The sequence below is a fragment of the Heteronotia binoei genome, chromosome 9 (assembly GCF_032191835.1).
Source record: "Heteronotia binoei isolate CCM8104 ecotype False Entrance Well chromosome 9, APGP_CSIRO_Hbin_v1, whole genome shotgun sequence".
NCBI lineage: Eukaryota > Metazoa > Chordata > Lepidosauria > Squamata > Gekkonidae > Heteronotia > Heteronotia binoei.
In genome coordinates, this window is record NC_083231.1 from 20,815,255 (window position 1) to 20,936,153 (window position 120,899).

Consider the following 120,899-nt stretch of genomic DNA (forward strand, 5'->3'; position numbering starts at 1 on the left):
GGCAGCCAAGAAGAGCCCCAGGCAAGCAAGGCCTGCTTGGGCTTGCTGGATCTCTAGCCAGCCCAAGCAGGCCTCTCTTGGTCAGGGCTCTTTCTTGCATCAGGTTGTTTTTGGCTGGTGGCGGAGGGGGGGGGGAGCATATGCTAATGAGTTATGCTAATGCGCTCCACTACCTATTTTTCTACAAAATGACCCGATAATAACCAATCTCCTTCATTCTATCAACTGTGAATCTTGGCTTTCTTCCCTTCTAGATTTTGTGTATCACTGATTTTGGCAATGAGGGACAGGCTATCCTGTTTCATATTTACACCCCACTCCTAACCAGATTTACTTGGAAGTAAGTCCCATTTGTTTCAAAAGAGGTTACTTTAAATTCAGCACGTTTCAGTTTGCAGCCCTAATTACCAAATGTACTGGCAGTGTAGCTCAGTTAAACTGTAGGAAATGCTGATGATATTCTGCGTAACAGATGGTCTTCTATTAGCTTGACTGCAGGCATGTTATGTGCTCCCTGGATCTAGTATCTTCTAATTGCCATTTCAAACTCTATTCTTAGATGACTTGCCTTAATAATTGCATTCAGTAGCAGAGATGCATGAGTTTAGAAGCGACACGTGAAGGCATTTCATTTTCTAGTTTTTCTGCTCTTGTATTGCATTCCTTGACACACGTGAAAGCTTGATAATTAAAGATGGGTGAGAACTGATTTCAGTTGCCACTACTGCCATGAACTAATTGGCCGGGTACAGATGGCCAATTTGAGCTGACATAGGCACATCCCCCAGATGGTTAAAAAAGTCAAGGTCAGACAGGCTGTATTGTACTGGGAGCTTCAAATGAAGACCCTTTGTTGGAGAGGCTCCTTGAAGATGCATTCAGATTGGCCACCCTTGCTGAGCCAGCCAATTAGGTAATATCCATTTGAATGAAGCCCATTGTTTGAGAGGCTCCTTACAGCTACACTCAGAGTGGCCACCCTTGCTGAGCCTGCCAGTAAGGTAATATCCATTTAAATAAGCCCATGCAAATGAGGGTTCCAAACACCTGCTTTTCTGTTGGATTGTTTAGTGCTGGAGGTGTGTTTTGGGTGGAGTTTCTGTGTATATAGTTGTGGCTAGCTGCATGTGTTTTCAGTTAGGTTTTCACTAATAAAAGAGCTATGCTGGAATCTCTATAGCGTCTGACCTACTACTTTTCACAGGCACAGCTACCACCTGTCCAACCTCGCGCTCACCCCATTCCCTGCTGTCTCTGAGATGGATCAAATACCTACCAGATGAGAAGTGGTAGCAAAGTCTTCTGCTTCACTCCTCCCGTGTTTCCTGGAGTCTAACTATAGGACTGTGCAAGCAAGGTGGATTGAAGGTGTGATTCTGAATACGCCAATCCGCTCTAGGTACTCACCAGTATTTAAAAAAAAAATCACTGCCATGGAGCGGATGAGTGCATATGCACATGGCTAACAAAAATTTAAGGGGGAAAAAGAAAACCAAACTGTGCTACAGGGATGGCATGCAACAACCGTGTGAATGTGCCAAAGCGCCCCCCCACACACACACACAATATTAGGGTGCTTCACATGGGAGTGCGTGATCAGGATTTGTCCACTTGTTTTTCATGTTATTCAACATCTAAATGCGCCGCCTTGCCCAGATTGCCCGGAGATATGGGCTGGGTTGTCACCAGTATGCTGACACCCAGCTCTATCTATTGATGGGCAGCCGAACGGGCGACAACCCTGTAAATTTGGACCAGGCGTTGCAAGCCGTGGCAGATTGGATTAAGTTGAGCGGGCTGAAACTGAATCCAGCAAAGACAGAGGTCCTTTGCTGGAAGGAGGGATCTCCCTTCCAGCTTTTGACAGGGCACCATTGGTACCAGTGCGCGAGGTCAGGAGCTTGGGAGTGCTACTGGAGTCTTCCTTGACAATGGAAGCCCAGATAGCAGCCACTGCCAAATCCACCTTTTCCCACCTTAGGCGGGCGAGGCAGCTGGCCCCCTTCCTAGAGAGCGGCAACCTGGCAACAGTGATCCATGCGACGGTCACCTCGAGGTTAGACTACTGTAATGCCCTCTACATGGGGCTGCCCCTGTACCGAACTCGGAAACTGCAGCTAGTGCAGAATGCAGCAGCCAGACTGCTAGTGGGACTACCTCGGTGGGAACATGTGCGGCCTAGGCTGTGGGAACTGCACTGGCTGCCAATTGTATACCGAGTTGGTTACAAGGTGCTGGTTATTACCTTTAAAGCCCTATATGGCGAAGGACCTGCCTACCTTAGGGACCGTCTCTCTCCATATGTTCGCCAGAGAGCACTGCAATCTAGTTCACAAAATCTTCTGGAAATCCCTGGGCCTGAGGAGGCCAAACTAAAAACAACTAGGGAGCAGGCCTTCTCTATAAAGGCACCCCAATGGTGGAATCAGCTGCCGGAGGAGGTGCGGGCCCTACGGGATCTTAATCAGTTCCGTAGGGCTTGCAAAACCGCCCTCTTCCAACTAGCCTTTTAAGATGAAACCTAGAAACAATATCAAGCCATTTTGTACAAACTGAGATTATAGCACCATTAAGCTATACTGTTTTTAGATTAATTATTTTAATGTTTAATTTATATATTGTATTTAATTGTATTATCTTGTTTATTGACTGTACTATCTTGTTTTATTGTCATAACATGATATTTATATATCATGCCTTTGTAAGCCGCCCTGAGCCTGCCTCGGCGGGGAGGGCAGGATATAAATAAAAATTTATTATTATTATATTATTATTATTTTGGTGCGGCATGATTTGTGACACCTCCCGTGTGTAGAGTTGCCTGTCCGTACCCAGCCATTGTGTAATTTTGGGCAACTCACTTTCTTTCAGCCTGTTTTCCCAACTATAACATGGGAATCCTGATCCATGATGAGAGACGAGCTAACAAAGATTGCAGTACAGTGGTTTGGGTCTAACCAGCTTTGCTGCTAATTGAGAAAGGAAGAATGGATCCCCTTTTGTGACTAAGAAAGACTATGCTAGTGGATCATGGGATCTTTGTGAACAAAAGCCATGTGGTTGGATGGGGGGCACATAGTAGGCAGGAGAACCATTTAGAGTATCTAGAAAATGCATTTGTTACAGAGCCATTAAAGGAAGACTGAATGAAGGTGAAAATATTATCATCAGTAGTAGTTATAAAAGTAATTAATATGGCCTAAAAGGTACAAGGGCCTCAAACAGAAATGTGAGGTCCTTACTAGGGGTGTGCAAAAAAAAAAAAATGGAATTACATGGATTCAGAAATACACGGGGCCAAAAAGATACAGAATAACGTGTATTTCCTATTACCGTACTCAGAATAGCCGCATATACGGTAGATGCACGGCTATTTCCCAATATATGGCCCCATTATACCCTATGGCCATTGAAATCAATGGCAAAATAGGATATATTGGAAGCTGCCTGGAGGGGAGGGGGTTTGAGGGAGAGCCCCCAAATTTGCAGGGCACTTTCAAGGGACTCTTCTCTACAAACCCTCCAAGTCCCAAAAAAATTGGGCCAGAGGGTCCCATTCCAGGGGCACCCAAAGAGGGTGCCCCTATCCCACCATTATACCCTATGGGCCATTGAAATCAATGGCAGTGTAGGGCATAATTAGAGGCTACTGGGGGGCAGGGGGTTTGAGGGAGAGCCCCAAAAACTGCAGGGAACCTGCAGGTAACTCTCCCCTATAAAACCCCCAAATCCCAAAAAGATTGGGCCAGGGGGTCCCTGTCTTTGGGCTCCCCAAAAGGCCCATTGCCACCAATGATGGTGAAAGCCCAATTAGCCACTTCCTCCACTATAATTGCTGTGGGGAAAGTGGCTCTGGCCAGAGGGGGGTTTGAGGGAAAGGCCCCAAAACTGAAGGGCAGCTTCAGGGGACTCCCCAATATGAAACCCCCCTGGCCCAAAAAGATTGCACCCATCAATGGGCACCCCAAAAGGAACACTGCTCGCAATGGCGAGAAAAAACCAATTAGAGTCACTTCCTCACTGTAATTGTCGTGGGAAAAGTGGCTCTGGGGAGCAGGAGGTTTTGAGGAGAGCCCCCCAAACTGCTGTGCAGCTTCAGGGCACTGTCCCACACAAAACCCACAAGGCCAAAAAAAAATTGGACCAGGGGGTCCAATTCCTGGGGCACCCAAAGCCAAACCTAACTGCACACCAGAGAATCTCTATAGGACCCAAATGCACTACATCCCTCTATCTACTCTATGAACCCTGCAGGCCTGGAAGCAATATAAACCCAGTTGCCAATGTCACTGCCACACAAAACACAATCTGCTCAAGGTCTGCTCTGCAGACCTGGCTGCAGCAAACCCAGATGCCAGCTCTCCAGCCCTGCCCCAAACAACACGGGGAGAGCTGGCCAACCACAACAAGCCTGCTGGTTCTGGGTCTCTCACCCAGGTGCCAGCTTCCCTGCCACAGAACACACAATCTACAGATGCCAGCTCTCCAGCCCTGCCCCAAGCAACACGGGGAGAGCTGGCCAAGAACAACAAACCTGCTGGTTCTGGGTCTCTCACCCAGGTACCAGCTCCCCCCCCCCCCCAAATCAGAACCAGGAAAAGGGACTACAGGAGAAGGCCAAGAAACTCAACTGTTAAAAAATGGCCTTTTAAACAATGAAAATTAGGTCAAACAACCCCCCCCCAAGAACCAGAACTAGAAGAGAAAAGGAACAGCAGAAGCACAACACAGCAGCAACAAATCAAACACAGAATCCTTTTAAAACAGTAAAAAAACTTAACTTTTAACAATACAGGAACTTTACCAACCCCTCCCCCCCAAAAAACCTTCAGTCTAACCCCAAGAAATCCAAGCCACCCAAATCAAGAAAAGTAAAAGGACATTGCACTTTTAAAAGTCCTCTCACTAAAGTAAGATACGGGCAAATTGGCAACCCCCCACCCCAGGTCCCCACCCCCAGCAGAACCCCCTAACCCCAAATAAGCTACCCAGTACTCACCCACCCAAATCTGGATAAGTAAAGGGACTCTGAGTCTTAAAAAGTCCTTTTACTAACTAAAATAAAAACAAAAACCCCAAGACTGTCTTACCTTAGACGTCTTCTCTTCTCAAGGCAGGTCAGGAAAGGCTGAGAGAGAGCAGCAGCAGCTGAGGCCAAGGGCCAGCGCAGCACAATCTCTCTCTCACACCAACACAAAACACAACAGCAATGGAATGGAGTCCAGCCAGGCAGACTCTAACCCTACACAGAGCAGTTTCAAAAAATAGCACTGCTCTGTGATTGGCCAGAGAACACTTGGATACCCAAGTAAACAAAAGAACAACAATGTAGCTGATGGCTGAGGGATTAGCCCAGCCATCAGCCATACAAAAGCCCTTCAAAGCATGCATTTGCAATGCATTTTGCAAATGCATGCTTTGGATTGGCTGTTGGGGCTCCTCTTCCCCTCCCCCTCCCTCCCTGATCCCAGGGAGGCTATGGGAGAGGCAGGAAAAGGCTTCTAAAGGCGGGAAAGGAACCAAGCAGCTCCCCTGAGGTTACAGAAGCTCCTTTCCTGCCTTTTCCATTGACTTCCATATATTTCCGAATATCTATACGGAAGTATACGGAGACCCATTTACGGCTCCCATTTAACGGCCTGAAAATGGAATTTGAAGTATACGGTGCTGTATACTTTCAAATCAGGGGTGATTCGGTGGTCTATGCAGTTCGGCCGAACTGAATGCACACCCCTAGTCCTTACTCCAAGAAGCTTACCGGCTAAAGACACAATTTAGCCAGAGTTAAGTACTTTGAAGTCCCATTGATTTAAATTATTATGAGCCTACTTCCATTTATTTAATCTCCCTTATTTCCATGTTAGTGTTGAGATAAGCTTCACTGACTCTCTGTCACAGAGTAATAGCTTTCTGGCCAATATCATGACAAAAGGCAGAGATCCAGCAGGAGGACTAAACTTAATCCAGTCACATTTACTGTAGAAGAACAGTTGTCCAAGGGAGAAACCTTTCCTTGCCCAATATCTGTCTATCAAAGCATTAATCAAGGAATCCCTACTGTACTTGATCAGTGTGCCTACAAAGCGTCACATTAGTGTTTCCCTAAGAAAGGTTTTCTTTGAGGCACTGCCTATCCCAACAATGCCATTTAGGTTGCTTAGATGCCTCTCAAAGTACCATGATACTCATCAAGCCATCTCTACACACAGAAGTCCCCCTCCCCTGGCTGCTTCCCCTCTTAGTTTAGTTAGAAGTACTCCCAGGAGGAGGAGGAAGAAGAGCTGGTTTTATACCCTACCCTTCACTATCCAAAGGAGTCTCAGCAGTTTACAATCATCTTCCGTTCCTCTCCCCACAATAGACCCCATGTGAGGTAGGTGGGGCTGAAAGAGCTCTGAGAGAGCTGTAACTGACTCAAGATCACCCTGAGGGCTGAATGTGGAGGAGTGGGGAATCAAACCCGGTTCTCCAGATTAGAGTCCACTACTCTTAACCACTACACCAAACTGGCTCTAGGACCTTGAAGTATCATATTCTCCAAGCTGGTCACACACCTCTGCTCCACTTTGTCCCATCCTTTCTTTCTCAATCTGAAAAGGATTCCCACCCCCCAATCTTCTGCTCGTCCTATAAATGTGGCCAAAATATACTCCCGAACTGCACTGAGTGACATGAAGCTTTGTTCTATGTCTGCTTGGACCTTCAAGGAAAAACAGGTTGCTTAGCGTCTCCTCATAGGGAAAGTGCTTCAACTCCCTAATCATCATGGTTGCACTCCTCTGTACTTTTTCCAGTTCTGCAATGTCTTTTTTTAAGATACGGTGACCAGAACTGTACACAGTATTCCAAATGAGGCCACACCATAGATCTATACCAGGACATTGCAGTATCAGCCGTTTTATTCTCAACCCCTTTTTCTAATAATCCCTAACACAGTGTTAGCCTTCTTTAAGCGCTGCAGCACGCTGGGTTGACACTCTCGTTGAGTTATCCAGTCTCAGCAAGGCCAACCACATTAGCCTAGACTTGAAGTTGGGATTTTTTTTTGTCCCAATTAACATCACCTTACACTTACCATTACTTCATTCATCACACTGTCACCCGTTCACTCAGACTGTGGAGGTCCTCTTCGAGATCTTCACAGTCAACCTTGGTTTTCACCATCCTGAATATTTTTGTACAGGGTTTGGGGTTTTTTGTAGCAGGAACTCCTATATTAGGCCACAAACCCCTGTTGTAGCCAATCCTCCAAGTGCTTATAAGGCTCTTAGTACAGGGCCTACTGTAAGCTCCAGGATTGGCTACTGTAAGCTCCAGGATTGGCTAATATGCAAAAGTGTTCCTGCTACCAAAAAAAGGCCTGGTTTGTATCATCAGCAAACTTGGCCACCACACTACTCACTTCTAGTTCCAGATCACTGATTAATAAATTAAATAGTACTGGCCCCAATACTGACCCTTGTAGAATCCCCGTGCTTGCTTACTTCCTTCCATTGTGAGAACTCTTCATTTAGTCCTCCGCTTTGCTTACTGTCTTTCCATTTATTCCTACTCTTTGCTTTTTTAATCCATGAGAGAACCCACCCCTCTTATCCCATGACTGCTAGAGTTTATTCAGGAGTCTTTGGTGAGGCACCTTGGCAAAAACCTTTTGAAAATCAAGTATATAATGTCTACCGGATCACCACTGTCCACACCAGGGGTGGCCAAACTTGCTTAATGTAAGCGCCACATAGAATAAATGTCAGATGTTTGAGAGCCACAAGACACAAACACATCAGATGTTTGAGAGCTCTAAGACAGAAGGAAAATAGATTGAGGGAAGAAGGGGGTGGAGGTAGAAAGAAAGCAACTTTAAATGCATTCTCCAAGCTGCCAGCTGGCTTGGCGAAATGATTTAAAGAGACAAATGCCTTCTCCAAGTTGGCAACAGGGCGGTGGGGGTTTAGAGAGCCGCACAATGTGTGTGAAAGAGCCGCATGTGGCTCCCGAGCCACGTTTTGGCCCACACACTTGCTCCCTTTCTCAATGGACTCCAGAAGGCTGGTGAGACAGGGCAAAGCCAGGAGTTTCTAGTAGTGAGAGATGGCAGGAGGAAGGTATCTTAGGCCCAGGCTATTTTAATGAAATGAAAACCTGGGCTTGAACTGCAGCATATTCACACCAACGTGTCTCCTGTACATGTATCTTCTGTCCGCATATGGCCACAACATGCGTAACTTTCCTGTTAAAGTAGATGGAACTTTGAAGTGCTCAACTTCGGTAGGAACAGGCCCAACATTTGGACAGTGGGAGAAACCACAAAGGAAGGGAAGGAAATTCTGAGCTACGAACAGAGAAATGGGGGAGGGCCAAGCCACCAAGGGATGGATATGAGCAGTAATGATACGATTTAAACACCTACGCTTAGAATGGGAGGAAAATATGAGGTCTTCCTTATCTGGCTTCTGAGAGAATTTTTAGACAGCCACATTTCTTTCAAGAAAAGAAAAGAAACAACTCCATCTGACATTTTACCAAGCCTGCTGCAGTTACAGAAGATAAGGCAGATTTCCTTTAAAGCTGAAGATGAAATAGCAGCGCTTGTACTACTGCCAGCTGGCAGGCCATACTGGGACTTAGAAATGAAAGGGTAAAATTTCCGCATTTGTATTTCAGCAGCCAGGGCTGGGAGCAGAAGTGCTGTTAAAGCCTCTTCTTGGCTTGGTGAGTTTTGTGACATAAAACAAACCCGTATTACTACATTTGCAATTTTATTGCTTGATGTGCCTGTAAAGTACCATCAAGTCACAGCTGGCTTACAGCAACCCCAGCAAGGGCCTTTCAAGGCAAGTGAGAAACAGAGGTGGGTTGTCATTGCCTTCCTCTATAGCAGGGCTTTTTTTTTGTAGCAGGAACTCCTTTGCATATTAGGCCACACGCCCCTGATGTAGCCAATCCTCCAAGAGCTTACAGTAGGCCCTGTAAGAAGAGCCCTGTAAGCTCCAGGAGGATTGGCTACATCAGGGGCATGTGGCCTAATATGTAAAGGAGTTCCTGCTACAAAAAAAGCTCTGCTCTATAGTCTTCCTTGGTGGTCTCCCATTCCAACAACGAACCCTGCTTAGCTTCTGAGATCTGATGAAATTGGACAAGGGCTTTTTTTGGTAGCCGGAACTTCTTTGAATATTAAGCTACACCCTCCTGATGTAGCCAATCCTCCAAGAGCTTACAGGGCTCTTTTTTACAGGGCCTATTGTAAGCTCTTGGAGGATTGGCTACATCAGGGGGATGTAGCCTAATATGCAAAGGAGTCCCTGCTACAAAAAGAAACCTGGATTGGACTATACCATGCCGCATTCCCTCTCACTTAGGGTTATCAGAAGTCATGTCTTTTGAGAGGACATGTCTTCTTTTTGGTGTCCATCCTCTTTTGAGGTGTTTTTTTTTTTAAAACCTGAAGAAAATGTCCTTTGGGGGGTTGGAAAGTTAGGAATATTCGTAGTCAGTAGCAATTATCACAACTTAAATAGCAGGGGAATTTAAAATGAGATTTGTCACAGCAATCACTTGTTTGAAGAAGTCAGTCGGGAAATACATCCTCTGTTTCACTTTTCAAAATATGGCAGCCCTACTCCCACTGCCTGATGTCTTCCTAGAGATTAAAAGAAGTTCTCTCACACACATCTTGCAGAGACTTTTGGAATTTTATTAAATGTATACTGTGCTCTTCTCCATGCGGAATAAATTATCCTATCAGCTCTGGACAGCTTACAGCAAGTGATCAGGGCTTTTTTTTTTTTGTAGCAGGAACTCCTTTGCCTATTAGGCCACACACCCCTGATGTAGCCAATCCTCCAAGAGCTTACAGTAGGCCCTGTGAGAAGAGCCCTATAAGCTCCAGGAGGATTGGCTACATCAGGGGTGTGTGGCCTAATATGCAAAGGAGTTCCTGCTACAAAAAAAGCCCTGCAAGGGACTATCAACAGAGATGTTCTGGTCACCATCATCATCTCCATATGTAGACACTCCAATATTTACTCCAAAAGTATCATTAGCAGTGAAGTACTTCATCCATGCACTTACTGCATGGAATGTGTCCATTTCCATAGCACCCTGTGTAGTTTAAACTTAATTAGGCATACCACTGCCCAATTTGGAGTGGGATCGCGAAAAAAGGGAAGGGTTTAAGCCTCATACTCATAACAGTATCCCTCTACCCAAAGTCTAGGAACAACTTGCCTTGCTAGGGAAACCTTACATATACTGTCCCAGTATACACAAGTTTCCTCAACTGAGCAGGCTGTTCCAGGTTGAGAAAAAACACATGGGGAGCTTAAACCATTCCCTCAAGCCATGGACCCAATCCAAATTGGACCCCCAGGTTTAAAACACAAAATGTTGCAGAAACAAGCACTTTCTGATTTGGTTTTCAAGGAGAACTTGACAAGAGTTGTCACTTTAGAACCAAAGTACTCAACTGCTGATAATACTGTTGTGGTAGACTAGTGCTATTTAAGAGTATAGTTGCAAATATGCAGACTAAAGTTAGAGATGGTTTTAGGGGGAAAAGATAAATGAAGACTAATGACTATTTAATTCAGCTTATATGATTTTACATTCCAGACATTAAAATATCGTGTTTAATTCTGATGCTCCAACCATAATAGAACTGAGGTTTTTAAAAAAAAAAAAAAAAAGCAGCTGTTTTCTCTCCCACTTGTAGCTCAATCCTCAATGGGAAATGGTATGAGATTAAAAATACTATTAATTTACATAAGGTTCGTGATCAGCTATTCCAAACTTCATTTCAGTGGCTTGTTGACATGGAAAGGGATGAATCAGAGCCTGAAGTGGGTTCAACAGATGTCAGGAACGGCAGCTGAGATCAGCAGCTCTTGACTCGCATGTCTTTTAATTCAGAGCGAGTGATCATCTGTACCGGGGTTTTTCAAATCGTATTCTATGGCAGTGGTTCTGAACTGGTGTTACATGAACCATGGGTGGAATACAGAATTAGTCTAGGTGGGACACGGGGATATCATAGCCGGGGTTGGAATTCTAGCAGGAGCTCCTTTGCATATTAGGCCACACACCCCTGATGTACCTAAAACGTTTTAGGACTTCATAGCTAAAACTTTTTAGGACTGGGCAAAAGGCTAATCCTGGTTAACTTGCTCCAGATGCTGATTCTGACATGCTCTGGCTTCCCAAGCATCAGCTGTAACATGACAAGGATGCTAGTCAGGAGTGGCTGCAGATTTGAAGAGGCAAGACAAACAATTCCCAGGAGCCCCTTCTTAACCCCATGTATCTTACTACCAGCCTGTGCACGCTCATACCCAGGGCTCTTTTTCTAGCAGGAGTGCCTCTGCGTATTAGGCCACGCCCCCCTGATGTAGCCAATCCTCCAAGAGCTTAGAGGGCTACTGTAAGCTCTAGGAGGATTGGCTACATCAGGGAGGCGTGGTCTAATATGTAGAGGCATTCCGGCTAGAAAAAGAGCCCTGCTCGTAGCCATTCTAAATTGCCCGCAACCGCTCTCCCTGAAGGCACTCGGCAACTGGATACATGGGTGGAGGTTTGCAGGCAGGGAAATGGCATATTGTGGAGGTCAGCCACAGAAGGCCCTGCCAGAACCCCTAGGCCTCGATGGCTGGCCCCACTTGACTATGCTGACAGCAACCCGAATGCTTGTAAAACAGGGATTGCTTCTACGTTGTCCATTATACCAGCACAATTACAGCATGAACTTGGCTGTGAGCCAAATTTTAGAGGTAAAAAAGCAAAATTATTGGTGCTGCAACATAATAGGAAACAACAGGAAAATTATGTAAGACTCAAGCGAGGTTTCCCCAATCTACCATGTCGTTCCAGGCTTATACTGAGTCACCGAGAAACTGCTCTTAGGTCTAACGCTGGTAATACGACGTGTTACTGATAACAACTGTCAGCACCAGCAGCAGCCGAAAGCGACAACCTAATAAAGTGAAGTAGAAAAACAGACATCCGATCATATGCCCCGAGTCTACCAAGCGAGGCAAAGGTCGGCCCTAGTTCACTTTTTACCCATCATTAGGATCAAACAATATTATTATTTTTTCCACAGCAGACCAGGTCACAAAAGGGGCAACAGCAGTTCTCAAAAGGAAAGGCACCGAAAGGCTTTGTCTAGATTACGTATTGAATTATTAATGGTTTATTGAGAATATTTCCAAAATACAATGAACTGAAAATGATTTACACACAAGTTAAAATGATTTACACACAAGTTAATTACACACGAGGCAATACAGTTTGAAGACACAATTAGACCCTAGACAAGTTGGGGGGGTGTCCTTCCGGAACATCTTGCAAAATAGTAGCACATTTATCTATAGATGTATATAGCAGGGGCGGCCAAACTGTGGCTCAGGAGCCACATATTGTGTGGATCTCAAAGCCACTACCACCCTGTTAGCCAGCTTGGAGAAGTTATTTCTCTCTTTAAATAATTTCTCCAAGCCAGCCGGTGGCCTGGAGAATGCATTTAAAATTAAAGTTGCTTTGTTTCCACCTCTCCATTTTCCTTCCTTCTTTCCTTCCTTCCTTCTCTCAAACATCTGATGTCCATGTCTCGCGACTCTCAAACATCTGTCATTTATTCTATGTGGCTCTTATGTTGAGCAGGTTTGACCACCCATGATCTAAAGCAGTGGTGACCAGACTGTGGCTCAGGAGCCACATGTGGCTCTTTCACACATATCGTGTGGCTCTTGAAGCCCCCACTGGCCCATCAGTTGACTTGGAAAAGGCACTTCTCTCTTTAAATCACTTGGAGAATTACATTTAAAGTTAAAGTTGCTTTCTTTCCACCTCTCCCAATCTATTTTTCCTTCCTGTCTTGTGGCTTCCAAACTCCTGACATTCGTGTCTCGCAGCTCTCAAACATCTGACATTTATTCTACGTGGCTCTTACGTTAAGCAAGTTTGGCCACCCCTGGTCTGTAGCACTATTTCTGAACTTGTAGGTCTGGAGCCAAAAGTGTGTTCCGAAGCCTCTGGGAGTGAGTTGTGGGTCAACAGTCCCTAATGGCCACCTTTGCCTTTTCCACTTCCTTTTATATCTTGGAAACCAAGATTTGACCCTGGAAGCAGCTATCTCCCATACTGATATTTTTTCTTCATTGCATATACATGTTGATCAAGCAGAACGTATCCTGCTGGTTACTGGAGTGAGCGTCTTCGAATTTTAGGGGGGTGGATTAGAGAGAATAACAGAAAAGGAGAGGGTGGTCAAAGGCTGGAATGTAGCTTCTACATGCCAAGGCTATGGATGTTGGAACAGAGTTCATAGTTAGGGCATTACATTTCATTTCTTGGATTTATAACCGTGCCTTCCCACACGGCAGGTTTCATCAGAGAGCTGAACAATTAAAACAATTAAAAACAAATTAAAATTACAATACAAGACAGCTAAAAATCCAAACAAGACATAGACAGAGTCCAAGTGCAGGGAAGAAGAGGGGTAATTAAAATACACTGGGGGATGTGGGATGAGAGAGAATAAACCAAATACTGTGGCGGCAGCTGCCACTGAAGCAATGCTGTTTTAATCTACAAAGCTGACCAGATCTTCAGTGGCCAATCAGAAGCCCTGATCGGCAAGGACCCTCCTGATCCCACCCACATTCTAAAAACATTTGGTGGGCGCCAAGAAAGGTGTTGGTGGGCACCCAGAGGGAGTCCTTTGGGGACACCTGCCCTAAACAAATACATGCAATCAGGGCTTTCTTTGGAGAAAAAGCCCAGCAGGAACTCATTTGCATATTAGGTCACACCCCTTGATGTCACCACTGTTCCACGCAGGGCTTTTTTGTAGCAGGGACTCTTTTGCATATTAGGCCACACCCCCTGACACCAAGCCAGCCGGAACTGCGTTCCTGTGCGTTCTTGCTCAAAAAAAGCCCTGCATGCAATACAATCACATCCCACCAAGAAAAGAGGCATTTTCTTCTCTTAGTCATAAAGGCTGAAGTCAACGGAGCGTCCTACTCTCATCATTTCTTCTTGAACGTGGAGAAGTTTCACGTCAAGATACAGGCCTAGGTCAAGTGGTAAAAGGAAGAGTCACAAATTATTATGATTAATAATACTTCTTTCTGAACATTTTATTGCTCAGCTCTAGACTTGTTTATTCACTAGTAGTTTTTAATTCCAGCTGGCTTCCCGTACGCTTTCTCCTACGTAAAGGTCAACACAGGAAGGCGTTTAAAAGCTATCAAAAAATGAGGCTAACAATGGCCTCTGCTGCATTAATACTTTGCCAACTTAAGGCGCTTGTGACAGCCATGAACCTTCCCCTCCCCCCCAACCGTACAATTATGAACATTAATGTGGAATCTCAAGTAGATGATAGCTCTTTCAACAGTCAAACATACATTTAACATTTTTTGTTGTTCAGTCGCACAGATGAGTCCGACTCTCTGCAACTCCTCAGACCAAGTCATGCCAGGCCCTCCTATCTTCCACCATCCTCCAAGAGTCTGCTCAATTTCATGTCAGTTACATCAGTAATGCTGTCCAGCCATCTCATCTTTTCCCCTCCCCTTCTTCTTTTGCCTTGTCTTTCCCAGCATCAGGATCTTCTCCAGTGAGTGCTTCCTTCTCATTCGGTAGCCAAAGTATTTGAGCTTCAGCTTCAACACCTGACCTTCCAGGGAACAGTCAGGGTTGATTTCCCTTAGGACTGACTGATTTGATCTTCTTGCAGACCAAGGGGCTCTCAAGATTCTTCTCCAGCACCACATCTCGAAAGCATCTACTCTTCTGTGCTTGGCCTTCCTTATGATCCAACTCTCACAGCCATACATTACTACTGGGAATACCATCGCTTTGACTATACAGACTTTTGTTGGCAGGGCGATATCTCTACTTTTTATTACACTGCTTAGGTTTGCCATAGCTGTCCTCCCAAGGAGCAAACATTTTTAATTTCATGGCTACAGTCACTATCTGCAGCGATCTTGGATCCAAGGAATGTGAAGTCTGTCACTACTTCCATGTCTTCCCCTTCTATTTGCCAAGGAGTGATGGGGCCAGATGCCATGGTCTTAGGGTTTTTTTATGTTGATCAAATCATAGATGTGAGAAATTTAAAAAGCAATTTTGTGTAGTCTAGGAGAGGCCCCGGAGAGCCCTTCTCATCAGATCTTGGAAGCTAAGCAGGGTTGGCGCCAGTTTTCCTTCTAAGCTGAGTCAGTGTGAGCTAGCTCACAGTTTTTCAGCCTCCAGCTCACAGGTTTTAGTCTCACTCGAAAAAAATGGCCCCAGAGTAAACTAATCCATGCAGTAGCTCACAACTTGAAATGCCAATAAGCTCCTGAAATAGAATTTTTGCTCACAAGACTTCACAGCTTAGAGGGAGCACTGGTGGCCCCCACTAATATTAGATGGGAGACTGCCAATGAATATTAGTGACGCTGAGGCAGGCACTGGCTAACCACCTCTGAACGCCTCATGCTTGAAAACCTCACAGGTCACCGTAAATCACCTATGGACTGGACAGCACTTTCCACCACAGTTTGAGGGGGGAAAGAATACAGCTTTTGTTGTTGTTCCACTAGGCAGGCCTCATTTTGGACAGGAGCTCATAGAAGTGGAGCATCGGAACCTCAAAATTTTATTGTGTTTTTTCTTTCTTACCCTCACCCCCAATACCATTACTTGTTTCCGGGCTCTATTGTTCAACCCCCCTGTAAGAAACATATAAAACAAACAGATGGAAATCTTCCTCATGCCACTGTGGCCACATAGAAGAAGATGATATTGGATTTATATCCCGCCCTCCACTCCAAAGAGTCTCAGAGCAGCTCACAATCTCCTTTACCTTCCCCCCCGCCCACAACAGACACCCTGTGAGGTGGGTGGGGCTGGAGAGGGTTCTCACAGCAGCTGCCCTTTCAAGGACAACCTCTGCCAGGGCTATGGCTGACCCAAAGCCATGCTAGCAGGTGCAAGTGAAGGAGTGGGGAATCAAACCCGGTTCTCCCAGATAAGAGTCCGCACACTTAACCACTACACCATAGAAGAAAGTAATTCTGAAAGCATGAAGGAGGGAGTAAGGTTTTATTCTGACAATTCTAATTCCAGAAGCTTTTTAAGGTAGATGCTGAGCTGACAGAATTTAGTACACCTTCCGGTGATGTCAGAGGTATGTGGCATATGCAAATAAGTTATGCAAATTAGTTGTGCTGAGCTCCAGCACCTCTTTTCCTACGAAAAGACCCCTGCTGCTAGGTTTAAACTTCTGGAACATGTTTTTGGTGGCTTTTATTTTTTAAAAAATGAATGCCCAAAGATTCCTATGGCTTCATGGTACTCCCTCTCGCCTCCCCCCCCCCGCCCCATTTGATTTGATGCCAGGCAGAGCTGGATTAACAATCAGGCCAAGTAGGCACTGGCTTATGGGCCCCCATTTAGGGGCCTCAGGCCAGCTACCCAACCCCCAATTTCCCTCCGCTTGCAGCCCTCCCAGCATGCACAGCCAGCAACTGGGCTGTTCTTTGCCCGACTTGCCTAGTATGGGCAGTGGGGCAGGTGCTCAGACTCTAAGATAATTTGCAAGGGGGTCCCCAAGATTTTATCTGCCTAGGGGCCTCCATAAGATTTAATCCGGCACTGATGCCAAGGCTGGCTGGCTGGCTGTCTCTTAGAAGACGAAGTCAAGGCGTGCAGCTAAGGTTACCAAGTCCAATTCAAGAACTATCTGGGGACTTTGGGGGTGGAGCCAGGAGACATGGGAAGTGGAGCCAGGACCAAAGTTGCGACAAGCATAACCAAACTCCAAAGGGAGTTTGGCAATCACATTTAAAGGAACTGCACCCCTTTTAAATGTCTTCCCTCCATTTGGAAATTATGAAGGATAGGGGCAGCTTCTTTTGGGGCTCATAGAATTAGACCCCCTGGTCCAGTCTTTTTGAAACGTGGAGGGTATTTTGCGGAAAGGCACCAGATGCTGAAAATTTGGTATCTCTATCTCAAAAAATAGCCTCCCACCCGGAGCCCCAGATACCCGTGGATCATTTTTCCATTATACCCTATGGGAATCTGTCTCCAAAGGGAATAATGGAGTGCCCAGCAGACATTTCCCTCCCTTCCCCCGCTTTCCGATGACCCTGAAGCGAGGTGAGCAGTACCCGATTAAACCCTGTGGAGGCCCCTAGGCGGTCAAAATCTTGGGGGGGGGGCCTCGCAAATGAGCTGAGTCTGAGTGCCTGCCCCACTGCCGTCTGCAGGCACCTTCTCAAAAGCCCCTTTGACAAAGCTGTGGGGGAAAGGCACAGAGAGGAAAACTTGGAGACCATGTCAGCAGCCACTGCACCTGGCAAATCAGGCCTAGAGTGGCTCAGTTGCTGGCTGCAGTCTGCAGGCCGGGAGAGCTGCAAGGGGAGGAGGGGAACTGGGGGGCAGGGAGCCAACCTGGCCCCTAAAGCAGTGCCTACTTGACCTGTTCATCCAGCCCTGGGGGCCTCCAAACTGGGGAGGGGGGTTGAGATCCCCTGCCTCCACCTGGGGATTGGCAACCCTACCTGCAGCCCCTTCCAAAAAAGACCCACAAACCTGCCTCCTGCCGCCACAGCAGCTGCTGGAGCACTCTCTCCTGGCGAGGGACCCCCCCCCCCCCTCTTCTCCTGGCTCTTCCTTTCATGGAGGGCTGCGGGGGAGGGGGGGGGAAGAGATGTCCCTGCCCCCTGGAGGGGGCGCCTGAGCGTTTCTTCTTCTGCGTATTGACTGTATGGAGCCAAGGGAGGCGTGGAGGGGAAGAAGCCGGGCTCGGGAGGTGGCGACGGCGGAGGTTTGCCCGACCCCGGCCAACCATCACACAACCTTTCTGAATATTTCATTGGCGCTGCCGGCCGGGATGCCCCGCCACTTCCCGCTGCAAAAAAGAAAAAGAGCCCTTCTTCTCCCCGCAATTATTGCATTCCCCGCTTCCTTCCTTCCTTCGCCTTTCATTCTTCAAAACCGGCCGATGGGCTTGATGAATAAATAACCTTTCCGCTTTTTTTTTTTTTTAAAACTCCTCCTGTGGATCTCTGCAGTGATCATGCCCGTGCGAAAAAAAAGAGGGGGGGGGGGAATAATGCACGGGATGGAGTTGTCTGAACTCTCCTTTTTCAAGCCTCGGAGCCCCCCAGGGCTATAAAAAGATCTCCATTTTTCGGAAGCTCGGCGCACAACTTGGGAAGAGGAGGAAAGGTCGGAGGGGAGAAAAGACCCGGGGAAGAGGCAAAGCAAGCTTGGCCGGCGTGCAATGCAAAATTGCACGGTGCAAATTTGATTTTTATAAATATATATATAATTTTTTTTTTTTGAGCCCAAGCGCAAAAGCTTTTCTTCTGGAGAGAGCGAGACTTTGATTGATGAGCAGTCTGCCTTCCAGCAAGGCAAAGTCAGCGAGTCCCCCCCCCCTCCTCCTCCTAACCCGGCTTTGCAGAGGCAACTTGGGAAGAGGAGAAAAGGTCGGAGGGGGGGAAAAAAAAAGAGGCACGCTTCGCCGGCGCGCGGTGCAAAATCGCACGGTGCAATTTCGATTTTATTCCCCCCTTCCCGCCCCGCCTTTGGAGAGCCCAAAGGCAAACCCCATTTTCTTTGGGAGGGAGGCTTTGCTTGCCGAGCCGCCTTCCTCGCGGCGAGGCAAAGTCACCGAGCCAGCGGGCTTTGCAGAGGCCAAATCGCAGCGGCGGTGGAGCGGGGTTTTTCTCTCCCCCCCCCCCGCCCGGGGGAGCCCAAGGCCACCGCCGACTCGTCCCTCCTTGACCCCCCCTCGGGGCCGGCGGAAAGCGGCTCCTTCCCCGCCCGGCGCGCGCCAACTTTTCACCTTGTGCGGCCGAGGCGCCTCCGCGCAGCCATGCCGTCCTCCGCCCGCTGCGGCGGCGGCGGCCCGAGCGCCTGACTGAGCGCTTCCACTCCCGCCGCCGCGCCCAGGGGGAGCCCGCGCCGCATGGCGGGAGAGCGCCGCCGAAGGTGAAGGGAAGCAGGCAGGGAAGGCGCCCCCCTCCTCCCGAGGAAGCCGGCGCGCCGAGGAGGAGCCGCTCGCGGCGCCCTTCTGCCGGAGAGCGGCTGTGACGGAGGGAAGACGGCGGCCAAGGCGATGTGGCCGGCGGGAGCGGCCGGCCGGCTGCCCTGCTCGCGGGACTCGGCGCTGCGGCGGGCGGCGTTCGGCGGGAACCTGGCGGCGCTGCCGGCGCACTTGGCGCCCAGCGGGAGGAGCGTGCGAGTCTTCATCAGCGCCAACCCTGAAGGTAAAGGCGGGAAAGAGGCTCAGGGCCGGCGGGGCTTTTCTCGGCTGCCCGGGGTTGGGGGCGGCGTCCCCTCGAAGCTGAGTGAGTGTGAGCGAGCTCACAGTGTTTTTTTAGCCTCCGGCTCACACGTTTTTGGTCTCAGCTCAGGGGGAAAATGGCCCCAGAGCAAACTAATTTATGCAGGAGCTCGCCGCTTTAATGGCCAGCAGCTCACCCTTTTAATGCCGCTAGCTCGCAAAGTAGAATTTTGGCTCATAAGATTCTACACCTTAGGGGGAACCTTGGTTGGGGGCAGTGTTCCCTCAAGCCTGTGGGATCTTGTGAGCAAAAATTCTGCTTGATGAGCTACTGGCAATAAAGTTGGGAGCTATTGGCAATAAAATTGGGAGCTGCTGCGTACATTACTTTGGTCTGGGACCGTTTTTCCTGAGCTAAGACAAAAAGGTGTGAGCCAAAGGCTAAAAAACACTGTGAGCTAGTTCACACTGACTTAGCTTAGAGGGAACGCTGGCTGGGGTTGGGGGCAATGTTCCCTCTAAGCTGTGGGGTCTTGTGAGCAAAAATTTTACTTTGTGAGCTACTGGCAATAAAGTTGTGAGCTATTGGTAATAAAATTGGGAGCTGCTGCATAAATTACTTTGCTCTGGGACCGTTTTTCCTGAGCTAAGACAAAAAAGGTGTGAGCCAAAGGCTAAAAAACACTGTGAGCTAGCTCACACTGACTTAGCTTAGAGGGAACGCTGGCTGGGGTTGGGGCAATGTTCCCTCTAAGCTGTGGAGTCTTGTGAGCAAAAATTTTACTTTGTGAGCTACTGGCAATAAAGTTGGGAGGTACTGCATGAATTACTTTGGCCTGGGGCTGTTTTTCCTGAGCTAAGACAAAAATGTGTGAGCTACCTCACACTGACTCAGCATAGAGGGAACGCTGGCTGGGGTTGGGGGCAATGTTCCCTCTAAGTTGTGGAGTCTTGTAAGCAAAAATTTTAGTGAGCTACTGGCAATAAAGTTGGGAGCTACTGGCAATAAAATTGGGAGCTACTGCATTAATTACTTTGGTCTGGGCTGTTTTTCCTGAGCTAAGACAAAAATGTGTGAGCTAGCTCACACTGACTCAGCATAGAGGGAACACTGGGTGGGGGCGAAGGAGGGCTTCTCGAAGAGGCAGGATTCAGAGCTTGGTTGACTTGGAGAGCTGGGAACCAGAGCAAGCCTCCCTCTAAGATGTGGAGTCTAGTGAGCAAAAATCCTAATTTTTGAGCTACTGACATTAAAGTTGTGAGCTGCTGCATGGATTAGTTTGCTCTGTGGCTGTTTTTCCTGAGCTAAGACAAAAATGTGTGAGCCGGAGGCTAAAAAACTAAGAGCTAGCTCACACTAACTCAGCTTAGAGGGAACACTGCTGGGGAGCTTATCTGACTTGGGAAATGGGGTTGTTCTTGACTCCAATTTTGCCCATTGTAGGACTGTTTCCTGTTATTAGGTCTTACCAGGGGTCGTTTTGTAGGAAAATAGCGGTGGAGCTCATCCAGGGATTGTTATGCAGCTGCACCTACTATTCAATGGACAAGGTGGGGAGGAGCGGGGGGGGGGGCTGTCAGAAAGGTTCAGGAGCTGTGCTCCGGTGAGCTCCTGCTGCATTTGAGGCCTGGGTCTTACTATGTGCCAAGCTGCAGAGTTGTGGAAGATCTGGGAATACCTTCACCTTATGGGGATGCGTAACTGGTACTGCTATTAAATGCAGATTTGTATTCTGGGTTACTCCCACGAGCCCTGGAATCCTAGCCAGTTCCCACAGATAGCTGTTGGGTCAGATCATAAGTGGATCTGCTCTCCCCCCACCCCCACCGCCCGTGCTGGATTCCCGGCCTGTAGTATTCTGTGGTAAAACTTCCATGTCCCAGATCTAGACTCTTAGATGCAAAAAAAAAAAAGTACATATGTTTAGATTTTTCTAAGAATGGTAGTAAACAAAGAATTTTGGGCTCCTTCAGATTTTTATTCTAGCGGAAGCTTTCATGTGCTAGAGCAATCCATGGCAAAAAAAAGGTGGTCTCTTGTTTGTGAAAGCTTATGCTGCAATACAGTTTTCTTTGGTTTTCAAGTGCCGGAAGACTCCTGTTTGTTTTTGCTGTTTGCAGATCCTCTGAAATTATCAGGGGTGTCGAACTCATTTGTTATGAGGGCCAGATCAGACATAAATGAGACCTTGGTGAGTTGGGCTATGTATGTCATAAAATATAATGCCAGGTAGCGGAGATATAAACTTTATAAAGGACACAAACACATTTAAAGTTTTTTTTTAAAAAAAAAGTTTAAAACATGCTTAAAAGATTAGCATTCTGGCAATATATTGTTTCTTTAACAGTCCCTGATAACTGACACTTCTTGCTCTGAATTGTTGCATCAAAATCTGGAGACAATGCCTGTGCTGTAGCAATCTTGAGTATGCTGTTCAGGTCATCTGTAAGTTGTGCACCTGGCAAAGCAAGCTGTGATGCAGAAGGAAGCAAGAGAGAGGGAGAAGGAAGCAGACAACAGCCAGTTGCTCGGGGGCCTGATAGGAACCCTGTGGGGGGATAGGTTCGGCCCCTGGGCCACATGTTTGACACCCCCTGATCTAGTAGTTAGAACATTATAGGCTTATGTGTGTGCCAAATAGCTTTCTGGGGGCCCTGAAAGTACCTTTAACATGTCTTACCAGCCCATTTCTACTATAAAGTCTTGCCCCCCCTTTTTAGACAATGGTAGAAATCAGAGTATGAAGAAGTAGCTACACCCCCAATTGCAGGTTTCTGTATGGTCTGGAAGTACCTTAAGCTTTGGGGGCTTGTGTCTAGAGAGTCATGAAGAAGTCTCCCTTTCAAATGTTTCTAGAAATCACAGGTGCCTCTAGAAATTGGGGGTACCTTTGGCCACACGTGCATGAAATATAAGACATCTAACTTATCAGGAGATATCATAACCACTGCAATTCCCTCACCGCTACCTTGATTAGTTAGTGAGTCAGCCAATAACTAAGGCAATTATTAGATCTGAAGTATTTTCCACTGGAGACTTCATTGTGTGATTGGTGCTGTAACTGTAATATGTCTTATAAAAGAAGAATCCAGTAACTTTTTTGTGTTGCATCTGGTAGCTGTTGTTTCAGGCAGATATGTGTAGTGTTAAGGTCCACCCCTTTCCCCTAAACCACCAGAGCATAAGTTCAAAGGGGGAGACTTTTAAAATCCCTTATCCAAACCAATTTAAATAGCATGAATAAATCAGCAGTCTTTCCCACATTTCTAACGTATTCCTGTTAGAATATGCCTGGCTGTTACTCCCCACTCTCTGCTTTACTTCAGTCTCAGCTGAAAAGCTCTCTAAAGGATATTGCCAGCCAGTTTGGCTGCTGGCAGAAAGCAGTCGCCTGTTTTTGTATTGTTTCCTTCGTTCTCCCAGGCTGATACGCAGCAGGCAGGAGAAGAGACTCACAGTCCTCTTAAAAACTGGGAGCTTGACGGCTGCAGTACATGGTGTCCCGGGAAGCGCTGGCACTTAGCCCATTACTTACAAGAAGAGCAGTGGAGGTTGAGAGGGAGAGGCTCGCAGCTCCTTTGGTGAAACCTCCTCTGCTCCTGTACTAGGAACACTGGTGCATTTCAGCTGCAGCTCTGTGGACACGTAGGGGTCAGCTTGAGCAGTTATAGCCTCTGAAGCAGCTCCAAGACCTCAGCTGTTTCACCAAGCAGTCTCAGAGACATGATCCTATGTCACTAAAAAGCCCCCCAGCCTCTACAGGAGGGGTGGCCAAAGGTAGCTCTTCAAATGTTTTTTTTTTTTGCCATGGTCAATGGCTGGGGCTGATGGGAGTTGTAGGCAAAAAAAGAAATCTGGAGAGCTACCGTTGGCCACCCCTGCTCTACAGGATGACTCCTAATTTCTCTTTCCCCTCTTCTTCTCAGTACCCCTGCCAACTTCTAGTCGTTTTTAAACACACATACACAGAGAGCTTTCAAGTGGCTCCTCAAATAATTCTGTATATTCAACCCCTTTGTAGGAACACAGCCTGAAAAAGAACTAAGGGCTGGCACTGAGTTCGAAGAATCTTTTCTCATACAGGCTGGCAAGAACTGGCATTTAAAGAGCAGCTGGGTCCATCCGCTAACATTTTCTGTTGTAGGTTAGCAGAAGTTTGAGTGAGGGAAAGCTGGGTTTTTTTGTTTTGCAGTGCAGGGAGCAAAGATGCTTACAGATTTGCACGGTGCCTTTCATTAGGAAAGTGAGGAAAAAAGAATTTCTTTAAAACTTCATTTTAATTTAGTATCTGCATTTTATTGGTTTACAGGCTGTGATAGAAATGACGATATCAGTTGAATAAAGGGACCTGTACAGCAGTTGGCTTCTAATAAAAACTAAGAAGAGCTTAGAGTTTTAATTGTAGAGGAAAGTCTGAAATTGTAGAGGAAAGCCAGTCTATGGAGTCCTATGTGTAGTTTCACTGTCTAATGCCACAAGTGGTAAACTTTCATGTGGTAACTTGTTTCATTTGTTTATAAGGAAGCTGTTTTGTGGAACATTATTATCTTATCTTAATAAGGGCTGTAGCAAAGGTGGCCAAACTGTGGCTTGGGAGCCACATGTGGCTCCTTTACATATATTGTTTCAAATTATTGGTTTTATTGATTTTATGTGTACTTTTTGTTGTACATCGGCTAGAGCCCGGCTAGAGACCAGGATGAGGCGATTCATAAATATAATAATAATAATAAAAAAAAAATTGTGCGGCTCTCAAAAGCCTTGCCACCCCATTGGCCAGCTTGGAGAAGGCATTTGTCTCTTTAAATCACTTCTCCAAGCCAAGCCAGCCGATGGCTTGGAGGATGCATGTAAAGTTAAAGTTGCTTTCTTTCCACCTCCCCCCATCTATTTGCTTGCTTCCTTCCTGTTCTCAAACATCTGATGTTCATATTGTCAGCTCTCAAATATCTGCTGTTTATTCTGTGTGGCTCTTACGTTAAGCAAGTTTGGCTACCCCTGGGCTATAAAAAAACGAATCACTTAAAAGGATCAGCCAATGTGATACCAAAAGTTCTTTCTTCAGACCTGGATTAACTCTCACAGAGAAAACATGGGAGCTTCTTAGTGAATGTGCTATACATAGAAAAATTTTAAAAATCCAATAAAAAGGTCCAGTCAACTGATTAAAGAATTCACTTGTTGCATCATCCACCTTTTAATTGGTCAATCAGTTCAGTTGTTTAAATTCAAAAGCATTTACTAGTTGCCAGACTGGTAACGTTGGTGCATTCTTGTGATATTAAAGAAAATGCAAGATAAGTTACAGTTTAACCTGCCAAGCCTGTCACTCATTATTAGAAAGGAAATTCATTTTTAGTATTATCCTTTTCATTTCCCCCTACATTAATGCACCAAAACTAAGTGTTAACAAAAAACCCAGAAATATGTCCTTAGTTATAAAGCTTAGTAGTTAAAATTGGCCCTCATTGGTTAATGTATTGATGGTCACCTGGTATCCTTACCTTAAGGTTGATTGCACCAGGATAGGGTGTGTGTATGCCCATTCAGTTGAATTTTAAAAGAGAAAAATAAGAAATATCACCATATAGAGGCCAATCAAGTGCAAAAGGGCATCTTTCAGAAAGTTCACCTTTTTCCCCAGCCGTGTATATAAGCCTAAACATTCCGTATTAGAGTTTGGAGGCTAAACAGCATTGGCCATGGATGTTTCCTCTAAGCTGTGGAGTTTTGTGAGCAAAAGTTCTACTTTGTGAGCTACTGCAAAAATTAGTGTGCTCAGTGGCCCATCCTTCCTGAACAGGCTGATCTAAGACAAAAATGTGTGAGCTGGAGGCCAAAAAACTGTGAGGTAGCTCACATGAACTCAGTTTAGAGGGAACACTGGAGACCGCCAAAGAAAACGGGTTGCTGTACAAAGGGAGTCTGTGGCTGGGTTTATCTCTTGCATTGAAAACACCATGAAGTGGAACTTCATGGGTTGCCATAATTTAGTTGTGACTTGATGGCCCTTAATGATGATTATGATAAAAAGCTGCACACCCACCCACCAAATCACTTGTCCTGTAGAGCTGCTAAGACACAAGCATTCTTTCCTGCTTTGTATCTAGTCTTCTAGAGAAAAAAACCTGGTGGTTTTTTTAATAATAGTCCTGTGTACCAGGCTGGGATTACAAGTAGGTCTTGTATGTGAAATGGTTGAATGCTGTGGAATTATTCAAGTAACGCTTTTGCTCATTAGCAATTAAATTAATAAAAGGTTAGAACCTAAGCAAGTTGTTACAGATTAAGGCATACATGTCGTTCGTGCGTTTTGTTGTTTTGTTTATACATAGACTGCCTTTCAGTTGTAGCAGCTCCCAAAGAGGTTTACACTCAGAACAATAGCAACTGAGAATTGAATCTATTAAAAGTTAGGGAAATAAATCAAGAAATCGAATTGAGTAGCAGCCAACATGCAAAGCAGCTTGCAGTAATCACTGTCCTTCAAATAGTAGAGTTGATGGTCCTGGGCGAAACAAAGCTGTACACAAACAAGGTTTCAGTGTGCTTTTCTAGTTGGTATGCAGGAAAATATTAAGCATGCTTGTTCCTTTTTATCACAACAACTCTGTGAAGTAGGTTAAGCTGAGAGGAAGGAAGTGGCCCAAAGTCCATGCAGCAAGCTTCTGTTGCAGAGAGGGGATTCGAACCTGCATCTCCCAGATCCTAGCCTGATACTCTAACAACTATCTTGTGCTAAACAGAGCAGCTGTCTGACATTGTAAGGAGAGGGAAATGTCCCAGTTGTTTATTTCCCTTCTTCCCCAGTGATTCTTCGCAGTCCCCCAGCTTGTTGACCAACTCCTAGCATGAAATTAGGGTTTACTTTGAAAGTGGTGGATTTCTTAAATGAACAGCACTGTGTAGGTGTGGTAATTATACCTATAAAAGCTGTTTTGTTCCATGTATAACCAGCCACGTGTGAGATTGCTGCTTACGATGATCTGCACATGAGCTTGCCTAGAATTCCCTTTATGGAAATGGTGATTTATGAGCTTACAGAGCTGCCTCCTGATAAAGCAGGCCATTGGTCCATCTGCTTATCACTGTCTATTCTGATTGGCTTCAGCTGCCCAAATCCAAGGTTGTTTCCCAGCCTGGGGGATGCCAAAGTCTCGCTCGGTGCAAGGCATGTGCTCTATCGGTGAACTGCGGCCTTTCCAGATGGGATTTTAAATTTGTAAATGCAGGTTTGCTTTCCAGAAGCCTTCACCCTGTCGGACTGCTTTAAATCTTATTTCATTCCAACAAATATTTTTCATTAGCACCCACAGCAATAATCACAATGAGAAAACAGTGAATGGTTAGAGAAGGCTTTTGGCGTTTTATTGCAACCTTGCATGGGACTTGAAAGTTGCCAGCATCTGCAGTGGGTAGATTTGACGGATGGGGATCTGGGAGACCCAGGTTCGAATTCTCGTTTTGCCATGGAAGCTTGCCAGGTGCCCTTGAACCAGTCACACATTCTCGCCCCTAACCTACCTCACACGGCTGTTGCAGAGATAAAATGGAGAATATGCCTCCTTGGGTCCCTATTGGGGAGAAAAGTGGGGTTTAAATGAAATCCATAAAGGAAGTAAGAAGAGATTAAATTGGTTTATACCCCACTCTTCACTACCCAAAGGAGTCTCAGAGCAGTTTACAATCTCCTTTCCCTTCTCTTCCCCTCAACAGAGATAGATGGGACTGTGAGAGCTCTGAGAGAACTGCTCTTGAGAGAACTGCTCTGAATGAGTTATGACTGACCCAAGATCACTCCAGCAGGTGCATGTGGAGGAATCAACCCTGTTCTCCCAGATAAGAGTCCACGCACTTACCCACTAGAGTAAACTTGTGTAATAAATAAAGAAGCTCCCCCTCCCCCCCCCTCGCACATACACACATAACATTTTGTGACAGCACATTTAGAGGCAACTGTGTGGGCATCTCAGATACCAAAGTTGGGAATCCAAATGTTACCAAGTTCCTTACCAAAGTTAAATTTTCTGAATATGACAGGAAATGTTTCTGTGTAGTTTTTGTCAGTCATAATCCAGTTAAACCAGTTTAAATATGCGTAGATTTTTCTGAATGCATTTTTGTGTGTAGATGGCGTAATATACATATTCAGTCACTTGATACATATCAAATACCATTTTCATCTACACATTGGTAAATAAGCAGGAACCCATGAGATTCTCAGGTGGATTATCCCCCAGCCCTCCTGACTCCTGACACCAGGGCCGGCATGTGAGAGTAGGCATCCTAGGCAATTGCACCTAACGGGCTCAGTGTGGATCCCCCCTCCCCACTCACACCGTCCCTGAGCCTCCGACTGGATGCTGAGGGGTCGGAGAAACTCCCCTGGCCCCTCAGCGCCCAGAAACAACAGCACTTCAGTAACTGACGTAATGACATGACGTCTGGGTAACGTCATCATGTCGCCCGCGCGCACTTTGCACACAAGTGAAAATTTTCCCCCATGGGAGGAAGATGGGCAGCAGCACCCCATGCACCGGCTCTGCCTGCCATGAGCCCCCCCCCCAGCCCACTGAACCTCAGTGGCAGCTGTAGCTCCCCTCATCTCACTGGACTCCAGCTTCACTGAAGCACCTCCCCCAGCCTTGCCACCTCAGCAGTGGCCATTCCACTCCAGTCTGCCTAACCCTAGCCCTCACCATGGTGGTAGCAGCTCTCTCCCCCCGCCTGCCTGATTCTAGCTTTGCCACCTCAGTGGCCCAGTAACAATGGTGTAGTAGAATGTGCTTGCGCAGACAACATTATTGTATTTTGTTTGAAACCCCCCCTTTTTAATTTTTCGGAGTTTTCTATAAACCTGAGAATCCCTCAAGTTTTATCAAAAATCTGCCTTCTCTCAGTGAGGCCCCAGTCCACCAATTTAACTGTCCGCAGATGGGGTCACACTTTGGTACTTCAACCCACAAAAATAAAACCACTTAGCGTGTACTGTATTGTTTCTGTAAACAGAAAAGCAATAGAGTACAAAACTACCATGGGAATCTATTGTTTTTTCTATTGGGCCACTTTATTGTCCCAGTCCACCCCACCCCCCCCCTGAGGTATTAGGCTACCCAAATACCCCATGAACCACCCCCCTCACCCCCCCCCCCGGAAATACTGTTCCTGAATGGCATTTTCAAGTGTTCTGGAGAAACTGAGATCTTTCCTATAACCTGATGATTCTTCCAGATAACCTGGAGAATATCTTTTTCCCATCAGAGAGCTAGGAAGATTCTTGGAGTAGAAAAATGCCCAAATGAGAAAGGCAGGATATTAGTAAAGTGAAATGAATGAATAGATAAATAATAGCACTTACTAACGTTAAGATGTTTTCCACCTCAAGCTGAGCCAGTTTGGTGTAGTGATTAAGAGCTTCAGTTCAGTTAAGAGCATGGACTCTTAACTGGAAGAACCAGGTTTGATTCCCCACTCCTCTGCATGCAGCTGCTGGGTGATCTTGGGTCAGTCATGGTTCTCTCAGAGCTGTTCTCTCAAGAGGACTCCTCTGCTTACAGGGTGTCTATTGTGGGGAGAGGAAGGGAAGGAGATTGTAAGCCTCTCTGAGACTCCAAGTGAAAGGGCGGGATATAAATCCAATCTACTCCTCCTCCTCTTCTCTTATAAAAATATGTATTCAGGCTCTGGGTGTTTGGATATTGTGAAACACAATGTCTTCTTCTGTCATAGATAAGTTGGGTGGCATTTTTGTACCTCAGGATACACTGGAATTAGGCTTGTGATTTTAATATACCCCAGGATACAATTATGAAATTTTTCTCCTAAGCACGTCAGCAGTCCTATTGAAAGCAGCAGGATATGAATTAGTCACAGCTAACATATTCCATTTGTTTCAATGAGATTTAATTACAACTAATTTTAGATGGACTGGAGGCATTGATTTTAAGACTGTGCCTTTAAAGTAGTTTTTTTTTTCAATTTCAGTACATTTCTGAGAATAATAGTCTGCTCAGATGTGTTGTAAAGTTTGTCTGCCAAATCAACAATAAATTATTTGACTTGAATTACTTGACAGCTCGGTTATCTCACAGAACTTTTTCTTTCTTAGGCTATTTTCCTATAAAGCACACGAACTTGATTGAAGCTTACAATTGGCTCATAATTTCAAAGTTGTCCTCTGTAATTATAATTACTTTAAAGGGAAAAGTTACTGTAATTACAGAGAACTCTTCTGAAATTATGAGCCCGTTGAAGACGTCAGTAAAGTTAATCTGTGAAACGGGAACATATGAAACTGCTTTATGCTATCAGACCTTTGGTATGTATCAGCCCAGTAGAGTGAAGTCTGATTGCAAGCAGCTAGCCAAGGTATGATACCAAGATCTTCTCTAATTCTGCCATCTGAGATCCTTTTCATTGGGGACTGGACCAGGAAACCTGCTGCATCTGAAACGTTCTGGTCACCACACCTCAAAGATATTACAGCATAGGAAAGAGGGCAGAAAAGGGCAACTAGAATGATTAAAGGTTTGGAACACTTTCCCTGTAAAGAAAAGTTAAAGTGCTTGAGGCTGTTTAGCTTGGAGAAACATCGACTGTGGGGTGGCATGATAAAAGTTTACAAGATTATGCATGGGATAGAGAAGGTAGAGAAAGAAGTGCTTCTCTCCCTTTCTCACAATATAAGAATTCATGGGCACTCAATGAAATCTCTGAGCAATCAGGTTAGAATGGATAAAAGGAAGTACTTCTTCACCCAAAGAGTAATTAACACGTGGGATTCACTGCCACAGGAGGTGGTGGCAGCTACAAGCCTAGACAGCTTCAAGAGGAGATTGGATAAACATATGGAGCAGAGGTCCATCAGTGGCTATTAGTCACAAGGTATAGATGGAACTCTTTATCTGGGGCAAATGATGCTCAGTATTCTTGGTGCTTGGGGGTAGAGACAGTGGGCTCTAGTGTCCAGGCCCCACTGATGGACCTCCTGATGGCACCTGGTTTTCTGGCCACTGTGTGACAGAGTGTTGGACTGGATGGGCCACTGGCCTGATCTGATATGGTTTCTCTTATGTTTATATGCTCAGTTGCCCTTCCTTTTTTTCAGGCAAACTAGCTTGAACAGAGGGAGGGTCTATAGTGCTGTAGTAGAGCAGCTGCTTTGCATGCAGAAGGTCCCAAGTTATGGTTGACAACTTCTAGATGGGGCCTGAAGATCTCCCAGAATTATGCCTGATCATAGACTGCATAGTTTCCCTGAAGAAAATTGCTGCTTTGGCGGGTGGCTTCCATTGTATTCGGTCCCTGCTGAGGTTCTTCCTCTCCTCAACTTCTGACTTCTCCAGGCTCCACCCTTTCATCTCTAGGAATCAGAGTTGGCAAGCCTGTCCTAAAGTCAATCCCAGCATCTTTGATTGAAAAGATCAGGTAGTGGGTGATGTGAAAAATCTCTACCTGAGACCCTGGAGAGCTGGTGCAGGTGAGAGCAGACAACTGTGAAACTAATTATAAGGCACCTTCCTGCTTTCATGTGATATACATTCTATTACAGCAGGTGTTAATTCAGAGCCAATATATATGACTACTGTGTCCCTCGTGTGGCAATATTCTTACCATGTGCTTACTTGGTCATATGCGGGCTTTTTTTCAGCAGGAATGCACAAGAACACAGTTCTGGCTGGCTTGGCATCAGGGGGTGTGGCCTAATATGCAAATGAAATCTTGCTGTGCTTTTTCTACGAAAAACCTGTGTGAAACAATGGTGATGTCAGGGGTATGGCCTGATATGCAGATGAGTGCCTACTGGGCTTTTCCTACAAAAAACCCTGTATGAAACAATGATGATGTCCGGGGGTGTGGCCTAATATGCAAATGAGTTCCTGCTGGGCTTTTTCTGCCTAAAAGCCCTAGTCATGCGTATTACTTTAAAAGTTTTTGTCATACATTCTTGAGCGTGATAGCTTGTATTGACCTACCAGTAAGTGTTTCCAATGTTTTCAAGTGGTAGAATGACCATATGATTAGTACTCTCTAGCAGGTGACACTGGATCAAAGTTCTGCAGAAAAATAAGGTTTCCTTCTTTTAAGGAAGGTCAATTTGTTTTCCCTGCTTTTTCTCTGTGGCATTTAGATGTCACAGAACAAAGTGGTGTTCGTGCATTTTCAAAGTGTCTCAATATAATCCTAAACATAAATTGTACCTTTCTAAGCCCATTGACTTCAATTGGCTTGGAACAATGCAAGTCTGTTTAGGATTGCACTGGCAAACAGCAGTTTTAGAATCTTCATTTATGTACTGATCTTTCAGGGAAGTTTTGCTTTCCAAAGAAACCATATCCTGATATCCCTGAAGTCGAATTTGTTTCTATATTATATGATGAAGAGTTAGCTGTGTATAAGTGTTTGGTTTTGATTTTATGTGAGTAAAGTGAACTTTTTTGGATATAGAATCATAGGCTGATTCTGCACTAACCTTGCTCTGTGCCAGGCTTCTGTTTTTTTTTCAGAGCAAACTAGCGATTTCGCACCAGCTGCTCTACGCCGCCATTTTGCATGAGGAAAACCCGCGATTTGCTGTGCCACAGCGTAAATCTGTTTTTTTCAGGTTTACACTGCGGCACAGCCAATCACGGGTTTTCCCCATGCAAAATGGCGACACACAGCAGCTGGTGTGAAATCGCTAGCTTGCTCTGGAGAGAAACTGAAGCCTGGCATGGAGCAAGGTTAGTATGGAATCAGCCATAGAGTTGGAAGGGACCTCCAGGGTCATAGTGCAGGAAATTCACAAATACCTCCCCCATACACACCCCCAGTGACACCTGCTCTACACCCAAAAGTTTGGGAAAATAAAATTAAAAACCTCTACAGGATCCCTGGCAAAACTGGCCTGGAGAAAAATTGCTGCTTGACCCCCAAGTGTTCTGAATGTGTTCTGAGAATGTGCACATTAGGTGCTTGCAGCCTCCCATACAGTAAACAGAGGACTAGGAGAGCCAGTTTGGTGTAGTGGTTAAGTGTGCGGACTCTTATCTGGGAGAACCTGGTTTGATTCCCCACTCCTCCACTTGCACCTGCTAGCATGGCCTTGGGTCAGCCATAGCTCTGGCAGAGGTTGTCCTTGAAAGGGTAGCTGCTGTGACAGCCCTCTCCAGCCCCACCCACCTCACAGGGTGTCTGTTGTGGGGGAGGAAGATAAAGGAGATTGTGAGCCGCTCTGAGACTCTTCGGAGTGGAGGGCGGGATATAAATCCAACATCTTCTTCTTCTTCTAAAGTCAAAACACCATAGCAGTACATGAACTGTGCTGCTGGGAAAGGCGGAAGACTAAATCTTCACTCATAGTGACAGAATGGCTCAGTCTCTGAAGCATCAGCTACTGTGGAATATTGCAAGAATTCACCTTAGCCATCTGTTATTAAGAAGTACATGTTTTAAGAAGTAAGCAAACTTCACAGATTTCATTTTTGACATCTCCAGTTCAAGGACCTTGGGCAGGGGGTGTGAAAATGACCTTTTTATGCCCGGGACCTAATGAGAACTGCTACCAACCAGAGTGGACAGTGCTGAGCTAAGTGGACCAATGACAAACTTTTATTGGGTTATTTTGCAGACCTGGACACAGCTGTTTGCCACCTTTTTGCAGAACTGATGATGTTGATATTAGATTTATATCCCGCCCTCTGCTCCGAATCTCAGAGTCTCAAAGCGGCTCACAATCTCCTTTATCTTCTACCCCCACAGCAGACACCCTGTGAGGTGGGTGGGGCTGAGAGAGCTCCCTCAGAAGCTGCCCTTTCAAAGACAGCTCCTGCGAGGGCTATGGCTGACCCAAGGCCATTCCAGCAGGTACAAGTGGAGGAGTGGGGAATCAAACCTGGTTCTCCCAGATAAGAGTCCACACACTTAACCACTACATCAGACTGCACACAGGAAATACCCTTAGACATTTTCAGAACCAAGACCCCCATCTTTATCACTCAGGCAACGGCATGGGACCCACTGAGCTGTAAGGACACTGTAGAGGGTCACATGATAGAGCCACATAACAAGAATAGGAGGAGCCTAGTGGTGATCTCACCAATGGTGGGCTCCATGTTGCAAGAATGTGTAGAGAACTGGAGTGAATGGCAGGGGACCGGCCCAGTTGGGGGAAAGCAAGGGAGCACTTTTGCTGGGGGAGGGGGGCAGTCTCTGACCCTGCTTGTGCTGGAAAGAACACTCTCCCCCATGGAGTGATCTTCTTGCAACCCTTCTGCTCTTCTTAGTGTATGTTACGACGCATGGTGCCTTTACTCTCTATGCTTTGACATTATTATTTTCACCAGGGGTATCAAACTCAGAGGGCCAGATCTGACATTAGGGGAGGGATGGTGGCTCAGTGGTAGAGCATCTGCTTGGTAAGCAGAAGGTCCCAGGTTCAATCCAACTAAAAAGGGTCCAGGCAAGTAGGCATGAAAAACCTCCACTTGAGACCCTGGGGAGCCACTGCCAGTCTGAGAAGACAACGCTGACTTTGATGGACTGAGGGTCTGATTCAGTAGAAGGCAGCTTCATATGTCCATAAATGAGGCCTTGTTGGGCTGGGCCATGTGTGTACCTATTTAAGATTAGGTAGCAGAGATATACACTTTATAAAGCACACAGACAAACACAAATAATTTTTTTAAAATGCTTAAAACATTAGCACTCATTGGTCCTAAAGGTTCTCTTTGTATTTCTCCCATGGGATCCAAGGAAAAGGAAGCTCTGGCTCTTTTCTTCCTTCCTCAGGGGACCAGAAAGGGGAGGAACCTCAGCCAATAGAAGGAACAGAGGCTTGGCTCACTAGCTCTGCTGTGTGATTAAGAGAGCCTGGCAAAGCAAGTTCTCCCTTCCTCCCCAAGGGAAGAGCCTCAGCCAATGGAGAAAATAGAGGCTTCACTCTTTAACTCCTGTGTGATTGAGCAAGCCTGGCAAAGCAAGCTGTAATGCAGGAGGAAGCAAGAGAGAGGAAGAAAGAAGCAGATGACAGCCAGTTGCTCAGGGGGAGGGGCTGATAGGAGCCCTCTGGGGGCCTGATTCAGCCCCCGGGCTGCTTGTTTGACACCCCTGATTTGCACTGTTTATAATTTGCCTTTGTCACCAAGACTGAAGGGAAATTCCAATGTGTAAGTCAATACAATCAACAGGACAGGACACCGAATAAACAGTGCAATTGGGTTTGGATTGCAGAAACCTGTAAACAATCAGAAATCTGAACCAGAGCTGAAAGAAAACCTAATCACAACACATTAGTGCCAAAACTACATCGTAAGAGCATGCTTACAGTACCAGGGAGTACACAATAGTATTCTTTGCAGTCCCAATCCCATTTTATTACAGAACAACCATTTTACCTGTGTAAGAAAGTCCTCTTCAGTAATTCAGTTTTGCAGGAGAGAGGGAGAAGAAGACTGCAGGTTTATACCCCGCCCTTCTCTCTGAATCAGAGACTCAGAGCGGCTTTCAATCTCCTATATCTTCTCTCCCCATAACAGACACCCTGTGAGGTGGGTGGGGCCGAGAGGGCTCTCACAGCAGCTGCCCTTCCAAGGACAACTCCTACGATATCTATGGCTGACCCAAGACCATTCCAGCAGGTGCAAGTGGAGGAGTGGGGGATCAAACCCAGTTCTCCCAGATAAGAGACTGCACACTTAACCACTACACCAACCTGCCCTCATCTCATCAGGCAGGCCATTTCTTATAGGTGGGGGCCACCTTATGTCCCAGAATTCTTCAAGCCCTTCCAAAAAGCAGCAGGGGAAAATGATGCCTATGGAAGAGCTTGTGGCCCAGCGGCAGGTGGGGCACCATGACCCGTTTAAAAGGCCCAAACCTAAGTGCTGCTAATATAAGGCAGAAAGCCAGTTTGGTGCAGTGGTTAAGTGCGTGGACTCTTATCTGGGAGAACAGGCTTTGATTCCCCACGCCTCCATTCACAGCTGTTGGAATGACCTTGGATCAGCCGTAGCTCTGGCAGAGGTTGTCCTTGAAAGGGCAGCTGCTGTGAGAGCCCTCTCAGCCCCACCCACCTCACAGGGTGTCTGTTGTGGGGGAGGAAGATAAAATAGATTGTAAGTCGCTCTGAGTCTCTGATTCAGAGAGAAGGGCGGAGTATAAATCTGCAATTCTTCTTCTTCTTAATCAGTTAACAGTAAACCTTGCTGTGCCCTAGGACTCTTGTGAGGTTGAATGAAATAGAAGAATCTCACTGAAATATATACTGGGCTTTTTTTTGTAGCAGAAGCTCCTTTGCATATTAGGCCACACACCCCTGATGTAGCCAGTCCTCCTGGAGCTTACAGTAGGCCCTGTACTAAGAGCCCTGTAAGGTCTTTGAGGATTGGCTACAACAGGGGTGTGTAGCCTAATGTGCAAAGGAGTTCATACTGCTACAAAAAAAAGCCCTGAATGTATGTATTAATCTATCAGATTCCAAGCCCTTACAAAGGTACTTACTCTCCAGTGAGTGTGATATAAACTACAAGCATTGCTTCTATAATTTGTTTAGTCCCTTGAACCTTAGCCAAACAGCTACAATTTGGCCTCACTATGTGCTGATATCCATCAGTTTCTAGTAATGTTAGTTGAGTGAAGATTCAAAATATCTTGCCTAGGTGCTCAGTAGTTTACAAAATTAAATTAGATTTTGGAGTTACTGGTTTTTATTTTATTTATTTTTTTGGGTTTAGGACATTGTATATTTGAAGACTTTTAAGACACAGTTCTGCAAAGATGCATTTCTGTGATCTCACAAAATGCATAAGGGGCTGCATATTGAATATATTTCGTATCCAGCGATCATCACTGGAATTTGGTATGCTAAAGAAGCGTCAGACAAGTGAAAAATAGCAAGCAGAACATCAAGGTTGTGCAGCTCCATCATTTGTCTTGTCTTAAGTTAGACGTTGCTATAGTGCTTTGTTCAATTAGCATTTTATTCTCATCCTTTCGATGCAAATTGCGGTGAAATATTTACTAGGGAACTTCTCGAAGAATGGAGGTAGCAATAACAAATGGCATAGCTTGTGTTGCATCGCTAGAGGGGAAAAATGATTCGATCGATATTTCTACAGCACAAGACAAGTCTATGTTTCAGTGCATAATTGAACAGAACACAATATTGTCCATGAGTACCTGCAAACAAGAATTAAATATGCAAATCCTTTTTTTCCCTTTAGGCAAAGGGAGAAACTGTTTTGTCTCTCTGATAAAGGTTTTTGAGCAGTAAAGCAGTTCACATTCAGGACCCACCTTGCAATTTGAGATTCACTTTTAATTTTTAAAAACTGTATATGTTTATCTTGGCCTATCATGGACATTGGGTTTGTTTGTTTTTTCCCTCTCCTCCAGCCCCACCTCCCTAGACTTTCTTCTGCTTTTAACAAAAAAGTTGGGGAGACAATCCCCCATCGCTACCCTCAATAATTTGAGGACTGGGAAGAAATGGGGGGGGGGGTGGCATCAGTGGTGACACTCTAGGATTTTCCTCAAGTCTTTATGGACTTAACCACAGAGATGAAGGGAAATTCATTGAGCACTGCCCTCCAAATTTGCAGGGCTGAGAACCCTATGATGATTATGTAACTAAAAGGGAATATAGATACAACGTAGGTGATGCGGGTTGGAAAGGCTGAGGTTCTAGAGGGAATGTATCCTAGATGCGGTGAACTTACATGTGGCCAGGTTCAGCAAAAAGCTTAAAGTTGGAAAAACTGATTGGTTCAGTGGTCTAGAACAGGGGTCCCCAACCCATGGGCCACAGACTGGTACTGGTCCGTGGCCTTTTAGCAACTGGGCCACGGAGTGAGGCAGAGACCTTCACGTACTCCTTATTTAAAGACCCCCATGGGGGGGCAGGGATGGGGTGTGAGCTTGGGGGCAGCCTGGGGCAGCAAAAACCCCAGCACCCCCACTGGTCCATGGAAAAAATGTCTTCCACAAAACAGGTCCTGGTGCCAAAAAGGTTGGTGGGCCACTGGCCCAGAATGTCTTTTTCAGTTGCATCAAGCAAGGAGTTTCTCCGTATCTGGTGTCTTTCTAAGCAGAACCTTATTAGGAACCACTTTTTGCTGAGCCAAGGGGAGAAATAAGTAAAAGTAGAATCAATAAATTGAGTAGAAGTGAGTAAGTACACTGATCCACCTTTCATCAGAGCACAAGACACCAGTATAGCATCTCATTGTCTGTGTACTTAATGTGATCTTGGGACATGGAAATGTGATGGAGGAACCAAAATAAATTTATCTCTTGGGGAAAAGACATAGTCCTGTCAACGTCTTACTTACTCTCCACAGGTGTCCTTACAGTCTCTTAATATAGGGAGAAAAGGAGGCCGTGGATCCTCTGCCCTGTTTCCTTCCTAGCACCGCTGTTCTTTGTCCACTGTTGTGGATCTAGGACCATGTAGGCAATGAGGAAAGGGAACAACTACAAGGGGCTGCAGGTACATCTGTTGTACGGAAAGGTGTCTAGAGTTCATCATCCATGCACCCACCTATTAGAGCTAATGAGTGATTTTTTTTAATATAAAATTTCAGGTATATACAAACACACCTTCAAAATAATGCTAAAGATACCAAAAGACCAAGGATGGATGGATGGATGGATGGATGGATGGATGGATGGATGGATGGATGGATGGATGGATGGATTTTTTTTTTAGCAGGAACTCCTTTGCATATTAGGTTACACCCCCCCCCCCGATGTAGCAACTCCTCCAAGAGCTTAGAGCTTACAGGACCTACCGTCAGTCCTTGGAGGATCGACTTCATCAACCTAATATGCAAAGGAGATCCTGCTACAAAAGAAAGCCTTTGTGTCTGTTCAAGAAGATCAAATCAGTCAGTTCTAAGGGAAATCAACCCAGACGGAAGGTCAGATACTGAAGCTGAAGCTCACAAATGAGGAGGGAGCACTCACTGGAGAAGATCCTGATGCTGGGAAAGACAGAAGGCAGAAGAAGAAGGGGATGGCAAAAGATTAGATGGCTGGACAGCATTAGTGATGTAACAAACATGGATTTGAGCAGACTTCTGAGGATGGTGGAAGACAGGCGTGATTTTGTCCATGGAGTCGCAAAGAGTCGGACTTGACTGTGTGACTGAACAACAACAACATATGTGTACACACACACACACAGTAAAAACATAAAGTTAAAACTTTAGAAGCTACAAATCAGCATTTTCCCTCTGTATACTCTGTCATTTACCCAGACACTTAGATCTGTGTCCACAGGTTCTAGATAATAATAGCAAAGGGTGCTCTAGTCCTTTAATTCTCCTAGAACTTTAAATGCATCTTTCCAAGGTAGTTAAAAATTCTAGATAATTAATTCACAAGTGTGGATAAGGTTTTCATGCTTTCAAAAAGATTTCACCTTGCTGTTCTAAATAATCTAAAATAGGATTCCAAACGGTTCCAAATCCTGATTTGTGTGTACCACAAGGAAAATTACTTTCCATCTCAGGTAGGACTGTTTTGCTCAGTGTTTTCTTTTGAAAATCCTAGGTGTTTACAGTACTATCCTATTTAGAGTTACTCCAGTCTAAGTCAGTAGTTGACAGTAAATTCAGACTGCAGAAACTCTTCATAGGATTGCACAGTTAGTCTTCAATCCACTGATCTTGCCAAGTGTCTTTGCATTTGTATGGAGAAACAAACAGAAATCTCTTTATTTTATAATACCCCTATTCAGTTATTGAAGTAGATAATTAATTAATTTTATTTAAAATGCTGCCTTTCCACCCTACTTAGGGTTCCCAAGGCAACAAACACTGTAAAACCATAAAGCAATTTTATAAACACACAAATGAAATATGTAAGCTGGGAGGAGGGGCAGTGTGGGAATGCCAAACAAAGGCCTCTGCCCATCAATAGAATGGTGTGTTCACACTAAATAATGTGTTTTACAACCAGATTTTTATAATAATAATAATAATAACTTTTTTTTCTATCCCGCCCTCCCCGCCAAGGCAGGCTCAGGGCGGCTCACAACATAAAATACACTGTACATCAAATTATACTTATAAAATCATGGTTAAAACAAATTACAGATTATTAAAATTAACATTAACAATATGGCATTATAAACATTAGATCTTCAGTGGAATTCAGTAACTAAAAGCATTTCCAGCAGCATTTCCTAGCTTGTCATTAGTTGAAGGCTATCTTGAAAAGGTGGGTCTTACAGGCCCTACGGAATTGATCTAAGCATCGTAGGGCCCGCACCTCCTCAGGGAGTTGATTCCACAGCAGTGGAGCTGCGACAGAGAAGGCCCGATCCCGGGTGGCCTTCAATCTGGCCTCCCTTGGCCCAGGGACATTCAGCTGTTTTTTTCCAGCTGACCTCAGCGCTCTCTGGGGCTCATATGGGGAGAGACGGTCCCTCAGGTAGGTAGGTCCTCGGCCATATAGAGCTTTAAACGTGATAACCAGAACTTTGTAGCGAACTCTGTGTGCCACTGGCAGCCAGTGCAGTCCGCGTAGCCCTGGCTGTATGTGCTCCCACCTTGGGAGCCCCAACAACAGCCTAGCCGCCGCATTCTGCACCAGCTGCAGTCGCCGAGTTCGGCACAAGGGCAGCCCCATGTAGAGGGCGTTGCAGTAGTCCAGTCTCGAGGTGACCGTAGCATGGATCACACCATTTTACTGTGTAAGAATAGCCAAAATCCTGATGTAAGACGCATTATTTAGTATAGCATGAACACACCAGAAGGCAATACTAGAGGGGGATAGATGAATCTTCCTAGGGTGGGAATTCCATAATTTTGGTGCCACAACTGAAAATGTCCTTTTTCAGGTTGCTCCCTGTCTAGCTTCAGATGGGAGGGCATCCAAAGTAGTGCCCCCAAAGATGACCTTAGTGGTCAGGTAGGTTCTTATGGGAATAGGCCTTAATTAAGTCAGATCCTTAAGGTCTGCTGTTGTTCAGTCACACAATCGAGTCCAACTCTTTGCGACCCCATGGACAAAGTCACGCCAGGCCCTCCTGTCTTCCTCCATCCTTCGAAGTCTGCTCAAATTTGTGTTTGTTACATCAGTAACGCTGTCCAGCCATCTCATCTTTTTCCGTCCCCTTCTTCTGTTGCCTTCTGTCTTTCCCAGCATCAGGATCTTCTCCAGTGAGTGCTCCCTTCTCATTTGGTGGCCAAATGAGCTTCAGCATCTGACCTTCCAGGGAACAGTCAGGGTTGGTTTCCCTTAGGGCTGACTGATTTGATCTTCTTGCAGTCCAAGGGATCCTGAGCTACATTAGGCTTTAAAGATAAATATCAGGACCTAGCATTGGGCCTGGAAATAAATTGAAAGCCAGTGTGGATGGAACCAGACTGGGATGATAGGGTCCCTATGACCAATTCCGGTCAGGATTCTGGCTGCAGCTTTCTTTACCGGTTAGAGCTTCCAGGCTCTCTTCAAAGGCACCCCCATGTAGAACACGTTGAAGGGGGTCTGATCTAGAAGTTTTTAGGGCTTGTGCTGGTGGGAATGTTTTTTTTTTTTTTTTAGGAAAGGCCACAGCTGTCTCACCAGCCAAAACTGGCGAAAGGTACACATTGCCTCCGCTGCCGCCTGCTTCTACAACAGGGAACACCAGCAGCATCACTCAGTTATAAGCCTGCCCCTTTCATGGGAATGTAGCCCCTTCCAGATTAGAAGCGATCTTTTTTACTGTGGAATCTGGGTTCCTCTTCTATAACCTCTACTCTCCCACAAGAGGAATGCCTCTAGCTGTTCACTGACTGATTTCTTTGGATCGCTACTCCTATGTAATGCCAGTAGCAGAGATATAAACTTTATAAAGGACACAGATAAACACAATTAAAGATTTTTTTAAAAAAACTTAAAACATGTTTCAAAGATTAGCACTCTTGCAATATTTTGATTATTTAACAGTCTCTGATAACTGACACCTCTGAATAATTGCATCAAAATCTAGAGAACAATGTCTGTGGTTTAGCAGTCTTAAGTATGTTATTCAGGTTTGTGTCTGTAAGTTGCAAACCTACTTTTGATTTCCTGGCATTCATTACATAAATCTTATGGTCAGTGCTTTGAACCTAAGACCCAGAGGAAAATATGAACTATTAAGAGTTAGGTGTTGACTTGAGCTGCTGTAATTGAGCACACCCACTTTGTCTTCATTTTGTGGCTTTGTTCTGTCTCCATTTTTGTGGCTTTGTTCTGCTTGACTGAGCAAGCCTGGCAAAGCAAGCTGTGATGCAGAAGGAAGCAAGAGATGGATAAGGAAGCAGACGACATCCAGTTGCTTGGGAGGTTAATAGGAGCCCTGCAGGGGCCTAATTTGGCCCCTGGGCCACATGTTTGACACCCATTTTTAAAAGCTCTGAGCTTCCAGCAAAGGTGAAAATGGCGGTCTTACTCCAGTTTTGAGATATTGTTTAGCCATTAGAACTGGGAAGAATACTCAGACCTTTGATACTCAAATCTTTAGACATATTTACCTGCTTATCGTCAGAGACTGAAGTCTGCTGTCATTTTGGCTGGTTTAATGTAGTTTTCAAAAAACCGTAATTAAATCCCAAGTGCCTCTTTCCACACTCCTGCACGACATATAATGGAAGATACAAAACTGACAGATTGTCTCTGACTCCTTTTAAATTTTCTCCCCAGGGGTCTCCATAAATAGGAGAAAAGTCTCTGGATACAATTGAAGTATGAAGGCTAGCAGCATCTGTGCTGATCAGAGATGGGAGTGGAGAGGCCTGCTCTGCCAATCTCTCCTTTTTATAGATATTGATTTTGTGCCCCTAGGTAATCTTCTCAGCACAAAGCCCCACTTTTTAAAGGGGAGACGTGGTGTATAGGGAATGAAAGAGCACACAGACCGACTCGTGACAGCACTTCGCTAACAGCTCTTGCTTCTCTCTTTTGGCCTAGCCTACAACAGCTAGCCCACTTTCAGCTTGCTTAATGAGGTTCTTCCAAGGCCTGCGCTTCCCTAGACGTCCGCAGGAAAAAGGCGCAGAGGGTTTCATTCTTGAAAACTCTGCCGCAGCTGCACTTAAGAGCAACAGACTCCAATGAGTCAGAAGAAAATGTGGTTCTCTTTGTAGCTTCTTCAGCAAAGCAAATTTTATTCATAACTTTTTTTCTTTTATTTAAAAAAATTATTTATGAAAATATTTAGATCCCACCTTTCCTTGGAGAAACAACCCCTAAAGCTGTTTTCTTTCCCTTGGTGGTGGAAAATGCTGCCAAGATCCAGCTGACCTATGGCAAACCCACAGGGTTTTCAAGGCGAGAGACAGAGGATGCGTTCACACACACTGAATAATGTGCTTTACACAGAGGATTTTCACTGTGTAAGAATAGCAAAATCCACTAACAAACAGAGCCTTTGCGTAGCAGTTCTGGGCTTCCTTAGTGGTCTCATATTTGTGTACTAACCAGTTTGGTTTAGTGGTTAAGAGCCAGTTCGTTGTAGTGGTTAAGCGCGTGTACTCTTATCTGGGAGAACTGGGTTTGATTCTCCACTTCTCCACTTACAGCTACTGGAATGGCCTGGGGTTAGCCATAGCTCTGGCAGGAGTTGTCCTTGAAAGGGCAGCTGCTTTGAGAGTCCTGCAGTCCGGCAGCTCAAAAAGGTACTGAAGTGGTAGAAAAATACTGAGGCACCTCCATGGCACCTCCCTGTCCTCTGGACTGTCAGGAAGGACCTGGGGAGTGGTGGACAGGTGCATGAATGCTCTGGAAAATCCTCCAGGCGCCTCCGGCCCGTTTCTGTTCTAGCAGTGGGCCGTGCACCGTCTGGACACTCCAGAGCGCTCCCTTTTCTGCCAGCTCACTTCTGGGTCAGCACGCTGCCACCCTGAGCCAGTGGTCTGGACACAGCCATAGGGAGGTCAAAACAGCCATTGTAGAGGGCTCCACTCTCTCCCACTGCCTCACCCCTTTATGCGGTGGAGGGCAGAAAACTGGATGGAGGAAAAGTAGAGGCGCCACTGTGGTCCTCCTTGCTGGCTGTTCTCTGCCTGGGCTGGCACAGGGTAAAGCCAGTTAGCATTCTGAGCATGCTCGTCCTTTCTGGCCTGGGTGCAGAACAGCTGGAGAGGAGGAATGTAGCGGTGCTCTGCATTACCCCACCAGCCCGGGAGTGGGGGAGCTGGCGATGAGAATCATAGGTAGTGTGCTCCTCCACGCTGGAAGAGTGCATACCCTGTGATTATCAGCGTTGCCCTCTCAGCTCAGGACAGCAAGGAGGGATACCACAACACCAGTCTTCATGCTAGCAAGTTTATTCACAGCAAAAGCCAGCAAAAACAATACAGGTAAAACCAATTCCGGTTACAGTAACCCATATAAATTGTGCTGAGAGAACAAAGGTAAAATTGCTGCAATCAGTTATAAAACATACAGTTAATAATGGGATTAAACATTTTAAAAACTACCAACTTAGAGAAAGAAAATGCCTAGCTATTTCCCTTCAGAGCTATGAGTGACTTTCTAGTTCTGGTGGCAAGCCAGCCAAATTTAACTAATTTGAGTATAACCTGTCTTCATGCAATGCCAGCCTGTGCAGCCAACAAGGAGTCTTGGCTCCTGTTTCATTCTTAAGTTGTTTGTCAATGGGGAGCTTGCATTTGGGGGACTTATGTCTCGACTTTGTGTATTGAACAGTCCTGTTACATTATACAACTAGGATCTAGTAAACCAGGGCCCGCCAGTGTGGTGCCTTTCCCTGGTGCCTTCCAAGTGTTTCTAGAAAGCGAGCAGAGCCAGGTGAAACTTGCTTTTGATTGGCCGTTGGAGAACTAATTGGTTGTGCAGATTTTTCAAACTCATTGCTTTGGTAGCAGCTGCCACTACAACACAAAGATCTTCATTGTGCGACTGCAGGTGAGCCATGGTAGCCATTCCATGGCTGGCTGTGCCTTCTGTGGCAGCAATTTGTGGCTACACCCAGTACTCTGTGTCTGAATTCCAAAGGCTCAAAAAGGTTGTGGACCCCTGCAGTAAACGGTTGTCGTCTTCCCTCTCCTTTCCAGGGCTTTACAGTGTTCAGTGGGATTTTTGACTTTTCTCTGTTTGAACAGCAAGCCCCCCAAGATGCCATGACAAAACAGGCTTGCTCAGTGGTCACCCTTGCTTAAAAAGTTAACCAACACCAGTCCCGGGTATGGTTTGCTTCTTCCTGTGAAATGTTTTCTGTGTCTTTAAACATAAGGGATATTGTAGCAATCAAAAACCAATTCCCCACTAGCCTTGTCCCGCTCTCACTCTCCTCGCCTCTGCGGGGCTTCCTTCCAATTTTGCACAAGCTTTCCAGGGACCGCAACTCACTCCGCCTCTTTCTTGCAGCAAGCAAGATCCTCTAAAAAGTGGTTTCTGCTTGCTGCATGAAAGAGGCGGAGCAAGTTGCAGCCCTGGGGCAGCTTGTGCAAAATTGGAAGGAAGCCCCGCGGAGAAGAGTAGTGTGAGAGCAGGACAAGGCTAGTGGGGAATCGATCAAAGTCTGTCCCCCCACAAATATATATCCTTTTAGAAACAGAATTTTAAATGTGAAACAAAAGCAATTTCAGGGTGTGTGTGTGTTAACTTCATAAAGTAAGTTTGAGGGGGAGGGAGAGGAACATGATACACTGCTGTGAACTCCATGGAGGAAAGACCAAAATATAACAAATGTGATTCTTCCAAATCTTTGGGAGATAATAGCTCAAGTCATAATAGCTCGAGCAAGACATTTCAGTGCACACAGTCCATGATATAAGAAGAACTGGAAAGGCTGGGGTCCAGACAGCCAGTATAAGCCACCTCAGGGACACCCCACAACTGGACCAAAAAAGCACATTCAAACATGCACATCTGAATCCTGCCCTGCTCCCTCCCTCACCCCATCCGTAACCACCATCCTGCCACCTCAAAAAGCTACCACGTATGAAGTGGTATCAAATCGGCAAGGAGCTTCCAGGATGCCTTTCCCAGCCATCAGCAGATAGGAACCACCAAACAACAAGACAGGTGGCTAGGTTCTGTTCCCAGGTTTATAAAGAATGCAAAAAGCGAGACAAATAGGCCAAACTGTAAATCTTTTAACAAATTTTAAAGTGACTTTTTAAAATGGTTTAAAGGGTTAAATAATCTTTTAAATTCTTTTTACTGCCCTGCCCTGGGGCAGCTTGTGCAAAATTGGAAGGAAGCCCCGCTCTTGGGGGATTGGCTACATCAGGAGGGTATAGCCTAATATGCAAAGGAGTTCCTGCTACAAAAAAAGCCCTGAGTACCTACATCCTTGGGGAAGGCAGTGGCAAACCACCCCGTAAAAAGTCTGCCGTGGAAATGTGAAAGCAACGTCACCCCAGAGTTGGAAATGACTGGTGCTTGCACCTTTTTACCTACATCCTCTTGCCTCTTGGAGACAAAAGAAGAATCTGATCATTTGGAAGCAGCTTCTCCCTTATTTACTCCAGGCATCCCTGAGGCCTTATTTATATCTCTGCCCCTGATTTTCACTCTGTCATCTGTCAACTACCCAAAAGTCTCTTGGGGTTTTTTTTTAATGAGCTCTGCCCATTTTTTCTTGCTGGACATTGTTCCCTGAACTTTCTTCCAAAATACCTTGATGGTGATCTCCTTCCCTCTTTCTTCAAACCCTGCCTTTTTCTTTGAAGCTTTTGGGTTCAGTCCTCATACTTATATGCGAAACCACCTTTTCTACATTCCTTTTGTTTGCCTTGTCCACCCTTCTGTCCCCTTCTGCATTGCTGAAGTTTAAGTTGCATGCTCCTTGGGACAGGGACTTGTTTTGCCTTTGCATTTATGCAGGGATGGAATTCTAGCAGGAGTTCCGTTGCAGGAGTTCCGACAGGACCCAGGTAGATTTAAAAATCAAATCCAAGTGATCACATCTGCCTCCCGTCCTCCTCCCACACTCACCCCGCCCTTAGGCATCCCAGTCATCGCTCAAAAAGCCAGAAGTGGTAGCAAATTTTTGCACTGCATGACATCTGGCTCAGGAAGCATCTGAATGCTGGAACACACATGCGAGGCGCAATGGCAATGTGAACCCACAAGGCCACCCCAAGCCACTTCTGGCTTTAAAAAAAAAAAAACCACATTGATTCCAACTGCATAGACACATGGGTGCACATGCTCATGACCAATAAATGAATGGGGGGAAAGAAACCCAAACCAAGCTACGGGGATAGTACGGGACAGCTATCTGACCCTTCCAAAGAAGAATACGGGCGCTTCGTGGGGGAGTGTGTGGACAGGCTTCTGCCACTCCATTTTGAGCTGGCCTGATTTGGGACTCCTCCCATACGCCCCAAGCTGTCGGTCTGGACCCAGCCTTGGTGGAGGGGGGATTCCCAACTACTTTCCTGTAGTGGGACCTCTCCTTTGGAATGCTTTCCCCCCTGAGGCTTGCCTGGCACCTACTTTGCTAAAACACATCTTTTTGCACAGGCTTCTAATTCAGTGCTTATCTCAACTCCTTTTTAATGATGTGCTGTGTTTTATGGACAGTTTTTAATACAGATTATTATTTATTTATTACATTTAATGAATCGCCCTATCCCGGCCAGCACCAGACACAGGGCTATGCACAACAGTAAAAATACATATTATATATAAAATCAATTACAGTAAAAAATTACAAACCCTGATGGCATCTTTAAAGTGTTCTTAGTCAGTACATCATGTCAGGGATGAGGGTATCCCCCCAAGAGGTGTTGGAGAGGAAGAGGTGTCTAATGGCTTGTAATTTTTAATGGTTTTTCATTGTAAGATGCCTTGAGCAGGACTCTGAAGAGCTGGTACAGAAATATTCTAAGTAGTAGTGGTAGTTGTAGTTGTAGTGGTGGTGGTGGTGATAGTCGCCGTAGTAGTGGCAGCAGCAGCAGTAGTAAATATAGTAGTAGTCATCATCTGAGTAAGACTTCTGTGTTGTTTAGCCCCAAAAGCTGAGTTATCAGTGAAATAAAATCACTTGCAGGCAGCTGTAGTTAATCATGTGAATAATTTAATCCTGGTTATTATAAGCCCCTTGTTTTGAAATGAGGGAAGACACCTTTTGGTATTGCTAATGAAAAGCTTGCTTTTAACTGCACAAGATGGGCATTTTTTTCAAAATCGTCTTTATCTGGACCTTCATTCACTGAGCTTACTCTTGTATGATATGTAGTACTTTTTACTACATTTGAGTTACTTTGATAAGAAATATAATGGTTACTGTGTTTGGTGTATTTGTGTGTGTGTGTATACACACACACACACACAATGAGCATTGTGTAAAGGTAAAGGTAGTCCGCTGTGCAAGCACCAGTTGTTTCCAACTCTGGGGTGACGTCGCATCATGATGTTTTCACTGCAGACTTTTTATGGGGTGGTTTGCCATTGCCTTCCCCAGTCGTCTACACTTTCCCCCCAGCAAGTTGGGAACTCATTTTATCAACCTCAGAAGGATGGATGGCTGAGTCAACCTTGAGCCGACTACCTGAACCCAGCTTCTGCCAGGATCAAACTCAGGTCGTGAGCAGAGCTTAGACTGCAGTACTGCAGCTTACCACTGCACCACGGAGCATTGTGTAATCTTAATGCCGGCATCTTAAAAGATACTGGAGTCAGTGTTGTCCGTAATAAAGGGCTTCGTTTGCCTATTGAATCTTTAAGTAAATTAGCACTCTTTCTGCTACAGTATAGCCTAAGGCACCAGTTCAAGCCCTATGTGGCCTTCATGTTTGCAGACCATAAATAGGATGTTGGGTTGGAACCAGCTTCAATATGGTGGATGTCTGTACAAAACCCTTGGAAGACAGAGGAGTGAAGGAGGTGAATTTAAGTCAGATGGAATGTTAAAGCTGCCTAGATCCAGCCTTTAAACTGTAAGAGATAAATTCGTTCAACTGTCTTTGCCTGCATAAAAGGGAATCACTAGACAAATCATTACCCAGTGGCTACAAATAAGAATTCAAATAGTTGGCTGCACAGGACCATGGGAGCATTTAACACTCAAGGCCACAGTCCTGCTAAATACCCTGTGATTGAGCCTCCATATGCAAGGAAGCCACTGAATGCCTGTAGCAGCTTCAGTTCTAACAATTGCTATAGGCTGCACACAGACAGTCTCTCCTTTCAGCACTGTCGGATCTGGTGCCTTTGGTATTCTCTCATTTATACTCTAGCAGTGTCTTCTGTCCTGTGTAATCAGCCCAAACCTGCTGAAGTCAGTGGAACTCAGTTGAATCAATCTACATAGGAGTAAGCAGGGGTGGAATTCTAGCAGGAGCTGCTTTGCATATTAGGCCCCACCCCCCTGATGTAGCCAATCCTTCAAGAGCTTACAAAAAAGAGCGTGTAAACTCTTGGAGGATTGGCTACCTGGGGGGGGGGGTCCTAATATGCAAAGGAGCTCCTCTAGAATTCCACCCCTGGAGTAAGATATAGTGGTATATAAATTCATTAATGTTCTTAAATATCTGCTTGCTTTGCCTCTTGATGTTCTTGGTAGGGGACATGCTGCACTCATATCAGTTGTCCAGAAAATTTTATTTTAAATGGAATATGGGGTTTTTCTAGGTTGCTTAGAGGTGAACTTTCCTGATCGCCTAAGTGCATTTTTAAAGTTGTTTGTTGCAAGCATGCAGTTGTTTTTCAGGTGTCCAATGTTATGAAAATGAAAAGATAGACAGATGGAGGATGGGAGGGAGTTAAACTAATACACTTACCAGTAGCAGCAACTAGAGTCAAACTAAATAAAGGTACTATAATTAGGTCATTCTTGAACTGAAGCAGGGACTGGAAACTCTGAAGGTATTACCTGCTCTTGAACATTTGATGCCATTGTAATCACTGAAAGAAATTGTATTTAACATTTCATCTACTTAATTGCCAAAAAACGCATGCAGTGAATTGTGTCTTTACCAAAAATTACTGCAATAAATTGTTTACCCTATATTAAAGTTGTATACCCCTTTTATATGCAAAATAAAAATATTTTATTTGCAGTTAAATACAGAGGTATGTAAAATCAAAAATGTCTGAAATCAAGCCCACGAACAGAGTTTATAAGTCCCCATATCTAGCAAGGAAGACTGTTAGCAGAAGCACATTTTCCACCTGCGTAGCCGATGTGGTCCTGTGCCGATCCATCCATTGTTATATATGATTAGGGCTGATATTATTTTGCTCTTTTCATATCCGTGGGCAGCAGAATATTCAAGGACAGATGGTCAGTTTCCTTGGGAGATAAGAGTGATGGACACAAACCCAAGTTTTCATAATAACTGCACAGCTATAAAATAGAACAGAACAAAAATTAAGCAAGGATATAAACAGACAATGGGCTTTTTTCTCTGTTCCACACATGTTTTGCTACCACTGTTGATTTATTAGCTATTACACCGGTTTTATGTCTGGGGTATAAAAGCCTGCAGTGCAATTTAGATCTGCAAAGAGATGTGCGAGACATAAGCCAGTATAATACTGAAGTGACCACTAGAGGGAACCAAGCGTGTGCAGGACGGGGAGGGAGGGGAAACCCTGAAGAAGAAGGAACTTACATACAAGGAATATAAGAACGCAGTAAAAACCAAAGTTAACAGTGAAGTAGCATCCAACTCTGAAATGCAGCAGCTCACACAGCTCCCTGTTGAGACTCAAACCTGTTTTATTTAATGGTCAGTTTGCTTCATTTTCTCTCCACTGGGGAACCAAAGAGGCTTAGAGGTGTCAAACATGCAGCCCAAGGGGCAAATCAGGCCCCCACAGGGCTCCTATCAGGCCCCCAAGCAACTGGCTCTTGTCTGCTTCCTTCTCTCTCTCTCTTGCTTCCTTCTGCATTTCAACTTGCTTTGCAAAGCTTGCTCAATTGCAGAGGAGCTATAGAGCAAAACCTCAATTTTCTCCATTGGCTGAGGCTCCTCCCCCTCCTGGGGAAGACAGGAAAGAATTAGAGCTTCCTTTGCCCAGTTCCTTGGATCCCATGGGGAAAACACAAAGAAATCACTTTTAAGACCAAAAAGTGCTAATGTTTTAAGCATGCTTTATTTTAAGTTTTTGCGTCTTTAAAAAGTATTTTTCATTTAAGTGTTTGTGTCCTTTAAAAAGCTTATATGGCCCAGCCCGACACACCCCAACCCGGCCCAACAAAGTCTCATTTATGTCAGATCCATCCCTCATAACAAATGAGTTCAACACCCTTGGCTTACATCATTCTGCTCTCTTCTGGTTTCTCAGCACAACAACCCTGTGAAGTAGTTAGGCTGAGATTGGGTGACTGGCCCAAGGTCCAGATTCAGAAATGACTCTTTCCTTCTCTTCCTGCCTTGATAATACACTTCAAGCAGAATGCTTGTCTCCAGGAGTGGAATTCTAGCAGGAGCTCCTTTGCATATTAGGCCACACACCCCTGATGTAGCCAATCCTCCAAGAGCTTACAAAAAAGAGCCTTGTAAGCTCTTGAAGGATTGGCTACATCAGGGGTGTGTGGCCTAATATGCAAAGGAGCTCCTGCTAGAATTCCACCCCTGCTTGTCTCAGAGCCCACCCTGTTGTACAGAAATGATTTGCATTCCGTAGTGACTTTTTGGAATTTCAATCTCATGATACCGCATATGAGCTGCCTGCCTTTTTAACATTTTACTCAAGACATGTACGTTCTTAAATTTCTGTTTTCACTCTCAATTTAAAACAAAACTTGCAACCGTTTTAAAATTATTCTGGTCATGAGGTTAGTTATTGATACCATGGAGGATAAGCAATTAGGGCCTTCTGCAGACAGCTTATGAGCCCCGTGGCTCAGCATGGTAAAGCTGCAGTACTGCAGTTAGTGCCCTCTGCTCACGAGTTCGATCCCAGCGGAAGCTGGTTCAGGTAGCATGCTCCAGCTTGACTCAGCCTTCCATCCTTCCGAGGTCGGTAAAATGAGTACCCAGCTTGCTGGGGGGAAAGTGTAGTTGACTGGGGATGGCAATGGCAAACCAGCCCGTAAAAAGTCTGCCGTGAAAGCAACGTAACCCCAGAGTCGAAAACAACTGGTGCTTGCACAGGGAACTGCCTTTACCTTTACGGACAGCTTTTCCCCATTCAGGTCAGACCACTTCAAAAAACTGCAGAAAGGGTCTCTTCTCTACAAATTTTCACCTATCACAACCACCTCTTTATTACATAACCAAAAGTTCCTGGGTTTTTTTTTTCTTTAGTGTATCAGTGTCAGGAAAAAAATAATAAGATTGAAAAAATATTAGTGAATTTATTATAAAAAGAAGAACCTCATGTTCTATGTAGTAAGATTCCAAAATATAATCCTGCAGCAGTGTAAGAATGAACGAATATATTGACGTTCATTAATTCAAATGATTTCTTTGTTGCATTCTTCTGCTTTTTTTTTTTTTACTATGTCTGAATTTGCCTTTGCGCATTAATTTTGATTACAATTATTCCATTCCTTATAGACTTTGCTGTTTGAGACCGTTAGCCGCAATCAACAAGAGTGTTCTTCGCTTAATATGTTGTGTCGCTATTGTCCTTACTTTGAAGGGACGCTAAAAGGACAATTTAAAATTTATATTCCCTGCCTGGCCAAATATAGGGAAACCAAATAGACCAGGAATGCATCTCAAATCTTCTATGTTTGTGATGTTATTTTGCAGCATAGAACGGAGGGGACAATTATACCCCAAGTCGTTAAGAGACATCTGCCACAACCTAAACCAGGAATTCTGGTGCGCTCTAATATGCTGCAAGAATATTGCTATTGTGCCACAAGAAATATCTGGAGGGAGAGGAAGGACCCCCTGTCTGTGTCTTTGCTGTCTCAGCCTGTGACACGGCAGTTCAGAAGAGAGAGCGGGATTGCCAAGGCAGCTGGAGGACAGCAAGCTGGCTGTAGAGACGGAATAAAACTACCAGCGTTCTACTACAGCCAGCTTGCTCCTTTCCTCGCTTTTGTGGAGCCTTTACTCTCTCTTCTCTGTATCTAGAGAACATCTAGACTATTTATTTATTTATTACTTTAAATTTCTATCCCGCCCTCTCCACAAGCGGACTCAGGGCGGCTAACAACAAACATCACTATCCGATGTACTAGAACATCACTATCCAATGTATTTCTCTTTTAGCTGTATTGACACACTCAAGCCAGGGATATTGGTTGCTTGTCCCATTACATATATTGAACCCATCTCCCACTAAATTTTAATGTATTTTTCTCCTAATGACAAACTATATGTATGTTGCATGTTTAAAGGTGGGTTTGTTGGATGGGAAAACATAATAATTCCTTCCTTTTGGCCCAGGTTCACAGCAATAGAGTCATTGGCAGACACTCTCACATTTTGATATACTGTTTTATTGCTTTCGCATGCTCATGCTACTCAGATCAAAGGTTTGCTCAATTTGTTAATTTTACTATTCTGTCATTGAATCTTATATTTGTACCATTTTACCTTCTAAATCACTGCCTACCAGATAATTTTACTTCACTGTCATTGGTTCTTAAATCTGTACCATTTTGCATTCTGGGCCACTGCCTACCAGCTATGTATGGGTCTGCTCACTGTGCCAGATTCCTCGTCCGATGAAGTGTGCTTAGAGAGCACACGAAAGCTTACGTTCTGAATAAAACTAAGTTGGTCTCAAAGGTGCCATCGACTCCTGTTTTGTTCTGCTACTTCAGACCAACACGGCTGCCTACTTGGATCTATCTCTCCTCTGCAGTCAGCTTCCTCTTCTCCCAGTAGTAGCCTGGTGCTGAGAGCTCAGAGGCCGCATAGAGAGGGAGGAGGCTGGAGAGGACCTGTCCTTGTCTTCCACCTCTGGCATGCCACCTGCAGTTCAGGGAAGTCCGCAGCTTACCCATCCTCCAGTCCTCCCAGCAGTGGCTGTTTTAAGGTGGGAACAGCCTACCAACTGCAAACCTCGCCTTGACCACTTGTGTGGAACATGGGATGGGTTCTGGAGAGAGGAAGAGCTGCAAGTGGCATGCCAAAGAGCCACATGTGGCTTTCAGTCTGCTGAGTATTACTGGCCTATCCTATCTCACAGCCCAGTTTTCAAGCAGAAGGGTGTAACTCTGTCAGAATGAGACTTGCCTTGGGTTTAAGGCCTCACCTAAGGAAGAAAACTGTACCAGTGATAGCCGTTTTCTCTGCCTAACGGGACATTGAGATGCCTGTTGCTTGCCTAATGTTGGGAAAGTGGTCTGAGATATTCAGATGAAAGGCTTTATAGAGACACCAAACAGTGTTATTATTGCAGCATTATATGCAGAGGCAAGGTTTGCCCCTACTCTAAAAGACTGGCAGCTTTATTGTCTCCTGCGATGTTCAAAAGCTTTTTGTAACCTGAGCAGAACACAGCGATTCAGCACAGATTCTCTGAAAGAAATGCTGCTTAATGAGCATTATTTGTTGCTGAATAGTGTTGTGCTAATTAAAACTTTGCCTTGCCCGTTTACAGCCAATTAAAAGAAACCTTGCTGCAAACTCCCAGTTGCAAACAAGTGCTTGGGATGAAGAAGGATGGAAAATGATTTAACATTTTAGACTGGCTGGAGCTTCTTTGAAAGTAGCTGTGCTTTACTCCACACCTGTGTTTCTTTAAAAAAAAAAAGTTTTAGGGATAGCGTAAACCAACAAAAAGACAAACAAGTGGGTTGTAGACCGAGCCAAGCCTGAAATCAAGGAAACTACAGCCCTCAGTTTGCAAGATCTGAGCAAGGCGGTTGTCCTCCAAAAAATCCTACCATTAGCAGCCATTCCCAGGCCTTGCAAACTGAGATCCGTGGCTTCCTTAATAGCATCAATCTATCTCATGTTGGCTCTTCCTCTTTTCCTGCTGCCTTCAGCTTTTCCTAGCATGATTGTCGCTTCCAGTGACTTGTCTTCTGATAATGTGATCAAAATGCAATAGCCTCGGTTTATTCATTTTAGCTTCGGGGGCAAATTCAGGTTTGATTTGATCAGGCCTCAGATTCAGCAGGAGCTCACAGGGGTACAGCTTCTGAACCTTTCTGAGGATTCCCCCTCTTCCTCCCCACCTACCTTGTCCATTGAATGGTAGGTGCAGCTGTATAACAATTCCTGAATTAGGAGAGCAAGCAGCCAGCCAGCCACCAGGGGCTTTGCCACATCCCCAGCGGCCCTCATTAACCCCTGGAGAAGCCTATGTTACCCTTTCTCCACTTCTTATGTGGTTTTGGGTGGCAGGTGGCTTGCTGGTCTTTTGATTGGGGTGGGGGGGAGACCCAGGAGAACTCCAGGTGAGCGAGGCCTGCTTGGGCTGGCTGGATATTTTTCTTGCATCGAGTTACTTTTGGCTGGTGGGGGGGGCAGCATATGCTAATGAGTTATGCTAATGAGCTCCACCACCTATTTTTCTACAAAACAACCCCTGGATTTGATGCAGAACCCACTTATTTGTCTTTTTGGAACTCTCAGCCAACATCACATTTCAAAGGAATCAACCAGGGTTTTTTTTGTAGCAGGAACTCCTTTGCGTATTAGGCCACACATGCTTGATGTAGCCAATCCTCCAAGAGCTTACAAAAAAGAGCTTTGTAAGCTCTTGGAGGATTGGCTACATCAGGGAAGTGTGGCCTAATATGCAAATGAGTTCCTGCTACCCAAAAAAAAAGCCCTGGAATCACAACCTGCTTCCTGTCAGCTTTCTTTCTTGTCCACCCATACATAGCAATAGGGAATACCATAGGATGAATTAACTTGATTTGGTCACCAGCCCAGTATCCTTAACACTTAAAAATGTTTTCTAGCTTGTTCATGGCTGCCCTTCCCAGTGTCATATTTCTTGGTTGCAATTTCCCCTGGGGCCAGTGAAGAGTGCAAAGTACAGGTCAGAAATGAGACCATGAACATTATGTCTCTGAAAAGGTATTGGCTGAGATCCACCAGAAAAATTCCACACATGTAAAATGGAGATGATGTTGACCGATTCTTGTCTTCCCAGGCAGACTATTGCTGCAGAGGCTCACTGACCCTCAAAAGCAACATTTCGGCTGAGAACAGACAAGCGTTTTGGGGCGGCTGGGAAGCATCCCGAATTGGGATGGCTCTTTCTGAGCCTCCTCGCGCTCACCCGCATGCTGCCCCCATCCTGTCTGTGAGGCGGCTTGGTGCCGCCGCATGGGAAGGCAACCCAGAAGCCGGATCCCCTTTTCTTTCCCTTGTGAGGCAAGCGCTCATGCACACAAGCACACCAGCGCTCTGATTGGTTTCCTTTAAAAAAAAACAAACCCGGAACAGCTTGGCAGCTGCAGACCACCAAGTCCCTCGCTTGCACCCTTCCCCCTACAGATGGCGGGGAGGCGACTGCCGGCTGGCTCAAATATTGGCTACCACTTTGGAAGTGGTAGCTTTTTGAGCCGGTCAATAGAGCCTGGAGGACGGCCGGCAGCTGTTGCTGCCTGAACTGATTTTTTGGGCTGACTTCAGAGGCATCTCTGAGTTGGCCCAAAGTGCCGGTCTGTAATCAGCCTTCAAGAAGCATTTTGGACTGAAGTGAGAGAGGGGAGACAAGATAGTTGTGTGCCATAGACACCGAACACGTCCTGTCTTCCTACTGGTGGATCCAAGCCATTATCTGTACAAAGACCTCTAAACTCCAGAGATTCTTAGTTCAGTAATACATTTCTACAGACAGATTTCTAAGTCTCTGAGTTTCATTCACATGGTTTAAAAATATCTTTTGGTCCATTTTCATTTTGGCAGCAAGAAAATAACACTGACGTTAAACTTTTTCTCTGCAGAAGTATAAAAAATTAACCTCTGACATTGCTTTTTTTTTTTTTTAAAGGGTAGACTAATCTCATAAATTTCCTACCATTAAAAGGCAGTTCAGATCTTTATGTAATAAAACTGGGTTATCTGTCATCCAGCTAAGTAGACATTTCCATCTTAATTATGCACCATTTCATTTCTAGGCACAGAAGCTGCAGCAACTGTAAGCAGGGCTGGACTGCCCACTAGGCGAATTAGGTCATCGCCTAGGGCACCCGCGGTCCAGGGACTCAGAATTGGACGGTAGTTCCCTGCAGACCTCTCAGTGTCTTCTGGGGTGCAAAAGCAGGAAAAGAGTCTCCCCCCATCACCTCTCAGAGTCTCCAAGAGGCATGAGCTGGTGGGGCTTTCTTCCTGCCTTTGCACCCCAAGGTGCAAAATCAGGAAAAGGATCTCTCCCACACACACACCTCTTGGAGTCTCCAAGAGGCATGGGCTGACGGGGCAACCCTTTCTCTGCAGCCTGAACTCTCCATCTCATCCTGTGGGCTCACAGGATGGACTGGAGAGATTGAGCTGTGGCTGTGGTGCAGTGCTAAAGGACTTTAAAACACCTTCTCTGGGGCCATGCCACAGTTGCGGCCTGATCTCTCCATTCTACCCTATGTGCCCGTATGGGTGTGTGTGTGCATGTGCACACTTGGAAGTTATGTCACCCTCTGGTGACTGACCTCTACTGGGGGCCTGGAGGATATTCAGAGGTGGCTGAATAGAGCCAAAAACCCAGGTGTCTCACAGTCCCAGTTTAACAGATGCTCTTGAACAGACACTGCCCTGTCTGCTGGCTTAGTGAAGGCATTTCTCTCTTTAAATTGCTTCTTTGAGATAAGCCAACCTGTAGCTTGGAGAATGCATTTAATGTTGCTTTCCTTCCACCTCTCCTCCCTCTTCTCTCCCCCATCTATTTGCCTGCCTATCTTCCTTCCCTCAAACATCTGATGTTCATATCTTGCAGCTCTCAAACATCTGATGGTTATTCTGTGTGGCTCTTACATTAAGCAAGTTTGGCCACTCCTGCTTTATAGGGAGTCAAAACATTGGTCTCTTCTGCTGACAGTAGCTCTCAAGAACTTCAGTCAAATAACAGTCTTTCCTAGTATCATCAACTTTAGCACATGAGAATATTCTCTTTAAAGGTTGGCACATGGTAACAGGCGACCATGGAAACAGCTTTGAATGGGAATTCACTTGCTTTTAAGGATAAGACTCACAGCCGGGGGGATGTTTGTTGAACTTGATCCATGGATGATGGATATTGTTCAAAGCCCTTCTTTTTAAAAAGCTTACATACCACCTTTCAGAAATTCTCTCAAGGTAGTTTACAATAACCTCTATTTTCTCCATTGGCCGAGGTTTCTCCCTCAGGGAAGGAAGGGGGGTAGGCAGACCTTGTTTTTCCAGGCTCTTTCAATCATACAGCAGAGCTACTGAGACAAGCCTCTCTTTCTTCTATTGGCTGCGGCTCCTTCCCCTCCTGGTCTCCTGGGGAAGGAAGGAAAGAGCCAGAGCTTCCTTTGGCCAGTTCCCTGGATCTCATAGGAGAAATACAAAGAAAGCACCTTTAAAACCAACAGGTGCTAACATTTGAAGCATATTTCAAGTTGTTGTTTTTTTTATTACTTGTGTTTATCTGTGTCCTTTATAAAGTTTATAGCTCTGCTAAAAGGTAAAGGTAGTCCCCTATGCAAGCACCAGTCGTTTTCAACTCTGGGGTGACGTTGATTTCACAACGTTTTCACGGCAGTCTTTTTATGGGGTGGTTTGCCATTGCTTTCCCCAGTCATCTACACTTTCCCCCCAGCAATCTGGGTACTCATTTTACCGACCTTGGAAGGATGGAAGGCTGAGTCAACCTGAAGCTGGCTACCTGAACCAGCTTTCGCTGGGATCGAATTCAGGTTGTGAGCAGAGGGCTCCGACTGCAGTACTGCAGCTTTACCACTCTGCACCTGATCTTAAATAGGTACACACATGGCCTTCCCTGATACGGCCCGGCCAAACCCAACACAGCCTGGCCCAACCAGGCTGGCCCTCATAACAAATTAGTTTTACACCCCTGCATAGGGGTTTCCAGGCAAGAGACACTCAGAGGTGGTTTGCCATTACCTGCCTCTGTGTAGCAATCCAGAACTTCCTTAGTCCTAACCAGGGCTGACCCCGCTTAGTTTCTGAGATTTGATACGATTGGGCTATCCTGGACCATCCAAGTCACAGCAATGCACCAGCACATCAATACAATTAAACGTTAAAAAGCAAAGACAGTAGCAGGCAAATATCAATAAAACAGAGCCAGTCAGTAACCGCAGCCAGAATAAAACTAGAATAAAATCACAGAGAAATGGCCGCTGCCGTTTTTTACAGTCCTCTGAAACTCTCAAGGAAATCCCAGTGTCTTTGTGACACCAACTCAGTTGATGTATTAGTTGTGGCTTCTGGAAAACAATTGTCACAGTTATCCATGTCTTTGTAGCGATTCCAAGTTACATTGCTGTGAGTTATTACAGATGTCTGTGGGAAAAAAACAAACCTTCAGAAACTGCAACTGGTACAGAACGTGACAGCCAGATTATGAACTGCTAGTCACTGTAGTGTTCATATCTTGCTGCTACTGTAAGATCACTGGTTTCAAGCTTGTTTCTTGGATCAGAGTATCTAAAGCAACTTGTACTTCCACAATGTCTGCCTGTTTGTGAAGAAGGAGAAGATGATGGTGATGATGATGATTATATTGGATTTATAGCCCACCCTTCACTTGGAGCCTCAGAGCAGCTTATAACCTCTTTTCCCTTCCCCTCCCCACAATTTACACCCCGTGAGGCAGGTGCAGTTGAGAGAGCTGTAAGAGAACTGCTCTTGAGAGAACAGCTCTGAGAAAACTGTGACTAACCCAAGATCACTCCAGCAGCTGCATGTGGAGGAGTGGGGAATCCAACCCGGTTCTCTCAGATAAGAGTCTGCACACTTAACCACTGCACCAAGCTTTCATTTGCTGAGAACATTTTCTTAGATCCTCTTCCAGAAATCCCCACCTTCGGCACTTAGTTTTCAGGGACAAGGATTCTTTGTCGTGGTGGCCCAGCTTCAGAATACCTTCCCCAAGCATATTTGCCTGGCACTTACTTCGTTTCCCTGTAGAAACCTACTGAGAACTGTTTTTGTTTACTATAAGCTTGAGGAAGTTTAAATTAAGGGTGTCCCTAGATTTTGTTTGCTCAGTACTGCTGGAATTGACTTTGTGTTGCATGTTAGTTTCAGTTTCCTCTTTGGCTTTGTAGCTGTCTCAGACTTTGCAGTTTTAATGACTATCCCAAGGAACAGGCTGCTGCCCAAACAAGCAGCTTCTTCCCAAATTCTGCTTCTTCATAATATCTAGGACAACTCTCCCTGAGCACTGACCCCATTCCACCGTGGCTGCACTCAGATGTCACAGCGCATAGCATGATCACAAACACCGTTTGTTCTCCTTTGCTCCGATCCTCTCCCTTCTACTCTGCTGCGTGAAGCTCAATTTAAAACTTGGGGAACCTTGCATCAGGTGCTGGTTCAGCATGACAAATCTGTTTGGCCAGAGACACACAACACTGCGGTTCTAAACTTGGGTTTAATTAGAATCCCGGTTTGCGAGTGGAAAACAATCTCCAGTTTGCTGTGAGGCCTGCTTTTGTGGTGGTGGAAAATGCCGTCGAGTCACAGCTGAGTTACGGCGACCCCTGCTGGGGGTTTCAAGGCAAGAGATGTTCAGAGGTGGTTTGCTATCGCCTGCCTCTGTGTCGTGACCCCAGGACCGTAGCCAGGATTTTAAAAGTGGGGGGGCACCCTTTCCCATCCACTGCAGGGCTTGCTGCTTCTCAGAAGCTTTCTGGGGTAGGGGCAAAAGCTGGAGGCTCTGAAAGTGGCCAAGTTGAGGCAACCATCCCTAAAACTTTGGAGTCAAGAAGGGGCTGCACCTTGTGTGCAAACGGGGGGGGGGGGTCCTTCTACCTCCCTCTCCCCCACCCTGGCACTTTGCAGCCAGCAACTCCATCCGCCTCCCCTCCCCAGCCCATTCCAAGTGGCTTCCTGCTCCTCCACCTCCCTCTTCTCTGCCTACTGCTTTTGCTGTTATAGTGCACTATGCCTTGCTCAGTTCCCCTGCTCTGGCTGCCACTGATAATGCTTCGCCAGCTCAGCCATGGCAAAAAAACAGACTGCCTCTCCAGACGGCCCCCTGGAAGTCAGGGGGCCCTACCTGGAAGTGGGGGCAGTGCCCGCGCAGGGCCCCCCCTTTGGCTACGGGCTTGCACGGCCCTGCTTTTGCTTGATAGTCTCCCATCCACATACTAGCCAGTGAAAATAAAGGAGGAAGGAGTGCTGTGAGTGTGTAAGCAGCTGTGTTCATGCTCATCATAGGCAATTTTTTGCATGACACCTCAGTGCATCTTGGGCTTCCTCATTTCCACATCATTGGTGGCTGACAACTCTGGTGGAGGGGAGGAAACTCTTAGTGTAATGAAGTCAGGGAACAGGATAAATTGTTGCAGAGATTACAGAGGAAGAGGAGAGGGGATCTCAGCATGGAGTTTCCATTTATGGCGGCAGTCCCATATTTCTTGTAATCTTTAGGATTGCCCTCTGCAGAAGGCCAAATCAGCTGTGGATGGCTGTTTCTTTGCATGCAAGGAGTGCTGAGAGAGCTCTTTTTGGTTTTGCAAATGATTTGTGGCATCTGGGCTAACACAAGAATGCCAACCTCTGGAGTGTGAAGGGTTTAGAGAACCATAGTTCCAGCGTGTTGGCTGACATAATTCACAAAGAAAAAGAGAACTAAATTAAGAGTTGTGTATGGCAGACAAGAGTTGTGTATATGCATGTGCCATCAAGTCACAAACAACTTGTGGTGCCGCCAGCAAGGGGCTTTCAAGGTTTGCCATCGCTTTCCTCTGCAGAGCCTTCCTTGGTTGTCTCCAAGTACCAGTCCTACTGAGCTTCCAAGCAGCACCGGCCCAAGGGCGCATGGCGCCCTAGGCAGACGGGTGGCCTGCCGCCCCCCTCCACAGCACCCCCGCGCCTCCCCCCCCCCATGGCATCGTGCCCCACCCATTCCCATGCCTTTTTCTCCCTTCCCCACCCCAGGTCTATTTCAGTGTCCAGGCTGCAGACTCACTCAACACCTGGGCAGGCCAGCAGCAGCACGAACGAACAAACAAACTGTGTCCCAAAAGGGCGCTGCCACTGCTCCCTCCTTCCCACTTCCTTCCCATCCAGGAAGTGGGGAGATAGGAGCAGCTGTGGTGCCCTTTCAGGACACGATCAGCTGATCCGCAGGTGGGCGCCTTTACACAGCCCGGAGCGGTGCTGATCACCCTTCCTGACATTGAAATAGACCTGGGGAGGGGAAGGGAGGGAGGAGGAGGAGGCGCAGGGTGGGCAGACTAGATGTTTGTCTAGGGGGAAGGGGAAGGCCAAATTCAGCGCCCCCCACCCTGCTGGCACCCCAGGCAACCACCTAGTTTGCTTAGTGGGCGAGCCAGCCCTGATTCCAAGATCTGATGAGATCAGGCTGTACCATATCATTTCACACCAAAAAATTCCGGGGCCCTTACCTGAACTCATTGAGTTCACAGCTGTGAACAAAGTTCTGGTTCTGCAGTTGGATATGAGTTCAGTTGCACATAGGAAAAAATATCAATGGGTTTGGCTGACCATATATATCTTGGAGGCCTGCAGTAATTTATGACCTTATGTAAGAGGATGATCAAAATAGCACTGCAATTCAACTCTTGTCCTAACCCCCCTCCATGGTGAGTGGCTAGATGGGAAGCTGAACATCATCAATCTGCATAGTTGTAGGATGGGGAAGTCTTGTATTGGCAGTAGTAGGTGGGAAAAGGCTCTAGGGGTCTTAGTGGACCATACACTGAACATGAGTCAACAGTATGGTGCGATGGCTAAGAAGGCAAATGCAATTTTGGACTGTATTAACAGAAATATAGTGTTCAGATCACGTGAAATGATGGTGTCGCTTTACTCTGCTTTGGTTAGACCTCACCTGGAGTATTGTGTTCACTTTAGGGCACCACATTTTAAAAAGGTTATAGACAAGCTGGAATGGATTCAGAGGAGGACAACGAAGATAGTGAGGGGTCTGGAGAACAAGTCCTATGAAGAAAGGTTGAAGGAACTGGGCATGTTTAGCCTGGAGAGGAGGTGGCTGAAAGGTGATATGATCACCATCTTCAAGTACTTGAAGTGCTGTCATATAGAGAATGGTGTGGAATTGTTTTCTGTGGCCCCAGAAGGTAGGACCAGAACCAGTGTCTTGACAGTAAATCAAAAGCATTTCCAGCTCAACATTAGGAAGAACTTCCTGACCGTTATAGTTGTTCCTCAGTGGAACAGGCTTCCTCAGGAGGTGGTGTGCTCTCCTTCCTTGGAGGTTTTTAAACAGAGGCTAGATGGCCATCCGACAGCAATGAAGATCCTGTGAATTTAGGGGGAGATATTTGTGAGTTTCCTTGTATTGTACAGGGAGTTGGACTAGATGACCCTGGAGGTCCCTTCCAATTCTATGATTCTATGAATGCTCTTACTTTTTAAATTCCATTTTTAAAAGGAACCTGTTCATACAACAGTTTGAATCATGCACGCTCCAGAAGTTAACAAAAACAAATTTGTTCCTGCTTATTCACACTTTACATCGTCAGGTGTGCACTTAACAGAAATGTAATGTGTAAATCAGTCCTGTGTGTGAAATTGTGATAGGAATCGTGTTAAAATGTTCCTTTCCTTCTGGGCTGCAGCCAGCCTCCATGCCTTATCTTCTACTAGAGATGTTGCAGGCTCTAAAAATGTAAGAGCCTTATTCTGAACAGGGCTGAATTGTTGGAGTGAGCGTTAAACTGAATATTGTGAAATGTCACAACAGGCATTTTAGCTTGACAGGTTGTTCCCTGGAGCAATGAATTCTGATTGCCGCACTAAGCTTGTGCTCATGGTTTTTAAGATCAGTTTTCTCTCCTGCATAAGCCTACACAATTATTTTAAATATATAGTTGTCACAAACACTGTTAACTGTGGGTTTCCCCCTCCCATGTGCAGATACTGTAGCGGAAAGAAGCGCATTACGTGAACATGTGTATCCTAAGCTGCGGGAATTCTGCAGGGAGAACTACGGCCTGGAATTTCAGGTAGCGTTTTTCTCATTAAGTATTTAAATCATGACTCTTGTAAACCTACTAGCACTGTTAAAGTTATACCCAGGTCTGTTGTTATGCAATTTTATGCAGGATTATTTTTATTTTATTTTTTTGCAATAATTAAGGTCACAATAGGAAGGATTCTCATTGAGTTTGGTGGAGATCTTTGTCCCAGCTGGTCCTCAACCACACATACATCCAGGGCTTTTTTTTGTAGCAGGAACTCCTTTGCATATTAGGCGACACACACACGATGTAGTCAATCCTCCAAGAGAAGAAGAAAAAGAAGAAGACTGAAGATTTATACCCCACCCTTCTCTTTGAATCAGAGACTCAGAGCAGCTTACAATCTTCTCCCACCACAACAGACACCCTGTGAGGTGGGTGGGGCTGAGAGGGTTCTCACAGCAGCTGCCCTTTTAAGGACAACTGCTGTGATAGCTATGGCTAACCCAAGGCCATTCCAGCAGGTGTAAGTGGAGGAGTGGGGAATCAAACCCTGTTCTCCCAGATAAGAGTCCACATACTTAACCACTACACCAAACTGGCTCTCTTGCAGGGCCTACTGTAAGCTCTTGGCTACATTAGGGGGTTGTAGCCTAATATTAAAAGGAGTTCCTGCTACAAAAAAACCCCTACATACATCACATCAGGCCAGCTGCTATTTGCAAGAGATGTTTGATTCCTGCCTCTTTATAGCAAGCCAGCCAGCCAGGCGACTCCCCCATAAAAATAGTTTGGGAAGTAAGGTTAAAATTTAGGAAAGACCTTGGAGAAGAGGGGATGGAATTTCAATTGCAGATAATGGCACGCTGGCAGGGCTTTTTTGTAGCAGGAACTCATGTGCATATTAGGCCTCACACCCCTGATGTAGCCAGTCCTGCAAGAGCTTACAGGGCTTATTGTAAGCTTTGGAGGGGGGTTTAGCCTAACATGCAAAGGAGTTCCTGCTACAAAAAAAAGCCCTCTCTGCTGTAGTTCATGAGCTGTGATGGGCTGACTGAAGAAGTGGAAAGAAGAAGACTTACGTGCTCATCCAGTCTCAAAAGTGTCCATGTAGGGAAGGATTATACCATAAAATTTTAATTTGGGTGGAACTTAAGGTGTAGCTTTGCCTTGGTCATGCCCTAATAAATCTGTGTATTTCATATCTACAAGTAAATGTTGTGAGAGTGTTTGATAAAAAAAAAAAATAGGTAACAGTAGTCCTCTGTGCAAGCACCAGTCGTTTCCGACTCTGGGGTGACGTTGCTTTCACAACGTTTTCATGGCAGACTTTTTCATGGGGTGGTTTGCCATTGCCTTCCCCAGTCATTTACGCTTCCCCCCCAGCAAGCTGGGTACTCATTTTACCGACCTCAGAAGGATGGAAGGCAGAGTCAACCTCGAGCCGGCTACCTGAACCCAGCTTCCGCCGGAATCAAACTCAGGTCGTGAGCAGAGAGCTTAGGATTGCAGTACTGCAGCTTTCCCACTTTGTGCCATGGGGCTCTTTCTTTGATACTCAGTTATTAATAGTTCAGGCAAATAAAGCAAACACACCAGGTTAGATCCAACCCTGCCCAGTTCCTCTCCTGCTTACAGCCCCCTCCCCCAGTTACACATGTAGCTCCTGGGAACGCTGTCATAGTCTTTTTGGTGGTCAGTAGAGACACCTTCATCCCCTTTCAGTTTGGTTTAGTGGTTAAGAGTGGTGGAATCTGAGAGAACCAGGTTTGATTCCCCCCTCCTTCACATGCAGCTGCTGAGGGACCTCTTGGGCAAGCCACAGTGCTCTCAGAACTGTTGAGAGAACAGCAGTTCTCAGAAGAGCTCTCTCAGCCCCATCTAGCTCACAGGGTGTCTGTTGTGGGGAGAGGAAAGGAAGGAGAAGGGTGGGATATAAATCAAATCTTTTCTTCTATTCTTCTTCTTTTCCCTTTTCCAGTGAGAATTGCCCCTTCCCCAGTGTTCTTCGCAATGAAGAAGAACTCTCGGGGTTTCTTTATATAGCCCTAAAAGTGAATGAAGAATTCATTTTGTCAAACATGTTAAGTATGGAGTTCAGGCCCATGCCTGATTTAAAACACAGGGGGGAATTGTTGCTTAGATGCAGTCTCAGAGGATTTCCCTAGATCCAAAAATAAAAAAAGGAGAGCAATCAACATGATTTTAACCAAAGATTAAATGTTGACATAAGCCTGAATATTCAGGGAGGTCTCCTCAGGGCAGCTGGCAGTGCACAGAATACCGCTATCCATTATGTTACTGAAACTACGTAGAAAACTGGGTCACAAATATGACCAGTCAAATCTTTCTTTCATGTTACTGCATGAATAACTTCTGTTTGTTTAGTAGAAGCCGAAAAGGAAATGCAGAATTATACAACAGAGAATGGAAAAAGCTTTGTGCTTTTGCTGAGATTCTTCAGCGTTTGCTTTGGTTTTCCCCGCTCCCCCCTCGCGCTGCTATTTCTGGACTGTCTATAAGAAACATTGCTTTTCTTTTAAGCAGGAACGCAGTTCCAACTGGCTTGGCATTAGGAGGGTGTGGCCTAATATAAAAATGAGTTCCTGCTGGGCTTTTCTAAAAAAAAAAAACCCTGTGTGAAACAATGGTGATATCAGGGGGTGTGGTCTAATATGCAAATGAGTTCCTGCTAGGCTTATTCTACAAAAACCCCCAATCTCTGACAATAACTATTAAGCATGAAGCAAAATATAGATACACACAATCTATTTAACAGACTGGATCATTAGAAAAGAGCAAGAGTCCAGCAGCACTTAAAGACTAAAAAAAATGGCAGGGTATGAGCTTTCGTGAATCACTGCTCACTTCTTCAAGGTTATGCAAGCGCCAGTCATTTCAGACTCTGGGGTGACGTCACATCACCACGTTTTAACTGCAGACTAGTTACGGAGTGGTTTGCCATTGCCTTCCCCAGTCATCTCCACTTTCCCCTGCCACAAATGTTGTTAATCTTAAAGCTGCTACTGGACTCTTACTTTGCTATAATAGACTGAATGTACAAGAGGGGGAATGTGGAGTGCAAAAACAGGGAGGAGAGATTAATTTGAGAATGCCAGTAAGTTTTAACAGGCATTTAAACATGTTGCATTGGATACCACCAAAAAATTTCTGTAGGCAGAAGGTCTTCCATCTCCTTAAAGTAGGGGTGTCAAACTCATTTGTAATAAGGGCCAGATCTGACATAAAGGAGACCTTGTTGGGCAGGGATATGTGTGTCATAAAATGTAATGCAGGTAGCAGAGATACAAACTTTATAAAGGACACAGAAAAACACAATTAAAAGATTTTGTATCTCTCCTGTGTGATCGAGGAAACCTGGGCAAAGGAAGCTCTGGGTCTTTCCCTCACTCCCCAGGGGATTAGGAGGAGCCTCATCCAGTAGAAAGAAAAGAGGCTTGGCTTAGTAGCTCTACTGTGTGATTGGGAGAACCTGGCAAAGCAATCTCTTCCTCCTCGTGGGAGGAGCCTTAGCCAGTAGAGAAAACTGAGGCTTTTATCTGTAACTCCTGTGCGAAAGACCAAGTCTGGCAAAGCAAGCTATGACACAGAAGGAAGCAACAGAGAGGTAGAAGAAAGCAGACTTGCTTGTGGGCCTGATAGGAATCTTCTGGGGGCCTGATCTGGCCCCTGGGCCACATGTTTGACACCCCTGCCTTAAAGTGTGACTTTCCTGCTTCCCCTCTTCCACTAAAGCCTGAAACACCACCTCATGCAACTGTACTCCTGGGTGATGGGGGACCTCCAACAATAGCGGGGTGATGGTGGAGTTAAAAGAAATTGGCAACAATTGTCTCTCCTTGCATGTGCAGAAATGTTGGGGTGACATGCAAGGAAAGCTGTTTGTATTCTAACTTTGGTGTAGTCAGGTGTAGTGGTTAAGTGTGCAGACTCTTATCAGGAAGAACCAGGTTTGATTCCCCACTCCTCCGCTTGCAGCTGCTGGAATGGCCTTGGGTCAGCCATAGCTCTTGCAGAGGTTGTCCTTGAAAGGGCAGCTGCTGTAAGAACTCTCTCAGCCCCACCCACCTCACAGGGTGTCTGTTGTGGGGGGAGGAAGGTAAAGGAGATTGTGAGCCACTCTGAGACTTGGAGTGGAGGGTGGGATATATATCCAATATCATCTTCTTCTTCTAACTGATAGCATGGATTACATTTGCTTGTGTGGCCATACAGCGGGAGAAACATTGACATTCTCTCTGAGAGGGAGGGGAAGCATCGACATTTTCTCAGTATTTGATAGCAAAACTAAAAAAAAAAAAGTTACTATTTTGTTGTTCTCTGTGCTATCGATATTACCATAATTACGTGCTTTCCAGGCAATCAGAAAGGGCACAGCCGCGGCGTGATTCATAAGGATGGTTTTATTTCTTATACTAGAATGTTTCTAATGCTACGTTCTCTCTGCAAACAGCTTGCAGTGCATTATAGTAAAAACGACAACATCCTACGTATCTTTTCCTTTGGGGACTCTATAGTCATCCGCTTCTTTGAGAACACAGTGAGCCCAGGATAAATGTATAATCGTCCTTGAGAAGTACTTTCATTTTTTCAGTTATCTGTGCTCATGGTTAACAGGGCCATTATTGTATGATCTATTAAGGTCCTCGAGTTTGCTGCTTGCTTCATTGTGTAGGGTAATTGCCAGGTGTGCAGCAACATTACTGGATCAATTTACTTCAGAATTAGTTCACTATGTAAGCTTCCAAATAGACTTCTTTTTGTGTGTACTCAGGGAAATGGTTCTTTAAAATACGATGCTGATTTTGACTTCAGGGAAGGTACAGGAAAGTAAACCCAGAATGTACTGGGAGTGGCCAAATAGCCCCGCTGACCCTCAGGTACCATTCTGTCCAGCTCTCCAAGACATCTAGGCACCCACAGCCCCCCAAGTCTTGACCCAGCAACATGTATGTCTCCCGTATTGATTCCGCACTTAGCACTTGCCTCTCTTCTGTGCGGGGCCAGTTTGGTGTAGTGGTTAAGTGTGTGGACTCTTACCTGGGAGAACCGGGTTTGATTCCCCACTCCTCCACTTGCAGCTGCTGGAATGGCCTTGGGTCAGCTCTCGTAGGAGTTGTCCTTGAAAGGGCAGCTGCTATAAGAGCTCTCTCAGCCCTACCTATCTCACAGAGTGTCTGTTGTGGGGCAGGGGGAGATAAAGGAGATTGTGACCACTCTGAGATTCAGAGTATACCCATTTCCCATTTTCTAGTGAAGCTTCTTGGGTAGCTTCTACCACCAGAGGTTTTGGGGGAGAGGATCTCTGGGGCCAGGACCTGTTCTTATCTGCAGCTCTTTCATCTTCTGGCTGGCCATTGATCTGCGGAGGGCTTTTTTTTGTAGCAGGAACTCCTTTGCATATTAGGCTACACAGGGGTGGAATTCTAGCAGGAGCTCCTTTGCATATTAGGCCACACACCACTGATGTAGCCAATCCTCCAAGAGCTTACAAAAAAGAGCCTTGCAAGCTCTCGAAGGATTGGCTACATCAGGATTGTGCAAAGGAGCTTCTGCTAGAATTCCACCCCTGAGGCTACACCGCTGTGATGTAGCCAATCCTCCAAGAGCTTACAGTAGGCCCTATATGCTTTTGGAGGATTGGCTGCACTAGGGAGTGTGGCCTAATATGTAAAGGAGTTCCTGCTGCAAAAAATCTGCATGTGTACATGTGCCTTTCCCTCTTCCCTTTCTGTTGTTAGCACCGTCCTTTCAGCACTGACACTCTCTGAAGAATGTTCCCAAGCATCCTAAGGACATGAGTGAGATTTTCCAAAGGTCCATACCCAATAAACATGGAGGTTAAGGGTGTTAAAAGTTTTATTTAACTACACATATATTCTAGAAAGCACAGGTATTTGAGAACAATCTATAAACAGGTAAAATGAAGGCAAAATATCAGCAAATGAAGAAGGTAGTTGCTGACTCATCTTGACTTCCAGAAGTTTATATCCACTTTCCTAAAGGATGGGATTCAGGACTGGAATGTCACAGAGCAAACATCTAGACTGATTTTGCACTAGGCTTGTTCCGGGTGGAGAGCCCTTTTGCTCCCAGCGCTTCTCTTGGTTTTCTCATAAGCTGCCCCGGAGCTGCAAGTCAGCACGCTGCTTTTCCACAGCAAGCGAGATCCTCTTACAAGCGGTTTCTGCTTGCCATGGGAGAGCGGCGGGCCAGCTCACAGCAAAAACCGAGAGTTTTTTGTGCAAAAACCGAGAGAAGCGCCAGGGGCAAAAGGGCTCTCAACCTGGAACAAGCCCTAGTGTGAAATCAGTCCTAATGTCTCTGATATGTCCCTTGACATGGAGTGACAGTGCCTTCATTCCAACACCAAAATCTTGACACTAAACTGTACACCCCTGACTGCCCAGTTTATGGACTTTCCCCCTAATTTGGGACAATCAGAATTTGGGAAGCAGGTTCAGATTTTCCCTCCAAGACAACTCTTGACCAATCACTTCAAAGTATAGACTAAAGGAGTATTACATGCTCAGCGCCAAGGGTTGAGAGGGGCAGGAATCATTTATCAGGGCAACTAGCAGTCCGGGACAAGTGATGAAATTTGGCCTGAGGATTCTGCTGCGTCCTCACCATAAAATGTTGCCTTCTTCCTAGAATGTAGCCTGAGGGTCTTATTCACCCCTCTTATCAACTTCCATCGGATGTGCCCAGGGGTGGAATTCTAGCAGGAGCTCCTTTGCATATTAGGCCACACACCCCTGATGTAGCCAATCCTCCAAGAGCTTACAAAGCTCTTTTTTGTAAGCTCTTGGAGGATTGGCTACATCAGGGGTGTGTGGCCTAATGTGCAAAGGAGGTCCTGCTAGAATTCTACCCCTAGATGTGCTTTTGTTATTCTATAAACATATCTTTCTTTTCCAGACGCCCTCGGTATCTGAATAACATTTTATTTCTGGGCTATATTCAGATTGTAATTATGAGATATAGCATTTAACATATTATTAAGTTATTGTTATATTTTAAAATAGGTTTTTAAAAAGCCCCTGTAATAACAGTGTCTTGTTTTAGTAATCTGAAGGAAGATGTAAATTTTAAAAAGGGAAAATAAACTCTGAGTCTTCTCATATTAGTAAGATAAAAACTTGTAGACTCTAGATTAGAGATGTAAACTTCTGGGCATTTTGAAACCATAGGGGGAGGGGATTTTATTTTAAATAGGAGAGGTGAGGCTAAAAACAGACATTGATGAGAAATTGACATATATGCAATACTCATGTTCTTAACAGATTTAAACTTATTTTAGTACAGTACAAATGTAAGAGATTTAACTGTAGATCCTCAAGTGGTTTGGCAACTATTGTATTTCTAGCCACATCCCGAGCATCACTCAGTATTAAATCTAGGGTCTTTAGGGTCCACGGATTTTGGTTGGCCTTTGGATGGTTGACTTGAGGGGTACATTCGTGTGTCCGAAGTTATACTGACCTTAGGTGATACTTAGATTGTTTCCAAAGCACAGGTATGACAGCAGAGACAATTCTCCCACTGCTCTTACCTACTCCAATCAGAAGCAGGTGAGAATCATGTGTGCAGTCGTACTTTACTTTCAGGGCATTCACAATACTTCCAAAGTGCAGCATGAGCCTATGATATTCCACCAGCTCCCCTCCACAGACTGGGGCTGATCTTTCCTGTGGGATTGGGTGAGAGACTTGCTTTACAATTCATGGCAAACAGATTTGTGCACTCCTCAAAGCATTCTTCTTTCTAAGGTACAGGGCCAGTGCTAGGGTTCTTGATGCCCTAGGCAAGCTGCCCACTAGTGCCCCTCCCCCCCCCCCGAAATTTAAAAAAACCAGAGAATTGCAGAAACTTGAAACTATTTACATTTTTAACTTGCAGTTTTTTATTTTAAATTTTAATTTAAAAAAAATTGTGAGAGTAAGCAATAAAAATTGTGAGAATACTACTTGATCCTTTTAGCTGGAGGTGCCGGTGACAAGACCTTGTGCATGCGAGAAAGAGGCTCTACCACTGAGCTATGGCTCCCACCCCATGGCTCTGTTAAAGTAGAGTAGGAAGAAAGAGTAGCAGCATGTGACTTCAACAGGAGCCAATTTTTAGAAACTGTAATTGGCTCTTCTTCAGCTTTTACAATGGGTTAATTTATCTTCTACTCCGAGGAGTGCACTGTGCAGGCACCATCCGCTTTTGCATTTCCCAGGTCTGTAACAAACCCGGGGAACACAAAACGGGCTGGGCAGCATCTGCACTCCACGGAGCCTGCTTTCCATTGGGAAAGGCAGGCTCCAAGGAGCACACAAGCTCCATGTGAGGGGAGGTGGCACCCTAGGCATCCACCTGCTTGGCCTACTTCCACACACCAGCCATGAGCATAGACCATTTGGATCATGATCCATAAGCAGGATGGATTTTTTTTAAACCCAGAGTTTTAGCTGTACTCAGGGCTTTTTTTTGTAGCAAGAACTCCTTTGCATACTAGGCCACACCCCCCCTGATGTAGCCAATCCTCCAAGAGTTTACGCAGGGGTGTCAAACTCATTTGTTATGTGGGATGGATGTGACAGAAATGAGACCTTGTTGGGCCAGGCCATGTGTGTACCTATTTAAGATTATGTAGCAGAGATATAAACTTTATATGCTAGAAACTTTATAAAGGACACAGACAAACACAATTAAAGATTTTTTAAAAACCTTAAAACATGTTTAAACCATTAGCACTCGTTGGTCTTAAAGGTGCTTTATTTGTATTTCTCCCATGGGATCCAGGGAAATGGGCAAAGGAAGCTCTGGCTCTTTCCTTCCCTCCCCAGGGGACCAGGAGGAGGAAGAGCCTCAGCCAATGGAAAAAATAGAAGCTTTGCTCTGTACCTCCTGTGCAATTGGGTAAGCCTTGCAAAGCAAGCTGTGATGCAGAAAAAAGCAAGAAAGGGAGAAGGAAGCAGATGACAGCCAGTTGCTCGGGGACCTGATAGGAGCCCTCTGGGGACCTGATTCAGCTCCCGGGCCGCATGTTTGATACCCATGGTTTACAGGGCTCTTCATATAGGGCCTACTGTAAGCTCTTAGAAGATTGGCCACATCAGGGGAGTGTAGCCTGATATGCAAAAGAGTTCCTGCCACAAAAAAGGCCCTGGCTCTACTAAGTGGGGTGGGTGCTACTCATCCAATATAAATGCAAACTTCTTAATAGTATAAAAAGTTTCTTAAACTTATTCCTGTCCTGACCTTATGGATTCTTCACCTCTCGGGAAAAAAAAGTGTATATTGTATAAAATGCATAAGTATAAATGAACATGTATAAATAAATACACGATACCTCTTTATTTACAAAGCATGAATAAAAGTTTCAAGTTTCATCTTTTATTCATGCTTTGTAAATAAGGGGCTGTTTTCTATTTATTTATACATGTATACTCTTTTTATTATCACTGCGTTTGAAACGTACACAGGTTTTTGGAGGGTGATGAATTCACAAGGTGAGGAATAAGTTTTGGAGTCTTTCTACACTAAACTTTTAAGTATTTTGTATTTCTGTGTGGTATTGTTTTTCTGCAGTTCTTCATTTCTTGTTTTTGTGTTTGGTTTTATATACACACACACACACACACACACACAAAAAAAAATCCAATACCAACAACAAGACTGAACAACAAAACCATATGATAACCTCATACCCAGTAATAAAAGATGATACCATCATGTTATGATGTTCCAACCAACAACAAACAAAACAAAACAAAAATAAATAAACCAGGAAGAGAGAGAGAAAGAATAGAGGAAGAAAGCGAGGGGGGGTTGCTTCCACCCAAAGTGGTTGAGAGTTTACATATTTATCATCGATCCCGTTTCTGACAAATGTATCCTCTAAAATAACTATCCAATGCCTTGTTCAAATTTCCAGGTAAGGCTCTCCATCCCACCCCTCTTCCTATATGGAGAGCATTGACCTGTCAAGTAACTACTTCTAGCCCTTGTTTTAAGTTGAGGTTGTTTACTTTGTGAGGGGAATTGGGGTTGCCAGCCTCCAGGTAGACCCTGGAGATCTCCTGCCATTACCATTAATCTCCAGTCAACAGAGATCAGTACCTCTGGAGAAAAAGGCTGCTTTGCAGGGTGGACTCTATGGCATTATACGTTTCCAAGGTCTCTCCCCTCAACAAACCCCAGAGTCCACCCCCAAAATCTCCAGGTATTTCCCATCCCAGACCAGACTTAGGAAACCAGATGGGGCAAATATGGCAGTTATATGACAGAGGGAAAGGAAAGATCCCCTGGGCAAGCACCAGTCATTTCCAACTCTGGGGTGACGTTGTTTTCACAACGTTTTCACGGCAAACTTTTTACGGGGTGGTTTGCCATTGCCTTCCCCAGTCATCTACAGCAAGCTGGGTACTCATTTTACCGCCCTCGGAAGGATGGAAGGCTGTGTCAACCTTGAGCCGGCTACTTGAAAACCCAGCTTCCACCAGGGATCGAACTCAGGTCGTGAGCAGAGCTTAGGACTGCAGTGCTGCAGCTTTAACACTCTGCGCCACGGGGCTCTTGGTTATATGACAGAGGGAAGCCTAAAATAGGAAGGGAAGTTGGAAAGAAGCAACCTCTCACAGTTTCAACAAGAATCTTTTTACAGAATGCTCCAGAGCAGTAAAAATATTACATTAAATATTTTAACAGTGCAATCCCACGTAGAGCTATTCTAGGCCGAGCCCACTGAAATCTTTTTCTGCATGTAAGAAACTTGGAATATACCCTTTGAAGTTGCATAAAGCTTGTACACTTTCAACTCAATATGCTTTTATGACCATCACAGCTATTAGCGTACTTTTTAAAAAAGGAAACTTTTAAAACAATACATGGACAGTTTCATTTAAATTGACCTCTTTTCTTGGGAATTCAAATTACTGAATTTAAATCAGTCCACCTTGTCTGTGAGAGATAAGTATCCTGAATTGGACGTTTCTCAGCTCTTGCCAGCTTTCTCCGACAACAGCAATTTACTGGGGCCTTGACATAAAATCATCAGCTTTGAGCAATTTTGGACAAAAGACAAAAATTGGGAGCAGGGGGGAATGCAACAGGACTACATTCTTGTTTTGTAGATACAGCGTGTGTGCACACCTAATGGGGCATGAAATTATTGGAGCTCTCTGACTAAAAAGATTGAACTGCAATGATGTGATTATGCTTGGGGTATGGAAACCAGGCCTAAGACTACAGTAGGTCAGCATGTGCTACAGCCAGACTTTCCTCTTGCAGTTTTTTTTTTCTTTTCATAGATCATTTAATTGTTTTGGAGATTGGGCAGCACACAATGGGAATGCTGATGTTTGAGCGGGAAAAGTCCAGAGGAGAGCAACCTAGATGGTGAGGGGCTTGACGCACCTCCGCTATGAGGAGAGGCTGAAGTGTCTGGGACTTTTCAGTTGAGAAAAGAGACGACTAAGGGGGGACAGGATAAAGGTTTATAAAATTATGCTTCGGATGGAGAAAGTTGACAAAGAGAAATTTTTCTCCGTCTCCCAAGAAGTAGAACTCAAGGGCACCCAATCAAGCTGACGGGCGGTAGGTTCAGGATGGACAGAAGGAAATACTACTTTACTCAGAGAGTGATTAAAATGTGGAATTCACTGCCGGAGGATGTAGTGATGGCAACAGAAATAGACAGCTTTAAAAGAGGATTCTCTCGGCTTGGCTTTGCGAACGAAGATTTAAGAAGGGTGCAATAGTCCACGTCTGCTGCAGGCTCGCTGGTGGCTGACAAGACCAATGCGGGACAGGCAGGTCCGGCCACAGTGGCTGCAGGGAAAAGTCTGATTTAGGGTTGGTGCTGTAGCAGTGCGATTCTTCCTCAATCTTAAAAGAGGATTAGATAGGGACAAGAACCCACCATACGTGGCAGAATAAACTGGGAATATTTTTTAATAGTTAATAAGTTTATTTGCAGTCTTCCCTATCAAGTTAGGTAACAATTATACTTCTTTTCAGGCAGTTTGTTTTCCTGTTGTTGGGTACCTAAGTGAACAATGTATCATTCAAAAATACGCTTTTGGAAATACGCTTACAAGGAATTATTATTCTTTTGAGTTTATGTTTTATTACCACAGTGAGCTGATATACTGTATATGGAATTATCATTAATGTTGTGTCTGAGTGAATATATAATTTTGTATTTTTGACTGTATGGTATGGATATGCACACCACATTAATGCTGTTTATGTAATCCCCTATATCTGAAGTTTAAATAAAGAAGTTTTGGAATTGGAAAAAACGGGGAGGGGAATTAGATAGATTCCTGGAGGATGTCTATCCCTGGCTACTAGCCATGTTGGTTGAGGGAAACCTCCGCATTCGGGGGCACTGAATCCCAGAGCCAGGAGGCAACACGAGGGAAAGGCCCCTATGGCCGGTTGTTGGCCCTCCAGAGGAACTGGTTGGCCACTGGGTGAGACAGGATGCTGGACTAGGTGGACCATTGGTCTGATCCAGCAGGGCTCTTCTTATGTTCTTAAAAACATGCTGGAGGAGTTTATTGTTAATTTTTGGCCGCCTCGTTTGGAGGAGTTTATTGTTAATTATTTAAAGTAAATTTAGTGTTTCCCAACTTGAACATATGAAGCTGCCTTCTACTGAATCAGACCCTCGGTCCATCAAAGTCAGTATTGTCTCCTCAGACTGGCAGTGGCTCTCCAGGGTCTCAAGCTGAGGTTTTTCATGCCTACTTGCCTGGACCCTTTTTAGTTGGAGATGCCAGGGATTGAATCTGGGACCTTCTGCTTCCCAAGCAGATGCTTTACCACTGAGCCACCGTCCCTCCCAACTTCCTGTGTCAGAGGTCTGCTGGGCTGAGAGGAACAAATGAAAGATCCTCTGCCTTTACATTCATGGACTGCTTTCCAGAACAGTGGTTTTAAGTTTTTTAAATGTTTTAAATATATTTTATTCTGCAAGGTTTGTCTATGTTTGTAAGCTGCCTCAGACTCCGTAAGGAAGAAAGGCGGCAAATAATGTTTTCAATGAAATAACTAAAAGTACATGTAAAAATCAAATCCTCACCAAGGTTGGAACTGCCAGGAGTATACAAGTTGTAGTATAGTTTCTTTGCTGATGGAAAGTACTTGTCAACATTTTGCCAACTACACTGCTGTCACAGGTGAGGGTTTTTTGCTGGTCTCAAGGTGAGAGCCCTATATTGTCTCTGAACACTGGCAGATACAGGGCAAAAGCGAGGGATCTTCCATTATTATGCTAAATACGTTGGCCTGAACCACTTCTGTAGGCATTGCATCTTTAAATACTGCCTTGCAATAATGCACTTTATTCCCATGTGAGTTAAAATATGAAGTGAAACCACACTGTCTCACTTAATCTCTTTAAATAAACGTAGCAGGTTTTTTCCTCTCCCCATGCATTGCCGTGCATCTTATTAACATTATTCAAATTGGATCTGGAGGCTCCAAGGGAACTCTGAGGAGCAGGCCATCTGCCATTTTATATTCATCGCGACTTTTTGCTGCCAAAGCAACAAAATATTAAGTAGCAAAAGAAAGGAGTATCTTTATGAGAACTATCTGACCCTACGGCTCATCCTGCTTTGGAGAATATAGCTAGGGTTGCTGAGTAATAGGCTTGCTGGTCTATGGGTACAGCCCTGGAGATCTCCCCAAATGTAATGTTAATATTTAATATTCGTCACTTGTTTTTATGTTGTCTTTTACCTTTTTGGTTTTTATGTTGAAAGTTAACATGGACCCTTTGGTGAGTGGCAACTAAAAAAAATATAACAAAAGATTTTAAAAATGTACTTCTAGGCTAGGCCAAAAATGGAAAACCTGGGTCTCCAGGTGACACAGATGTTTTGGAGAGTGGACTCAATGGCATTACACCCAGTTGAGGTCTCGCCCCTCCCCAGGCTCCACTTTCCAAAACTCCAGGTATTTCCCCACCCAGATTTAGTAGCCTTACTGATCACTAATCCTCAGGGCTTTTTTTGTAGTATGAACTCCTTTGCATATTAGGCCACACACCTCTGATGTAGCCAATCCTCTTGGAGCTTACAGTAGGCCCTGTACTAAGAGGATTGGCTATATCAGGGGTGCATGGCCTCAGGCCTCAGATTCAGTGGGAGCTCACAGGAGCACAGCTCCTGAACCTTTCTGAGAGTTCCACCTCCTCCTTCTGAGGGTTCCAATTCCTTGTCCATTGACTAGTATTGCAGCTGCATAACAATCCCTGGATGAGCTCCACCACCTATTTTTCTACGAAACGACCCCTGTGTGGCCTAATATGCAAAAAGAGTTCCTGCTACAAAAAAAGCCCTGCTAACCTTACTGATTAATGGGGTGGGGGAACCTGTTGTGACTTTTCTTTGTTTTGCTTTGTTGTTTCTGAGGCCCTTGCTATCAAAGATGTATTGTGAGCACTGTTCTGGTTTCTCCAACTGGGCAAATTATACCCACAGTGCTGTTAAAGACCAGGCAAGCCAAGAAGGTGGAAGGAGGCTGAAGGTTGGGTGCACACGTGATCCCAATTCATAGTGGACATATGTGTGCCTGGGTGAGGAAGTTCTTCCTGATGTTTATCTGGAAACTCTTCTGATTTAATTTCAACCCATTGGTTCTGGTCCAACCTTCTGGGGCAACAGAAAACAATTCTGCACCGTCATCTATATAACAGCCCTTCAAGTACCTGAAGATGGTGATCATATCACCTCTCAATCATCTCCTCTTTAGGCTTTCCACTTTTGGCATAGCCTAAATGTACTTAAAAAAAATATTTTATTTGTTATATTTTTAGTTGCCACTCACCCAGAGGCTCCATGGCAACTTACAACATTAAAACCAATAAGGTAAAAACAGCATAAAAACAAGTAGCAAATATTAAACAAAATATTAAAAATATGTGGCTATCAACATACCACTATTAAAACAGCCCAAACGTGTGTTTACGCTCCAAAGGTCCACCCCAACAGTTCAGCTTTGTAAGATTTAAAATCTGTAATCTATAAAGAGACCCTTAAAAATCTCTGAAGGCTCATTGGTGTAATACTATAGAATTACAGTTGTCCACATATGTAGAGGTCATGGTAGTGCGTATGTCTGTGGTGCAGATCTGTTCACGGACTTTTTCATTGTTGTCTATTATCATGTTAAATTCTAAGACACATTAACAACAGTGCTGTATGTTGGACTTCTAGGTAATCGACCTGTACTGGGGAGTGGAACCGGAAGAATGGGACAGCCCAGAGCTCCAGAAAATGCGCATGAAGCTCTTAGAAGACTGCTTGAAAACATCTGCAGGTCCATGTTTTGTTGTGGGTATAAAAATAATGCTTTTCCTAACTAACCTAGAATCTACCATGCGGTTATAGATCTTCTCTCCTGGACATACCCCCCCTTTTTTGGAAACCCTTTAAGACAGGGGTGTCTAACTCATTTGTTATGAGGGCCAGATCTGACATAAATGAGAACTTGTTGGGCAAGGCTGGGCCGTGTTGGGCTGAGCCATGTGTGTACCTATTTAAGATTAGATAGCAGAGATATAAACTTTTTAAAGGATACAACATGCTTAAAACATTAATACTTGTTGGTCTTAAAGGTGCTTTCTTTGTATCTCTCCTATGGGATCTAGGGAACTGAGCAATGGAAGCTCTGGCTCTTTCCTTCCTTCCCCAGGGGACCAGGATAGGGAGGAGCCTCAACCAATGGAGAAAATTGAGGTTTCGCTTTGTAGCTTCTGTGCAATTGAGCAAGCCTTGCAAAGCAAGCTGAGATGGAGAAGGAAACAAGAGAGAGGGAGAAGGAAGCACACAAGAGCCAGTTGCTCAGGGGCCTGATAGGAGCCCTCAGAGGGCCTGATTCAGCCCCCGGGCCACATGTTTGACACCCTGCTTTAAGAGTTCTCCCACTTCACTGCTGTGGCCCTGCTTCCTCAAGACACTGCATAGAATTTTGTATAGCATATTAGCTGCCTTGTGCGGGAAGTCAGCATGCCGTCGCCTGATCTGAGAAGCTAGACAGAACCAGTGCTTGGAAGGGAGACCACCTAGAAAGACTCTGCAGATGAAGGCCATTCCAACATAAGAAGAGCCCTGCAGGATCAGACCAGTGGTCCATCTAGTCTAGCATCCTGTCTCACACAGCGGCCAACCAGTTTCTGCAGAGCAAAAAGAAGGCAGGAGAGGCTGAGGCCTTCCCCTGATGTTGCCTCCTGGCTCTGGAATTTAGAAGCCAGAGCTTTTTTTGTAGCAGGAACTCCTTTGCATATTAGGCCACACACCCCTGATGTAGCCAGTCCTCCAAAAGCTTACAGGGCTCTTAGTACAAGGCCTACTGTAAGCTCCAGGAGAATTGGCTATATCAGAGGTGTGTGGCTTAATATGCAAAGGAATTCCTGTTGCAAAAAAAAAAGCCCTGTCAGAGGCTGAGTGTGAATGTGGAGGTTCCCCTCAGTCACCATGGCTAGTAGCCGTTGATAGACTCAGAGCTTTTTTTGTAGCGGAAACTCCTTTGCAAATTAGACCACACCCCTCTGATGTAGCCAATCCTCCAAGGGCTTGCAATAGGTCCTGTAAAAAGAGCCCTGTAAACTCTTGGAGGATTGGCTACATCAGGGGGTGTAGCCTAATATGCAAAGGAGTTCCTGCTACAAAAAAAATGCCCTGGATAGACTTATCCTCTGAATCTATCTAACCCCCTTTTAAAGCCGTTTATTTCTGCGGCCATCACTACATCTGGCAGCAGATTCCACATTTTAATCACTCTCTGTGTAAAGTAGTATTTTAATTACTCAATGTGTAAAGTAGTAAAACCACCTCTGCTCCTCGCTTGCCTTGAAAGCCTCTTGCTGGGGTCTCCATATGTTGGCTGTGATTTGATGGCGCTTTACACCCACGCGTTAGCTGCCTTGCAAAACCGCAGTCTTATTATCATCTCTGTGTTGTGATGCAGAGGGCAGGAGAATCGTGACTTGTGCAAAGCCTCCTAGTAAAGCGCCGTCAAATGTTGAACAATGACGGAAAAGCCGACAGAAGCAGCGCCCCTGAGCATCTGGTTTCTGCCTTCTGCTGCTGCTGCTTCTGTTTTTGCCCAGTGGCATTTGAACCTCAGATTTGACTGGCACACAACCCATTGCTTTAGCCACCATAGTACACCAGTTCTGTTCAAAGCATATTCTGAGGCTACAGTTAAAAGATTGACATATATTGAAGCCAATGGGTTTAGAAGGGCGTAGCTCTGCATTGTAAGTAGCTCAGGCATAGTGTACCTGCTTGGCATGCAGAAGGTTGAATTCCTGTATTGCCCTTTTAAACAAATCTCAGGCAGCAGGGAAAAGGGGAGATGGGGGGTGGGGAGCCAGAGCACACAGGTGGGGGGAATCAGGCAAGGGGAGACAGCATGGGGAGGAGGAACCAGCAAAGAAAATTAGATTTCTTATTTGTTTAATCACATTTGTGGAAATGCAGCTGAAGCTGTTCAAGAATTAACCCCCCAGTCTTTACTACTCAGTTGCATAGCAAGGAATAGTCATTGTGCACTAGTCTTGTGACTCCATTTTTAGAACATCATGCCTAAATTTAAAAAAAAAAAAACTTTGCTTAAGAAGTGCAGCGGGCATACCTTGGATGTAGCCGGTCATTCGAAAAGGTACATGAATTCTTCTAACGCTGGGAGCTTCAGAAATTCGCATCTTGTGTTGTGCTTGTGGCAATGAAGCTTCCTCAAAATGCATGCATCTGGGAGGATGGGAGAATGAGACAAGAAAGATCAGGTGACCCTTGACCCAAGAACGGTACACTCCTAGCTGGGGTGGTTGTCCTCTTCCACCGATCGTTCAGCTTCGGGAGGGATGCACATGGAGCAGTGAGGGAGGTAGGGGACACCCACCTAGCCAGCCAGATCAGCCGAATCAACCCAGGCGATCAATGGGGTGACACGTTGCAGCCAGATCACCCTCACATCCGATCAGGTGGCCCAAGGTAGATGTGAAAGTGAGCAGGAGAGATGGTAAAGTGCAAGAAGTATGAGAGTGTTGCCAATCTCCAGATGGGGGCCGGAGATCTCTCAGAATTGCAATTGCTCTCCAGGCTACATAAATCGCTTGTCATTTATTTAAAACATTTCTGGAGAAAATGGCTGCTTTGGAAGGCAGACTGCGTGGCCTTATACCTTACCAGTGTCCATCCCCCTCCCCAAACCCTGCTCTCCCAGACTCCACCCTCAAATCTCCAGGTATTTCTGAACTTAGTTGGCAACTCTAAGAGAGAGAGAGAAAGCAGGAGGAAAAGACAAAAGTGAGAATGTGGACCAGAAGGTAAAAGAGAGAGGAGCCCCTTTTTCCTTGGTGCATGGCAGAAAAAATCTTTTTGCTTTTGATCTTTAAAGACTTATTATCAGTAAGTCTGTCACCTAATGGGTAAAGGCAGCATATGCTTCTTAGCTCAATGTACATCTTCACAGGAATGTTTTATGTGTGTCTGTGTCTCTGTTTCCTGTACTTTTCAGTCTGAAAGGGAAAAAAAATATATAGAAATGGTCTTTGTCATTTGTTGGCAATTTCTCTATTGTGTAGACCTGCAGCTTGCACTTAATTGCCGGTTATTCATGAGAACTGAATCGTAGCTCATTGCTAACAATTTTCCCATCACATTTTGGTTTTCAAAAAAAGTTTGAGTGTTCAGAAAGGTGAGGTTAGTGCTGAAACGCAGTGGATTTTTTTAAAATAGTAACAATGGCATTGGTAGATACTTCAGTCTTGAAAGTATTTTTTAAAAAAAAAAACCAGTCTCTGGCGGAGGCATTTCATATTTTTCCTTAAGAAAAAATATCTGTTCTGAGATTTGTTAGCTGGTGTCTTGGACAAGGTTATAGGCAACTGTTTCCTTTCATTAAAATCATGCAGTGAATGCAGAGATGAGAACTTCTGGTGTCCTCGCTGTCCAAGGACTCCAATAAGCAGCTAATACAGTTGTGCGCAGGGCTTGTTTGTTATTTCCTTCTTGGCTCTCCAAGGCCCAGAAAATTATTTGAAAGCAATAAAAGATTTTTTTTTCCCTTTATCCATAGCAGCAAAAGCAATTGAAGAAGGCAGGATCATAGGGCTAAATTAGATTCACAAGGTGTAAAGGTGATTGTTTCCTCTTGAGCGTGTGTCTGTATGTATACAGGGGTAGAATTCTAGCAGGAGCTCCTTTGCGTATTAGGCCACACACCCCTGATGTAGCCAATCCTCCAAGAGCTTACAAAAAGAGCCTTGTAAGCTCATGGAGGATTGGCTACATCAGGGGTGTGTGGCCTAATACGCAAAGGAGCTCCTGCTAGAATTCCACCCCTGAGCATGCCCAAATTCCCACCTTTACTCAGGTCCCTGGCTGAGACACAGGTAAAGAATTTTTAACCACCGCCATAGTAATATAGTGTGCCATCAGTTCGCAACCCACGACCATGGAGTTTTCAAGGCAAAAGATTAGGGTTGCCAGGTCCAATTCAAGAAATATCTGGGGAGTTCAGGGGTGGAGGCAGAGACTTCGGGGATGGAGCCAAGAGCAAGTTTGTGACAAACATAACTGAACTCCAAAGGGAGTTCTGGCTATCACATTTATAGGGGCTGCACTCCTTTTAAATGCCTTCCCTCCATTTGAAATGAAGGATAGGAGCATCTTCTTTTGGGGCTCATAGAACTGAACCCCCTGGTCCAATCTTTTTAAACTTGGAGGATATTCTTTGAGAGGCACTGGATGATATGCTGAAAATTTGGTGCCTCCACCTCAAAAAACAGCCCCCCCCCGAGCCCCAGATACCTGTAGATCAGTTCTCCATTATACCCTGTGGGAATCAGTCTCCATAGGAATAATGGAATGTCTAGCAGACATTTCCCTTCCTGATGACCCTGAAGTGGGTGGAGGGCCTCCAGACCGGGGGAATCCCCTGCCCCCACCTGGGGATTTAGCAACCAAAGAGAGTAACGTGAAATAGTAGAGCAGGGAAAAAAGCCACAAGGGCATTCGCGTCAAGTCAGCCTCTGTTTCTAGAAATTCAGTATTTATATAACAAATATTCATAGAAAATTTACAGTGTACTAGCCACTCCCGAGTAGACCATTCATATACTCATAGCCAAAAGTCTGTTCTTTTAAAGCTGGAATCAGGAACTGATGTGACACGCTGTGAAAATAGAGTCCGATGCTCCAAATCTTCTTTTTTAGCCAGTATAAAGCTGGAATGCAGCAAGGCAAAGGAACGCAACAGGGTTGCGCTAAATGCCCTGTTTCACACGAGGCTTCACCAAGCTGGGCTATTCAGATGGGCTTTTGGTCGCTCTTGATGGCTCATGAGTACAAACAGCCAGCCAATAGAATCCTCAGCTGCAGCCCAGTTCTTTTCTCTTCCATCAGCTTCCCTGAGCCAACCATTGGTGCCTTCACTCAAGGCTTCCTTCATCTTCCTTCTCCATCCAACCCTGGCATCAGTCAGTAGGCTTTCCTAGTAGCAGGCTCCCTCAACCCGCATCAGCCTCCAGAATAATGGAATGTCTAGCAGACATTTCCCTCCACCCTCCCCCACTTTCTGATGACCCCGAAGTGGGGGGAGGTGCCTCCAGACCGGGGGGATCCCCTGCCCCCACCTGGGGATTGGCAACCCTACAGGAGATGAGCAGAGGTGGTTTGCCTTTGCCTTCCTCTGCACGGCAACCCCAGTCTACCTCGGTGGTCTCTCTTCCAAGTTCTAAGCAAAGCGACCCTGTTTAGTTTCTGAGCTCCGATGAGCTCAGGCTAGCTGGTCTATTAATAAACGAGAGAGTGTCAGTTCCGATGACAAGCCAGGGACCAATTTGTGCTTTAAAAAGGAACCCAAAATGCCACCAAGCCATGCGTGCTGCTCACAACATCACATTTAAAAAAAAATGTTACAGGCTACTTAACTATTCAAATCACAACTATCTGTACTGATTACCTTCCACAAAGGGCATTCTGTTCTAATAAGAACTGTTCGTTGCAGCTCATTTGTTGCTGGTAGAGCTGTTGTGTGCTTTCCCAAAGACACGAGCCAGTTTGCTGTAGTGGTCAGACTCTTATCTGGGAGAATCAGGTTTGATTCCCCACTCTTCCACTTGCAGCTGCTGGAACAGCCTTGGGTCATCCATAGCTCTGGCAGAGGTTGTCCTTGAAAGGGCAGCTGCTGTGAGAGCCCTCTCAGCCACACCCACCTCACAGGGTGTCTGTTGTGGGGGGAGAAGATACAGGAGATTGTGAGCCACTCTGAGTCTCTGATTCAGAGAAGGGTAGGGTATAAATCTGCAGTCTTCTTCTTCTTTGTTGTAACAGGTCCAGGGTTGCCCTAGTTAACTTCAAAGAGATCAGCCATGTCCTCTTAGCTTTTGGCCAGTCACATGGTGGTTGTTGGTAGTACATCCCATTTGTTTTTTTGGTTTTTTATTTTTAATTTGTAATTTATATCCCGCCCTCCTCGCCGAAGCCCCAAGGGCTCTTCCAACAGTGTCCTTTCAATTTATGAATAATTTGTTGCCCTCCCCCATCCACCCATCTGTCACAAAAAGACTCCATGGTTTCCATTCTTCCTTGCAGCAGAAAGGTCAATGGCTGGTGATCGCTCACTTTGATAAAAAGATTTAAGCTTAAACTTCCTTTTTTTCCCAGTTGCATGTACTTGAGTTCTCAAGAAAAACAACAAATTCAATTGAAAGGCCCAGAAGGCTGGTTACCTTTTTATTACCTTGCTGTCTGACAGCCAGAGCGGCAAAAAGCGGTACTTCTAAGCCATTCTGTCCTGCTAGTGCAGTGGTGGCCAAACTTGCTTAACGTAAGAGCCACATAGAATAAATGTCAGATGTTTGAGAGCCACAAGACATGAACGAAAGAAGGAACGAAGGAAGGAAGGCAAATAGATGGGGGAGGGAGGGAGGGATGGAAAGAAAACAACTTTAATTTTAAATGCATTCTCCAAGCTGCTGGCTGGCTTGGCTGGGGAAGTGATTTAAAGAGACAAATGCTTTCTCCAAGCCAGCCAACAAGGTGGGGGGGGGGGCGTCAAGAGCCACACAATATGTGTGGAAGAGCCACATGTGGCTCCCAAGCCACAGTTCTTCCACTCCGGTTTAGTGCCTTGGCCATTAACAAACCTGGAAATCCTGACAGTGGTTATTCTAAGCAGAGTTATCCCTTTCTAAATCCATTGAAGTCAGTTGGGCTCAGAAGGGTGTAACCCTTCTTGGAATGGCACTGTGAATGTATGGTTCTTCAAACTTGGGGAGGAGACCCCAGGATCCAGTAACTATTCAGTAACCAGCAGTGCCATTCCATCTTCTGACCCAATGCTGCCCACCCATAGAAGCTGACTTTCACAACTTGTTGGAGCAGTGCCAGCAATTGGTTGATGTATCTTGACCTCTGGTGTGCCAAAGGATTGCCAGTCTCGACTTCCTGTCATGGCTTTGGGTGGGGGCAGCTTTGGTTCATTTGGATCGTGGGCATTGCTTTGTGCATACCATAATTTTATTTATTTATTTATCTATCAGATTTATATCCCATTCTACCCCAACAGGCTCAGGGCGGCTAGGAAAGGAAAGGTCCCCTGTGCAAGTACCAGTCGTTTCTGACTCTGGGGTGACGTTGTTTTCACAATGTTTTCACGGCAGACTTTTTATGGGGTGGTTTGCCATTGCCTTCCCCGGTCATCTACATTTTCCCCCCAGCAAGCTGGGTACTCATTTTACCGACCTTGGAAGGCTGAAAGACTGAGTCAACCTCGAGCAAGCTACCTGAAAACCCACCTGAAAATTCCCACCGGGGATTGAACTCAGGTCGTGAGCAGAGCTTAGGACTGCAGTACTGCAGCTTTAACACTCTGTGCCACAGGGCTCTTAGGTAAAAACATTTCCATAAAAACATTTCCGTACATATTAAAAATCCAAGATGGCAAGAAGAACATAAGAGAAGCCATGTTGGATCAGGCCAGTGACCTATCCAGTCCAACACTCTGTGCCACACAGTGGCCAAAAAAACCCCAAATGCCATCAGAAGGTCCATCAGTGGGACCAGGATGCTAGAAGCCCTCCCACTGTGCTCCCTCCAAGAACCAAGAATACAGAGCATCACTGCCCCAAACAGAGAATTCCAACAATACACTGTGGCTAAAAGCCACTGTTGGACCTCTGCTCCATATGTTTATCCATTTTTATTCATTTTCCAGTAAACTTTTAAAAAGGAAAGCAAACTTTCCTTTTAAAACATCCTTTAAAAACCTTTAAAAAAACATCCATTTTTGACATGTCTCATTCAGTGTTCCCTCTAAGCTGCGTTAGCATGAGCTAGTTCACAGATTTTTAGCCTCCAGTTCACACATTTTTGTCTTAGCTCAGGAAGGATGACCTCAGAGTACAATAATTTATGCAGTAGCTCACAACTTTAATGCCAGTAGTCCACAACTTTAATACCGGTAGCTCACAAAGTAGAATTTTTGCTCACAACTCTGCAGTTTAGAGGGAACATTGGTCTAATTTCAGAATGGTCGATTCACTATGTATTTTCTAATTATTTGTGAAACCAATGTCATGCAACTGGTAGAATGTCTATTGTGAAGAACCTCGTTCAGATAGATGCTCAGCCAACATACTAGGAAGTCAACTGAGAAGTTTCATTTTATTCAGTGGAGCTTACTGAAGCGTTTTTAGAATTGCAAGGAAGCGTTTTTAGAATTGCAGCCTTCTGCAATTCTAGAAACTAGTTACCTTCTCCTAAGCCTCAGGAACAACATCAGAGGGGGTTACAGCTCCCTACCTCTTCTCCCCATACCTTCCCCATTTTTCAGCTTCCTTATTCACCCTCATCAGAGCTCTACCAAAAGCATGTCTCTTTCCTGCATTCTTTTTAGTTCCATCAACACCAGTGGGTCAAAAAGGTGGCAAACCATTCATACATCTCAGCCTCAGGAGCCCTTGTTTATTTTGTACATCAGTAGCTCAGTGGCTGAGAAATTTAGATTGTATAATCATTTGTACTATACCAGCTGTTAGATATATTTTTGTTCTTTCTGTATAACAGATTTTTCCCCCTGCTACTATATAGACATATTTTAAAGTCGATATTACCATGCTCTAATAAGTGCCGTCTCGAGGCTAAAAGTGCTAATGTTGTGGGTAATTCTTAAAAGGCATATCTTGTCTCTTTTTTTAAACTCCTAGAACATATTTACAGTTCCTTATTTTTCTTTGGTTTCTGTGACATAAGGGGGGAAAGGGGGAAATTACAGTTCCCAACATCTCCCCCACCCCACCCCCAGCAGGAGTAGCATCTTGCAGAAAGTATTTTCCATCGTAATGTCTATGCCAGGAAAAGCTCCACTGATTTTATGCTTTCCAGTTTTCTATTAAAGGCAAAGGGTTTGATCCAGGCAGGCTTTTCACTCCATCTTGGCCAATTCCCCTCCTTGCTACATTCACTATCCCGTATGGCTTCTATCCAGGCTGGTTCCATGATCTTCTGCATGTCCTTTTTAAGAACATAAGAGAAGCCATGTTGGATCAGGCCAATGGCCCATCCAGTCCAACACTCTGTGTCACACAGTGGCCCCCCCCAAAAAAAACCCAAGTGCCATCAGGAGGTTCACAAGTGGGGCTAGAAGCCCTTCCACTCCCCCCCCCCCCGCAAGCACCAAGAATACAGAGCATCACTGCCCCAGACAGTTCCAATAAAATGCTGTGGCTAACAGCCGCTGATGGACCTCTGCTCCATATTTTTATCCAATCCCCTCTTGAAATTGGCTATGCTTGTAGCCACCACCATCTCCTTTCATTTCTTTTTTTTTAAGTGAGCCCTCCTATCTTTTTCAGAAGCAGAAACGCTGGTTGGATCCAACTCATAGAGTGATCCTAAACTAATTTCAGTGAAGCTAGCTAGTGCAGCTGAGAGACTGAGCTGCAGATCAGGAAATCCCTGCAGCTAGTTTCACCACACCATGAATTCCTGAGTACCTTTGGCAGTAGGCAGTCTCTTCCAGCCTTGCTCTAATAAGAGGGTGATACTGTTGGAAGTTTCTTATAAGGATTGAGCCATGTGAATATAAGGTATTCTGATTTTCAATACTAACTAAATGTGATCTGTATCACCATCAGCTCCTGGTCTTGTTTTAGCAGAGACAATAGAACGTCTCCGTCTTCTGCTTCCTGTGCAATCTCTTTGATTTCTATAGTGACCATCCAGTGATGTCCATATATGAAACACGTGTTTGCAACAGGCAAATTGTTGTCTTCACAGAATTCCATGAGTTACTCTCCTGCTTCATTTTGTACTCCAAGCTCAAGTTTTCCAACAATATTCAATTCTGTATTACTTCCTACATTTGCATTCCAGGCACCTATGATTGTCAGCACATCTTGATCAGGTGTGTGATCATTCTTTCAGGACACTTGCATAAAAGTGCTCTCGCTCTCTCTCCCTCCTTCCCTCTCTCTGTCTCTGTATAGACACACATTTTACCATACTGTTCCATCTTTAAGCACTGAGAGAGAGAAAGGAATATTTATTTATTTATTTATTTAATGGACTTATATCCCGCCCTTCTCACCGAAGTGTCTCAGGGCGGCTCACAACATAATGATTCATACAATTCCATTTAAAACATTTACAGATACAATAAAAGCATAGTTCATAAAACAAGATAAAATAAAGCCAGCGGTCTATAAGAGCATTTTGTTCCATCCAAAGATGTTCCATCCAAAGTATCAGTTAGGTGTTATAGGCCTGCCGGAAGAGGGCTGTCTTGCAGGCCCTGCGGAACTGCCCTAGGTCCCGCAGGGCCCGCACCTCCTCCGGCAGCTGGTTCCACCAGTAAGGTGCCGCTGTTGAGAAGGCCCGCTCCCTGGTGGATTTTAGGCGGGCCTCCTTTGGCCCAGGGACTACCAGCAGATTTTGTGAGCCGGAACGTAGTACTCTCTGGGGAACGTGTGGGGAGAGACGGTCCCTAAGGTAGGCAGGTCCTAGGCCATACAGGGCTTTAAAGGTAATGACCAACACCTTGTACTGGACTCGGAATGTTACTGGCAGCCAGTGCAGATCCCGGAGCCCCGGCCGAATATATGATAGAAATCCTAATTTACAGTCTTGAAGCCTCTTCTGGCCATATCCTGTGCATGCTAATCAGGCCTTTTTTGGTAGGAAAAGCCCTGCATGAACTCATTTGGATATTAGGCCACACACCCTGATGCCAAGCCAGCCAGAACTGCGTTCCTGTGCATTCATGCTCAAAAAAAGAAGCCCTAATGCTAATTCAGAACGAAACTACTGATATTATGATAAATTTTTCCAAATAGCTGTATTTGGGATTGCTGCCTTCTCTTGTGTATATGGGTTTACTTCTCAAGTATTGGAAGATTTAAACCTCAGTGGGTTCTGTTTTTACTGAGGGAAGCATTTATTTTGGGACTTTAGTTGTTTCATACTCTCTCTTTTTGCCTTTGATTATTAGCATTAATAACCAGCTACAGAAAGTCAAGAGCAACCCCTATTATTTTTATAAATCAGGTGGCTGATCTGCTACCTGTACAATCTGTACAGTGTCTGGTGTTCTCCAGCACAAGCCTTGGGCAGTAAAGCACCCTGCTAGTTCGGTGTAGAGCCAGTTCAGTGTAGTGGTTAAGTGTGCGGACTCTTAACTGGGAGAACCGGGTTTGATTCCCCACTCCTCCACTTGCACTTGCTGGAATGGCTTTGGGTCAGCCATAGCTCTCACTGGAGTTGTCCTTGAAAGGGCAGCTGCTGTAAAAGCTCTCTCAGCCCCATCTACCTCACAGGGTGTCTGTTGTGGTGGGAGGGGGGGAAGGTAGAGGAGATTGTGACCGCTCTGAGACTGATTTCGCACTACCTTGCTCTGCGGCCAGCTTCCCTTTTTCTACAGAGCAAGCTTAGCAGTTTTGCACAAGCTGCTCCACGCCACCATTTTTCATTGCGGCAACCCCAGATTTCATGTGCGGCAACGTAAACCTAAACCGTCCGCAGAGCAAGGTTAGTGCAAAATCAGTCTGAGATTCAGAGTATAGGGTGAGATATAAATCCAGTATCTTCTTCTGCTATGCAAAATCTTCCTTGCCTCTGCCAATATTAGAATGTCAGGTTCTCCATAAATTAATCTGGTTTTAATACTATAGGATAATTGTCTTCCACTTACTATCCTGGCCTTGCAAATAATTTTAGTTCAGTAGTTTTATTTTTCTAGAGGACAAGTAGGCACTTTATATAACTGTGCATTTGAGATGCAGTAAATGCAGGTAGATTTCCCCCCATACACATAATAATTACTGGGTTTGGCCACTAACTACAGTGGGGAGTTCTTCCTGGAAGATTAAGTTGCCACATTTGTTTACTGGCTGGGACCCCATGACTTTAAGCAGCTGTGTGACAAACCACAATTCAGCTAGTGCTGGTTTTCAGGATAAAAGGTGCAGGGATGGGGAATTCACCTTTTGAAGTTCTGCCTTGGAGGCAGCTGTCTGTGGCATATGGTCATATTTTAGGGTTGCCAAGTCCAACCCCAGAAATATCTGGGGACTTTGGGGGTGGAGCCAGGAGACACTGGGGTGGAGCTAGGGGGAGGGGGGAAACTGCGCCGGGGAGCGTGGCGAGTCGCCCCGCAGCTGCCGCCTCTTCTCCACTCGCCGTGGCTACTCCTCTGAGATGGGCTCAGCCTGAGCCCATCTCGGAGGAGCAGCCACGGCGAGCGGAGAAGAGGCGGCAGCGGCGCGGCGGCCTCGCCCGCTCCACCTCTGGGATGGAAGCGGAGGGGGGGGTGGAGGCGGGCCGGGAGCGTGGAGAGCTGTAAGTCCGGGTCCTAGAAGGGCCCGGATTCGCGGCTCACCATGCTCCTGGCCTGCCTCGCCCTCCCCTGCGCTGCTGCCGCCTCTTGGCTGCTCCTCTGAGATGGGCTCAGCCTGGGCCCATCTCGGAGGAGCAACTGCGGTGGGCGGGGAGGGGGCAGCAGCGGCGCGGCGGCCTCGCCGGCTCCAGGATCGGGCGGCTCGGCGCCGTTTCCCCCCTCTCCCCCCCGCTTCCATTTTTTGGGGAAGCGGGGGAAGAGGGTGGAAATCCTGGGGTCCCCCACCAGGGCGAGAGGGTTGGGAAGCCTATCATATTTGGGGAAAGACTGAAGAGCAAAAATGTTTCAACTTAAATTACGTAATCTTGAAGTTCTGGGCTTGAATTTATCCTTGCAAAAGACAAGGGTCTTCTACAAAATATTGGACTAGCCCACCAGTCCCACGTGGGATATGTCAGGCATAGGGCTTTTTTGATAGCGGGAACTCCTTTGCCTGTTAGGCCATACACCCCTGATGTAGCCAATTCTCCTGGTCTTCACAATACGCCCTGTACTAAGAACCCTGCAAGTCAGGGGTGTCGAACTCATGAGGGCCGAATCTGACATAAATGAGACATTGTTGGGCCGAGCCATGTCGGGCCGGGCCATGTGTGCACCTATTTCAGGTTAGGTAGTAGAGATATAAACTTTATAAAGGACACAAACACAATTAAATATTTTTTTAAAAAAAAACTTAAAATAAAACATGCTTAAAACATTAGCATTCATTGGTCTTAAAGGTGCTTTCGTTGGATCTCTCCCATGGGATCCAGGGAACTGGATAAAGGAAGCTCTGGCTCTTTCCTTCCTTCCCCAGGGGGCCCAGGAGGGGGAGGAGCCTCAGCCAATAGAAGGAAGAGAGGCTTAGCTTAGTAGTTCTGCTGTGCAACTGAGAGAGCCTTTCAAAGCAAACTCTGCCTCCCCCCTTTCCTCTCCAAGGGAGGAGCCTCAGCCTATGGAGAAAATAGAGACTTTGCTCTGTAGCTCCTGTGCGATTGAGCAAGCCTTGCAACACAAGCTGTGATGTAGAAGGAAACAAGAGGAAGGGAGAAGGAAGCAGATGGCAGCCAGTTGCTTGGAGGCCTGATAGGAGCCCTCCAAGGGCCTGATTCAGCCCCCAGGCCACATTTGACACCCCTAATGTAAGCTCTTGGAGGACTGGCTACATCAGGGGGTTGTGGCCTAATATGCAAAGGAGTTCCTGCTACAAAAAAAAAACCCTGGTCAGTCATTTGAAGAACCCAGTTTTGAAAAGCTGCTGTGCCCAGCTGTTAAGTCTTACTCACCACAGCCAACTAGGCAAGTGGATATTTACAGCTTTACAATTTTTGTGTTTGCCCACCGTTTCGCCAGTGTTTGAAGATGATTAAAAAAAAAAAGAGCTGTTGAGAATTTACACTATGTTACAGCAAACTGGAAAGAAGATAAAGCCCTCTGGCCTGATTTATGTTTGCAAGGTGGAAGAAATTAGATAAGATTAAATAAATAATCTTCTTGAGTGAAATGCTATAAAAATTTAAATATTTGACATGAAGGGACATTAAGGAAGACATCCAAAAAGCCTATTGCTTTCAGTATATAAGTAATCTGAGCACATCAGAGTAAGTGCATGCATAAAATATCTCTATTTTAGGCATGCTTTTTGGATGGGTTTTCCACATTTCATTAAAATAATGCATTGATGCTATAAATCTTTTGCATGTACTTGCAACCTTTTTACATGTGCAATGCAATCCTAAACAGAGTTACACCCTTCTAAAGCTGTTGACTCTGCCATGGGTTTAACAAGGTATAAATTCGCATAGGATTGTTCTCCCACCCACCCCCTTTTTTTTCCTTCTTATTTCAGCCTTGTGCCATTTTTGCAGTTTCTGGATATAGACGCCATTAAAAAGGCCCTCCCTACATATTAAAAAGCCAAAAAAGTCAAGAAGAAAAATTCTAAGCTAGCCTCCCTCCTCATCTTCTCTTTTTTTTTTACGTGGAAGAAGTTATTTTCTTAGGAGATCAAAGCATTCAGATATATAATTCCCACCTTCTAGGAAAAACTATTTTGCTGCAGTTGTCAGGCATAGACATACATGTTTCACCCCCTTGTCAGTTACATCTAACATCATATTCAATAAAAAGAATTCAGGCTTAAATGGAATTACAATATTGTACATTTTTTGAATGATTTCATGAACCATAGCCCAGTATCTCCTGGCCTTCCTGCATGTCCGTCACATATGGTAGAACGATCCCTCCTGCATTTCCAACATAGTTCAGAGACCCCTTTATACATGTTGGATAGTTTGACCGCTGTTACATACCACCTAAAAAACATTTTGTATATATTTTCTTTTGAGTGTTACAGCTTTTATGTTAGTGGACCAGATTTGATACCACTGATTCAACTGAATATTATGGCCTAAATTTTGCGTCCACTTTATCATGGATTCTTTTATTATCTCATCCTCCATTTTCATTTGTAGCAGAAAGGCATAAGTTTTCCTAATTAATTTTTCCTTCGGACCTCCAGTTATCATATCAAATGGTGATTGTTGTTTCTCGAAACCCGCTGCTTTACCTTTTGTATATCTTGAATCCAGTTGTGCCCTAGTCCACCAATCCAAGTTAATATTTAGTTCTCTGTATCATATTCTTCACCTACATGTGTCGATCAACTCTGAAAGAAATCAGGCATTGATCTTGTATGTTTAATGTTGCTGTGTTAGTGCTGGCTAGGTTGAGACTTCATAATGCCAGATTCTAAATTATTTTTAATATTGTTTTACAGGGGTGGAACCAGAGTAAATTGCCCATCAGTGGTATAGTGCTTTCCTGCGTTCCCCTTCCCACTGCAGCTCACAGATCTCCCCAAAATTCTGCTCATGAGGGATAGAGAACCCCTGAGGAACAATATGGTGGGGAGGGCTACCATGGATGGATGGAATCAGAAGAAATTGCCCCTCTCCTTCCTTTAATGAAAAATTCATTCTGTGTCCAACTTGTATTTTATATATAACATTATATTGTATTACATTTTTGTTATTTACTTTGGACTATGTCAGAAGTGGCCAAACTTGCTTAATGTAAGAGCCACATAGAATAAGCGTCGGGTGTTTGAGAGCTGCAAAGCATGAACATCAGATGTTTGAGAGCTGCAAAACAGGAAGGAGGGAAGGAAGGAAAATAGATGGGGAGAGGGAGGTAGAAAGAAAGCAACTTTAACTTTAAAAGCATTCTCCAAGCTGCTAGCTTTAGATTTAAAGAGAGAAATGCCTTCTCCAAGCTGGCTGATGGGGCAGTGGGGGCTTCAGAGTCATACAATATGTGTGAAAGAACCACATGTGCCTCCCGAGCCAGTTTGGCCACCCCTGGTCTATGTCATACCAACAGGCAAGGCTTAAGTGTTTTTAAGAAACAAGCTGAGTCCCATGAGAACCTGATGGGGAAAATTCCCTCAATGGTCCCTGCTTAGTCTTTTGGCTGTGGTCTCACAGAGACTGCATAGTTCACTGGAATGACAGAGAATTCTTGGTACTCTTATCAAATTACAGGATCCAGATTACTTCAGGTGTTTTTTTTTTTTAAGCAGGAACTCCTTTGCATGCTAGGCCACACACCCCTGATGTAGCCAATCCTCCAAGAGCTTACAGGGCTCTTAGTACAGGGCGTAATGTAAACTCCAGGAGGATTGGCTACATCAGGGGTGTGGCCTAATATGCAAAGGAGTTCCTGCTATAAAAAAGCCCTGATCCAAGTTGGCTTGGGGGATGCCATGACAATCAACTGGTATAAAACCAATGGAACGTTTGTAGTAGAGATACACTTTTATGCAAACATAGCTCACAGCCCCTTACTATGATGGTCAACAGCGGCAGGCCTCCTTGCTGCCCCCATTCCGATTCCTCCCTCTGTTTTGCTTTTATGAACCAATCGGTTCAAGAGCCATTGTTTGGCCACTCCTGGATAACAGCTTCAAATTATGCAAGCCAACATGCACATCGGTTGAACAACATAAATTGTTGATAAAACAAGTTCTGAGTAGGAAGCAGTCCCATCACACACAAAACTAGCAAACCCTTTATGGCAGTATTCTGCCATTTTTATAAAATTTTCATCAATTGCAGACGTTCAGTTCAGTCCTGTGCATATTTGCTAGGAAGAGTCACAGTGTGCTCAGGGGGGTGCATTCCCATGTGTGCATATATTCCCAACTGCATCAGATGTGTGCATATTCGGAAATATGTTCACTTTGGTATGCGCTAATCATGTTATCCAGAATGATTTGGTGCTTATGATAACAGTCAAATGCATTTAACGCTTTCGTACAATGGGGTGCAATCGCTTGTAATTTTGCACAGGGGTGCAGCTGTGTCCATTGTTGTCTCCATTGATACCTCAGTTTGTAAGAATGTAATTATTTAACGCAAATGGAAGGGTTGAATCCAGCCAGCTTTTCCACTGGTGAAGGGTGGGCTTTGGTCACTCAAAAAGCTATGCTAGGAATTATGGTGAAAGCATCTGACGGTCAGTTGCTGCACAAATATTCTATATTGCAGACCAAGTGCTTATAAGTGCATTGAATTCATACTTATATTCTTATGAAACTGTAACAATCATAATTTGCAGACCCGAAAACAAATGAGCCAAAACTTCAAAAGTTCCCCCAAAAGGCTAATCTGTTTGCAAGAGCGCAGCTCAGTCTTCTTAGCTCAGTATTCAAGTGTAGTTCAGTTCCAATAATTCGATGGAAAAGCGCAACAGCAGACCGGTATCCACACTGTTTCCCAGCGAGCTTCCTCAGGCGCATATATAGTATTGAGATAGTGATGCAATCACAGGTTCATTTCGAGTCATGCTAGGGTTGCCAATCCCCAGGTGGGGACAGGGGATCCCCCGGTTTGGAGACCCTCCCCCCGCTTCAGGGTCGTCAGAAAGTGGGGGGAGGGGAGGGAAATGTCTGCTGGGAACTCTGTTATTCCCTATGGAGATTTATTCCCATAGAAAATCATGGAGAATTGATCTGCGGGTATCTGGGGCTCTGGGGGGGCTATTTTTTGGGATAGAGGTACCAAATTTTCAGTATAATAAGTTTCAAAAAGATTGGACCAGGGGGCCCAATTCTATGAGCCCAAAAAGAAGGTGCCCCTATCCTTCATTATTTTCTATGGAAGGAAGGAATTGAAAAGGTGTGCCGTCCCTTTAAATGTGAAGGCCAAAACTCCCTTTGGAGTTCAATTATGCTTATCACAGCCTTGATCTTGGCCCCACCCCTAATTTCTCCCAGCTCCACCCCCAAAGTCTCCTGGCTCCACCCCCAGAGTCCCCAGATATTTCTTGAATTGGACTTGGCAACCCTAAGTAATGCATAAACGTTGGTGTTAACCAGAACTCTTGTTACAGTTTCATAAGAATGTAAGTATGAATTCCATGCACTTGTAAGCACTTGGTTTGAAATGTAGAATATTTTTGCAACAATTGACCATGAGCTGTGCTTTCACTTGTAGGAATTGCCTGCATTCTCAAAAGCCGTGTGTGATGCAGGGCAATTGAGTGTTATTGAGTAAAAACATTGACTGATCCAACCCATAGTCGTATATGCCTTTATAGCAATTGGTAAGTAATCAGTTCAGTCCTATGCATATTTGCTAGGAATCAGGTCACAGTGCGTTCAGTAGAATGCGTTCCCAAGTGTACTGCCAAGCAGTGTTCTCTCTAAGCTGAGTTAGTATGAGCTAGCTCACAGTTTTTTAGCCTCTGGCTTGCACATTTTTGTCTTAGCCCAGGAAAATACAGCCATATTTATTTGCATCTGACCATCACTTGGTACATCTTAAACAGCGTTACTAAACCTCTTACCCCCTCTTGCATGTCCACAGGGCCTTTTAGGAGAAAAATACGGAGGCATCCGGATTCCAGGTGAAGTGGAATCATCCGAATTTGAAATGATTCTGGATGCTGCTGTTGAAGCGAAGATGGAAACGAGGCTCTTGGAGGAGTGGTACTGCAGAGATGAGAATGCAGTGCCACCAACCTATTACCTCAGGCAGAAATCTGAAATTCAGAAGAGCAATCCTGCTATGGTAAATTATCTATGAGTGATCTAGATTAAAGCTGTTGTCTGCATACTGTGAGTTAAAACTTGTTTAACAGTCCCATAGGGCACACATCCCTCCGCACACCGACTGAACAAGTGTAGAGGAAATTTGAGCACAAGTGCACTGCCCCGGCCTCCAGGTGATTGCCGCTGACTTGTGAGCATTTCTTCTCCACACACATTCTGTCCCCAGGATTGGCAGCAGCAGAGGTGGAATTCTAGCAGGAGCTCCTCGGCATATTAGGCCACATACCCCTGATGTAGCCAATCCTCCAAGAGCTTACAAAAAAGAGCCTTGTAAGCTCTTGGAGGATTGGCTAGATCTGGGGTGTGTGGCCTAATATGCCGAGGAACTCCCGCTAGAATTCCACCCCTGATTGGCAGCATTTGGAAAGTAGCATCCTCAATGACAAGAAGAGTGTGTGTGTGTGTGTGTGTGTGTGTGGACACTTCCTCCATCTGTTTGTACGATACAGATGACCCTGTGATGAGGTGGGGGTCAAGGTCAGCGCATTCATGCCCAATCTGCCTCTCCACACATTCAGTCACTCTTTTCAGACGTTTCCTTCCGGCACTCCTGTTGTGTGTAATGCAAGTATACCCTATGCTGAATCCTCCCAGTATGAGCGGTTGCCATGTTGTATTCCTGAGGCAACATACATATTTTCCATTCACATACAGGTTTGGTCCATGTGACTAGAACTCCAAGGTTTTTTGTTTTGTTTTTGAGGGAAGGTGTTTTGTGTGTACTGAAGTTGTATGCGCACAGAACATAAGCACCTTGCCCCAATTGCACAAAATGGGCTACTGTACGTATCCGGAGAATCATGCAGAGTATGCGCTCCCATTACATGCAGTTGGAGTGTCAACTCTGAACCTATGACAAGGGATCCCCTATTGAGTATTGAATAAGAATGCTTGGCCTGCCCCTTGCCCGCCCCTCTCCCGCTTCAGGGGGAGCTGGCTGGGCGGCAGCTGCGTCCTTCCTTCGCTCCAAGCAATCATGGTGGAAGAGGAGGGATGTGGGCGGCCACTTCTCCACTGGCTCTCTTTGAGGTGGGAGAGGGTGGGCTGAACGAGAACGCTGGGCCCACCCCTTGCTGAGCTATAAAAAAAATTTTTTTAAAAAAAACCTTGATACATGTTATCAGTGCTGATGTACCCAGAGCCAGTTTGGTGTAGTGGTTAAGTGTGCAGACTCTTATCTGGGAGAACCAGGTTTGATTCCCCACTCCTCCGCTTGCAGCTGCTGGAATGGCCTTGGGTCAGCCATAATTCTTGCAAGAGTTGTCCTTGAAAGGGCAGCCACTGTGAGAGCCCTCTCAGTCCCACTTTTTAAAAGAATGCTTTCAAAGTTAGCTTTCTTTCTACCTCCTTCTCCCCATCTATTTTCCTTCAGTCTGTTGTGGGGGAAGGAGATAAAGGAGATTGTAAGCCCACTCTGAGACTCTGATTCAGAGAGAAGGGCAGGGTATAAATCTGTGGTCTTCTTCTGCAGTCTTTACTACAGACATCTCACAACTCTTGTCCTCTTTTAATCTGACACTGTACGTGCCTGTCATATGTCTACATCCCCCTTTCTTGCTTCCTCTTAGCTCCCTCCTTGGGTCCTGCCTTGAATCGAGAGCCACAGATAGTTCAAAGAGCCCCCTGTCCGATCACCGAAGAATAAGCAGGATCAGACACTGCTCTGGATCGGAGCGATAGGGATGCATTCATACCTAGCAGCTGTTGGGCAAAATAAATAGTAGATTGTCATCCGGTTTTAGGCTGGCAAAAGTCCACAGTGCACACAAAAGATACGCACCATTCCAGTTTGGCATCCTTCCTAGAACTCAGCAGAACAGCCAATAATTTAGAGGACATAAATGAGAATGAATTATCCTTTTCCTCAGCTAGAGCGACAAGGCACATCAGGGCAAAAGAATAGGAGCCCACACCAAAGCAATTCAGAATTCTTAGTATGAGGTTGCGGTATACAAACAGATAGGTACAGAGAGAGCTTTTAATGGGCAGCACCAAACTAAATCCCTTTGGATTTCAGACTGAAGGTTTCTTAATGAGAAATTGCTCCAGTTGTTAAACAAACGCACATAAAACAGCTTCGTGCTTGCAGCTGTCTTACTATCCAAGCAAGAAAAACTGTCTTCACTTCAGTTTGATAGGAAAGGTCAAACTACAAGGAACTGGGAGGGGGGGCATCATTGGCGCTCCAGATGTGTTATTTGGCTCTTCTTTTCTGCTGTCTCCTCAGTCAAAAATGCCACTCCCCAGAGCTGCTTTAAGCCCCAGCAGCAGGGAAAGACAAGCCTTTAGCATGGCAACCCCAGTTCACATCAACCTCCCTCCCACACCACCACCACCCGGTTGCATGCTAGAGCTAAATACCAGGGGTGGAATTCTAGCAGAAGCTCCTTTGCATATTAGGCCACACCCCTCTGATGTAGCCAATCCTCCAAGAGCTTACAAAAAAGAGCCTTGTAAGCTCCAGGAGGACTGGCTACATCAGGGGTGTGTGGCCTAATATACAAAGAGTTCCTGCTACAAAAAAAGCCCTGGGCTTTTGTGTGTGTGTGTGGAAAAAGCCCGGCAGGAACTCATTTGCATCTTAGGCCACACCCCCTAACACCAAGCCAGCTGGAACTGTGTTCCTGCTCAGAAAAGCCCTGTATGACACTATTTCACAGCTCATTCTTTTACAAATGTCGATCCAAGCCTTGATTATTGTCCATTTGACAAATAGCAGCTGAATATGTCAACTACCTCCATTGAAAAGCTCTACATTTCAAATGATTCAAGGCATTATTACTCTGTCTGTACAATGTAGCTGTGTTTGACAAACACACTCAGGTTGATGAAGGTGCAGTCATCAAGTAAGGAATATACAGGGGGGTTTTGTAGCAGGAACTCCTTTGCATATAGGACCACACATCCCTGAGGTAGCCAATCCTCCTGGAGCTTACAGTAGGCCCTGTACTAAGAGCCCTGCAAGCTCTTGGAGGATTGGCTACATCGGGTGTGTTGCCTAATATGCAAAGGAGTTCCTGCTACAAAACAAGCCCTGGGAACATGCATGTATAAACCAGCCCTTGTGTATTCTTGCACATGTTTTACAACCAACTATATTATTTGTGCCTCCAGATTTTCAGATATTGTGTGTTAGAATTCCGTTTCACATTGCCTGCAAAATAAATAAAATTTGAGTAGAGGCAGTTCTAGGGGAACTTCTCTGAATTGTTTTCAGTGCCGGATTAAACCCTGTGGAGGCCCCTAGGCAGTTGAAATCTTGGGGGGCCCTTGCAAGTTATCTCAGAATCTGAGTACCCAGCTCACGGTCCCCACTGCAGCCTGCAGGCACTTTCTTAAAAGCCCAAAGCTGCAGGGGAGAGGCAGAAAGAAGCAAATTTGGCGACAACGCCAGCAGCAGCTGCACCAGGCAAGTTGGGCATAGAACAGCTCAGTTGCTGTCTGCACTTGCAGGCTGAGAGAGCTGCAAGCAAGGGAGAAACTGGGGAAAAGCCAGCCCGGGGCCCCTAAAGGCATGGGGGCCCATAGGCCAGTGTCTACTTGGCCTAATTGTTAATCCAGCTCTGATTGTTTTAGCTATTTTGTTGTAATATGTTGTCAGTTTCTTCTTTGAATACAGCCCTGATTGCTTGTGAATACGCAGACACTGAAGTCGGCAACTTCATTTTAACAAATGTTGTTGTTTTTGTTGTTGTTGTTAAAGGTGGAAGCATCTCCAAACCCTGGGAATGAGATCAAGTGGCAGGAAATATCAGAAGAGATTAAGATGATATTTAAGACGGCCGTGAAGATGCTGCACGAAAAAGGGAAAATGAAACACAGTCATGCAAAGAGATACCTTTCCTCGGGTAAACATTTCAGGGAAGGCACACTGTGTATAAACAGTTTTCCACCGGTAATCAGCTGTAGCTTGTATCAGTGAGCAATCAAGCGTGTCCAAAGGAAAAAAAAAAAGGGAAACTTATCCCTTACATTTGAACTGTAATTATTAATTGTGCATTTCATAAGCAGCGGTTCCTAGTTTCTGTCTCTTAATCATGTTCTTGCATGACCAAGAGATTGGGGAAAGCAATTCATAGAACACTGATCCCTCCTTTGCAGGGTTTCCAACATCTTTGCAGGGCTTCCAGATGACCCTGGAGGTCCCTTCCAACTCTATGATTCTATTATTTGTAGCAGAAAGCAGGGGAAGGGTTGGAGAAGGCTTATGTGGCCGCAAATTAAGATGCATCAGAGCACTTTGGCACTGTGCTATAGAGGAACTTTAGATTTCCTTTTGCTCTTTTTATCCCCTCCTAGCTATCGAAGATGAATTTGATTTTGCCTTAGGAAAACAAACCCCAGCTTTCCTAAAGAAGTGCGTTTGCTACATTCGGAAGATTGCCAACATAGAACGCTTTGTTAAAATCCCAGAGATGGAGAAATACATGGACGTTCTTCACGGTGGCGGGAAATTCGTGCGAGACCCAGAAGCTCTCGAGAAACTCATCAAACTCAGGGATGAATTTGTTCCTACCATTGTTGCTTCTTCTAATCTGAGAGTCTACACTTCCGTCACCCACTGCGACATCAAATACGGCTACACTCAAGAAGTGGAGAACCACTACATCGAAGGGCTTGGCAAACAGTTCTACGAAGACATGGTCGATATCATCCAAGCCACCGTGCAGCAAAATTTTGACATAGAGACAGACTGGCTCTATGATGAAATCCTTCAGCATTCCTCACTTTGTAGAACATACTCTTCGTTCTATGAGTACAAGTGTGACGCTATGAACATTATGCACAAATACATTCTGCCCAGGAAAATGGGCCACATTAACCCTCTCATCTTATATGGAGGACCATGCACTGGAAAAACTTTTTTATTAGCAGAACTGGCAAAGAAGGTAAACCTGCACACATGCAAACCTCCTCTGTGTATTTGTTGTGCTATTGTAATCTTAACTTAGGAAATACTTTGTCTGTTTAGAAATGTTTACCTTGGGCTGGATCTAGCCAGCTTTTCTTTTTTAAAAAAATCAATCTCGGCCAGTTACAACCACCATCTCACATGGCTTTTGTCTACGCTGATCACCTGACCCACAGTAAAGCTCTTTTTCAGTGATCAAAGGGATCCCCCCTCCCTTTTTCAGGAGTAGAAAAGCTGGTTGGATCCAAACTCTTGCCTTTTGCTTCCAAAAAAACCCTCTCGAGTCAACTTTAAAATGTAACATGCAACATGTTAAAAATATGTAATCAAATTCAACAGTAACAAGTCAAAAAGGTTAGACAGCCAACACATCTATAGACGTCACATTAGAGATGTTGAAATATAATTACACACAAAGTTGCTGAGTCAGACAACTGGTCTCTCTCAGTTCAGTATTGTCTGCTTTGACTGGCACTGGCTTCTCCTGGTCTCAGGATCTCTCACTGTGCTTCCTTCCAGATCCTTTTAATTGCAGGCACCCAGGGGTGGAAAGTAGATGCTGTATTACTGAGCCGCAGTCCCTCCTCCATTTAAAGCTAGCAAGCATGGAATGGAATTCAACTGATGCTTTAAAAATAGTAATGATGGTGCCAGTTGAATATAGTTGTAAAAACAGTTCTATAACCATAAAGTCACTACAGAAAAGACTATTTTGTAGTGGACCATTCTGGGGAAGAACCTACAAAATACCTTAATTGATGGCCAGGGAAAGTGTGATTTCAGTGGAAGAGGAATCTCACGTATGCTCAGGGCTTTATTTGTAGCAGGAACTCCTTTGCATATCAGACTACACCCCCCTGGTGTAGCCAATTCTCCAATAGCCTGTACTAAGAGCCCTGTAAGCTCTTGGAGGATTGGCTACATCAGGGGGGTTTAGCCTAATATGTAAAGGAGTTCCTGCTACAAAAAACACTGCATATTCCGTTGACAGTATTACATTTCTTCACTTACTCAGTATCCCAATGAGCTGGCCTGTTACTGCTCCTGAAGTTTGTAACAATGGAGGGAAGTTTGTAATAAGGGAGAAAAAAGAGGGAAACAAGGGTAATGTCTTGAGGAAGGACAGTAATCGTAAGCTACTTGATGTCAACTGGATGTAGCAATGCTGAAGATCTGGTTAGAAAACCTTGTTATACAAACTAGATCCTGCTGCTATTCAGTGTTTGTATACTATTTCCACTTAAAGCTAACATTTTAATAGTTAAAAACACAATAATTGCTTGAATGTGATTTGATCACATTTTTTTCCTGTGGTTTGCATTAAAAACACAAGTATTAATTTAATCATGTTTCTTTCTTTGTAGGCGTATGGTTGGCTGAAGGAAGAGATGGGACCAGAATCTGATCCCGTGGTAGTTATAAGGTTTTTGGGATCCACAGAGATGAGCGCAGATCTTAGGAACCTGCTTCAAAGCATTTGTGAGCAGTTAGCGATTAATTACCGATGCCTCGTACAAAGTTACCCAAAAAAAATCCACGACCTCCGGGACTTGTTTATAAACCTTTTGAATGAATCTTCATTTCATAGACCACTAGTTATGATATTTGATGCCATAGAACATCTTTCAGAGAACGATGATGCTAGAAAACTGTGGTGGCTCCCTGTCCATCTCCCTCGTTCTGTGCGAATAATCATTTCAACACTGCCGAACAAACACGGAATACTGCAAAAACTGAGGTGCCTTATTCATGATGAAGACAACTACATCGAATTGACGCCTAGGGACAGAAAAATGTGTAGTCAAGTTCTCAAGCAGCAGCTGCTCCGAGTTAAAAGAAAAGTCACGTCAGGCCAACAAATCTATGTCAATGAAGCTTTTTCTAAATGCACTCTCCCAATGTTTGTAAACTTAACCTTCAGGGAGGTCCGGAACTGGAGATCTCACAAAGATGTGGACGAGACCTCCCTCTGTACTACCGTCCATGATAGTATAGAGCAAACCTTTTGGTCCCTAGAGAAAAGCTGTGGAGTGAGACTCCTGTCGCGAGCTCTAGGCTACGTCACCATGTCCAAGTCTGGTTTAAGCGAGATGGAATTGGAAGATATATTAGCCCTCGATAATACCGTTATGCTGGAACTAAACGAGAGTATCAGGCAACATAATCCATTACGGGTACCTTACATCTACATTGCAAGGCTGAAGGAAGGACTTACCGGATACCTGGTAGAACGTCAAGTTAAAAATGTTACTCTCCTTGTGTGGGCAAACAGGCACCTGCACCTTATTGCTCAAAAAATGTATCTTCACAACAAGGAAGACGTTAACGAAATGCATACTGTGATGGCTGAGTATTTCCTTGGAGTATGGTCTGGTGGCAGAAGGAAATCTCTTTACGGTGAAGACCAATATCTGAATGGTTGCTTCGACAGTGACAGTAGAAGCATGAACAATGATGACAGACATGTCATGGATCAGACGGTGTTTGACAGGCAGTCTCCTGATCAGCCCTGGGTGTTCCAATGTAACCCGTTAGAGCCTGACATATTTTTTGTTAACCACAGGAAAATGACAGAGCTTTTGCATCATTTGACAAGATGTGGGAAAACGGATGACATGTTATATGGCGTCATTATGAACTTCAGTTGGCTTTACACCATGATTAAAATTGGGCAATTCGACAAAGCCCTTGCTGATGTGGAGTTGGCCTACAGCTACTCGCAAGAAAAAGAGTTGAAGTTCCTTGTAACCACACTCCGTGGCATAAAATACAAAGTGATAAAATATCCAGGCACGCTGTCTGCGGAATTGCAACAGAGGCTTCTTCCTGTCGTAAGTTCCTTGCCTAAACTGAGACAGCTTCTTCTGGAATGTGACAAAGATGGTCCTAAATATTGCTCCATTGTTCCCTTACATTCTTCTATGGATGTAACTTACAGCCCTGAGAGACTGCCTCTGTCTTCCAGTTGCAGTCAAGTCACTGAAATCCTGCCTACCTTTAATCCAAGTATGGTCATTGTAGCTCTGGAAAATGGTTCCATCAGCACCTGGGATGTAGAAAGTCGACAGCTACTAAGGCAGATTACAACAGCTCAGTCTGTTATCTTAGGCATGAAGCTCACAAGTGATGAAAAATATCTCGTAGTAGCCACAACAAAGAACACACTCTTGATTTACGATAACCTAAATTCCTGCCTTTTGTCTGAAGTAGAAATTAAGGGATCAAAACATGGCGGGGCTGGCGTTGGCTGCGGTTTCATAAATGGATTTACACTATCAGTAAATCATGCTCTTTCTTGGTTAGAGGCTAGCAAAGACATTACTGTGATAGATCTACTTTATGGATGGCCGCTCTATCAGTTCCACTGCTGGTATGAAGTGACTTGTGTCCAGTGTTCCCCAGATGGAATGTATGCTTTCTGTGGACAGTACTTGAACACTGCTTCTATATTCCATTTAGGTAGTGGAGACAAACTGGCCACAGTGACCTCTGAATTTTCTGGTGGGTTTGTGAAGTATCTTCTCGTGCTGGACACAGCTCAAGAAATGGTGATGGTGGACAATGAAGGTGGCGCCTCTATTTGGAACACCGAGGAAATGACTAATCCCCAACTAACAGATGATTTTGATTTAAAGCGAGGGGACAGTGAATTTGTCAGCATTGAACTTGCTGAAGACCAAAGTGCAATTTTAATATGTAAGGCGCTCAGTATAGAGCTTCTCGATACCAGCATGTGGAAAATAGCCGAGAAATTTAGAGCTAAACACAATGAGCGTTTTGTATCAGCTGTGTTGTCCAAAAATGGTGACTGCATCATTGCTTCTATTGAAAATACCTCTGCTATTTTTGTTTGGAGGCGAGACACAGGACAGTGTATGGCAAGCTTACAGGAAATCTCAGGAAACATAGTCCGATTAATTAAATCAAATCACCATAACATGCTGCTATCCTTGTCTACCAGTGGTGTCCTTTCTATCTGGGATATAGATATCATAACTGCTATGTCAAACATTGACAAAACCGGCAAGCCTATACAAAGGCTGGTATTGCCTACCCGAGGTGAAGTAATTTACACACTGGATGGGTCTGAAACGATACACAAGTGGAACTTTGGCACTGGATTCATTGAAGCTGTGTTTAAGCATGAGAGCCTTGTTGAAAACTGTGTGCTGACTTCGACTGGAGAGCTGATGGTGACATCAGATGACAAATGCAGCCAGTACGTATGGCACACTGGTTCTGGTGAGAATCTCTTCCGCATCAGTGGACAAAGGATAAGTCAGTTATTGATAACACACAATGACCAGTTTGTCATCTCACTGTGTGAGCAAAATGCATCAAGGGTTTGGAGGCTGGCCACAGGTCACAGAGTGTGCAATATTCTCGTTGCCTTACAGAATGCATTTATAACCACTGCTAACACATTTGTAGTCGGGATGACAAAGAATAAAGTGTTGGCAGTGAGCCTTTGGACAGGAAGTATAACCAAGAAGTACTGTTGTGATGATGGTATAAGCATTATTGATATCAAACTGATTCCCGATTGCCCTGATATCGTAGTCTTTATAACATCTACTGAAACTGTGAACATCTGGAGTCTTACAGAGGAAGTCATCTGCAGACGAGTGCAGCTCCCTAATACTTTCTTAAAGACTCTGGAGGATTTTGAAATATCTCCCAATGGAAAGTTGGGAATCATATCCCGCGGTGATGAAAATATCAATGTCCTTGACCTTCACAGTGGCAAACTCCGTGTTGTCCATGCTTCTGGCATAATCTGGAGGCAGAAGTTGTCTCGAGATGGCCGCTATCTTGTATATATTTGTTTCCGCACTACTGACGAGGATGACGATAACGGCGCAATCTCCATCTTAATCGTAATGAGGCTGGCAGACGGCAAGAACATCGGTGCTTGTTCCCTTTACAAAACTCCAACTTTCCTCGCTCTTTCCCAGAGACACTTGAACATCATTGTAGGCTTTGATGATGGGAGCATAGGCACTTACACCGTAGTGGACCGAGTGGATGCAGCCCTGAAAATTAAAATTGCTACTTCAAACAGCCGGCAGATTTTCAGCAACACAACACAAGTGATTAGACCAAAGTGTCACAATTACAGCTTCAAGGGGACGGTGGACTGCATCTGGAGAGAATCCACTGAGGTGTTCTCAAGAGACAGTCCCATCACAGTGACGGACCCCGAGGCAGGCGAAGCAACCCCAACCAAAAAACACAACTATTGCTATGATAAAGTGTGTTCTGCCATTGACTGCAGAGGGCATGGGTTCACAGCTGACAACTGACCATCAACAAATGAGAAACTCGTTCACCTTCACACTGAAGAGATTGCTGCTTATCTCATTGATGATGCCTAGGTTTGAACAAATCGGGGAGGGAGTAAATTTAAAATAGTTGTTTATTCAGTAGGCTGCAGGGTTTGTTTGTTTTTTAAAAAAAAACCATAGAATAAATACGGGGTTTGGTCCAAAGTCTTGAATGGAAAAAAAATTCCTAGCAATATGATCATATTTTTCCTTTTTTGCCATTATAGAATTTTTTTGTGTGTGGGGGGAGGGAGGATATTTTAAAGGCGATCACTTTTAATAAGAGATGACGTGACATTTCATATTGGAATGAGGTTGGCCAACCATTTTTAAACCTAGATAGCTGCAAACCTGAAATCCTCAGCTACCCTGAGCTGTCGCCCACTTGCAAAAACAAATTTTATTCACACCATGGTGCAAACGACAAGATGTCAAACCTGGAAGACTTGATGCATTCTGTAAAGCATTAGAAGTACTTGCCGCTCTTATTGTTGTTATTTAAAAAGAGCTGGCGACACAGTTTAGCGCTTCTGTCCCATTGATTTCATAGTACCGTCTCCTTCAGTTTCTCAGATCAATGGGCAGTAACGATGTTTAACTTTGGTTGGCTTGTGCCTGTATTCAGCAGAAAAATGCAGGAGATGCTGGTCCTCTAAAGATAAGGCAGTTGTGAGTTAGTCAATCGATTAATAACTGAAAATTACAAAAAAAAGTGTACGTCTGGACTTCTGTTAACAGTTTTTTCCTGTTACAAAGATACAAGTGATAGGAATTACTTATTAACTAGATCATGTAAGAAGGGAACTTAATTGTGCTATTTTTCTGTCTCTTTCATGGTGTATTTCAGTACTGGGTTTCGGGGGGGGGGGGATTCCAAGGAAAAAAGGGGCATTAAGGATAAACAATTTAACCCTGTTCTCTCTTTTTTGTGTTCAAAGGGTTTCACTAGTTCTGTTGCGGGAAAGTCCAAGAAATTCCACTAAACAGAACCTATTCAGACATACTTTGTACTGCTCTTGATATCTCATAGGTGTTTGCCTTACTGTCATTCCTATCTTTTCCTGTGTAAACACAGATCAGACCACCAAATACTCTGGGACTAACATTATGCTTGCGTATGTGCTGAAAAATTCTGGCTGCCCCAAAGGGTTATCTGCTGTTCCACTTTGTAATGAATTTCTTACTTCTAGATAAAGTATTTATGCCTCTTCACTTCCTGCTTTAAGACTGTTCATGGCCTTTTAAAAATGGAACTTTACCCATTACAAGGTAGAAGTTAAAAAACACAGTCCATTATTTTTTAATTCAACTTGGCTAGCCCAGTTAAAACCAATACCGGGCTGCATGTTTTCTGACACCCCGGTCCATGACTCCATTAAGCCAAAGTACTTGAATCTAAGGTGGATAAAGCTTTGATCCTAAGAACCACACCTCTTGGCGATTACAAAACATATGCCCTGCCTGTCAAGCAGGGCTTTTTTTAGTGGCAGGAACTCCTTTGCATATTAGGCCACACACCCCTGGTGTAGCCAATCCTCCAAGAGCTTACAGTAGGCCTCGTAAGAAGAGGAGTGGCTACATCAGGGGTGCGTGGCTTAATATGCAAAGGAGTTCCTGCTACAAAAAAACCCTCTGCTGTCCAGTACAGATAGCATACTTGTTTATGTCGATATTTATAGCCTGCTGTTCTCCCCAATGGGGACCCAACGTGGCTTCCATCAGTCATTCTTCCCTCCGTTTTTTCCTCACAATAGTAACTTCTGAGGTGTCTTAGGCTAAGAGGGAATAACAAGCCCAGGGTCACCCATTGATGTTCCATGACAGAACGGGGATTCAAACCCGGGTCTCCCAGTTCCTTAGTTTTACATTCTCATCACTATACCACACTGGTTATTGTATGTGTTAGAGCAGGTAGTGGTGATTCGAGTGAATTTGAGCAGAAGAAGAGACTGACTATACTTTGCCCTTCACTTGAAGTCTCAGAACAGCTTACAATCAAAGTTCCCTCTAAACTGCAGAGCCTTGTAAGTAAAAATTCTACTTTGTGAGCTACTGGCATTAAAGTTGTGAGCTCCTGCATAAATTATTGTGCTCTGAGGTCATCCTTCCTGAGCTAAGACAAAAATGTGTGAGCTGGAGGCTAAAAATCTGTGAGCTAGCTCACGCTAACTCAGCTTAGAGGGAACACCGCTTACAATCTCCTTTCCCTTCCTCTCGCTACAACAGACACCCTGTGCGCTCTGAGAGAACTGCTCTTGCGAGAACAGGTCTTTCAAGAACTCTGACTGACTCAAGGTTACTCAGCAGGTGCATGTGGGAGAGTGGAGAATTAAACCTGGTTCTCCCAGATTAGAGTCCTCACACTTAACTGCTACACCAAACTGGCTCTCAGACAGTCACAGGTTCAGTCCTAGATTCCCCAACTTATCTAGTTAAAGGAACTCAGGAAACATCTTTTGCTGCCTGAGCTGCTACCTGTCCAGAATAAGCAACACCAACCCAAATGGACCAGTGCTGGCAAGTTGCTGTAGCAGAAACCTAAGAAGTTTCATCATTTAAGTCCAGTGAACTCAATGGGTTGGACAAAGGTATGATTCCATTTAGGATGGTACTGCAAATGAGCTGCATATCTTCATAACAGCTCCTGAACATTTTGAAGCTGAACACACAAAAAATACACACCTGCAGCATTCAGATTTGACAGGTGGTATTGTATTTTATATCAGTGTACCCATGTGAAAGTATAAATAAATGTCATGAGTAGTGACCCTCAAGGCTGGTACACAAACGCATATTCATTACTCATCCTCTGCTGTCAGATTAATCTCTGGAGCTAGAATGTTCCCATCACCCACTCAGTGTCAGTCCAGACATAAAATTTTGTTAATGAATACATTCCACGCAAAAAGTGTGAGTCATCAAAAGCCAAATCATGTATCGATCGATCGACTGGTTTTGTTTACAGCATTCCTGTCTGGCCTATCAAGATTAAAAGTAAATGAGCAACAATTAAAATACAGTATCAAAATCTCAAATGGCCATAAAAATTAACAAAAGCCACATAAAAGAGTTTTAAAGCCCTTTAAAAGCCTGGATATAAACAGGCTCTGTCTGGTACCTAAAGGACTGTAAGACTTGTGCTCAGGCAAACGTGACTTGGGAGAGGAAGAGAATTTCATAACGGGTGTCATCACAAAAAAGACCCTTCTTGGGAAGTGAGGCAAGGACGTTCAAAGAAAGACGTCTGATAGTCATCTTAAGTAGCATGCAAGTCTGTATGGAAGAAGGCAGCCCTTTAGAATCCTACATCCCAGACTGCTTAGAACTTTTTGCATAGAAATAAATTAGAACCAATAAAGTTTCTTTTTAAACAATGAAGCATTATGATCAAAGCAGCGAGTACCAGTCCGTACTCTTTCTTGACTAGTGTGACCTTACTGGGAATGCCACCGCATTCTCCAAGAGTTAAAGACCCCAAGCAAGTTTCAAAGTCCACCTTGTCATAGTGTCATTGCCTAGTTGTTACCAGGGCATGGATAACTTCCCAGTAAGGTCACACTAGTCAAGAAAGATTCCGTTAGCACATCTGTGGTTGTCAAGTAGGGAGGTCAACCAATACACATCCATCCATAAACCAGCCCTAAGATTTTACCGCATTAATAAGTGCTTTATGAAAGGTTATAGCCAAATATTCAAATGTATTAATGTTACAACCCATAGCAAATATGAATACATTCAAAGAAGCACAGCCCACATGCAATACAGACAATTACCTAAAATATTATACTCATTTAAAAAGAACTAATGTGAAGCCAATGACAAAAGGATACAGAAATCCTTTGCACCTCAGGATCGCTCTTTTAGATAATCTTTGCAGATTCTAGAAGCTGCAAGTAGAAATCTAGAACATGCAAGAGTGATTTGTGGATTGGAATCTGCTAGGAGTATATTCCTAGTTTCAGATTCCAAGAGGCCCTTAAGTTTCGCCAATATTAATTGTAGGTATTTGGCACGTATTTCATTATGAAGGCTACACCCAGAGTATTTTTAATCATTCCCACCTTAACCCACACATGGACAGAAGCTCAGCCTGAGGCATCTTTTTAAATCGACCCTGAAAGGTTATATCAAGAGCTGCATAGTGTCACAAAATACAGCAACAAGTACCTGGACATTGTGCTGCTCTTTCAGGCAAGTATGCGGTGGCCAGACTTTTAGGATATGTGTCCTAGTTGATTTACTTTAACTATGCAGCAGAGATGCCCAAGATTATGCTTTCTTTACTATTTGTTTCAAACACGGCATGCCCTTGGCACCAGTTTTAAAAAGTAGGAATGAAAACAAATTTTTCACTTCTCTCCAGTTGCTGAAAACTGAATCCTTAGGTTCCAATGGAATGCGATAGCCGCAGACCCATTTGGCTTAGTCCCAGCTACACCTCAGTTGCATACCATGGTGTGTGGTTTGGTGATAACAGAGTGTTGTACTAGGAAATGGGAGACCGGTATGCAGATTCCCCACTCTGCCATGAAGCTTAGTGCGTTATCTTTGGCCTGCATTTCTCTCAGCCTAATTTACCTCACAGTGTCATTGTGAGGTAAAATGGAGGTAGGCGGCAACCACATGCTCTGTCCTGGACTCCTCAAAAGAAGGGCAGGATGAACTAAGGTAAAGCAGAGATAAAGAATGAGATCAGACTTGTAGAATAACCAGAGTGCTGCCGGGGCTGCTCTGTTTTCGCCAAAACTTCCCCAAATATACACACACTTTTCCTAAGCAGGACTCCCAACACCTGAAGTGGACTGGCAAAAAGCCCCTTGGAAGAAAGAACCAGGGGAGTCCAGCGCTCTCACACATACACACACAAACCAAGTTCTCCTTCCTTCCAAAATTGGATCTCGCCACCCCACAATTAAGACCTGATTAGGGCACATCTGGTTTTCAACAAATGGGTCTGACGTGCCCATCTGCAGTTTGAACCTTGCCAACCAAATTCTCCAAGAAAATAAAACACCGAAATTAGCATATAACTGTAGTGTGTGCATATTCTATGTAAAAGCCAATCCAGTATATATATATATACATGTCTATATATATCTCAAGTGACTTGAATGACTTTTCCTAACTTGTTTGCAACCAATAGATCATATTGAATGTTTTTATGTAAACTTTGTATTGTTGGGGAAGAATTACCCAATCAGAGATTTATATTTTCATAAATGTTAAATTTAGTTAAACTTTTGTTACAGAGTTGTTAAATTAGAAATCTATTGCTGTCTTCAAACAATATACAGTCTTGTGTATGCATTGTTTGTATGAATAAATATAAACCACCTAAAGTGACTGATGTGGGCTTTCTATGTATTTATTTTAGAAAACTCCAGTTTCCCACAGCTGTGAGAGCTTGACAAACAGCACCATGTCAAAAGAGATTCATCCCTATATCAATTGTACGATTTTGCTGAGCAGGGTTTCTATCTAACCCAAAACAAGTAGGAATAATAACCAATATAGACCAAAACCAGATTTTGCAGCTTTCATCACACTCTGCATAGTAAGTTGTAACACCGCATCCACATATTGTTGGATAATATGCTCTAGGTGTGTGATAAAAACCTTTGCAACTGGGTTTTCCTTTGTGGACAAGGTAGACACTTGCAAAGAATTATGATGGTGCAATAACTGTTTGGTATCCAATGATGTGTGTAGATACAACCCCAGACAGAACTTAAGGCAGATTTGCAGAGGGGAGGGCATTCTCACATTCTCCCACTTCTTGTTATGGGACAAAGGTTTGTCCTTACTGGAATGAGTCCACCAGAAGAAGAAGAGATTGGAGTTACAGCCTGTGAGCAATGTTCCCTCTAAGCTGCAGAGTCTTGTGAGCAAAAATTCTGCTTTGTGAGCTACTGGCATTAAAGTTGTGAGCTACTGTATAAATTAGCATGCTCTGTGGTCATCTTTCCTGAGCTAAGACAACAATGTGTGAGCTGGAAGCTAAAAATCTCTGAGCTAGCTCAAGCTAACTCAGAGGGAACACTGCCTGTGAGGCAGGTGGGGCTGAGAGAACTGCTCTTGAGAACAATTCTGGGAGACCTTGTGGCTGACCCAAGGACACGCCAGTAGCTGCATGTGGAGAAGTGGGGAATTAAACCTGGTTCTCCCAGATTAGAATCTGTGCTCTTAACCAAGACATCAAACTGGCTCAGAGTCACCATTTCCTCCCACCTTCTGTTGCACACAGGTTGCAAACAAAACATTTTTTGTTTTGCAGCTAAGTAGTTTGTTGACTGAACCACAATTCCCCCCCCCCTCAAATGAGGACTGGATTGTGGTTTTGAATCATGGTTTAGTGGGAAAAGGACAAGCCGTAGTTGTTTGTGAAACTGGAAATGTATCATTTTCGCGCCACGTGCAGGGGGACAGAGAAGGTGAAAAGGCAACAGACATATCCAAAAATCCCACAAACCTATCTGTGTGACAACAAGCCATGAACCATTATTTTAAACATTTATACACTGCCATTGGTATAAAGGGATCGGTAGTGTTCCAGAAACTAAGGATGCTAGATAGGCATGCAAGGTCAAACCCCCATTTGACAGCACACTTTTTGCTGTCCCTCAGTATACACCTTTGCTTTCTACCCTACATGAATGGCTATAGTTCATTACTATACTCAGGGCTTTTTTTGTAGCAGGAACTCCTTTGCATATTAGGCCACACCCCCAATGTAGCCAATCCTCCTGGAGCTTACAACAGGCCCCATACTTAAGCCCTGTAAGCTCTTGGCCTAAAATGCAAAAGCGTTCCTGCTACCAAAAAAAGCCCTGACTGTAGGAATGGCTGCATTTAAAAATACCATTACAGTGAGACCTGATGCTGGCTTCCATATGGGACCCAAAAAGCCTGACCTCCATTGAGAGGGAATCCGGGGTTGATATAGTTCATCTGTACAAGGATCTATATAGCGTTTTGTTTTCCTTTCGGTGCAAAATGATGGGCACATTGCTAGCACAAAACTAATGGGTTGGATCCTATGGAAGTTACCCACTACGAGCGTTTCTATCCTACACAAATAGACTTCCACTGTACTGCTGATACAAATCTCCTTGCCCCAGAGGAAGACTCTGCCATTAGGTCCACTGACTAACAACCCTGGCCCAAAGGATGTCCACTTAGCCTCAACCAGGGCCACGGCTTTTTCAGTTTTGGCCCCTACCTAGTGGAATATGCTCCTGCCTGAGATCAGGGCCCTGAGGAATGGCAAGGGAGGGCAGGCTGTGAGCACCGCTGCACTGCCTCTGCTCATCCCCTTCCCTGCCGCCCACCCACAGCACTCCCGGCAGGCCGCCAGGCTGGATGGAGAGGTGGGGGGTGGCAAGGGCAAATGTGGCAGGGATGGGGCACCAAGGGCAGCAGGGCGTGTGCAGAGAAGGGGCGCCCGCTACCGCCCACCCCTGTGGCCCGGTGGCGCCCTAGACAGCTGCCTAGCTGGGTAGCGCCAGCCCTGGCAGGGCCTGTGAAATGGAGCTATTCTGCCAGGCTTTTGCTTGAGGCAGTGGACACTCAATTATCTGGCCTCCCTGCTCTAACCGCCCATGTGGAGCACTGACGTTGACACTGTCGAGACCTGTTTGACTCCATCTTCTGTATCCCAGCTGTGGGGTTTTACGACAATAAATTTTACGTTTAATCTGTGGAGTTCTTTTTATATTTTTCATGTTAACTGGTATTTAATGTTTCTGCTTTGTTGTTATCCGCCCTGAGCCCATGTATGGGGAGGGTGGGTAGAAGTTGAAAAAAAGAAAAGAGAAAGAAAACCAGTGTGGGATCCATCCCAGCATTTGGTATTACAAAACTAGGGCCTTCCTGCAAGGTTCACCTTATCTCCATTAATCTTTACCATAAAACCATAGACGAATGGTGGTGTATTACAGAGAGAAAACACTGCTGCAGGTGACTGCTTCAGCTGCGATATGCACTGAGTTCTGAAAGACAAATTTCCCAGCTAACCGCTACAGATTTGTATGGGCCGGAGAGTGGAGAGGAGTGTCTTGGAATGAGCAAAAGGGCTCATCTCATCTCACCCTGTGGCCTTCAGCAGTCCTCTCCCCATAAGAAGCCAGCTTTCAAGATACAACTTTATTGTAAAGGTTATGTAAACAATGTGTGAAATTTTTTGAGCACTTAGGGAAGGCACATCATAGAATACCAAGTTGGGTCCTATGGAATGTTTCTGCCGATTGTTGCCTTCCACCAGCGATAAAGCCAGTTCGGTGTAGTGGTTAAGCGTATGTGGGGAAACCGGGTTTGATTCTTGTGTATTAGAAACTGGTTGAGCAATGGGAAACAGAAAACCGGAATAAACGAGTCAGTTCTCACAATGGAAGGGAGAAAGAACTGAGACGGCTGTTATTTAATTTATTCCTATATGATCTGGAATTGGTCTTGGGGTGGCAAAATTTACAGATGACACCACATTACTCAGGGTGGATTGTGAAGAACTCCAAAAGGATCCCTTCACACTGAGGGCCAGCCTAGGCATGATGGTGTCCACAGGTCTGCTAACTTTAAAGAGGTCTTAAAATGCCTGTTCCCCTTCCCCTTCCGTGCACCTTTTTGGTGCTGAAAGAGCTACAGGGTCATGGGGGTGGTCAAGGGAACCCCCCCCCCTCTCCTTGTCAACAGTGGAAAACCTGGTTGGATCCAACACTGAATCTCAAGATGAACATTGTAGAGCTAGAAAGAGTTGCAGAAAAGGACAACCCAAAGCATCAAGTACTTACCCTAAGATGACAAAGGAGTGACATGATAGAGGTTTTAGTGTAGTGGTTAAGTGCACGGACTCTTATCTGGGAGAACTGGGTTTGATTCCCCATTACTCCACTTGCAGCTGCTGGAATGACCTTGGGTCAGCCATAGCTCTTATGGGAGTTGTCCTTGAAAGGACAGCTTCTGTAAGAGCTCTCTCAGCCCCACCTACCTCACAGGAGGGTGTCTGTTGTGGGAGGAGAAGATATAGGAGATTGTAAGCCGCTCTGAGAGTCTGATTCAGAGAGAAGGGCGGAGTATAAAGCTACGGTCTTCTTCTAAAGGCTACTTTGTCATTCCTCTATTGACTTTCCTGTTTATTTCAGTTTGTTTTTTATATACATGATAAATTTGTGATATTGAATGGTATAAGGTCAAGATGTTGGCGAAGATGTGTCATAAACACGTAGATCACCAGCAAAGACAAAAATTACATTGACTGGCCCTCTGGAAAACAATTGAGAATGGTTGGCTTCACCATCTTCTGCCCAGGGCAAGGAGGGGATACAGAGGGCAACCAAGACAATTAGCGGGCTGCAGCCTCTTCCCAATAAGGAAAGGCTGAAGAGTCTGCAACTTTTCGGTTTAAAAAAGAGACAACTAAGGGGGGGACATGATGGAGCAGGGGTGGCCAAACTGTGGCTCGGAGCCACGTGTGGCTCTTTCACACATATTGTGTGGCTCTCGAAGCTCCCACCACCCCATCGGCTGGCTTGGAGAAGGCATTTGTCTCTTTAAATAACTGCCAAGCCAGTCAGCAGCTTGGAGAATGCATTTAAAGTTGCTTTCTTTCCACCACTCTGTCCCCCACCTATTTTCCTTCCTTCCTCTCAAACATCTGTTGTTCATGTCTTGCGGCTCTCAAACATCTGATGTTTATTCTATGTGGTTCTTATGTTAAGCAAGTTTGGCCACCCCTGTGACAGACGGTTTATAAAGTTATGCAAGGGAACAGTGAGAGCTGACAAAGAGAACTTTTCCACCTCACAAAAGACTAGAACTCAAAGGCATCCAGTGAAGCCGATGGGCAGTAGGTTCAAGGCAGACAAAAGGAAACACTATTTTACACAGATAGTGATTAAAATGCGGAATTCCCTGCCAGAGGATGTAGTGAAGGCCACGAGAATAAACAGCTTTAAAAAGGGGTTAGATAGATTCATGGAGGATAAGTCTATCAATGGCTACTAGCCATGGTGACTGAGGGGAACCTCCACATTCAGGGCCACTGAGCCTTTGAATCCCAGAGCCAGGAGGCAATATCAGGGGAAGGCCTCAACCTTTATGCCCTATTTTTGGCCACCCAGAGCAACTGGTTGGCCACTGTGTCAGACAGGATACTGGACTAGATGGACGTCTGATCCGACAGGGCTGTTCTGATGTTCTTATGAGAAGTTGCCACTCTCATTGGTACTTCATGCATGATGGGAAATACAACAGTAAAAGGCTGAAGCTAGGTGGCGCAGTTGCCTCAGTTTTCATCCTCAGGTACCTGCCAAGGCATTTTCAGAAATACAGCAAATCAAAAAAGCGCCCTTTACCTGTCAAGGAAGTCAGTGCCCAAACTATCTATAGTTGTTTTTCCTTCCTTCCTTCCTTCCTTCCTTCCTTCCTTCCTTCCTTCCTTCCTTCCTTCCTTCCTTCCTTCCTTCCTTCCTTCCTTCCTTCCTTCCTTCCTTCCTTCCTTCCTTCCATATAAGACAGGCAGTTTGGTGTAGTGGTTAAGTGCCCGGACTCTTATCTGGGAGGACTGGGTTTGATTCCCCACTCCTTCACTTGCAGCTGCTGGAATGGCCTTGGGTCAACCATAGCTCTTGTAGGAGTTGTCCTTGAAAGGACAGCTGCTGTGAGAGCTCTCTCAGCCCCACCTACCTCACAGGGTGTCTGTTGGGGGGAGGAGGAGGAAGGTAAAGGAGAATGTGACCCCTCTGAGACTCGGAGATTCAGAGTATAGGGCGGGATATAAATCCAATATCTATAGCCCAAACGATCTATAGTTGCAATGCAAAATACGTGTGTGTTTTCCTAGTATGGGAGACCCAAACAGAAAAGCCTGCTCATCACAGCCATCAAATCCAATGGCCTGCATGAATAAATGGGATTTATTCCCAGTATTTGGGAGAATCCCCCTCCTCTATGAAAAAGAAGAAGATATTGGATTTATATCCCACTCTCCACTCCGAAGAGTCTCAGAGCGGCTCACAATCTCCTTTACCTTCCTCCCCCACAACAGACACCCTATGAGGTGGGTGGGGCTGGAGAGGGCTCTCACAGCAGCTGCCCTTTCAAGGACAACCTCTGCAGAGCTATGGCTGACCCAAGGCCATTCCAGCAGGTGCAAGTGGAGGAGTGGGGACTCAAACCCGGTTCTCCCAGATAAGAGTCCGCACACTTAACCACTACACCAAACTTTGCTCATCAATGAAGCAGTAAGTCAAGCCAGGTGACTAGTGTGAAATCTGACATCTTTAGTTGTTGGTAGACTGGGTAATCTTCAAAGACGAGGGAAATAACAATGCTTTTTTTTAGTCAGCCATTGTCTCCCAGCAGCAGGGCAAAGAGGCAGGTTGACATATCGCTGTTTCTGCTAAGACAGATCCTGGTGGGCAGCTGTGTTGGTCTGAAGCAGTAGAACAAAGTAGGAGTCAAGTAGCACCTTTAAGACCAACCAAGTTTTATTCAGAACGTAAGCTTTCGTGTGTGCATGCACACTTCTTCAGACAAGGAATCAGGTACAACGAGCAGAGCTACATACAGCTGGTAGCAGTGTTTCCTCTAAGCTGAGTGAGTGTGAGCTAGCTCACAGTTTTTTTAGCCTCCGGCTTACACATTTCTGTCTTAGCTCAGGAAAAATAGCCCCAGAGCAAACTAATATATATATATATATATATATATATACACAACTCACAACTTTAATGTTAGTAGCTCACAAAATAGAATTTTTGCTCACAAGACTCCACAGCTTAGAGGGAGTATTGGCTGGTAGGCAGTGGTTTAGAATGCAAAATGATACAAATCTAAAATTTTACAAAATAGTAAAATTAACAAATTGAGCACACTTTTGACCTGGGTAGTATGTGAGAAACCAGTAAAACAGTAACGTCAAAATGTGAGAATGTCTGCTAATCACTATTTTGTTATAAACCTGGGCCAAAATGAGGGCATTTCTTTCTCAGAAGTTTTTCCCATCCGACTAATTTACCTTTTAACATGTAACATACATATAGTTTGCCATTAGAAAAAAAAATACATTAAAATATAGTGGAAGATGGGTTTAGTGTATGTAATGAGATAAACAGCGAATATCCCTTATTGGATTTTAAATTTGTACCATTTTGCATTCTAAACCTCTGCCTACCAACTATATGTAGCTCTGCTCGCTGTACAACTTTGTTGTTGTTCAGTCGCACAGTCGAGTCTGACTCTGCGACCCCCTGGGCCAGTTTCTGAGATAGGGTTGAGGCCTGGAGATCTCCCTCTTTTACAACTGATCTCCAGCTGGCAGAGACCAGCTCCCCTGGAGAAAATGGCTGCTCGAAAGGGTGGACTTTATGGCATTGGACCATGCTGAGGCCCCTCCCCTCCCCCAAGCCCCGCCCTCTCCTGGATTCACCCCCAAAGTCTCCAGGTATTTTCCAACCCAGACCTGGCAACCCTATGAATCCGAGATCTGACTACAAAGAGCTCATTTGGACCATCCAGGGCAGGGATAAATTTACTCACCAGGAAAGCCTGTCTGTCTCATCTGACAGAGAGCCAGTTTGGTATAGTCACTAGTGGTTAAGTGTGCAGACTCTTAGCTGGCAGAGCCAGGTTTGATTCCCCATTCCTCCACTTACAGCTGCTGGGATGGCCTTGGGTCAGCTGTAGCTCTCTAGTGCAAAGGTCTCTGAATAGTCAGTTCTAAATTCTTCTGAATATCCATTGGCTACTAGCTTTGTTGTATACAGGTCTATAATGCCGTCATCTTTGTACTTTATTTGAAACACCCATTTGCATCCTTCAGGTTTTCTGTCTGCAGGTAGCTTTGTAAGAGTCCACACAACATCCTTTTCATAAATGGATAGTGATTATTGTTCCATTGCTTCAGTCCATTTGTGCTTCTCCTCATTAGGTAAATCACACACTTTTTTCCAGGTTTTGGGTTGGGGTAGGAGTTGTCCTTGAAAGGGCAGCTGCCACCAGAGCTCTCTCAGCCCCACCTGCCTCACAGGCAGTGTGCCCTCTAAGCTGAGTTAGCGCGAGCTAGCTCATGGATTTTTAGCCTCCGGCTCACATTTTTATGTCTTCGCTCAGGAAGGATGACCCCAGAGCACACTAATTTATGCGGTAACTCACAATTTTAATACTAGCAGTAGCTCACAAAGTAGAAGTTTTGCTCACAAGACTCTGCAGCTTAGAGGGACCATTGGGGTGTCTGTTGGGGAGCAGGAGGAGGTAAAGGAGATTGTGACCGCCAGGGCCTTTTTTTGTAGAAAAAGCCCAGCAGACACTCCTTTGCATATTAGGTCACACTCCTGATGTCACCATTGAGAGCCAGTTTGGTGTAATGGTTAAGTGTGCGGACTCTTATCTGGAAGAACCGGGTTTGATTCCCCACTCCTCCACTTGCAGCTGCTGGAATGGCCTTAGGTTAGCCATTAGCTCTGGCAGAGGTT

At 44.9% G+C, this 120,899-nt stretch overlaps 1 protein-coding gene across 2 annotated transcripts; it reads left to right on the forward strand.

Moving 5' to 3' along the window:
* The first annotated feature begins 19,106 nt into the window (after positions 1 to 19,106).
* Positions 19,107 to 108,645, forward strand: NWD2 (NACHT and WD repeat domain containing 2). Of its 2 annotated transcripts, XM_060246246.1 has the most exons (7): positions 19,107 to 19,265; positions 63,137 to 63,225; positions 78,420 to 78,536; positions 96,953 to 97,156; positions 100,901 to 101,045; positions 101,497 to 102,086; positions 103,474 to 108,645. In XM_060246246.1, exons 1-7 carry the CDS (start codon positions 19,115 to 19,117, stop codon positions 107,410 to 107,412), a joined length of 5,235 nt encoding a protein of 1,744 aa, XP_060102229.1. In that variant the 5' UTR covers positions 19,107 to 19,114; the 3' UTR covers positions 107,413 to 108,645. The 2 variants fall into 2 exon arrangements, with proteins under 2 accessions (XP_060102229.1, XP_060102230.1); XM_060246247.1 differs by lacking the exon at positions 19,107 to 19,265 and having other exon boundaries at positions 63,135 to 63,225; positions 78,420 to 78,522.
* Positions 108,646 to 120,899: the final 12,254 nt, after the last annotated feature.

What these genes read in the sequence shown, in the direction of transcription:
- NWD2 (XM_060246246.1), top strand. Translation starts at nt 19,115, where the DNA reads ATGTGGCCGGCGGGAGCGGCCGGCCGGCTGCCCTGCTCGCGGGACTCG. An exon ending in AAAGAGATACCTTTCCTCGG is followed by an intron (nt 101,046 to 101,496) that starts GTAAACATTTCA and finishes ATCCCCTCCTAG; the next exon opens with CTATCGAAGATGAATTTGAT. An exon ending in TAGCAGAACTGGCAAAGAAG is followed by an intron (nt 102,087 to 103,473) that starts GTAAACCTGCAC and finishes CTTTCTTTGTAG; the next exon opens with GCGTATGGTTGGCTGAAGGA.